At 31.5% G+C, this 144,179-nt stretch overlaps 14 protein-coding genes across 14 annotated transcripts in view; 6 read left to right on the forward strand and 8 right to left on the reverse strand.

Annotated features, from left to right (window-relative positions):
- LOC142237898 (putative cytochrome P450 6a14) overlaps positions 1 to 1,250 on the reverse strand; it is a 3,106-nt gene extending 1,856 nt beyond the window's left edge. Inside the window, exon 1 of the mRNA XM_075309354.1 lies at positions 83 to 1,250. Coding sequence (XP_075165469.1) covers positions 83 to 1,190 — 1,108 coding nt within the window. The 5' untranslated portion in view covers positions 1,191 to 1,250. The remainder of the gene's footprint in view (positions 1 to 82) is intronic.
- A 7,506-nt stretch (positions 1,251 to 8,756) lies between these two features.
- On the reverse strand, positions 8,757 to 10,406 carry LOC142237900 (putative cytochrome P450 6a14). The gene is made up of 2 exons (XM_075309356.1): positions 9,252 to 10,406; positions 8,757 to 9,180 (listed from the first exon to the last, which is right to left on the reverse strand). The coding sequence occupies exons 1-2, from the start codon at positions 10,354 to 10,356 to the stop codon at positions 8,771 to 8,773; spliced, it is 1,515 nt and encodes a 504-aa protein (XP_075165471.1). The 5' UTR covers positions 10,357 to 10,406; the 3' UTR covers positions 8,757 to 8,770.
- Positions 10,407 to 18,791: 8,385 nt separating this feature from the next.
- On the reverse strand, positions 18,792 to 20,566 carry LOC142237897 (putative cytochrome P450 6a14). The gene is made up of 2 exons (XM_075309353.1): positions 19,411 to 20,566; positions 18,792 to 19,342 (listed from the first exon to the last, which is right to left on the reverse strand). The coding sequence occupies exons 1-2, from the start codon at positions 20,516 to 20,518 to the stop codon at positions 18,915 to 18,917; spliced, it is 1,536 nt and encodes a 511-aa protein (XP_075165468.1). The 5' UTR covers positions 20,519 to 20,566; the 3' UTR covers positions 18,792 to 18,914.
- A 4,359-nt stretch (positions 20,567 to 24,925) lies between these two features.
- On the forward strand, positions 24,926 to 49,045 carry LOC142239535 (uncharacterized). Its single transcript, XM_075311321.1, has 4 exons — positions 24,926 to 26,101; positions 30,612 to 31,024; positions 47,186 to 48,296; positions 48,515 to 49,045. Exons 1-4 carry the CDS (start codon positions 24,994 to 24,996, stop codon positions 48,928 to 48,930), a joined length of 3,048 nt encoding a protein of 1,015 aa, XP_075167436.1. The 5' UTR covers positions 24,926 to 24,993; the 3' UTR covers positions 48,931 to 49,045.
- A 3,996-nt stretch (positions 49,046 to 53,041) lies between these two features.
- On the reverse strand, positions 53,042 to 55,076 carry LOC142238018 (cytochrome P450 6a9-like). Its single transcript, XM_075309507.1, has 2 exons — positions 53,921 to 55,076; positions 53,042 to 53,590 (listed from the first exon to the last, which is right to left on the reverse strand). The coding sequence occupies exons 1-2, from the start codon at positions 55,020 to 55,022 to the stop codon at positions 53,172 to 53,174; spliced, it is 1,521 nt and encodes a 506-aa protein (XP_075165622.1). The 5' UTR covers positions 55,023 to 55,076; the 3' UTR covers positions 53,042 to 53,171.
- Positions 55,077 to 57,895: 2,819 nt separating this feature from the next.
- LOC142237742 (cytochrome P450 6a9-like) lies at positions 57,896 to 59,878 on the reverse strand. Its single transcript, XM_075309137.1, has 2 exons — positions 58,731 to 59,878; positions 57,896 to 58,413 (listed from the first exon to the last, which is right to left on the reverse strand). The coding sequence occupies exons 1-2, from the start codon at positions 59,830 to 59,832 to the stop codon at positions 57,995 to 57,997; spliced, it is 1,521 nt and encodes a 506-aa protein (XP_075165252.1). The 5' UTR covers positions 59,833 to 59,878; the 3' UTR covers positions 57,896 to 57,994.
- Positions 59,879 to 60,270: 392 nt separating this feature from the next.
- Positions 60,271 to 64,688, reverse strand: LOC142237744 (putative cytochrome P450 6a21). The gene is made up of 2 exons (XM_075309138.1): positions 63,543 to 64,688; positions 60,271 to 60,835 (listed from the first exon to the last, which is right to left on the reverse strand). Exons 1-2 carry the CDS (start codon positions 64,639 to 64,641, stop codon positions 60,417 to 60,419), a joined length of 1,518 nt encoding a protein of 505 aa, XP_075165253.1. The 5' UTR covers positions 64,642 to 64,688; the 3' UTR covers positions 60,271 to 60,416.
- A 3,436-nt stretch (positions 64,689 to 68,124) lies between these two features.
- On the reverse strand, positions 68,125 to 73,541 carry LOC142238019 (cytochrome P450 6a9-like). Its single transcript, XM_075309508.1, has 2 exons — positions 72,384 to 73,541; positions 68,125 to 68,571 (listed from the first exon to the last, which is right to left on the reverse strand). The coding sequence occupies exons 1-2, from the start codon at positions 73,483 to 73,485 to the stop codon at positions 68,153 to 68,155; spliced, it is 1,521 nt and encodes a 506-aa protein (XP_075165623.1). The 5' UTR covers positions 73,486 to 73,541; the 3' UTR covers positions 68,125 to 68,152.
- Positions 73,542 to 80,309: 6,768 nt separating this feature from the next.
- LOC142240487 (cytochrome P450 6a9-like) lies at positions 80,310 to 85,103 on the forward strand. Its single transcript, XM_075312187.1, has 2 exons — positions 80,310 to 81,482; positions 84,615 to 85,103. Exons 1-2 carry the CDS (start codon positions 80,381 to 80,383, stop codon positions 85,034 to 85,036), a joined length of 1,524 nt encoding a protein of 507 aa, XP_075168302.1. The 5' UTR covers positions 80,310 to 80,380; the 3' UTR covers positions 85,037 to 85,103.
- Positions 85,104 to 88,612: 3,509 nt separating this feature from the next.
- Positions 88,613 to 89,725, forward strand: LOC142239536 (putative cytochrome P450 6a21). Its single transcript, XM_075311322.1, has one exon. The coding sequence runs from the start codon at positions 88,658 to 88,660 to the stop codon at positions 89,723 to 89,725; it is 1,068 nt and encodes a 355-aa protein (XP_075167437.1). The 5' UTR covers positions 88,613 to 88,657.
- A 5,730-nt stretch (positions 89,726 to 95,455) lies between these two features.
- LOC142240194 (putative cytochrome P450 6a21) lies at positions 95,456 to 103,256 on the forward strand. The gene is made up of 2 exons (XM_075311891.1): positions 95,456 to 96,623; positions 102,749 to 103,256. The coding sequence occupies exons 1-2, from the start codon at positions 95,531 to 95,533 to the stop codon at positions 103,174 to 103,176; spliced, it is 1,521 nt and encodes a 506-aa protein (XP_075168006.1). The 5' UTR covers positions 95,456 to 95,530; the 3' UTR covers positions 103,177 to 103,256.
- A 3,248-nt stretch (positions 103,257 to 106,504) lies between these two features.
- On the forward strand, positions 106,505 to 108,282 carry LOC142240465 (putative cytochrome P450 6a21). The gene is made up of 2 exons (XM_075312167.1): positions 106,505 to 107,697; positions 107,767 to 108,282. The coding sequence occupies exons 1-2, from the start codon at positions 106,593 to 106,595 to the stop codon at positions 108,183 to 108,185; spliced, it is 1,524 nt and encodes a 507-aa protein (XP_075168282.1). The 5' UTR covers positions 106,505 to 106,592; the 3' UTR covers positions 108,186 to 108,282.
- Positions 108,283 to 115,540: 7,258 nt separating this feature from the next.
- On the reverse strand, positions 115,541 to 126,818 carry LOC142238763 (putative cytochrome P450 6a21). The gene is made up of 2 exons (XM_075310487.1): positions 125,626 to 126,818; positions 115,541 to 116,190 (listed from the first exon to the last, which is right to left on the reverse strand). Exons 1-2 carry the CDS (start codon positions 126,722 to 126,724, stop codon positions 115,772 to 115,774), a joined length of 1,518 nt encoding a protein of 505 aa, XP_075166602.1. The 5' UTR covers positions 126,725 to 126,818; the 3' UTR covers positions 115,541 to 115,771.
- A 17,320-nt stretch (positions 126,819 to 144,138) lies between these two features.
- The window catches only part of LOC142241004 (cytochrome P450 6A1-like), a 2,122-nt gene continuing 2,081 nt past the window's right edge, over positions 144,139 to 144,179 (forward strand). The window contains exon 1 of the mRNA XM_075312750.1: positions 144,139 to 144,179. This exon is cut by the window's right edge and continues 220 nt beyond it. The gene's annotated coding sequence lies outside the window, so the exon portion shown is untranslated.

Consider the following 144,179-nt stretch of genomic DNA (forward strand, 5'->3'; position numbering starts at 1 on the left):
TCTCATTAGAAGCCGTAATTGCTACATTTCGAAATTTTTTTGCTGCCAACTATTTAATAGTCCCACCCTTCACTCATCATACCTGCTATAACCTGCTCTAGATATTCCATGGCATTCATGCCCTCATAGGTTAACTCTCCTTGGGTTTGCTTCAAACCACTTAGAATTTCTCCTCTCAGCTTATCTTGGATATCCTGATGACGAGCCAATTCATACAAGACAAAAGACATAGTGGTCGATGAAGTCTCAAACCCGGCCAAGAAAAAGACAAATGTCTGAGCAGCCATTTGTTCAATGGTAAGACCATGTGATAGATCAATGCCTTTGGAAGCCCTGGCTTTCTCTTCATCCTGAGCTTTCATTTCAATCAGCAAATCCATAAAATCATTACATTTCACATTATTCTCCAGGCGATAGTTCACCGTTTGTCTCACAACACTGACAAAAAATTCATGTAAATCCTCTTGGACCAATTTCATTTTTAATTTTTTCGCCAAACTGGCATTGGTAAACATGAATAGTTGGACGGCACCATTGTGACGGGGACGTAGAAATAGATCTCTTCCTCTTCTACGAAATTCTGCGTTTGGATCCTTCAAGCTATTGCATTCAATGCCAAAGGCACATGTGCCAATGACATCGGTGGTGAAGCGAGCACATAGCTCTTTAATTTCCAAAATTTGATCTGGGGTCTCCTGCAGGGACTCACCCATAACATGGGAAAAATTGTCACCCACCTTAACCACTGTGGAGAACATATATTTCATGCGGGCCGATGTAAATACCGGAGTTAATTTAGTTCTCATCGCCCGCCATTGTTCACCCTCCAATAGCAAGAGGTGACCAGTTAGCGGCTCATTTTCCACATTATTGAAGCCCCCACGATCATGGAAATAGGTGAAATCCTTTATCATTACACTCTTGATCAAATCCAAATCCAAGATTAAAGCAGTTTTCCTCAAGAACATATAGACACCTGCAAACGAAGCCTTGCCTTTGAATTTATTGTAGAGGCGTTGATAAACATCTCGAACATGATAGGCAGAACCAACTCCCTTGAAATTTCCCAACAAAGGTAAGGGGGTTTCCTGTAGAACACCGTGACGTTTCCAGTACGTGTAGAAATTGAAAAGATAGTAGACCACTAAACCGAACGTTGCGATCACCAATGTACCTATTAGCGTTAACATTTTTTTTTCGAATATTCTAACCGCTTGTAGTACGATTTTCAAACTGCATGAATTCAATAGAGAATATGGGTACTTAAGTGCAAAGCTTAAAGCTTTTATTACCACTGCCAACTATTGTGGTCAACCATTGAGTCCGTTTTTACCCCAGTCTGAGGTAATACATTAATTATTTTACTCTCTTTGCATATTTAATAATACAAAAAATGGAAAAGAGGCGTGACTTGCACAAATTTATAGTATTTATAACATTAGTCTCAGACCCCATATAGTCTATCGGTATATTCTGGGTCGTGGTGAAATTCTGAGTCGTTGTAAAGAAGCCTGTGCATTCGGCCGCGTGTCCGTCTGTTGAAATCACGAACGAAACCAGTTATCGACTCGAAACTTCTACCATTTTTGGTAGAATTCTACCAAAAATGGTAGATTTCTTTCTGTTTGGTAGAATTTCAGATGTTTTGGTAGATTTTGCAAACTATACCTACTAAGACGTCCTTCAATTTTCTATATAAATAAAAATTTGACAAAATTTTCCATAGGAATAAAATGTTGACAAAATTCTCGATAGAAATAAAATTTTGACAACATTTTCTATAGAAATAAAATTTTGACAAAATTTTCTATAGAACTAAAATTTTGACAAAATTTCCTGTAGAAATAAAATTTCGACAAAAAATTTTATAGGAATAAAATTTTGACAAAATTTTCTATACAAATAAAATTTTGATAAAATTTTCTTTACAAATAAAATTTTGACAAAATTTTCTATAGAAATAAAACGTTGACATTTTTTTTTGCAAAATTTTCTATAGAAATAAAATTTTGACAAAATTTTTTATAGAAATAAAATATTGATAAAAATTTCTGTAGAAATAAACTTTTGACCAAAATTTTCTATAGAAATAAAATTTTGACCAAAATTTTCTATAGAAATAAAATTTTCGCAAAATTTTCTATAGAACTAACATGTTGACAAAATTTCCTGTAGAAATAAAATTTGGACAAAATTTTCTACAGAAATAAAATTTTGACAAAATTTTCTATAGAAATAAAATTTTCACAAAATTTTTTATAGAAATAAAATTTTGACAAAATTTTCTATAGAAATAAAATTTTGACAAAATTTTCTATAGAAATAAAATTTTCGCAAAATTTTTTATAGAAATAAAATTTTGACAAAATTTTATATAGAATTGAAATTGTGAAAAAAATTTCTATATACATAAAATTTTGACAAAATTTTCTATAAAAATAAAATTTTGAAAAAATTTTCTATAGAAATAAAATTTTGACAAAATTTTCTATAGAAATAAAATTTTGACAAAATTTTTTTGCAAAATTTTCTTAGAAATAAAATTTCGACAAAATTTTCTATAGAAATAAAATTTTGACAAAATTTTCTATAGAAATAAGATTTTGACAAAATTTTTTATAGAAATAAAATTTTGTTTTTTTTTTTTTTTATTTCAGCTTAAAACCATACATTGACTAAACTACAAGAGTAGCTTAACCAACAGAGGAAAAGAAGCTAAGCTACTCTTGTAGTTTAGTCAATGTATGGTTTTAAGCTGAAATAATAAAAAAAAACAACAACAATGCTTAAAGAACAAAACCAAAATTTTGACAAAATTTCCTGTAGAAATAAAATTTTGACAAAATTTTCTATATAAATAAAATTTTCGCAAAATTTTCTATATAAATAAAATTTTAACAAAATTTTCTATAGAAATAAAATTTTGCAAAATTTTCTATAGAACTAAAATTTTGACAAAATTTTCGTGTAGAAATAAAATTTTGACAAATTTTCTATAGAAATAAGATGTTGACGAGATTTTTTATAGAAATAAAATATTGACAATTTTTTTTACAAAAGTTTCTATAGAAATAAAATTTTGACGAAATTTTTTTATAGAAATAAAATATTGATAAAAATATCTATAGAAATAAAATTTTGATCAAAATTTCTGTAGAAATAACATTTTGAAAAAATTTTTATAAAAATAAAGTTTGGCAAAATTTTCTATAGAAATAAAATTTTGACAAAATTTTCTATAGAAATAAAATTTTTACAAAATTTTCTATAGAAATAAAATTTTGAAAAAAAATTTTATGTATATAAAATTTTGACAAAATTCTCTACAAAAATAAAATTTTGACAAAATTTTTTATAGAAATAAAATTTTGACAAAATTTTCTATAGAACTAAAATTTTGACAGAATTTTCTATATAACTAAAATTTTCACAAAATTTCCTGTAGAAATAAAATTTTGATAAAATTTTCTATAGGGATAACATTTTGACGAGTTTTTTTATAGAAATAAAATATTGACAAAATTTTTTTACAAAGTTTCTACAGAAATAAAATTTTGAAGAAATTTTTTATAGAAATAAAATATTGATAAAAATTTCTATAGAAATAAAATTTTGACCAAAATTTCTATAGAAACAAAATTTTGACAACATTTTCTTTAGAAATAAAAATTTGAGAAAATGTTCTATAGCTATAAAATTTTGACAAAATTTTCTATAGAAATATAATTTTGACAACATTTTCTATACAAACAAAATTTTGACAAAATTTTCTATAGAAATAAAATTTTGACGAGATTTTTTATAGAAATAAAATGTTTGCAAAATTTTCTGTAGAAATAAAATTTTTACACATTTTTCGATTGAAATAACATTTTTTCATTTTTGACAAAATTTTCTATAGAAATAATATTTTACAAAATTTTCTATAAATCCAATATTTTTATGTGGAGTCTATCAGAGGCCATTGTAAATAAGTTCTCCCTTTTTAAAGAAGTAGTAACTTTCACTTGTTGGTGCAAGCTAAAGCGTTAAAACATTCAAAATCCAACACAAGGGATATTAATACACCTAAAACATTGTCGCTAATAGGAGGTTAACCACAACAATTTGATCATAATATTCAAAATAAGATTTTTTATATTTGGAAGATTTTTGGTAAAATTTCCTTCAAATTTTGGGAGACCATTTTTGACACGAATTGCAACTGTGCTTCCGAAACCTCTTGGAAGGACATATTTCATCCGATCCGGTTAACCGTGCAAAAATGGCTCCATACTGTTTTAAAATAATATATAGTAGCCATATATACCAAAAAATGGCCTACCAATTATTAATTGTCTATAGACTCCTCTATATAAACCGGTCAAGACATAAATGGGCTTATGGTATTTAACATATACTCCATATGAACTATCTTACAATTTAGAAAGACTTTAGAAAGACTGAATAGCATAATATCAATTTATTCAATTGTAATGCACGATTTTACTAAATTTCATTTAACAAATACATCTGGTCATTTTTTAAATAAATTTAGCAATTTTTGCAATAGTTGGCAACACTGATCCGCGTATTTATCTTCTTAACTGTCCATTGTCGGCAAGTGTAGGATAGTAAGCATCTTAAAAATTAATTTAAGTTTGATTACTCATTTCATTCAAGTTCAGTTTATAGTGAGTGAGTAGAAAATATTGAGTAAAATATTGAGTAAAAAGTAAAGACTAGTGTTGCCAGGTAATTCTTGATTCTTCCCCCTAAATTGGTCTAGACGTTTTTAAAAAACCCGCAAAATTTCTTTAGAAAATCTTGTAATGATACACTTTAAAAATTAAATTTAACACAAATATATAAACTGAATGAAGATTTTTTCTGAGTAACAAAATTTTAGACAAAAATTTTTTTTTTTGATGCTAAAAATTTTCTTTTGAAGTAAATAAAAATCATTACACCACTTGTCACAAATTCGGGTTCGGTAATGCTGGTGAAATTTCTGAGGGTTTCAAAGCTTCTTTAAGTGGTTTCACTGCAATGTGGAATGCCGTTCGGACTCGGCTATAAAAAGGAGGTCTCATGTCCCTTGTCATGGGATCGGGCAGCACTCAGTGATAAGAGAGAAGTTCACCAATGTGGTATCACAATGGACTGAATAGTTTAAGTGAGCCTGATACATCGGGCTGCCACCTAACCTAACTTTGTTTTTAATTGTATCAAATATTAAAAATGCCCCTTCAACAGATGCGTTTAAAAAATAATGTCATTGCATACTTGCTTGTATTTAGGAACTTGGGTTGACTTCCCTTATTTTTTTCTCAAAATTCATGCCAGAATTGTTCCAAATTTTGTTGAAAATGGCTCCACTTTATTTAGGTCTAAGATATTTTTTAACCCCAAATAAATGTTACCCCTAAAAATCCCCCTAAACGTGTAAAATATCCCTAAATTTGGGGTAGGAAACCCCACAACCTGGCAACAATGGTAGAGACAATGAAAGCTTTTAAACGAGAGAGAGAGAGCGAGAGAAAAATATAAAACGTATCTAAATAACATAAATTCCAAGATTTTTCAAAGATTCATGGTGAGATTGAGATATTATCAAATAATGCTCCAGCGAGAGCGTAAGTATTTACTCTCTGTTATTCTGCTGATTTGTTTTGTAAACAAACCCCACACCAGCATTAATTAACATTTTTGCCTCGCACAAGTTCAAGGTTATAAATATTCATCGCGTGTAGTTTTTATTATTCTTATTATGGCTTGCCGAACCCGGTCTGCTTCGCTGCGTATTCTTAACTCGTTTGAAATTGTATCTTATGTACGAGTACATGAACATATTGTCATATGTTATAGGAGAAACAAACAATTTCTTTTCTTTATTTATTAAGAAGTATTTTTCGCATAAAAGACGTAAGAAGAAATTAAGTCCAGTGACGAATTGAATTAAATATAACCGCCTACCGAGTTATTGAATGGATGAAAGTCGTATATTTCAAAAAAAATTGAGACTATTGTCAATTGCAGAGAGTCCTTGTCTTTGTGGCATAAAAATATTTTTAATATTAAAAATTTTATTTATATACTTAATGTGGTCAAAATTGTATTTCTATAGGAAATATTGTCAAAATTTTATTTCTATAGAAAATTTTGTTTCTATAGAAAATTTTATTTCTATAAAAAATTTTGTCAAAATTTTATTTCTATAAAAAATTTTGTCAAAATTTTATTTCTGTAGAATTTTTTTTCAAAATTTTATTTCTATAGAAAATTTTGTCATAATTTTACTTCTATAACAGATTTTGTCAAAATTTTATTTCTATAGAAAATTTTGTCAAAATTTTGTTTCTATAGAAAATTTTGTCAAAATTTTATTTCTATAGAAAATTTTGTCAAAATTTTATTTCTATAGAAAATTTTGTCAAAATTTTATTTCTATAGAAAATTTTGTCAAAACTTTATTTATTAAAAAAATTTGTCAAAAATTTATTTCTATACAAAATTTTGTCAATTTTTTTTTCTATAAAAAAATTTGTCAAATTTTTATTTCTATAGCAAATTTTATCAAAATTTTATTTCTATGGGAAATTTTGTCAAAATTTTATTTCTATACAAAATTTTGTCACAATTTTATTTCTATACAAAATTTTGTCACAATTTTATTTCTATGGAATATTTTGTCAACATTTTATTTCTATATAATTTTTTTTCAAAATTGTATTTCAATAGAAAATGTTGTCAAAATTTTATTTCTATACAAAATTTTGTCACAATTTTATTTCTATGGAATATTTTGTTAGCATTTTATTCCTATAGAAAATTTTGTCAAAAATTTATTTCTATAGAAAATTTTGCCAAATTTTTATTTCTATATAAAATTTTGTCAATATTTTATTTCTATATAAAATTATGCCAAATTTTTATTTCTATAGAAAATTTTGTCAAAATTTTATTTCTATAGAAAATTTTGTCAAAACTTTATTTATGAAAAAAATTTGCCAACATTTTATTTCTATACGAAATTTTGTCAAATTTTTTTTCTATAAAAAATTTTGTCAAAATTCTATTTTTATAAAAAATTTTGTCCAAATTTTATTTCTATACAAAATTTTGGCAAAATTTTATTTCTATACAAAATTTTGTCAAAATGTTATTTCTTTAGAAAATTTTATCAAAATTTTATTTCAATAGAAAATTTTGTCAAAATTTTATTTCTATAGAAAATTTTCTCAAAACTTTATTTCTATACAAAATTTTGCCTAAAGTTTAATTCCATACAAAAATTTTGTCGAAATTTTATTTTTGTAGAAAATTTTGTTGAAATTTTGTCAAAATTTTATTTTTATGGAAAATTTGTCAAAATTTTATTTCTATAGAAAATTTTGTCGAAATTTTATTTCTGTAGAAAATTTTGTCAAAATTTTATTTCTATACAAAATTTTGTCAAAATGTTATTTCTTTAGAAAATTTTGTCAAAACTTTATTTATTAAAAAAATTTGTCAACATTTTGTGTTTATAGAAATTTTTTTCAAAATTGTATTTCAATAGAAAATTTTGTCAAAATTTTATTTCTATGGAAAATGATGTCAAAAGTTTATTTCTTTACAAAATTTTGTCAAAATTTTATTTTGGTATAAGATTTTGTCAAAATTTATTTCTATAGAAAATTTTGTCAAAATTTTATTTCTATAGAAAATTTTATCAAAATTTTATTTCTATACAAAATTTTGTCCAAATTTTATTTCTATACAAAATTTTGTCAAAATTTTATTTCTATACAAAATTTTGTCAAAATTTTATTTCTATACAAAATGTTGTCAAAATGTTATTTCTTTAGAAATTTTTATAAAAATTTTATTTCAGTAGAAAATTTTGTCAAAATTTTATTTCTATAGAAAATTTTCTCAAAACTTTATTTCTATACAAAATTTTGCCTAAAGTTTAATTCCATACAAAAATTTTGTCGAAATTTTATTTTTGTAGAAAATTTTTTCGAAATTTTGTCAAAATTGTATTTCTATGGAAAATTTTGTCAAAATTTTATTTCTATAGAAAATTTTGTCGAAATTTTATTACTGTAGAAAATTTTGTCAACATTTTATTACTATAGAAAATTTTATCAAAATTTTATTTCGATAAAAAATTATGTCAAAATTTTATTTCCATAGAAAATGTTATCCAAATATTATTTCTATAGAAAATTATGTCAAAATTTGATTTTTATAGACAACTTTGTCAATATTTTTTTGTTCTATAGAAAATTTTCACAAAATTTTGTTTCTATAGAAAATTTTGTCAAAATTTTTTTCTGTAGAAACGTTTTTAAAAATTTTATTTGTATAGAAAATTTTTTCAAAAATGTATTTCAGTAGAAAATTTTGCCAAGATTTTACTTCTATAGAAAATTTTCTCAAAATTTTATTTCTATACAAAATTTTGTCAAAATTTTACTTCTATAGAAAATTTTTGTGAAAATTTTATTTCTATACAAAATTGTCAAAATTTTATTTCTGTACAAAATTTTATCAAAATTTAATTTCTATAGAAAATGTTGTCAAAATTGTTATATAACCGTTTGCCACCGGATCACCTCTAAAAGTCGATCAATAGACATATGCTCGCTCGTCCAGATATTTAAAGCTGGCTCTAGTGAATTATATAGTTCACTGAATTTGGCAATTTAAATATTTCTTATATTTGTATTTATTCAAATGTTTGAAAACATATACTGAAGTCTCTATATTAAAACCACAACTATTAAAAAAAAAAACAGCTTTATCACAAAGCTATAACTTTTAATTTAATACCCTTTTCAGTAGTTAACAACATATTCTTATTATCCATAATAATTTCAGTTTGAGGACAACATTCAAAACGAAAATGTTTGAGAAGAGCTACAAGGCCAATTTTTGTTTGCATTTTACCAAATCTCATGCCTATACAATTGCGTGGTCCATCACCAAATGGTAAATATACCGCCGCCTGACGTTTCTCACACTCACTAGGCTCAAAACGATCTGGATTGAAAATATAAGGATCATCATAGTACTCAGGATCATGGTGTATAGCATCTACGGGTATAACTATAGAGGTTCCCTTTTCCAGGACATAATTGGAGTTGGGAACTCGATAATCATATTTGGTGGTACGTATTAGAAAAGGCAAAACAGGATAACAGCGTAAAGTCTCTGAAAATGATTGAAGGATTAAATGACTAAGTCTTTGATTATCTTTTCTTTGTTTGTTTGTAGTTTTTTACCTGATATCAGTTGATCTAAATATTGCATATTTTGTAGACACTCATAAGTCATTTGATTTTGGTTTTCTTTCAGATTTTTGAAAATTGCTTCTCTGAGCCTCTCTTGAATATCCGGATGACGGGCCAATTCATATAGACAAAATGACATTGTAGTCGAAGAGGTTTCAAATCCAGCTAGGAAGAATACAAAAACTTGGGCAGCCATTTGTTCTAGGGTTAATCCTAAAGATAAATCTATACCCTGAAATTCTTGAGCCAATTCCTGGTCTTTGGCTTTTAGATCAATTAGTAAATCCAAGAAATCATTACGTTTCACATTATTTTTCTCTCTGTGCTCAACAGTCTCTTTAATGGCATTCAAAAAGAATGAAGATACTTTATCCGTAAAGAATTTCATGCGTAATTTTCTGGCAATCTTAGGATTGGTAACCATAAACTGTTGAATCAAGGGATGATGACGTCTTTCGGTGAATATTGATTTTCCTTTGAGGCGAAATTCAGCGTGAGGATCTTTTAAACTGGAGCAATCAATGCCAAAGGCACAGGTTCCTATGACATCGGTGGTAAAACGAGCACAAAGCTCTTTCATTTCCAAGATGTTTGTACTTCCCTCTAGCTTCAGCATTTCTCCAGTAACTTCGGCCAAATGTTCTCCCACTTTTACCATAGTGGGAAACATATATTTCATTTTGGCTGAAGTAAATACCGGAGTCAATTTATTTCTCATGGCCCGCCATTGATCACCTTCCAGCGTAACCAAATGTCCTGTTAGTGGATCGTCACGAACATTATTGAATACTCCACGATCATGGAAATTTGAGAAATCTTTGATTAGAATATGCTTCACCAATTCCACATCCATAATTATGGCTGTTTTGCCCACAAAGATGTAGCATCCAACTATGGGTGCCTTTCCCTTGAATTTTGTGTAGAGTCTTTGAATGATATCACGAAAATGTTTCTGCGTGCCCACACCTTTCATGTTACCCAGAAATGGTATTGGAGTTTCCTGTGGGACATTACGTCTCTGCCAATATGTATATAAGGTGTAGAGGTACACGAAGAGGACTGTGAATCCAACGAGAATGAGAGTAAGTAATAACATTTCTACCGGTTCCGCTATCTAATGGTGTCTATTCGATATTCAATGAAGAACTAGAAAATTTAGTCAAAACACATGTGCCAAATTGAAGATACTGAGAGAACTATAGTGTGGTGAGAGAAACATGATCTCTCTTAACATTGTTTACTCTGTTAGTATTCTAAGCATTTTTTTAGAATCTCAGCCATAAGATACGGATACACGTAAAGGGTGATTCTTTTGAGGTTAGGATTTTCATGCATTAGTATTTGACAGATCACGTGGGATTTCAGACATGGTGTCAAAGAGAAAGATGCTCAGTATGCTTTGACATTTCATCATGAATAGACTTACTAACGAGCAACGCTTGCAAATCATTGAATTTTATTACTAGAAAAGTTGGCAGAAAATCCGCTTTTTTATCGACAAATTTTGTTCAGCGATGAGGCTCATTTCTGGTTGAATGGCTACGTAAATAAGCAAAATTGCCGCATTTGGAGTGAAGAGCAACCAGAAGCCGTTCATCCCGAAAAATGCACTGTTTGGTGTGGTTTGTACGCTGGTGGAATCATTGGACAGTATTTTTTCAAAGATGCTGTTGGACGCAACGTTACGGTGAATGGCGATCGCTATCGTTCGATGCTAACAAACTTTTTGTTGCCAAAAATGGAAGAACTGAACTTGGTTGACATGTGGTTTCAACAAGATGGCGCTACATGCCACACAGCTCGCGATTCTATGGCCATTTTGAGGGAAAACTTCGGAGAACAATTCATCTCAAGAAATGGACCGGTAAGTTGGCCACCAAGATCATGCGATTTGACGCCTTTAGACTATTTTTTGTGGGGCTACGTCAAGTCTAAAGTCTACAGAAATAAGCCAGCAACTATTCCAGCTTTGGAAGACAACATTTCCGAAGAAATTCGGGCTATTCCGGCCGAAATGCTCGAAAAAGTTGCCCAAAATTGGACTTTCCGAATGGACCACCTAAGACGCAGCCGCGGTCAACATTTAAATGAAATTATCTTCAAAAAGTAAATGTCATGGACCAATCTAACGTTTCAAATAAAGAACCGATGAGATTTTGCAAATTTTATGCGTTTTTTTTTAAAAAAAGTTATCAAGCTCTTAACAAATCACCCTTTATTAGGTTTGTCATTCTGTTTGTTATATATCTATAAGGTATGATGTGTGATCTTATGGATAAGATAGAATTTTTAGACAATATGGTATTAAAACAAGTATATACAGCACTAAGTTCGGCCGGGCCGAATCTTAAATACCCACCACCATGAACCAAATATTAGGGTTTCCTTTGAAATTTCAGGAGGGCTTGAGGACTTGAAGACACTTCCCGATGATAAATTTAAAGATTTCACCTATATCAGATTCTGGATTTATAAGAACCATTTTTGTTTGAGTTTTAGAGGAATCATTAACATCTCTTGTAAGTGTGCAAGAAAATTACAAAATAACGTCTTGATTTGAAATCTTAAATCTGTAGAAGTAAAATCTGGAAATTTTACATTGAGTTTCAAGCAATTTTCATGATCAGTTCGCCTTCTATACCCTCAAGAAGTGAAGTCGGTCTATATGGAGGCATTACCAAATGGACCGATAAAAACTTAATCCGATACACGTTTTTGTGAGCTTAAAATACCAGAATATTTACAATTTCAGGCAAATCAGATAAAAACTACGGTTTCTAGAAACCCAAGGAGTTAAATCGGGAGATCGTTCTTATGGGGGCTATACTAAAATATGGACCGATACTCACCGTTTTCGGCACACCTCTTTATGACCCGAAAATAACTCTAGATTTCCAATTTCAGGCAAATAGGATAAAAACTTCGGATTCTAGAAGCCCAAGAAGGAAAATCGGGAAATCAGTCTATATGCGGGCTATACCAAAATATGGACCGATATTCACCATTTTCGGCACACCTCTTTATGGTCCTAAAATACCTCTAGATTTCCAATTTCAGACAAATTGGATAAAAACTACGGTTTCTATAAGCCCAAGACCCAAAATCGGGAGGTCGTTTTATATGGGGACCATACCAAAACATGGACCGATAGTCACAATTTTTGGCACACGTATTTGTGGTCCTACAATACCTCTAGATTTCCAATTTCAGGTTAATTGAATAAAAACTGCGGTTTCTATAAGCCCAAGAAGTAAAATCGGGAGATCGATCTATGTGGGAGCTATACCAATATATGGACCGATACTCACAATTTTTGGCACACGTATTTGTGGTCCTACAATACTTCTAGATTTCCAATTTCAGTTAAATTGAATTAAAACTGCGGTTTCTATAAGCCCAAGAAGTAAAATCGGGAGATCGGTCTATATATACCAAACATGGACCAATACTCACCATTTTTGGCAACCTCTTTATGGTCATAAAATACCTCTAGATTTCAAATTTCAGGCAAATTGAATAAAATTTACGATTTCTATAAGCCCAAGACCCCAAATCGGGAGGTCGGTTTATATGGGGACTATATCAAAACCTGGACTGTTCTATAGAAATAAAATTTTAACAAAATTCTCTACAGAAATAAAATTTGTACAAAATGTTCTATAGAATTAAAATTTTGACAAAATTTTTTTATAGAAATAAAATTTTGGAGGGTTATTTTTGGCGATATGGACCAATTTTGGCATTGTTGTTAAAGACCATATACTAACACTACGTACCAAATTTCAACCGTATCGGATGAATTTTTCTTCTCCAAAAGGTACCGCAGGTCAAATCGGGGAACCGGTTTATATGAGGGCTATATATAATTATGGACCGATATGAACCAAGTTTGGCATGGTTATTAGAGACCAAATACTTACACGAGGTACCAAATTTCAACCGGATCGGATGAATTTTGGTCCCCCAAGAGGTTGCGAAGGTCAAATCTGGGGATCGATTCATATGGAGGCTATATATGACTATGGACCGATATGGACCAATTTTTGCATGGTTATTAGAGACCATTTACTTATATGACGTACAAAATTTCAACCGGATCGGATGAATTTTGCTCCTCCAAGAGGCTCCGGAGATCAAATCTGGGGATTGATTTATATGGGGGCTATATATAATTATAGACCATATATACCAATTTGTGCATGGTTGTTAGAGACCATATACTAACACCACGTACCAAATTTTAACCGGATCGAATGAAATTTGCTTCTCTAAGAGGCTCCGCAAGCCAAATCTGGGGGTCGGTTTATATGGGGGCTATACGTAAAAGTGGTCCGATATGGCCCATTTGCAATACCATCCGACCTACATCAATAACCAACTACTTATGCCAAGTTTCCAGTCGATAGTTTGTTTCGTTCGGAAGTTAGCGTGATTTCAACCGACGGACGACTCAGAATTTCACCACGACCCAGAACATTTATACTTTATGGGGTGTTAGAACAATATTTCGATGTGTTACAAACGGAATGACAATGTTAATATACCCCCATCCTATGGTGGACGGTATAAAAACATGTGAATAATGTAGAAAGTCGAACGGGGCCGACTATATCATATCCCAAGCCACTCCTACTGAATTAGTACATATAATCATTTCCGACCTTTTTTGGCCATATTTGCGAAAATCGGGCGATACATATATATGGGAGCTAAATCTAAATCTGATCCAATTTCTAAGAGTTTATATTATCGAAGATTACATTGTGCCAACTGTGAGAAGGATCGGTTAATAAATAGAGGTTTTATGGTTTTCGGGTTTTATTCGTATGATATTTTGCACATACAGTTTGTACTAAAGAACACTCGATCTATCCAACTTTGAGTAAGATCGGGTAATAAACAAGTATATACGGCCGTAAGTTCGGCCAGGTCGAATCTTATGTACCCTCCACCATGGATTGCGTAGGAACTTCTACTAAAGGCTGTCATCCACAATCGAATTACTTGGGTTGCGATAACACTTGCCGATGGCAAGGTATCGTAAAACTTTTTAACACTGTCTTCTAAATTGTAAGTTAGTCCATAAGGGGTATATATTAAACAAAAACAAGTATATACGGCCGTAAGTTCGGCCAGGCCGAATCTTATGTACCCTCCACCATGGATTGCGTAGGAACTTCTACTAAAGGCTGTCATCCACAATCGAATTACTTGGGTTGCGATAACACTTGCCGATGGCAAGGTATCGTAAAACTTTTTAACACTGTCTTCTAAATTGTAAGTTAGTCCATAAGGGGTATATATTAAACAAAAAAAAGGCCGATTAAATACGTATATAATTCAGTTTTACAAAATTTTCTATAGAAATAAAATTTTGACAAAATTTTCTATAGAAATAAAAACTTGACAAAATTTTCTATAGAAATAAAATGTTGACAAAATTTTCTATAGCAATAAAATTTTGACAAAATTTTCTATAGAAATAAAATGTTGACAAAATTTTCTATAGAAATAAAATGTTGACAAAATGTTCTATAGAAATAAAATGTTGACAAAATTGTCTATAGAAATAAAATGTTGACAAAATTTTCTACAGAAATAAATTTTTTACAAAATTTTCTATAGAAATAAAATTTTGACAAAATTTTCTATGGAAATAAAATGTTGACAAACATTGCTATAGAAATAAACTTTTTACAAAACTTTCTATACAAATGAAATTTTGACAAAACTTTCTATAGTAATAAAATTTGACAATTTTTACATGGCTGTTAGAGGCCATATACTAACGAAATGTACCAAATTTCAACCGCATCGGATGAATTTTGCTCCTCCAAGAGGCTCCGGAGGTCAAATCTGGGGATCGGTTTATATGGGAGCTATATATAATTATGGACCGATATGGACCAATTTTTGCATGGTTGTTAGAGACCATATACTAACACCACGTACTAAATTTCAATTGGATCGGATGAATTTTGCCCCTCCAAGAGGCTCCGGAAGTCAAATCTGGGGATCGGTTTATATGGGGGCTATATATAATTATGGACCGATATGGACCAATTTTTGCGTGGTTGTTAGAGACCGTATACTAACATCAGGTACCAAATTTCAACCGGATCGGATGAATTTTGCCCCTCCAAGAGGCTCCGGAGGTCAAATCTGAGGATCGGTTTATATGGGGGCTATATATAATTATGGACCGATATGGACCAATTTTTGCATGGTTGTTAGAGACCGTATACTTAGACCACGTACCAAATTTCAACCGGATCGGATGAATTTTGCTGCTCCGGAAGGCTCCGCAAGCCAAATTTGGGGATCGGTTTATATGGGGGCTATACGTAAACGTGGGCCGATATGGCCCATTTTCAATACCATCCGACCTACATCAATAACAACTACTTGTGCCAAGTTTCAAGTCGATAGCTTGTTTCGTTCGGAAGTTAGCGTGATTTCCACAGACGGACGGACAGCCGGACAGACGGACAGACGGACGGACGGACGGACATGCTTAGATCGACTCAGAATTTCACCACGACCCAGAATATATATACTTTATGGGGTCTTAGAGCAATATTTCGATGTGTTACAAACGGAATGACAAAGTTAATATACCCCCATCCTATGGTGGAGGGTATAAAAAGGCCGATTAAATACGTATATAATATAGTTTGACAAAATTTTCTATAGAAATGAAAACTTGACAAAATTTTCTATAGAAATAAAATTTTGACAAAATTTTCTATAGAAATAAAAACTTGACAAAATTTTCTATAGAAATAAAATGTTGACAAAATTTTCTATGGAAGTCAAATGTTGACAAAATTTTGTATAGAAATAAAATGTTGACAAAATTTTCTACAGAAATAAATTTTTTACAAAATTTTCTATAAAAATAAAATTTTGACAAAACTTTCTATGGAAATAAAATTTTGACAAACATTTCTATAGAAATAAACGTTTGACAAAACTTTCTATAGAAATGAAATGTTGACACAACTTTCTATAGTAATAAAATTTGACAAAATTTTCATGGGAATAAAGTTTTGGTAGATTATTTTTGGCGATATGGACTAATTTTTGTGTAATAAGTCATCGGCTATATATAACTAAAGACCGATATTGACCAATTTTTACATGGCTGTTAGAGGCCATATATTGACAAAATGTACCAAATTTCAACCGCATCGGATGACTTTTGCTATATATAATTATGGACCGATATGGACCAATTTTTGCATGGTTGTTAGATACCATATACTAACACCATGTACCAAATTTCAACTGGATCGGATGAATTTCGCTCCTCCAAGAGGCTCCTGAGGTCAAATCTGGGGATCGGTTTATATGGGAGCTATATATAATTATGAACCGATATGGACCAATTTTTGCATGGTTGTTAGAGACTATATACTAACACCACGTACTAAATTTCAATTGGATCGGATGAATTTTGCTCCTCCAAGAGGCTCCGGAGTTCAAATCTGGGGATCGGTTTATATGGGAGCTATATATAATTAAGAACCGATATGGACCAATTCTTGCATGGTTGTTAGAGGCCGTATACTAACATCAGGTACCAAATTTCAACAGGATCGGATGAATTTTGCCCCTCCAAGAGGCTCCGGAGGTCAAATCTGGGGATCGGTTTATATGGGGGCTATATATAATTATGGACCGATATGGACCAATTTTTGCATGGTTGTTAGAGACCGTATACTAACATCAGGTACCACATTTCAACCGGATCGGATGAATTTTTCACCTCCAAGAGGCTCCGGAGGTCAAATCTGGGGATCGGTTTATATGGGGGCTATATATAATTATGGACCGACATAGACCAATTTTTGCATGGGTGTTAGAGACCGTATACTAAGACCACGTACTAAATTTCAACCGGATCGGATGAATTTTGCTCCTCCAAGAGGCTCCGGAGGTCAAATCTGGGGATCGGTTTATATGGGAGCTATATATAATTATGGACCGATATGGACCAATTTTTGCATGGCTGTTAGAGACCGTATACTAACATCAGGTACCAAATTTCAACCGAATCGGATGAATTTTGCTGCTCCGGGAGGCTCCCCAAGCCAAATTTGGGGATCGGTTTATATGGGGGCTATACGTAAACGTGGTCCGATATGGCCGATTTGCAATACCATCCGACCTACATCGATAACAACTACTTGTGCCAAGTTTCAAGTCGATAGCTTGTTTCGTTCGGAAGTTAGCGTGATTTCCACAGACGGACGGACAGCCGGACAGACGGACAGACGGACGGACGGACGGACATGCTTAGATCGACTCAGAATTTCACCACGACCCAGAATATATATACTTTATGGGGTCTTAGAGAAATATTTCGATGTGTTACAAACGGAATGACAAAGTTAATATACCCCCATCCTATGGTGGAGGGTATAATAAGGGTTTTCTAACCAAATTGTGCTACATCTATGTATGGGAACTATATCTAAATCTGAACCGATTTAGATGAAATTTTACACATACAGTAAGTACCAAAAAACAAATTTAATTAAAATCGATTAATAATTGCGATCGGAATCTTGCGAACAACAAATGCGTGGACATACGGACACCAAAGGCTAGATCGATTTAGGAGGTGATTCTGAGTCGATCGTTACAAAGACTATAGGGTTAAAGTCAATATATTTGGTAGGCAAATTTTGTGACAGATCAAAAGAAATAAAAACCTAAAATTTTAGAGAATCAGTTTAGATTTATTCGAATAGGGTACTTTTGACACGAATTATGGCCTTCAGACGGCCGATAAAACCATCACAAGCTGCACGAAAGTGGCTCCGTGATACTAGAACCCATTTCCGGTGAAACGACGTCATAAGATGATCAGTACTTTACTGACGTCTTAAGATGATCAGTACAGTATGTTGTAGTACCAACCATACTCCCCAAAATTCCCTGGGCGCAAAAGTCTATCGAATTGAGATGTCGAGATTTTGGTGGCCATGTACGGTATAAATGAACCGAGGAATATCCTTTTTAAGACATTCGGGGTGGACACTATTGGTGGGTCCTATTGAAATGTCTGCGGCCGAAATGTTTGCCGGCCCAGGGTTTCAATATTGTTCCCCGATAATATGCGGCATTTTGCCTCCACTGTAGCGGGGAACGCCAATTTTGATGCGATGTAAAACTGCCAGTTCCACAGTAACGAGCCATGGTACCAGAAACAAAACATATGTATTGACATTTAAATGCTGCAGGGCTCAAACTATAGCCACTTGTGGTTTTCCAGCCGATCAAACTTGAATCCCATCACGAATACTTTTATTTCTGAATGCAATAAATTAAAATGCTTTTGTAAGCTTTTACATAATAAGACGAATTGTCACTGAAATACATCTGTTAGCTGACAGACGAGAGCTTTAGAAATATTTATCAGTCACTCTACATAGCTTCCATATAAACCGATCCTCAGATTTTGCTCCTGAAAGAACCCAAATATCGCCATATTTAAAACAATTTATTCACAATTTATCCAATGAATTTACATTGTGAAATAAGTTTAAAGTTTTATTTATATTTATTCTATATTGGAGATAGTCTTTAATAAAAATTTAAAAATTGTATAGTAACACTTATGAAAAGAAAGCTAATCCTAAGATTTCCCTATCTCGAAATGGTCAAATCGAAAAGTGTCAAAGTTATACCATTTTTGGGAGATAAAAAGAATGAAGCATTATCAATTTGCAGAGGCATTTTCGTGAGAGGACAAACATCGAAACAAAAACGTTGCAGCAATGAGATTAGACCTATTTTAGTTTGCATTTTACCAAATCTTAGACCAATACAATTTCGAGGACCATCTCCAAAAGGTAAAAAGGTACAGGGATGACGTTTACTACAAACACTAGGCTCAAAATTGTCGGGATTGAATTCATCAGGATTGGGGAAATATTCAGGATCTCGGTGAATAGCATCTATGGGTATAAGCACCATAGTATCCTTCTCAATGACATAAGAGGTATTGGCAATGTGATAATCTTCTTTGGCCACTCGACCATGGTATGGTAGTACAGAATACAAACGTAAAGTTTCTGAAAAAAGGAATTTTTAAATTGGAAAATTTGTATCAAAGTATCATTCTATGGCTATGCCAACTTACCCGATATAACTTGATCTAAATATTCCATGGCATGTATACTCTCATAGGTCAATATTCCCCCATTATTGTTAAGTGAATCGAAAATTTCTTTTCTTAATTTTTCTTGTACATCAGGATGCCAGGCTAATTCGTATAGACAAAAAGCCATAGTGGTGGATGAAGTTTCATAGCCTGCCACCAAAAAGGAAAATATCTGAGCTGTCATTTGTTCCAGAGTTAGACCTTGGGAGAGGTCAATACCTTTACTGGTATTGGCCAATTCTTCATCTTGAGCCTTTAACTTTATTAAAAGGTCCATGAAATCTTTCCTTCTTAAATTATTTTTCAAACGAAAATCTATTGTCTCCTTTACCAAATCGAGAAAATATTTTGTAATATCATCTTTAAAGATTTTCAATCCTAATTTCTTGGCCAGACGAGGATTGGTCATCATAAACTGTTCCACAGCAGCACAATGACGTTTTTCCTTGAATACCGATTGGGCTTTTTGGCGAAACTCCTCTTGTGGGTTCTCAAGACTATGGGATTCAATACCGAAGACTACATTTCCTATGACATCGATGGTGTAACGAGTACACAGTTCTTTGATTTCCACCATACCAGTAACGCCCATACTCTGGGCCATGGCTTGGGAGAACCGTTCTCCAACTGAGACTACGGTGGGAAACATATATTTCATTTTGGTTGCTGTAAAAGTTGGTGTGAGTTTATGACGCATTGCCCGCCATTCTTCACCCTCCAAAGTTACCAAATGGGCAGACAAAGGATCCTCTTCGGCATTGTTGAACATTCCACGATCGGGAAAATTGGCAAAATCTTTTACAAGTATCCGCTTGACCAGATCCAAATCCATTATCATCGCTGCTCTTTTCATGAAAATGTAGACTCCACCAAAAGGTCTATGGTCGCCATTTATTTTGAAGTGATTGTAAAGTCGTTGATTGATATTACGAAAATGTTTACTACTTCCAATTCCAAGATAATTTCCGAACAAAGGCAGAGGTGTTTCCTGACATATGCCTCGTCGTTTCCAATATGCATTGAAGTTTATCAGATAGACGATGATGAATAAAAGCAGTACAATAACCAGTAGTACCAATGAAAACATTTTGAAAACTGAGTGGTATTGCAATCTCTCCCCGTTGGAGTGTACTTAAAGACTGATGACTGCAAACAATTGCAATGTAGCCATATCCTCTTATTTAAGCGAAAACAAAGAATATTATTCTGTGTTGCGTGAGAATGTGGGGAGTCTCAAAATTCAATGGTAATGGGGTATTAAAGGAAAATTCAGATAGAGTGAGAAAGGGAGAGAATGAGAGAGTTTTGTACCCTACTTTTCCCTACATAGATCTTTTATAGTAGGTCTCTACACGCAGAGAAGGAGTATGATCACCACAACCCTGTTGCAAGAGCAAAATGTTACTTTTTCACGGAAAACATGTAGCATGTTTGTCGAAACCATATTCTTTTCTCGGAAATTATGTATCTGATTTCAGAAATCATTTTAAGTTTGGCGAGAAAAGAATAGTTTTGAGACAAAAATGCTATATGGTCGCTGTGAAAAAGTAACATGGTGCTCTTGAACCATATTTGAGGTGATCATATTCCTTCTCTGGGGGTATTAATTTTGGGTGATGATGGGATGGCTCCCCTATCAAGAGTGGTATTCATTGCAAGTTTTATCTGAATAAATGTGAATAAATTTAAAATAGCTTCCATACGCACATGGGGATTTGAAACTATCTCAGCCCCAAATAAAAAAAAAAATAAAAATAAACCGTTGAAGCAAATCCTCTCATCAGACAAAATCCTTCCCCGGACCTGCGAAATATAATCTTCGTCGGACTGAGAAATAAAGTCTTCGTCTGACGAATTCTTCCCCATTTACTTGCGAAGTATAATCTTCGTCAAGCAAACGCCTTCCCCCGTACTAGCGATGTAAAAACAAACAAAACATGGAGGGTAAGTCATTGAGCTTAACATGGAATCGGGCAGCACTCAGTGATAAGAGAGAAATTCACCAATGTGGTATAACAATGGACTGAATAGTTTAAGTGAGCCTGATACATCGGGCTGTCACCTAACCTAACATAACCTAACCTATGGAGGGTAAGTCTCTGGGAAGTATAATCTTCATCAGCAAACTCTTTTTCCAGCGTCTGCGAAGTAAAATCTTGGTCAGACAAACTCCGTCCGACGAATTGCGAAGTATAATCTTCGTCAAGCAAACTCCTTCCCACGTGCCAGTGATTTATGACCTTCATCAGAAAAACTGGACAAACATAAATCAAAACACGGAGGCGAAGTGTCTTTGAAGTATTATCTTCGTCAGACAAACTCGTTTTCCCCCCGCCAACAAAGTAAAATCTTCGTCTTCCTTCTTGTCACCAACAGTAGGAGACGTAACCCCGAGACACGTCCGTCCGTCCACAGCCCCAGCTATAGGTCACATGCCGATTTTGCAATATCAGTTGGTTCACAACATCAATGTTTTCCGGAACAACAACTGATTTTGGACAATCTTCACGAAATTCGTCTTGGAGTGAACCATGACCTTGGACAATCGATGTCCAATTTTGAGATGTTTCACTGTAATAACATCAGTCATGTTATTATCGATACAACGAAATGCCTTAAAATATTTCAGTAGGCACGTGTTGGGTATCTAAAGTCAGTCTAGACCTATTTATTTTATTTTAGCAAGCAGCAAGCAAAAAACAATTATATAGGACCGTAAGTTCGGCCAGGCCGAATCTTATGTACCCTCCACCATGGATTGCGTAGAAACTTCTACTAAAGACTATCATCCACAATCGAATTACTTGGTTTGCGGTAACAATTGCCGATGGCAAGGTATCTTAAAACTTTCTTAACACCGTCTTCTAAATTATAAGTTAGTCCATACCGGGGATATATTAAACAAAAAAGGCCGATTAAATACGTATATAATTAAAGTTCGACAAAATTTTCTATAGAAATAACATTTTGACAAAATTTTTTATAGAAATAAAAAGAAAAAAATTTTTGACAAAATTTTCTATAGAAATACAATGTTTACAAAATTTTCTATAGAAATAAAATTTTTACAAAATTTTTTAAAGAAATAAAATTTTGACAAAATTTTCTATAGAAATAAAATTTTGACAAAATTTTCTATAGAAATAAAATTTTGACAAAATTTTCTATAGAAATAAAATTTTGACAAAATTTTCTATAGAAATAAAATTGTGACAAAATTTTCTATAGAAATAAAATTTAGACAAAATTTTCTATAGAAATAATATTTTGACAAAATTTTGTATAGAAATGATATTTTAACAAAATTTTCTATAGAAACGATATTTTTACAAAATTTTAAATAGAGAGATTCAAGTGTAGTTCACTTTGGGTTGAGTGAATTACCCGAATTTATTCTGATAATTGGTTGATAGTTTTGCTGCAAGTGGAGGATGCTGATGAGGAATGTGGTAATTCCGAAACAGCTGTACATCCAACCATCTTGCAGTCTATAGGGCTTTGCCCAAATAAATTTGACAAGCATACTTTTCCTCTGTTGGTTAAGCTACACTTGTAGTTTAGTCAATGCATGGCTTTAAGCTGAGATCAAAAAAACAACAGAAATGATAGTTTTAAAAATTTTCTATAGAAATAAAATTTTGACAAAATTCTTTTATAGAAATAAAATTTTGACAAAATTTTCTATAAAAATAGAACTTTGACAAAATTTTGGCAAAATTTTCTATAGAAATAAAATTTTGACAAAATGTTCTATAGAAATAACATTTTGACAAAATTTTCTATAGAAATAAAATTTTGACGAAATTTTCTATAGAAATAAAATTTTGAGAACATTTTCTATACAAGTAAAATTTAGGCAAAATTTTCTATAGAAATAAAATTTTTACAAATTTTCTATAGAAATGATATTTTCTATAGAAATGATATTTTTACACAATTTTCTATAGAAATGATATTTTTACAAAATTTTAAATAGAAATGATAGTTTTAAAAATTTTCTATAGAAATAAAATTTTGACAAAATTTTTTTTATAGAAATAAAATTTTGACAAAATTTTCTATAAAAATAGAACTTTGACAAAATTTTCTATAGAAATAAAATTTTGGCAAAATTTTCTATAGAAATAAAATTTTGACAAAATTTTCTATAGAAATAAAATTTTGACAAAATTTTCTATAGAAATAAAATTTTGACAGCATTTTCTATACAAGTAAAATTTAGACAAAAATTTCTATAGAAATAAAATTTTTACAAAATTTTCTATAGAAATAAAATTTAGACAATATTTTCTATAGAAATAAAATTTTGACAAAATTTTCTATGGAAATGATATTTTGGCAAACTTTTCTATAGGAATGATATTTTTACAAAATTTTCTATAGAAATGATAGTTTTAAAAATTTTCTATAGAAATAAAATTTTTACAAAATTTTTTTATATAAATAAATTTTGACAAAAATTTCTATAAAAATAAAACTTTGACAAAATTTTCTATAGAAATAAAATTTTGACAAAATTTTCTATAGAAATAAAATTTTTTATAGAAATAAAATTTTGGTAGATTATTTTTGGCGATATGGACAAATTTTTTGTGATTGGCCATCGGCTATATATAACTACGAGTATAGACCGATATAGACCAATTTTTGCATGGTTGTTAGAGACTACATATTCTAACACCAAGTACCAAATTTCCACCGAATCGAATGAATTTTGCTCCTCCAAAGGTTCCGGAGGTCAAATCTGGGGATCGATTTATATGGGGGCTATATATAATTATGGACCGATATGAGTCAATTTTTGCATGGTTGTTATGGGTGACCGATATGGACCAATTTTTGTTGTTAGAGACCATATACCAACACCACGTACCAAATTTCAACTGGTTCGGATGAATTTTGCTCCTCCAAGAGGTTCCGCAAGCCACATCTGGGGGTTGGTTTATATGGGGACTATATATAATTAAGGACCGATATGGACCAATTTTTGTATGGTTGTTAGATGCCTTATACTAACACCACGTACCAAATTTCAACCGGATCGGATGAATTTTGCTTCTCTAAGAGGCTCCGCAAGCCAAATCTGGGGTTTGGTTTTCATGGAGGCTATACTCGTACGTAAAAGTGGTCCAATATGGCCCATTTCAAGCCGATAGCTTGTTTCGTTCGGAAGTTAGCGTGATTTCAACAGACGGAAGGACGGACGGACATGCTAAAATCGACTCAGAATTTCACCACGACCCAGAATATATACATTTTGTGGGGTCTTAGAGCAATATTTCGATGTGTTACAACTGGAATGACAAGGTTAATATGCCACCCATCCTATGGTGGAGTGTATAATATAAAAATCAATAGTTTCTCTGAGTGGGCCAATGGTAATGAGTGAGAGTTGAATAGAGAGGGAGACAAACGTCTCTCATAATGAATAATAACAAAATTGATTCATCAGGGCTATGCCCAAGTTCTTCGGCCATTCAGTTGTTAACTATCAGTCAAGTTATTCGGACGTGAAAAGAAGTGCCATCGCGCCCTATATATCGTAAATTACACACTGTTGAAATGTTGTTTATATCGTTAGTAACGCTTGCCTTGATAGCCCTGTATATGTGGCTGAAGAGCCATTATTCGTATTGGGAAAAACGTAATGTGCCACATGAAAAACCCAGATATTTCATGGGTAATATGCATGGTTTGGGCCGCCAATATCACTGGAGAGATATCAATGAACGCATGTATCGGAAATTCAAAAATGTAACACCAGTAGCTGGATTCTATACCTTCACCACCAGGGCAGCCTTTATATTGGATTTGGATATAATTAAGGATATAATGATTAAGAATTTTCAAAGTTTCAGTGATCGTGGCTTGTTTCACAATGAACGCGATGATCCTTTAACGGCAAATCTTCTATTTCTCGATGGTGATCGCTGGAGAGTATTGAGACAGAAGATCTCACCAGTTTTCACGACGGGTAAAATGAAATATATGTTCCCCACCGTAGTACGAGTGGGTGAAATGCTGGAGCAGGCTTGTTTTAAATCTCTGGAGAACAGCAATGGTATGGTAGAGGTTAAAGATCTGTGTGCTCGTTTCACCACAGATGTCATAGGAACCTGTGCCTTTGGTTTGGAATGTAATAGCCTCATAGATCCTCAGGCAGAATTTCGTCGTATGGGTCGTTCAATATTTGAAACTCCTCGTCACAAGGCTATCGTTCAAGGTTTCATGTTTACCAATCCCCAATTGGCTCGTAAACTAAGAATGAAAAATTTCCGTGATGACATTGCTGAATTCTTTTTGAATGCCGTCAAGGAGACTGTGGAGTATAGACAAAAGAATAACGTTAAACGTAATGATTTTATGGATATGTTGATAGAAATGAAAGAGCAACGAGATAAATTAGTGAGCGAAGGTCGAACAATCGATGAAGAGGATATGGCAAGTGGATTGACTTTGGAACAATTGGCTGCCCAGGCTATGGTATTCTTTTTGGCAGGTTTCGATACCTCTTCAACTACCATGGGATTTTGCCTATACGAATTGGCTTTGAATCCTGATGTTCAGGAAAAGCTGAGACAAGAAATTATGGAGATTCTGAAAACGCACAATGATCAATTGAGCTATGAATGCATGAATGAAATGAAATACATGGATATGGTTTTGGCAGGTAAGTATGTTAACATGAAATGAAAATCAGATTTTTACGACTAAAAAATATATTTTTGTTTTGAATCACGAAACGAACTGATCCAATTCATGTTTAATTGAAATTTCTTCAATCATAGAAATGAAATAATACACAAATTATAAAATAAATTATACAAATAATTTTTGTAATTGAATTTTGATTAAATTAAAAACTCAAAATAAGACTCAATTTTTAATCGATTTTTAATAAAAGCCATAAAAAATCTACCAAAATTTGGAGAAAACATTTTGTCAAAATTTTATTTCTATAGAAATATGTGTCAAAATTTATATCTACAGAAAATTTTGTCTAAATTTTATTTCTGTAGAAAATTTTGTCAAAATTTTATTTCTCAAGAAAATTTTGTCAAAATTTTATTTCTATAGAAAATTTTGTCAAAATTTTATTTCTATAGAAAATTTTGTCAAAATTTTATTTATATTGAAAAATTTGTCAAAATTTATATCTACAGAAAATTTTGTCTTAATTTTATTTCTGTAGAAAATTTTGTCAAAATTTTATTTCTCAAGAAAATTTTCACAAAATTTTATTTCTATAGAAAATTTTGTCAAAACTTTATTTCCATAGAAAAAGTTGTCAAAATTTTATTTCTATAAAAAATTTGGTCAAAATTTTATTTGTGTAGAAAATTTTGTCAAAATTTTATTTCTATAAAAAATTTTGTCAAAATTTTATTTGTATAGAAAATTTTGTCAAAATTTTATTTCCATAGAAAATTTTGCCAAATTTTATTTCTATGGAAAATTTTGTCAATTTTTTTTTCATTTTCGTTTTGTTTTGTTATTGTTGGTTCTTTTCTTTAATCGTTGTTGTTGTTTTTGATTTCAGCTTAAAATCATGCATTGACTAAACTAAAGTGTAGCTTGGTTAAGCTGAAATCAAAAACAACAACAATGAAAATTTTATTTTTAAAGAAAATTTTGTCTACATTTTATATCTATAGAAAATTTTGTTAAAATTTTATTTCTATAGAAAATTTTATCAAAATTTTATTTTTAGAGAAAATCTTGTCATTTTCTTTTTCTATAGAAAAGTTTGTCAAAATATTATTTCTATAGAAAATGTTGTCAAAATTTTATTTTTATAGAAAAATTTTGTCAAAATTTTATTTCTATAGAAAATGTTGTCAAAATTTTATTTCAAAATTTGATTTCTATTGAAAATTTTGTCAAAATTTTATCTCTATAGAAAATTATGTCAAAATTATATTTCTGTAAAAAATTTTGTCAAAATTTTATTTCTATTTAGAAAGTTGTCAAAATTTTATTTTTATAGAAAATTTTGTCAAAATTTTATTTTTTTCATTCGTTTTGTTATTGTTGGTTTTATTCTGTAATCATTGTTGTTGTTTTTGAATTTATCTTAAAACCATGCATTGACTAAACTACAAGTGTAGCTTGGTTAAGCTACATTTGTTGTTTAGTTAATGCATGGTTGTAAGCTGAAATCAAAAACAACAACAATGAAAATTTTTTTTTTATAGAAAATTTTGTCAAAATTTTATTTCTATAGAAAATTTTGTCAAAATTATATTTCTGTAAAAAATTTTGTAAAAATTTTATTTCTATAGAGAAGGTTGTCAAAATTTTATTTTTACAGAAAATTTTTTCAAAATTTTATTTCTATAGAAAATTTTGTCAAAATTTTATTTTTATAGAAAATTTTGTCAAAATTTTATTTCTATAGAAAATTTTGTCAACATTTTATTTCTATAGAAAATTTTGTCAACATTTTATTTCTATAGAAAATTTTGTCAAAAGTTTATTTCTATAGAAAATTTTCTGAACATTTTATTTCTATAGAAAATTTTGTCAAAATTTTATTTCTATAGAAAATTTTGTCAAAATTTTATTTCCATAGAAACGGTTATAAACATTTTATTTCTATAGAAAATTTTGTAAACATTTTATTTCAATAGTAGATTTTGTCAAAATTTTATTTCTATAGAATTTTTTAAACATATTATTTCTATAGGAAATTTTGTCAACATTTTATTTCTATAGAAAAGTTTGTCAAAATTTTATTATTATAGAAAATGTTACCAAAATTTTGTTAAAAATTTATTCCAAAGGGAATTTTCTTAAAATTTTATTTCTATAGAAAATTTTGTGAAAATTTTATTTCTATAGAAAATTTTGCCAAAAATTTATTCCAAAGGGAATTTTTGGAAAATGTTATTTCCACAGAAAATTTTGTTAAAATTTTATTTCTATAGACAATTTTGTCAAAATGTTATTTCTATAGAAAAATTTTGTCAAGATTTTATGTCTATAAAAAATTTTGTAAAAATTTTATTTCTATAGAAAATTTTGTCAAAATTTTATTTCCATAGAAATAGTTGTCAAAATTTTAGAAAAATATAGAAAATTCTATAAAATTTTATTTCTATAGAAAATTTTGTCGAAATTTTATTTCTATAGAAAATTTTTTCAAAATTTTATTTCTATAGAAAATTTAGTCAACATTTTATTTCTATAGACAATTTTCTAAAAATTTTATTTCTATTGAAAATTTTCTTACTATAGAAAATTTTCTCAAAATTTTATTTTTATAGAATATTTTCTCAAAATTTGGTCAAAATGTTATTTCTATAAAAAATGTCAAAATTTTATTTCTATAGAAATTTTTTTCAAAAAGTTATTGCTATTACAAATGTGTGAAATGCCTCGTAGTTGGATAGGAATATTTGGCAAAATCTACAAAATATAGTATATTCTACCAATCGACCAACCAGTAAAAAATCTACCATTTTTGGTAGAATTCTACCAACTATGGCAATCGTGGATATAAGTCGACTTAACAAAAATACCAAAGTCGATATTTTAGAATATTTTGATTTTGATTAGAAAGAATTTTAGATCTATTATCTATTCCTTTAAAAATTCAAACGAAATTTTTATTGGAAAGTTTAAATGACATATTTTCTGTATAGGGATACAAGTCGAGTGAACAAAAAACGAAACTCACTATATTTTACATATTATTAAAATTTTAATACAAGCTAATTGGACATGAAGATTAGGGAATTGGTATTGTTAAGCTATTGAAAAGAAAATGCCAGATACCCACCTCACAAGCCTGACTATACATATGTTTCAGTGTCGGCTAATCCACATTTCCATAGTCTCTAGTAAGATCTGGTTGGGTGAGATGATTCAATTTGAGTCTTATATGCCAATTTCTTATGAAAATTACATACGAGAATTATTTTCTCCCAAGTTGAACCATTTTTTTTTTCACCACCACTGTGCATCATCTTCTCATATAGCTACAATATTTTTTAGAATTTTGCAGTATTGATTATATCGATCCTCTAGTTATTAAAAATTCAAACGAAATTTTTAGTGGAAAATTTTGTATGATAATTAAAAAAAAACCAAAGATGTTTAGAATAGTGCAATTTCGATTAGAGAATTTTAGATCTATCCTTCATTTTTTTTTAATTTAATCGAATTTTTAATTGGACTAGTTTTGATTTTAATTGAACTATACTTTTTCTGTATAGGGATACAAAATGACTTAACAAAAAACCAAAGTCGACTTTTTAGAATACAAAATTTCTTTTGAAGAGAACTTTAGATCTATCTTATGTTTTTTTTTAATTCAATCTCAATTTTTATTTCGACGATCTTTTTTTTCTTTTTGGGGATAAAAATAGACTTAACAAAAAAACCTAAGTAGATATTTTTGAAAATTGCAAAATCGATTAGAGAGAATTTTAGATCTATCCTTCAATCGAAATTTGAAATGAAAAATTTTTTATGATATGTTTGCTGAGTGGAAGCTGAAGTGGACTTAATAACAATAATCAAATTGCTTCTATTTTCTTAGTTTAATCGAAATTTTAAAAGGAAAAATTTTGATTATATTTTTTCTGTATAAGGATACAAGTAGACTTAACAAAAAATCAAATTGGATTTTTTTGGAATATGCAATTTTTATTAGAGAGAATTTTAAATTTATCCTTCAATCGAAATTTTAATTGGAAGATTTTAGATGATATTTTTCCTGTGTGGGAATACAAGTCTACTTAACAAGAAAACCACAGCCGATTTTTAGAAAATAAAATTTCGAAAAAAAAAGTTTTTGGCTACAATTATTAAATTCAATGATCCAATCAATTTCCAATTAAAACTGCTTTAAATTCGTAAACGCTATGTTACTGACAATGGCGACGCTAATTAAAAAAAATTAATTAATTCCATTAATGTAGGTTCTTGTTTGATTAGAAAATAAAATTATTTTTTCACTTGTATATTTTCAAATCGAATGTGAATTTTAATTTGATTATCTTATCCTTATAGAACAGAAAAAGGCGCATGGGGCGCTTGAACATTTTGAGGGACTAAACTTATATGGCAGGGGTATACGTCCTTCTAACTAGGATTAATCCCTTCTAGCTAGGCCAAACTCTCTTATCGCATATTATAATTATTTTCTCACAGTTTAATATCGTTTTGTGTTTCAGAAACTCTTCGTAAATATGCCGTAACACCTCATTTGGTTCGTACCTGCGTTAAGGAATATCAAATTCCCAATACGAGTATTGTTTTGGAAAAGGGATTACGTGTTATCTTGCCTGTCGATGCCATACATCGCGATCCTGAATATTATCCTGAACCTGAGAAATTTGATCCTGAACGTTTTACCGCTGATAAAAATGACGAACGTCATCCTTGCTCGTATTTACCTTTTGGTGATGGACCCCGGAATTGTATTGGCATGCGTTTTGGTAAAATGCAAGCTCGTGTAGGCCTAATATATTTATTGAAGAAATTCCGATTCAGCCCTTGCTCGCAGACACAGATTCCCATGGAATTTACAAAAATGAATTTTATTTTAGGTCCTCAAGGTGGTGTCTATTTGAAAATGGAGAAAATATGAAAACGTGTATATATTTAATGATTAAATGTGATTTGCGACTCGAATGTTAAGAAATGCATTGATAAATAAAGAGAATGATGAGGAAGAAACATTTAAACCATGGCACTATATCGAAACCTATAGAAATCTTAATAATGGTTCCAATATCTCACCGGCCAATGAAAATGAGCCCGAAATCAAATGAAATGAATTGAAGCCCCAATAAATTGTTCAAAAAATAACAACAGAAAATTTTTATGCTTTTTTTACTTGAACATTTTTAAAATTAATTTTATTTTGCATTACGAAAATGAATCGCAAATGAATTTTACATTTTTTGGGAAGGCCCGAAAAATTAAATTAAATTATATTTTTCGGGACTGTTTGCATTTCGGAAATGAATTTCAATATTTTAAATGAAAATTGTGACGGTATGATAATGGGCCCTAAAACTGAATTAAATCAGAAGCGCAATGAATATGGGCTCCATGAAAATTAGCCCCAAAACCTAAATGAACTAGTCCCCAAAATATTATATGCAAAACAACAACACCAATTTTTTATGTTTTTCGGAGAGTAACTTCATTTTATTTTTGGGTTGTGTTTGCATTATGAAAATATACCCCAATATAGACAGAGTCGAAAGTGGGCTAAATCGATTCCCAAGAGATTCGTATTCAGGAACATATATTTATTTTTTTTTCTTTCTTAAAACTTCGTATTTTTTCAGTTCAGCTAGGATTCATTTTCATCAATTAGAGTTCATTTCTTTTAAATAAAAGATGAACATAAGCCCTAATTTTATTTTCATACGAATGTGAACCCCCATATTATGTGACTGAAATTTGAAAATCGACCCAAAACTAAACTTAATTTTTGATTAAAAATACCATGGGAAAATGGGCCCTAACTGAAACCTTTTCGATTTAACGTCACTTCCACATTGGAATTATCAATCTCAAACACCGCCATCCATATCAAATATGAGAAAGTGTCAACCTAGGTTGAACAAAAGAAACACAATCTCAACAACTATATATAAGGCCGTTAGTTCAACCCTCCACCATGGATTGCGTAGAAACTTCTACTACAGGCTGTCATCCACAATCGAAATACTTGCGTTGCGGTAACACTTGCCGATCGCAAGGTATCTTAAAACTACTTAACACCGTCTATACTTCAGTTTGACAAAATTTTCAATAGAAAAAAAATTTTGACAAAATTTTCTATAGAAATAAAATTTTGACAAAATTTTCTATAGAAGTAAAAATTTTGACAAGCTTTTCTATAGAAATAAAATTTTGACAAAATTTTCTATAGAAGTAAAAATTTTGACAAGCTTTTCTATAGAAATTAAAAAAAAAAAATTCTATAGAAATAAAATTTTGACAAAATTTTCTATAGAAATAAAAATATTGACAAAATTTCCTACAGAAATAAAATTTTGACAACATTTTCTATAGAAATAAAATTTTGACAAAATTTTCTATAGAAATAAAAATTTTGACAAGCTTTTCTATAGAAATAAAATTTTGACAAAATTTTTTATAGAAATAAAATTTTGACAAAATTTTCTATAGAAATAAAAATTTTTACAAAATTTCCTATAGAAATAAAATTTTGACAAAATTTTATATAGAAATAAAAATTTTGACAAAATTTTATATAGAAATAAAATTTTGACGACATTTTCTATAGAAAGAAAATTTTGACAAAATTTTCTATAGAAATACAAATTTTGGCAAAATTTTCTACAGAAATAAAATTTTGACAAAATTTTCTATAGAAATAAAATTTTGACAAAATTTTCTATAGAAAAAAAATTTTGACAACATTTTCTATAGAAATAAAATTTTGACAAAATTTTCTATAGAAAGAAAATTTTAACAAAATTTTCTATACAAAGAAAATTTTGACTACATTTTCTATAGAAATAACATTTTGACAAAATTTTCTATAGAAATAAATTTTTTACAAAATTTTCTATAGAAATAAAATTTTGACAAAATATTCTATGGAAAAAAAAAATTTTGACTAAATTTTCTATAGAAATAAAATTTTGACAAAATTTTCTATAGAAATAAAATTTTTACAAAATTTTCTATAGAAATAAAATTTTGACAAAATTTTCTATAGAAATAAAAATTTTGACAAAATTTTCCATAGAAATAAAATTTTGACAAAGTTTTCTTTAGAAATAAAATGTTGACATAATTTTCTATAGAAATAAAATTTTGACAAAATTTTCTATAGAAATAAAAATTTTGACAAAATTTTCTATAGAAATAAAATTTTGAAAAAATTTTCTATAAAAATAAAATTTTGACAAAATTTTCTATAGATATAAAAATTTTGACAAAATTTTCTATAGAAATAAAATTTTGACAAAATTTTCTATAGAAATAAAATTTTGACAAAATTTTCTATAGAAATAAAATTTTGACAAAATCTTTTATACAAATAAAATTTTGACAAAATCTTTTATACAAACAAAATTTTGAAAAAATTTTCTATAGAAATAAAAATGTTGACCAAATTTTCTATAGAAATAAAATTTTGACGAAATTTTCTATTGAAATAAAAATTTGACAAAATTTTCTATAGAAATAAAATTTTGACAAAATTTTTTATAGAAATAAAATTTGCTATAGTAACAAATTTGGACAAAATTTTCTATAGAAATAACATTTTGACAAGATTTTCTATAGAAATAAAATTTTGACAAAATTTTCTATAGAAAGCACATGTTGGTAGATTATGTTGGGCGATATGGACCAATTTTTGTGTGATGAGGGATCGGCTATATTTTAGCATGGTTGTTAGCGGCCATATACTAGAGTAATGTACCAAATTTCAACCGAATCGGATGAAATTTTTTCCTCCAATAGGTTCCGGAGGTCAAATTTGATCGATTTATATGGGGGCTATATATAATTATGAACCGATATGGGCCAATTTGTGCATGGTTGTTGGAGACCATATATTAACACCACGTACCAAATTTCAACCGGACCGGACGAATTTTAATCTTCCAAGAGGCTCCGGAGTTCAAATCTGGGGATCGGTTTAAATGGGGGTTATATATAATTATGGACCGATATGGAATAAATTTTGCATGGTTGTTAGCAGGGCTGTGGAGTCGAGCCAATTTTGCTCGATTCCGACTCCAGCAATTTAGTAAATTTTCTATAGAAAAAAATATTTCTATGGTAATAAAATTTTGAATAAATTTTTTATAGAAATAAAATTTTGACAAAATTTGCTATAGAAATAAAATTTTTACAAAACTTTTTATAGAAATAACATTTTGACCAAATTTTCTATAAACTACAACTTTGAAAAAATTTTCTGTCAATATTCCACATATGTATATGGCTTTAAAATAAAATTAAAAAAAAATAATTTCGATTGTTCGAAATATTTCAAATAAATTGATATGTGCATTAAAATGAATCGATCCAGCCCATCTGCTAGTCTAACATTCTAGGAAACATAAAAATATAGCCGCAATTGGAAATTGATTTTCATTTACAATCATGCTGTACATTGATCGAATGAATAACGCAATGGAAACTAATTTGCGTAAAAACTGGCTTAGTTACAAAAATGTTAAGAGTTTTAAAAAAATTGGTTTAGCCGGAGTCGGAGTCGAGCAAAATTTTTACGACTCCGACTCCAGCAAAATCTTCAGACTCCGACTCCAAGACTCCGATTCCGACTCCGGCTCCACAGCCCTGGTTGTTAGAGACCATATACTGGGTGTCGCTTTATATGGGGGTCCAATAGGCCCCATTTTCGATACCATCCAACCTACATCAATAACAACTACTTATGCCAAGTTTCAATATCAATTCAATACCGATAGCTTGTTTCGTTCGGAAGTTAGCGTGATTTCAACAGACGGACATACTTAAATCGACTCAGAATTTTACCACGACAAAAATATATATACTTTATGGGGTCTTAGAACAATATGTCGATGTGTTACAAATGGAATGACAAAGTTAATATACTGCCATCCTATGATGGAGGGTATACAAATGGAATTGCGGTCAATTTTCATTTTAAATATTGGGATTTATTTTCGGCCCAAAAATAAAATGAAATTTCTCCCAAAAAAAATATACAATATAGGTTTTGTTATTTTCCACACTGAAAAAAAAACAGTGAAACCACTAGGAAAGAAAATTTTATTTAATTTTGGAAAAATTAGATTAATTTTAGAAAATGTAACTAAACTGTATTAGAAACGCAAATATTACGCCGATTTCACAAAAATAAGTAAATAATTTTCTACAAGTTCAATTTATTAGAAAAAATTATTATTTTTCACTTATTAAAGAAAATTTCGTAGTTTGAAGGAAAAAATTGGAGTTCAAAATTGTAAAAATGTCTTTAGAGTCATATGAAGTTCGTGATGAATGCATTATTGTTAAAATTTACAAATTTTAGGAGATTCTGAACTATTTTGTGGGAGACACGAATTTCGTTTATTTTTAGGCTTGATTTGTGTATGATTTTTCCCTCTGTTTTAGTTAATTTAACTAACGTACGCAAAAAATTATTAAAGTCATGGAAACTTTCTTAAAAAATAATAATTCTATTAAATAAAATGAAGTGAATTAAATCGGCTTTATTGAAATATATAGGGTTTACTTTTCTTTTTGAGTGCATATAGTTTTTTGAAGTCCTATCTAATTTAGGTTTTGGGGCCCATATTCATAGCACCCAAAATTTCAATGCATTTCTAAAATTTCAATGAATTCCATAAATAACAATGACTAATTTTTTTTATCATTACCAGGGGCATCAATATTGAATTGATCGTTTTTATTTTTTTGTAGGATTATATTTTTTTTATCAATATATATTTGTGGGAATATGTTTGGAAATGTAGCAAGCGCTGTGAAATCAGTTTTCCTTGAAGTAATTATACAGTTCAGCAAGTGGTATCACAATGAATTTTATAGATAAAGTGTGTCTGTAATTATATTGTGCACTCACACCTTAGCGAAACTAATTTAATTACAGTGAAACCTATCAGAAGTGGAGACACACAAGCGTCTAAATTTTATCTAGAAGAGAGAGGTTTCCACTTATGATAGCTTACTTGTAATAGTTTGGAAAGTTTAACAAAATTGTCCGCTTTTGATAGTTGTCCAGTTTTCAGAGTATCCAAATTTTGAGAGGTTTCACTGTATATGTTCTTGAAAGAGAAATGTTCATATCCATCGTTTTTATATCATAAGGCGTAATTTAATCGTAAATTGTAATACCAATCGCTCCAATTGAAAAATATCATAAGATGTATGATGAGTAAGAATTTATGTATCTGTTTTATGGTACCTCAAATTTATTTCATAGTTAGGGATATATGTACATGTACCAATTATTTAATTTTATTGAAATTGGCAAAATATGAGATCATAGGTTTTAGTTATTTTGTGAAACCTTGCATGCTATAGCATTCTATTGAGTACATTATAATTACAGAATATTTACAACTCTATTCATGGTTGGCATAAGGGGCGATGTTGTTAACATACAAGATCGGAAACCACAACAACACAACAGTATTAGGAAATGTTGGAGAAGATGAGAGAGAGAGAGAGAGAGAGAGCGCTATGGTCTCATGGATTTGTAAATCAAAACACATTGTTTTGTACTAAATGGTGCCCTCTATGAATAGAAACTACATGACAATAAACACTTGTTATCTATTGGCCTACCTTTATTACACTCTTTTCATGTCTACCTATCCGGGATGGAAAATACAATACAATACAAAAGTACTTTTCACTAGATTTCAACAAAAGATTATTGTCAAGAGATCCCCTAGAATATATTTTAAAGAAAATAAAATTTTGTATGTCAACTCCTCCATTTTAAATATTGTTTTAGTTTTATATTCGCTTACCACAGTTGGAAGAATTCTACTGATTTGTAGGTTGGTAGAATTCATGAGACTTCATAAATTTTCTATAGACAAATAAAAATGTTGACAAAATTCTCTATAAAAATAAAATTTTGCCAAAATTTTAGATAGTAATAAAATTTTGACAAAATTTTCTATAGATATAACATTTTGACAAAATTTTCTATAGAATAACATTTTGACAAAATTTTCTATAGAAATAAAATATTGACAAAATTTTCTATACAAATAAAATATTGAAAAAATTTCCTTTAGAAATAAAATTTTGACAAAATTTTCTATAGAAATAAAATCTTCACAAAATTTTCTATAAAACTAAAATTTTTACAAAATTTTCTATAGAAATAAAATTTTGACAAAATTTTCTATAGAAATAAAATTTTGACAAAATTTTCAATATAAATAAAAATTTTGACAAAATTTTCTATAGAAATAAAATTTTGACAAAATTTTCTATAGAAATAAAATTTTGACAAAATTTTCTATAGAAATAAAATTGTGACAAAATTTTCTATAGAAATAAAATTTTGACAAAATTTTCTATCGAAATAAAATTTTGACAAAATTTTCTATAGTAATAAAATTTTGACAACATTTTCTATAGAAATAAAATTTTGACAAAATTTTCTATAGAAATAAAATTTTGACAACATTTTCTATACAAATAAAATATTGACAACATTTTCTCTAGAAATAAAATTTTGACCAAATTTTCTATAGAAATAAAATTTTGACAAAATTTTCTATAAAACTAAAATTTTTACAAATTTTTCTATAGAAATAAAATTTAGACAAAATTTTCTATAGTAATAAAATGTTGACAACATTTTCGATGGAAATAAAATTTTCTATAGAAATAAAATTTTGACAAAATTTTCTCTAGAAATAAAATTTTAACATAATTTTCTATAGAAATAAAATTTTGACAAAATTTTCTATAGAAATAAAATTTAGACAAAATTTTCTATAGTAATAAAATGTTGACAACATTTTCGATAAAAATAAAATTTTCTATAGAAATAAAATTTTGACAAAATTTTCGATAGAAATAACATTTTAGCAAAATTTGCTATAGAAATAAAATTTTAACAAAATTTTCTATAGAAATAAAATTTTGACAAAATTTTTTATACCCTGCGCCATACTGTGGAACAGGGTATTATAAGTTAGAGCATATGTTTGTAACACCCAGAAGGAGACGAGATAAACACATGGTGTCTTTGGCAATAATGCTCAGGGTGGGTCCCTGAGTCTGTGAACACATTTTTGTGATCAAAGTCTATATCGCAATTTAAGTCCAATCGCCTTCAAATTTGGCACATGTTCCTAATTTGGGTCAGAATAGAACCCTAATGATTTTGGAAGAAATCGTTTCAGATTTAGATATAGCTCCCATATATATCTTTCGCCCGATATGCACTAATATGGACCCAGCAGCCAGAGTTTTATACAGATTTGCTTGAAATTTTGTACAAACATAACACTTAGTCGTATAGTCAAGTGTGCAAAATTTGATTGAAATCGGTTCAGATTTAGATATAGCTCCCATATATCTTTCGCCCGATATGGACTTATATGGCCCCAGAAGCCAAATTTTTGGCCGAATTTGGTTGAAATTTTGCACTAGGAGTACAGTTAGTAGTATAGTCAAGTGTGCAAAATTTGATTGAAATCGGTTCAGACTTAGATATAGCTCCCATATATATCTTTCGCCCGATATGGACTAATATGGTCCTTGAAGCCAGACTTTCGGCCCAATTTGTTTGAAATTTTGCACTAGGAGTACACTTAAATAGCAGTGCAGTTAAGTGTGCAAAATTTGATTGAAATTGATTCAGATTTAGATATAGCTCCCATATATATCTTTCGCCCGATATGGACTAATATAGTTCTAATAGCCAGACTTTTGGCCCAATTTGTTTGACATTTTGCACTAGGAGTACAATTAGCAGTGCAGTTAAGTGTGCAAAATTTGATTGAAATCAGTTCAGATTTAGATATAGCTCCCATATATATCTTTCGCCCGATATGGACTAATATGGTTCTAATAGCCAGACTTTTGGCATAATTTGATTGAAATTGTGCACAGGGAGTAGATTTAGCATTGTAGCTATGCGTGCCAAATTTGATTAAAATCGGTTCAGATTTATATATAGCTCCCATATATAGCTTTCGCCCGATTTACACTCATATGACCACAGAGGCCAATGTTTTACTCCGATTTATTTGAAATTTTGCACAGGGAGTAGAATTAGAATTGTAGCTATGCATGCCCAATTTGGTTGAAATCGGTTCAGATTTAGATATAGCTCCCATATATATGTTTTTCTGATTTCGACAAAAATGGTCAAAATACCAACATTTTCCCTTTTAAAATCGCCTTTGCTTAGTCGAAAACTTGTAAAAACGACTGTAATTTTCCTTATCATCAAACACATATGTATCGAGCGATAATAATAAAAAAATAAAATTAAAATTAAACAAGTATATACAGCAGTAAGTTCGGCCGGGCCGAATCTTAAATACCCACCGCCATGAACCAAATATTAGGGTTTCCTTGAAATTTCAGGAGGGCTTGAGGACTTGAGGACACTTCCCGAAGACAAATTTAAAGATTTCACCTATGAGGACTATATCAGATTCTGGATTTATAAGAACCAATTTTGTTTGAGTTTTAGAGGAATCATTAACATCTCTTGTAAGTGTGCAAGAAAATTATAAAATAACGTCTTGATTTGAAATCATAAATCTGTAGAAGTAAAATCTGGAAATTTTACATTGAGTTTCAAGCAATTTTCATAATCAGAGCGCCTTCCACACCATCAAGAAGTGAAGTCGGTCTATATGGAGGCATTATCAAATGGACCGATAAAAACATAATCCGATACACGTTTTTGTGAGCCTAAAATACCAGAATATTTACAATTTCAGGCAAATCAGATAAAAACTACGGTTTCTAGAAACCCAAGGAGTTAAATCGGGAGATCGTTCTTATGGGGGCTATACTAAAATATGGACCGATACTCACCGTTTTCGGCACACCTCTTTATGACCCGAAAATACCTCTAGATTTCCAATTTCAGGCAAATAGGATAAAAACTTCGGATTCTATAAGCCCAAGAAGTAAAATCGGGAAATCGGTCTATATGGGGGCTATGCCAAAATATGGACCGATACTCACCATTTTCGGCACACCCCTTTATGGTCCTAATATACCTCTAGATTTCGAATTTCAGACAAATTGGATAAAAACTACGATTTCTATAAGCCAAAGACCCCAAATCGGGAGGTCGGTTTATATGGGGACTATATCAAAACGTGGACCGATATAGCCCATCTTCGAACTTGACCTGCCTGCAGACAAAAGACGAGTTTATGCAAAATTTCAGAACGATTGCTTCATTATTGAAGACTCTATAAGCCCAAGACCCCAAATCGGGAGGCCGTTTTATATGGGGACCATACCAAAACATGCACCGATACTCACAATTTTTGTCACATGTATTTGTGGTCCTACAATACCTCTAGATTTCCAATTTCAGGTAAATTGAATAAAAACTGCGGTTTCTATAAGCCCAAGAAGTAAAATCGGGAGATCGGTCTATATGGGGGCTATACCAAAACATCGACCTATACTCACCATTTTTGGCACACCTCTTTATGGTCCTAATATACCTCTAGATTTCCAATTTCAGACAAATTGGATAAAAACTACGATTTCTATAAGCCCAAGACCCCAAATCGGGAGATCGGTCTATATGGGGGCTATACCAAAACATGGACCGATACTCACCGTTTTCGGCACACCTCTTTATGGTTATAAAATACCACTAGATTTCAAATTTCAGGCAAATAGGATAAAAACTACGATTTCTATAAGCCCAAGACCCCAAATCGGGAGGTTGGTTTATATGGGAACTATATCAAAACCTGGACCGATATAGCCCATCTTCGAACTCGACCTGCCTGCAGACAAAAGACGAGTTTGTGCAAAATTTCAGCACGATTGCTTCATTATTGAAGACTGTAGCGTGATTACAACAGACAGACAGACAGACAGACAGACAGACAGACGGACAGACGGACATCGTTATATCGTCTTAGAATTTCTCCCTGATCAAGAATATATATACTTTATATAGTCGGAAATCGATATTTCGATGTGTTACAAACGGAATGACAAACTTATTATACCCCCGTCACCATTCTATGGTGGTGGGTATAATAAAATTTTGGTAAAAATTTCTATAGGAATAAAATTTGGTAAAAATTTTCTATGGAAATAAAATATTGACAAAATTTTCTATACAAATAAAATTTTGACAAAATTTTCTATAGAACTAAAAATTTTGACAAAATTATCTATAGAAATAAAATTTTGGCAAAATTTTCGATAGAAATAAAATTTTGACAAATTTTTCTATAGAAATAAAATTTTGACAAAATTTTCTATAGAAATAAAATTTTGACAAAACTTTCAATATAAATAAAAATTTTACCAAATTTTCTATAGAAATAAAATTTTGACAAAATTTTCTATAGTAATAAAATTTTGACAAAATTTTCTATAGAAATAAAATTTTGACAAAATTTTCTATAGAAATAAAATTTTGACAAAATTTTCTATAGCAAAAAAATTTTGACTAAATTTTATATAGAAATAAATTTTTGACAAAATTTTTTATAAAACTAACATTTTAAAATTTTTTCTATAGAAATAAAATTTAGACAAAATTTTCTATAGTAATAAAATATTGACAACATTTTCGATAGAAATAAAATTTTGACAAAATTTTTTATAGAAATAAGATTTTGACAAAATTATCTATAGAAATAAAATTTTGGCAAATTTTTTGATAGAGATAAAATTTTGACAAAATTTTCTATAGAAATAAAATTTTGACAAAATTTACTTTAGAAATGAAATTTTGACAAAATTTCCTTTACAAATAAAGTTTTGAAAAAATTTTCGATAGAAATAAATTTTTGACAATATTTTCGATAGAAATAAAATTTTAATAAAATTTTCTATAGAAATATAATTTTGGTAAAAATTTCTATAGGAATAAAATTTGGTAAAAATTTTCTATGGAAATAAAATATTGACAAAATTTTCTATACAAATAAAATATTGACAAAATTTCCTTTAGAAATAAAAATTTGACAAAATTTTCTATAGAAATAAAATTTTGACAAAATTGTCTATAAAACTAAAATTTTTACAAAATTTTCTATAGAAATAAAATATTGACAAAATTTTCAATATAAATAAAAATTTTACAAAATTTTCTATACAAATAAAATTTTGACAACATTTTCTATAGAAATAAAATTTTGACAAAATTTTCTATGCAAATAAAATTTTGACAACATTTTCTCTAGAAAAAAAATTTTGACCAAATTTTCTATAGAAATAAAATTTTTACAAAATTTTCTATAAAACTAAAATTTTTAAAAATTTTTCTATAGAAATAAAATTTAGACAAAATTTTTTATAGTAATAAAATCTTGACAACATTTTTGATAGAAATAAAATTTTCTATAGAAATAAAAATTTGACAAATTTTTTTTAGAAATAAAATTTTGACAAAATTTTTTATAAAAATAAAATTTTGACAAAATTATCTATAGAAATAAAATTTTGGCAAATTTTTTGATAGAAATAAAATTTTGACAAAATTTTCTATAGAAATAAAATTTTGACAAAATTTCCTTTACAAATAAAGTTTTGACAACATTTTCGATAGAAATAAAATTTTGCCAAAATTTTCTATAGAAATAAAATGTTGCCAAAATTTTCTGTAGAAATAAAATGTTGGTAAAAATTTCTATAGGAATAAAATTTGGTAAAAATTTTCTATGGAAATAAAATATTGACAAAATTTTCTATATAAATAAAATATTGACAAATTTTCCTTTAGAAATAAAATTTTGACAAAATTATCTATAGAAATAAAATTTTGGCAAAATTTTCGATAGAAATAAAATTATGGCAAAATTTTCTATAGAAATAAAATTTTGACAAAATTTTCCATAGAAATAAAATTTTGACAAAATTTTCTATAGAAATAAAATTTTTACAAAATTTTCCATAGAAATAAAATTTTGACAAAAATGTATTTCTCTTTTTACAAAATTTTCTAGTGAAATAAAATTTTCACAAATTTTTCAAAAGAAAAACATTTATCCATAACATCTGATCTAGAAAGTGTTCGTGTGGAAGCGTCATATAGAATCACATGCTTTCTCCGACCACAACATTCTGGAAATACATTGGCTTTTACAAAATCGATATTTTCTTCCCGCATGAACTTGTATGTTTTGCCAAATTTGTAAAAGAGCAATATAAAATAATTTTGTTAAAGACTTTGAAATATTAAAATATTTTGTCAAAAATATTGTTTAATAAATCAGATTATGGCTCAAAACGGTATACAGAAAAGGTACTAAATCATTCGCGGGGGTACTACGATACTGACCACAATGAAAAAGTACTGCATATTCCATCTCTGCTACGTATATATGTTTATAGATTTGTTTATATCGGGGATGGGCAAAGAGACTATGCGGCTTTTCACTCTCACTCACTTAAACGTTCTCTTGCTAAGCAAGAGCACAAAATCAATATTTGTAATATGCCACAAAACATTATTTCGTATATGTTTTCCATGATGTCAAAACACATTTTTTGGAAATTTATAGAGGGTACGAAAATATTATTAGTCATGAAAGACAACACAAACTTTGAAAGTCTTTCTTTTCTAATCTTATGAGAGAGACGCTTGTTTTTGTTCCAAATTCAAGTAACATTTCTCGAAATACGTAAAGAGAGTGATCATATGGATTCGCACACATTCACATATTTCTCTCCGCCCATTAATGAGTTATATACATATATTTGCCGGAAAATAATTAATCATAGCGTTCAGTGAGCCAAAGCAAATCAAATTTGAAGTTATTCTAACTTTTAATGTACACAGAGTAAAAAATCTGTCACTACCCAAATTTAGAATCTCTTCCCTACTCAAATACTCTTTTAGGGAATGAACTTAATTTTCATTCCAGAAGAAGTTGTTTGGAGGTGATATATAAAAATTTTATGGTATACGCAGTTTTATTTTTAATTTAAATTTTCTGACTTTAACCAGGGCAAATAAAACAATGCAAAGTTTTCAAAATTTTTTGAAAAGTGTTTCGATTAATTTCTCGGCTGTCATAGAATTTTGAATAAAATATGTGCTAGTGTTGTCCGAAACGTTTTTACATAGAGGTACAAAACGAAAAAGTAAGTTTGATTTTTTATTTTTTTTGTCACTCCATTTGTAATAGATCGAAGTATCGATTTCCGATTATATAAAGTATGTACATATATTCTTGATCGGGGTGTAATTGTTATGCGATATAACCATATCCGTTTGTCCGTTCCTATGTTTGTCTGTTGTAACCACGCTACAGCCTTCAATATTGACACAATCGCGCCAATTTGGCTGCAATTTGGCTACGATTCTTTTGCTTACCTGCAAGCTGGTCATATTCGAAGATGGGCTATATCAGTCCAGGTTTTGCTAATAGCCCCCACACTAACCGACCATTCGATTTTGGGTCTTGAGCATCTAGACATCGCAATATTTATACGATTTTCCTGAAATCCAAATTTAGAAGTATTTAAGGTTTAACTAGGCATGTAGAATATGTTGCGTATAGGTCCATGCTTTCGTATAGGCCCCACATAGACCGATCTCCCGATTTGGGGTCTTGGGCATCTGCACATCGCAATTTTTATCGGATTTTCTTGAAATTCTAAATCTACAGGTATTTGGGTCAATAAATAAATGTGGTGAATATGATGAGAATCGGTTCATGTGGAAATGCACAGCCCCCATATAGACCGATCTCCTGATTTAACTTTTTAAGCCTTTAGACATACCAATTTTTATTCAATTTTTTTGAAATTCAAACCATAGAGGTATTTTGAGTCCATAAATAAATGTGTTGAATATGGTGGGAATGGGTCCATGTTTTGTTATAGCCTAGCCAAATCTGGCCACAGACAAGTGTGCTGAAGATTGTGTGAATTGGTCCATGTTTTCGTTTAGCCCGATTTCCTCACTTATATATATATATATATAGATAAACATATACATATACATATATATATATATATATATATATATATATATATATATATATATATATATATATATATATATATATATATATATATATATATATATATATATATATATATATATATATATATATATATATATATTATATATATATATATATATATATATATATATATATATATATATCTATATATATATATATATATATATATATATATATATATATATATATATATATATATATATATATATATATATATATATATATATTATATATATATATATATATATATATATATATATATATATATATATATATATATATATATATATATATATATATATATATATATATTCGCCCGTCTGTTGAAATCATGCTAACTTCCGAACGAAGCAAGCTATCGACTTGAAACTTGGCACAAGTAGTTGTTATTGATGTAGGTCGGATGGTATTGCAAATGGGCCATAACGGTCCACTTGTACGTATAGCCCCCATATAAACGGACCCCAAAATTTGGCTTGCGGAGCCTCTAAGAGAAGCAAATTTCATCCGATCCGCCTAAAAATGTTGGTGCATAGTGTTAGTATATGGTCTCTAATGACCATGCAAAAATTGGTCCACATCGGTCCATAATTATATATAGCCCCCATATAAACCGATCCCCAGATTTGACCTCCGGTGCCTTTTGGAGAAGCAAAATTCATCCGATCTAGTTGAAATTTGGTACGTAGTGGTAGTGTACGATATTTAACAACCATGCCAAAAGTGGTCGATATCAGTCCATAATCATATATAGCCCCCATATAAACCGATCACGAGATTTGGTTTTGGAGCCTCTTGGAGGAGCAAATTTCATCCGAGTCAGTTGAAATTTGGTACATTGTGCTAGTATATGGCCGTTAACAACCATGCCTAACTAGGTCCATATCGGTCTATAGTTATATATAGCCCTCAGATAAATCGATCCCCAATCACACAAAAATTGGTCCATATAAAGTTCATAATTGTATATAGCCCTCATATAAGTGACCCCCATATTTCAATTCTGGCTCTCTACGTATCGTGCAAAAAGTCCATATCGATTCGTAATTATTTGTAGACTTACCTATTACCTAGAAATTTTAAGATACCACAACCCAAGTAATTCGATTGTGGATGACAGTCTTTCGTAGAAGTTTCTACGCATTCCATGGTGGAGGGCACATAAGATTCGGCCTGGCCGAACTTACGGCCGTATATACTTGTTTTATATCCGATTTGCCTGAAAGCAAAAATCCAGAATTATTTTGGGTCCATAAACAAGTGTGGTGTGTATAAGTCCATGTTTTGTTAGAGACCCCACACCCATAGAACAAATCATGAACGGCGTGGTCATTTCAAAACGATCCGTTCATGAAAGTTAATCAACACACATGTGTTGTCAAACTGAGAACATATGGGGTCAGTCTGACAACGTTAAAATGACACCATGCGTTGTCAAAACAACAACCAGCGTTCACGATCTGAAAACGTAATGGTTACGAATTTATAAACAAAATTAAAAAAAGATTTCCGCTACTGTGGCTCGAACCTGTGTCGTCTGCACCATACGTGTTAACAGTCGCCTTAGCACATTGCACCACCGGCGGAGTTGTCATATTTAACAATGTCTAACGATTATTTTAAGAATTTTCTTGGCCAAAGAAAAACGAATGCCGTTCATGAAATCGTGAACGCCCGTGGATTTTGATTTTTTGTCAACGTTTCCGTTTCATTTTGACACCGTCCGTTCACGATTGTTGAACGCAATATTTTCAGGTTTGGGTTTTTTTTTTTGCAAAGTATTTTGGGGGTTAAAAATATTTCTCCATGGGCAACCCTGATCGTTACATAGATTTGGGATTATCACGTGAAGTAATGGAGAAATGTTTGACCCATATTTTTTCGATCAAGCTTGCTCATCAACTTCTAACAAGAATCGTTCATAGTTGCGTAAAAAGCTTTTGGTAAGAAAAGCTTCTTTTCTATTATCTGCTAGAAAAATTACCACCTTAACAGCAAAATAAGCTTATCTATCACCTTAGTAGTCATTGACTTATGAAGGGGACAAGTGCTGCTTGGTTGACGAGGCGTAGTTAGTCTTTTTTTCCCCCAAAAATAAAATGAGTGAATTGGAAGCAGCTTTTGTTATGTATGCCATTATTGGCTTGTGTACCCTCATTTATGGATGGATGAAATCACGAATGTTATACTGGCGTCGACGAGGCATACCTTATGAGGAACCAGATTTTTTGGTTGGAAATATTAAAGGAGTTGGTACCCGCAAGCATATGTATGAACCTTTGCGTGAAGTATATGAGAAATTCAAAGGTAGTGGACCATTTTGTGGATTTTTCTTTCTGGTACATCCAATAGCCATTGTTTTGGACTTGGATTTAGTGAAGAATATTCTAATACGCGATTTCCAAAATTTCGATGAACGTGGAGTATTTCACAATCCCCGTGATGACCCGCTGACGGGTAATCTCTTTAACTTGGAGGGCGGTGAATGGAAAAAGTTAAGACATAAATTGTCGCCCACTTTTACCTCGGGCAAAATGAAACAAATGTTCCCGCTGGTGGTCAAAGTAGCCAAAGAATGTCAAGAAGTTCTACAAGAAATGCTAAACGATACCAATGAAGTTGATGTCCGAGAATTGGTGGCCCGTTATACCACCGATGTCATTGGTTCCTGTGCCTTTGGCTTAGAGTGTAATAGTCTAAAAGACCCTGAAGCTGAATTTCGTGTAATGAATCGAAATATGTTCAAGAAATTCCGTCATGCCAAAGTGGTGCACTTTTTCATGCATGCCTTCCCTAAATTAGCTCAACGTTTGCGCATGCGTGAAATGATGGATTCTACACATGATTTCTATTTCCGTATAGTTCGTGAAACTGTTGAGTATCGTGAGAAGAATCATGTGAAGCGTAACGATTTCATAAATATGCTGATAGAGATGAAAAATTCAGAAAATCCCAATGAACGTTTGAATATGAAGGAGATAACAGCAAATGCTTTTGTTTTCTTTGTGGCTGGATTTGAAACTTCCTCGACAACTTTGTCTTTTGCTTTGCATGAGCTTGCTCAGCATCAAGAGATTCAGGAGAAATTGAGGCAGGAAATAAAGGAAACTCTAAAGAAACATGATGGAGAGATAACCTATGAATGTATGCATGAAATGCAATATTTGGATCAAGTTATAGCGGGTAAGAATGGACCATAAGATATACTAAAGAAAAAATTACATTTCAAAATCGTGAACGGACGGTAACAAAATTAAAACGGAAACGTTCACGAAAAATCGAAATGGAATATTCAAGGTTTCGTCCACGGTCATGGTTTCATGAACAGCTTTCGTTTTTCCTTGGCCTTGAAATATTTGAATCTCTTAATTTTTCATTTTTTTGTACACATTTTCTTACAGAAACCCTACGAAAATATTCAGTTCTTCCTCAATTGCAAAGGAAAGCTCAAGTGGACTATGTTACCAATACTGCTGGATATGTTATACCCAAAAATACCCTAGTCTTCATTCCTGTCGATGCTATACACAATGATCCTGATTTATATCCTGAACCTGAAAAATTTCGACCGGAACGTTTTGACCCCGAGGAAGTACAAAAACGTCATTCAACTGCTTATCTGCCTTTTGGTGATGGACCTCGCAATTGTATTGGCATGCGTTTCGGTAAAATGCAAGTTCGTGTGGCTTTGATTTCTCTGCTGCGAGACTATCGTTTTTCTGTGGGTTCAAAAACGAAAATTCCATTGGATATTAATATTCAATTGCCATTGATAACACCGAACAATGAAGTCTTCTTGAAGGTGGAAAAGATTTAGAAGAGAGAACAAAAGGATGCAAGTGATTGTAATTTTTTTGTAAATAATTTATTGTTACATTATATTTTATAACAATTATGGTAGAACAAATAAATGTAAATATGTTGTGAATTTATATCAATCTCTAGGGCTGTTATTACTAGACAATAGAGTGGGACCAAATATGACTATCATATGCTTTTTCAGCTCTCTGCTAGGCATTCTCTCAAAAAAGTCCTCTATTTGAGCTCTCAGCTAAACCAAACCCCAATAGTATCGAAGAGAAATCTGAGTTAAGGGTGTCAAGAGAAAAAAAGGAAATTAATGGACTCATCATTGAGTCCATCCTGCCTTATAAAGATAAATAAGGCAGCAATCACTTTTGCATTCTCTTCAAACTGCTCTCTCTGTCTTTGAACCCTCAGTTAAATCAGACACCAAAAACATCGATGAAAAATGTGAGATATGGGAAGCAAGAAAATAGAAGAGAGCATTGAAGAGAATTCTGAGATAAGTGTGTCAAGAGAATAAAGAAGGAAGTTAATGAATGAAGATAAAAAGGCAGCAATCATTTTTGCCTTCTCTACAAACTTTTCTCTCTTTGAACACCCTCAGTTAAATCAGACACCAAATACATCGAAGAAAAATGTGAGATATGGAAGCCAAGAGAAGAGAGTCATCACTGAGTCCATCCCGCCTGATGAAGATAAAGCAAAGGTAGCAAACAGTCATGCAATCTTTCTTAAATTCTTTCTCTTTGAGCCCTCAGTTAAATCAGAGACCAAATAGCATGGAAGAGAAATCTGTGATATGTGAGGCAAGAGAAGGAAGTTAATGACTCCACCCTGCCTAATGAAGATACGTAGGACAGCAATCATTCTTGCATATTTTTCTTAAATTTTCTGTTTTTGAGCCCACAGTTAAACCAGGGACCAGAAGCATCGATAAGAAATGTCAGATATGGTTGCCAAAGAAGAGGTACGAGATAATACCGTCATTTCTAAGTCCATTCACTTTGATGACAGTAAATATGACACTAATCATTCTTGTATTCTTTCCAAAATTTACTATCTTTGAGCCCTCTGTTAAACCAGAGACCAAAAGCATCGAAAAGAAATTTAAGATATATGTAGAAGCAAAGAAAAATCAAGGGAGTTAATGAAGTCATCACAGAGTCCAAAATTTTCTCTCGTCTCAGTTAAACCAGAGACCAAAATCATTGGATAGAAATCTGAGATATAGGAGCCCAGAAAAGGGATGCGATTTAATTATATCATCATTGACTTCAACTGCCAACGATAAATAAGATAGCAATAATTCATGCATTGTTTTTTAAAATTTCTCTCCTTGAGTCACTAAGCCAGAGACCAAAAATATAGAAAAGAAAATTGAGAGCCAAAAGAAGAGAAAACACTTAATGACGTTATCAATTATTAATGGATTCTTTTTAAATCATTCTCTCTATGAGCCCACCAATTAAATCAGGGAAACTGGATAGTAGACAGCGACAGTAGGAATCTAGCATGTAGTAGATTGGGATAGTAGGAATATAACTTATAGTAGATTGGGCCAGAAGGAATCTAGTACTAAATTGTGGCAGTAGTAAGTAATACTGAGACGGTTGTGAGAAGAGAGGATATATTTGTTACTGACAGATACATGGTTTGAAGAAACCCACTTTCATTCGAAACCATTGCAAACGGTTGCAAAACTTCAGTCAGAACTGTAATTGATAAAAAAATGCTTGAAGGGTTTGGACCATGGCTGCCGCAGTTGGTAGAATTCTACCAAATATGGTAGAATTTTACCAACTGGTAGAATTCTGGTAGATTAGTAGAATTCTTGATGTTTTAATTGATTTCACAATTAAGAGGTACAATTTGGTATAGAAAAAAATTTTAACAAAATGTTAAATATTGCCAAAAATTTTCTATAGAAATAAAATTGTAACAATATTTTCTATAGAAATGACATTTTCTACAAAAATAAAATATTGACAACATTTTTTATAGAAATAAAATTTTAACAAATTTTTCTATAGAAATAAAATTTCTATAGAATTAAAATTTTTCCATTTGTTTTGTTTTGTTATTGTTGGTTTTGTTCTTTAAGCATTGTTGTTGTTTTTTTATTTCAGCTTAAAACCATACATTGACTAAACTACAAGAGTAGCTTAACCAACAGAGGAAAAGAATGTTTGTCAAATTTATTTGGGCAAAGCCCTATAGACTGCAAGATGGTTGGATGGACGCACGTTTCGGAATTACCACATTCCTCATCAGCATCCTCTACTTGCAGCAAAACTATCAACCAATTATCAGAATAAATTCAGGCAGTTTATTAAACCCAACAAAAACCACACTTGAACCCTCCGAAAAAAGGTTTTACATTGATAGCCGGCTTATGCCGAAATAAACTCGAAACAAACATATCTCTTTTCCTATGCCACTGTCAAATCATCGATTTGAATTCACATGGCTGGGTTTATTTTGAGCGTGCCTCCTCTTCTTTTTCCATTTGTTTTGTTTTGTTATTGTTGGTTTTGTTCTTTAAGCATTGTTGTTGTTTTTTTATTTCAGCTTAAAACCATACATTGACTAAACTACAAGAGTAGCTTAACCAACAGAGGAAAAGAATGTTTGTCAAATTTATTTGGGCAAAGCCCTATATAATTTTGCAAAAAATTTTCTATAGAAATAAAATTTTGCAAAAAATTTTCGATAGAAATAAAATTTTGACAAAATTTTCTATAGAAATAAAATTTTCTACAAAAATAAAATTTTGACAACATTTTCTATAGAAATAAAATTTTGAAAAAATTTTCCATAGAAATAAAATTTTGAAAAAAATGTTCTATAGAAATAAAATTTTGAAAAAAGTTTCTATAGAAAATTTGCAAAAAAAAAAATTCTACAGAAATAAAAATTTTTCTATAGAAATAAAATTTTGAAAAAAATTTCTATAGAAATAAAATTTTGAAAAAATTTTCTATAGAAATAAAATAATCTAGAAAAATAAAATTTTGACAACATTTTCTATAGAAATAAAATTTTAACAAAATTTTCTGTAAATTCAGTATATTGCCAAAAATTTCTATAGAAATAAAATTTTAACAAGATTTTCTATAGAAATAACATTTTCTACAAAAATAACATTTTTACAACATTTTCTATAGAAATAAAATTCTAACAAAATTTTCTATAGAAATAAAGTTTTGCAAACATTTTCTATAGAAATAAAATTTTGCAAAAATTTTCTACAGAGGTAAAATTTTAACAAAATTTTCTATAGAAATAAAATTTTCTACAAAAATAAAATTTTGACAACATTTTTATAGAAATTAAATTTTGAAAAAAAAATAACATTTTTACAACATTTCCTATAGAAATAAAATTCTAGCAAAATTTTCTATAGAAATAAAATTTTGCAAACATTTTCTATAGAAATAAAATTTTGCAAAAATTTTCTACAGAGGTAAAATTTTAACAAAATTTTCTATAGAAATAAAATTTTCTACAAAAATAAAATTTTGACAACATTTTTATAAAAATTAAATTTTGAAAAAATTTTCCATAGAAAAAAAATTTTGAAAAAAATATTCTATAGAAATAAAATTTTGAAAAAAGTTTCTATAGAAAATTTGCAAAAAAAAAAATTCTACAAAAATAAATTTGGCAAACATTTTCTATAGAAATAAAATTTTGAAAAAAATTTCTATAGAAATAAAATTTTGCAAAAATTTTCTATAGAAACAAAATATTCTAGAAAAATAAAATTTTGACAACATTTTCTATAGAAATAAAATTTTAACAAAATTTGTTTCAAATAAAACAATATTTATAATACAGCTAATAAAGGCTTAGCAGAATCTATTTATATGTTAAACATGGAGTGGAGAGATTAAAATCGACTTTCACTCATTGATGTGATGCGATCCATGGTAAATACAAGGGATATATTTATGATTCTGGCAGTGCATTAATATTAAATACCATAGAAACCAGTGAAGTCTACTAAATATTATTTTATATAAGATAGATGTATGACAAATGTTTTCAAGAAATAAACATTTCATGTTTCTCATAACTACTAGTCATAGAAACCCTTATCTATAGATTTTTAATGAAACTCGTTTTTTTTTCAATAATATTATCAAAATAACTTTGAAATCAAAGCTCATAATTTTTATTCTCCTACATTTCAAATAAGTTATAAAAAATCTAATCGTAAAATAATCGTTATAATACATAGCAAATATTAATTTATATTTTAGTAACCTTTAAGTATATACCCTTTTCTGTTGATATCAAAAACGATTGTTTGCTATAGGTCAGTGGTATTTGGGTTTGTTCACAAGTTGAGAAACGGAAATTTTTCAATAGTAAAGCAAAACCAACCATTGTTTGCATTTTACCAAAACGTAAGCCAATACAATTTCTAGGTCCTTCACCAAATGGTAGATATAAAATTGAATCTCTTTCGGCCACTTTCTCGGGAGAGAAATTATCAGGATTAAACACATCGGGATTTGGATAGAAGGTCTCATCACGATGTATAGCTCCGGCAGGTATAATGATTGGCATACCTTTCTTGATAACATAACTGGGATTTCCAGGAACGACATAATCGTTCAAAGCCAAACGATTGAGAATGGGAAGAACAGTATACATCCGCAGAGTTTCTGAAAAAAAAATCCATAAAAATTTAAATTTAAAAATTTAAAAAGGAACTTTTTAAGGTGCCCACATATACACAAAAAAATATATATAAGCAAAATTTTTTCAATTAAAATTTTAATTGAATTTTAAAAATATTCAATTAAAAATATAATTGGTTCAAAAAATTTTATAATTGAAACAAAAATCAATCACAAAAATTAATTGTATCAATTATTTTTTGTTTAATTGACTTTGGTGAGTTAAACTGTCATTTCTGTGATTGCAGACTTTTCAATTAAAAATTAATTGGCTCAATTGATTAAAAACAAAAAAATATTTCGTTTTGTGTGTACCTGATATTATTTGTTCCAAATATGACATTTCCTTCATACAATCATAGGTAAATTCGTCATTGTGTTTCTTTAATGTCTCCAAAACCTCTTGACGACCACGCTCCTGTATCTCGGGATTTTGAGCCAATTCATATAGAGCAAAACCCAATGTTGTTGACGATGTCTCAAAGCCAGCATTGAAGAAAACAAATGCCTGAGCTGCAATTTCCTCCAATGTCAAATTGGTTAATTCTTCACCATGTTCTGATTTCATGAGTTTTTTATTTTTCAAATCGATTAACATATCCATGAAATCATTACGGCGTATATTGTTGTTCTCACGGTACTCCACTGTTTCGCGGACAATACGCATAAAAAACTCCTCGATATAATCAAGATTTTGTTTTATATGAAGCTTTCGGGCCAATTCGGGAAAACTGGCCGTAAAAGCTAAACCCAATTGGCCATGTCTCTGTTTCACTAGACTTTGGCCACCCACAACACGGAATTCGGCATTGGGATCCTTGAGGCTGCTGCAATCAATACCGAAGGCACAGGTTCCTATGACATCGGTGGTAAAACGGGCCAATAAATCTTTGAATTCAATCACACTACCTTCCGTCTCTACCAATTTGCCCAAGACCTCCATGAATTCGTTGCCCACTTGGGTTACTGTGGGAAACATGAATTTCATTTTGCCCGAAGTAAAGGTAGGTGAAAGTTTATTGCGCATATTTTTCCATTTGATACCATCCAGTAGAAACAACTGACCCGTCAAGGGATCGTCTTTTTCATTGTGATAGAAACCACGATCGGTGAAATTTGAGAAATTTTTAATCAAAATTTGTTTGATCAACTCGATATCCAATACAAAGACGGCTGGCTTGAAAAACCAATAGAATCCGGCAAATGGGCCCGTGCCCTTAAACCGATTATAATATTGTTCCCATACTTCCCAAAATCCTCGTTTAGTTTGTATGCCCCATAGATTGCCAAATATGAAATGGGGTTCTTCACAGGCTATACCCAACGATTGCCAATACGAATGTTTTTTCTTCAAATACAACGTCAAATAACCCAGTAGGCCACACGCTATAGATATTAGGAGAATAGTCAACGACATTGCGAATCGCGTAGATAACTGTTCACTTGGGCGATAGTTCGTATACTGATTTAGAGGTTGAAAGCAATTTATGAAAGCTTCTATTCAGTAAAGTAGAAAATTTTGAATCAAATATTTGGTACAAAGAGCGCCATAAGTGGGAGCATAGAATTGTTTGCTATGCTTTATCGCATTGGCGATCATTACTAAATTTCAATTAAAATTTTTAAAAAATATAATTTTCAAGGCCAATTAATAATAAAAATAAAAAAGAGAATCAAAAGAGTGAACTCTTATTCAAACCAAGTTTAAATATGAGAAACCATCTCAAAATTAATTTAATTTTATTTTCTCTTGTTTTTATTGCCTTTCATGTCGTTTTTCAATGAAATTTAGTTTCATGTAGACATGTTATAATTATTATTATTTTCAAGTTTTTCGACAAATGGCATGAGTCATTGAACGCCTAGAAAAAGACATTTAAACATTAACAAGAGTGTATTTGCCATCATTTTATTTCTATGGAAAATTTTGTCAAAATTTTATTTCTATTGAAAATTGTGTCAAAATTTTATTTCTATTGAAAATTTTGTCAAAATTTTATTTCTGTAGAAAATTTTGTCAAAATTTTATTTCTGTTGAAAATTTTGTCAAAAGTGTATTTCTATAGAAAATTTTGTCAAAAGTGTATTTCTATAGAAAATTTTGTCAAAATTTTATTTCTATAGAAAAATTTGTCAAAATTTTATTTCCATAGAAAATTCTGTCAAAATTATATTTCTATAGAAAATTTTGTCAAAATTTTATTTGTATAGAAAATTTTGTCAAAATTTTATTTCTGTAGAAAATTTTGTCAAAATTTTATTTCTATAGAAATAAAAGATGAAGATAAATAAGGTAGCAAACGGTCATGCAATCTTTCTTAAATTCTTTCTCTTTGAGTCCTCAGTTAAATCAAAGACCAAATAGCATGGAAGAGAAATCTGTGATATGTGAGGCAAGAGAAGGATGTTAATGAAGTCATCACTGAGTCCACCCTACCTAATGAAGATGCATAGGACAGCAATCATTCTTGCATTTTTTCTTCAATTTTCTCTTTTTGAGCCCTCAGTCAAACCAGGGACCAGAAGCATCGATGAGAAATGTGAGATATGGTTGCCAAAAGAAGTGGTAGGAGATAATGCGGTCATTTCTAAGTTCATCCACTTTGATGACAGTAAATAAGGCAGTAATCTTTCTTGCATTCTCTCCAAAATGTTTTCTCTTCTCTCCAAAATGTTCCCTCTGTTAAACCAGAGACCAAAAGCCTCGAAGAGAAATTTAAGATATATGTAGAAGCAAAGAAAAATGAAGGCAGTTAATGAAGTCATCACAGAGTCCAACTTTATTCTCGTCTCAGTTAAACCAGAGACCAAAATCATTGGATAGAAATCTGAGATATAGGAGCCCAGAAAAGGGATGGGATTTAATTATGGCATCTTTGACTTCAACTTCAACTGCTGGCAATAATTCATGCATTTTTTTAAACTTTCTCTTCTGGAGCCACTAAACCAGAGACCAAAAACATAGAAGAGGAAATTTAGATACCGGAGCCAAAAGAAGAGATGACAGTTAATGGCGATATCAATTATTAATGGATTCTCTTTAAAACATTCTCTCAATGAGTCCACAGTTAAATTAGGGAATTTGGATAGTAGACAGTGACAGTAGGAATCTAGCATATAGGAAATAGGCATAGTAGAAGTGTAATATATAGTAGATTGGAACAGTAGGAATCTTGCACTAAATAGTGGCAGTAGTAGCCATTGTAGTAAGTAGCACTGAGAGACGAACTTTGTATGGTCGAGAGAAAAGAGGATACATTTTTTGCTGATAGATACATGGCTTGAAGAAACCCATTTCCAATCGGAACAATTGCAAATGGTGGCAAAACTTCTGTCGAAACTTTAATTGATAAAAATAATGTTTGACCATGGTTGTCGTAGTTGGTAGAATTCGATCAATTATACTAGGTTTTTTACCGGTTGGTAGATTGGTAGAATTCTTGATGTTTTGGTAGATTTCAACATTAAGAGCTACAATTTTGTATAGTAATAAAATTTTAACAAAATTATAAATTTTGCCAAAAAATTTCTATAGAAATAAAATTTGGCAAACATTTTCTATAGATATAAAATTTTACAAAAAAAAACTATAGACATAAAGTTTTGCAAAAATTTGCAATAGTAATAAAATTTTGCAAAAATTTTCTATAGAAATAAAATTTTGCAAAAATGTTGTATAGAAATAAAATTTTGAAAAAAAAAAATTCTATTGAAATAAAGTTTTGACAAAATGTTCTATAGAAATAAAATTTTAAAAAAAATTTCTATAGAAATAAAATTTTAACAAAAATTTCTATAGAAATAAAATTTTAACAAAATTTTCTATAGAAATAAAATTTTTACAAAATTTTCTATAGAAATAATATTTAAAAAAAAAAATCTATATAAATAAAATTTCAACAAATTTTTCTGTAAATTCAATATAAAACATTTGTTTCAAATAAAACAACATTTATAGTGCAGCAAATAAAGGCTTGGCAGAAACTATTCATCTGTTAAACATGGAGTGTTGACCTATCGCTTATTAGAAAATATTAAAGTCGACTTGCACTCATTGATGTGATGTGATCCATGGTAAATACAAGGGATATATTTATGTTTCTGGCAGTGCATTAATATTAAATACCATAGTGAAGTCTATTAAATATTATCTTAGATAAGATAGATGTATGACAAATGTTTTCAAGAAGTAACCATTTCATGTTTCTCATAACTTCTAGTCATAGCAACCCTTATCTATAGATGTTTAATGAAATTTGTTTTTTTTTTCAATAATTTTATCAAAATAACTTTGAAATCTAAGCTCATAATTTATATTTCCCAAATTTTAATTAAGTCACAAAACACTTACCATATCACTAATCGATATAATACATAACAAATTTTGAATTATATTTTAGAAACCTTTAAGTATATACCCTTTTCTGTTGATATCAAAAAGGATTGTTTGCTATAGGTCAATGGTATTTGGGTTTCTTCACAAGTTGAGAAACGGAAATTTTTCAAAAGTAAAGCCAAACCAACCATTGCTTGCATTTTACCAAAACGTAAGCCAATACAATTTCTAGGTCCTTCGCCAAATGGTAGATATAAAATTGAATCTCTTTCGGCCACTTTTTCGGGGGAGAAATTATCAGGATTAAACACATCGGGATTTGGATAGAAGGTCTCATCACGATGTATGGCTCCGGCTGGTATAAATATTGGCATGCCCTTCTTGATAACATAACTGGGATTTCCAGGAACCACATAATCGTTCAAAGCCAAACGATTGAGAATGGGAAGAACAGTATACATGCGCAGTGTTTCTGAAATAAAAAAAATTCATAAAAGTTCGTTTTTAAAGTGCCCATATTTTCACAGAAAAAGTATATAACCAAAAATTTTTCACTTTAAATTTTAATTGAATTTTAAAAATATTCAATTAAAAATGTAATTGGTTCAACAATTTTTTTAATTGAAACAAAAATCAGTCACAAAAATTAATTGTATCAATTAATTTTCTGTTTAATTGACTTTGTTGATTGATACTGTCATTTCTGTGATTGAAGACATTTCAATTAAAAATTAATTGGCTCAATTAATTTCGTGATTAAAAACAAAAAATATTTCGTTTTGTGTGTACCTGAGAGTATTTGTTCCAAATATGACATTTCCTTCACACAATCATAGGTAAATTCGTGATTGTGTTTCTTTAATGTCTCCAAAACCTCTTGACGACCACGCTCTTGTATCTCGGGATTTTGAGCCAATTCATATAGAGCAAAACCCAATGTTGTTGACGATGTCTCAAAGCCAGCATTGAAGAAAACAAATGCCTGAGCTGTAATTTCCTCCAATGTCAAATTGGTTAATTCTTCACCATGTTCTGATTTCATGAGTTTTTTATTTTTCAAATCGATCAACATATCCATGAAATCATTACGACGTATATTATTCTTCTCACGGTACTCCACTGTTTCGCGGACAATACGCATAAAAAACTCCTCAATGGAATCAAGATTTTGTTTTATATGAAGCTTTCGGGCCAATTCAGGAAAACTGGCCGTAAAAGCTATAACCAATTGACCATGTCTCTGTTGCACTAGACTTTTGCGACCCATAACACGGAATTCGGCATTGGGATCTTTGAGGCTGCTGCAATCGATACCGAAGGCACAAGTTCCTATGACATCGGTGGTAAAACGGGCCAATAAATCTTTGACTTCAATCACACTACCTTCCGTCTCTACCAATTTGCTCAAGATCTCCATGAATTCGTTGCCCACTTGGGTCACTGTGGGAAACATGAATTTCATTTTGCCCGAGGTGAAGGTAGGTGAAAGTTTATTGCGCATATTTTTCCATTTGATACCATCCAGTAGAAACAATTGACCCGACAAGGGATCATCTTTCTCATTGTGATAGAAACCACGATCGGTGAAATTTGTGAAATCTTTAATCAAAATTTGTTTGATCAATTCGATATCCAATACAAAGACGGCTGGCTTGAAAAACCAATAGAATCCGGCAAATGGGCCCGTGCCCTTAAACCGATTATAGTATTGTTCCCATACTTCCCAAAATCCTCGTTTAGTTTGTATGCCCCATAGATTGCCCAGTATGAAACGGGGTTCTTCACAGGCTATACCCAACGATTGCCAATACGAATGTTTTTTCTTCAAATACAACGTCAAATAACCCAGTAGGCCACACACTATAGATATTAGGAGAATAGTCAACGACATTGCGAATCGCGTCGATGCACTTGGGCGATATTTCGTAAACTGTTAAGAGCTTGAGAGAAATGTATAAAAGCTTCTATTCAGTATAGCACAAAATTTATAATTCAATACTTGGTACAAAGAGAGACATAAGCGGGAGGATGAGTATAGAATTCATTTGATATGCTTTACCACATTGACCATCATTTTCAAATTTCAATTAAAATGTTTAAAAATATATATTTCAATGCAAATTAATAATAAAAATAGAAAAGAAATTCCAAATAGTTAACTCTTATTTAAACCAAGCTTAGATATGAGAAACCATCTCAAAATTACATCAATTAATTTGTTTTAATTTATTTCAATTGTCATATGGGCTAGTGGCAATGTCTAATGGTGAGTTATAATACCACCATATGTACTGATTTTTATGGGAAAAAATTCACCACATTCGATCTCTTTTAGGTCGTAGACTTTAGCCTGTCTGATTCTAGTTCACTCTTTATTATCTTTTACCTATCGATAACATGTTATCCATTTATTAGATATAAGCATTACTCAGCAAAATTTACTATTAAATATCAATAAACAATAACAACTGGCTCTCACAAATGAGTAACTCTCAGAGTTATACCACTCTCTGGAGCAATAAACATATTTTTCTTATCAAACCGAAGTGGTATTTGTGTCTCTGGGCATATTGAGAATTTAAAGTTTTTCAATAGTAGAGTTAAACCAATTGCAGTTTGCATTTTACAAAATCGCATGCCAATACAATTGCGGGGGCCATCTCCAAAAGGCAGATATAAAATTGGATCTCGTGCAGCCACACGGTCAGGTGCAAAATTTTCAGGATCGATTGTATAAGGATTTGGATAATACTGTTCATCATGATGTATGCCAGAAATAGGAATTAATACAGGCATACCTTTCTTAATTACATATTTGGGATTACCCGGCACCTCATAGTCTTCTATAGCTTGACGATTGAGAGAGGGGGCAACAGTGTACAAACGCAAGGTTTCTATTGAAGGGAAAATATTAAATTAAAATGTAATACACTTTATTAAAGCAAATCAAATCAAAGTAAATAAATAGTAAATAAAAATATTAATATTAAAATTAAAATAAAATTAAAAATTAAATATAAAATGAAAATGAAAATTAATTTAAATTTAAAATAAAAATTAAATTCAAAATTAAAATTGAAAATACAAATAAAATTAGAATTAAAAAAAATTAAAATAATTTCTATGAAAGGGAAATTATTAAATTCAAATGTAATAAACTTTATTAAATTAAAAAAATAAAAATTAAAATAAAATTTTAAATTAACATCAAAAATAAAATTAAATTTAAAATTAAAATAAAAATGAAATTAAGTTAAATTAAATGCTTGATTCAATATAACAATTAATTGATACTATAAATTATTGTTTTAATTAATACATTTGTTGAATCAATAAAATTTTTAATTAAATATTTTTTTTTTTCAATTATTTTCCGAAGAAAAAACAAACTCCAAAACAAAGTTTTATTTTCTGAAGAAAAACATGACACTCCAACAAGTATTTACGGCCGTAAGTTCGGCCAGGCCGAATCTTATGTACCCTCCACCATGGATTGCGTAGAAACTTCTACGAAAGACTGTCATCCACAATCGAATTACTTGGATTGTGGTATCTTAAAACTTCTTAACATCGTTTTCTAAATTGTGAGTTAGTCCATACGTGGTAGAGAGCCCGAATTGAAATATGGGGGTCTCTTATATGGGGGCTATATATATTTATGAACTTGATATGGACAAATTTTTGTGTGATTGGGGATCGATTTATCTGAGGGCTATATATAACTAACATATAGACCGATATGGACCTAGTTAGGCATAGTTGTTAACGGCCATATACTAGCACAAAGTACCAAATTTCAACTGACTCGGATGAAATTTGCTCCTCCAAGACGCTCCAAAACCAAATCTCGGGATCGGTTTTTATGGGGGCTATATATGATTATGGACTGATATGGACCACTTTTAGCCTGGTTGTTAAATATCATATACTACCACCACGTACCAAATTTCAACCAGATCGGATGAATTTTGCTTCTCCAAAAGGCACCGGAGGTCAAATCTGGGGATCGGTTTATATGGGGGCTATATATAATTATGGACTGATATGAACCAATTCCTGCATGGTTGGTGGATACCATATACTAACATCACATACCAAATTTGAACCGAATCGGATGAATTTTGCTCTTCCAAGGGGCTCCGGAGGTCAAATCTGGTGATAGGTTTATATGGGGGCTATATATAATTATGGACCGATATGGACCATTTTGTGCATGGTCATTAGAGACCATATACTAACACCATGTACCAAATTTCAACTGAATCAGATGAATTTTGGTCTTCCAAGAGGCTCCGGAGGTCAAATCTGGTGATCGGTTTATATGGGGGCTATATATAATTGTGGACCGATGTGGACCAGTTTTTGCATGGTCATTAGAGACCATATACTAAAACAATGTACCAAATTTCAGCCGGATCGGATGAAATTGGCTTCTCTTAGAGGCTCCGAAGCCAAATCGGGGGATCGGTTTATATGGGGGCTATATATAATTATGGACCAATGTGGACCAGTTTTTTCATGGTTGTTAGAGACCATATACTAACACCATGTACCAAATTTCAGCCGGCTCGGATGAAATTTGCTTCTCTTAGAGGCTCCGCAAGCCAAATCTGAGGATCGGTTTTTATGGGGGCTATATATAATTATGGACCGATATGGACCAATTTTTGTATGGTTGTTAAAGGCCATATACCAACACAATGTACCAAATTTCAGCCGGATCGGATGAAATTTGCTTCTCTTAGAGGGTCTGCAAGGCAAATTTGGGGGTCCGTTTATATGGGGGCTATACGTAAAAGTGGACCGATATGGCCCATTTGACCCAATAACAACTACTTGTGCAAGTTTCAAGTCGATAGCTTGTTTCGTTCGGAAGTTAGCGTGATTTCAACAGACGGACGGACGAACATGCTCAGATCGACTCAGAATTTCACCACGACCCAGAATATATGTATACTTTATGGGGTCTTAGAGCAATATTTCGATGTGTTACAAACGGAATGACAAAGTTAATATACCCCCCATCCTATGGTGGAGGGTATAATGAAATTAAAATTAAAAAAAATTAAAATAATTTGTATGAAAGGGAAAATATTAAATTCAAATGCAATAAACTTTATTAAATTAAAAAAATAAAAATTAAAATAAAATTTAAAATTGACATCAAAAATAAAATTAAAATTAAAATGAAATTAAGTTAAATTAAATTAAATGCTTGCTTCAATATAACAATTAATTGATCCTATAAATTATTGTTTTAATTAAGACATTTGTTGAATCAATAAAATTTTTAATTAATTTTTTTTTTCAATTATTTTTCGAAGAAAAAAATAAAACTCCAAAAAAGAGTTTTATTTTCTGAAGAAAAAAATAAAACTCATAAAAGGATTTTTTTTATGACGGATAAATAAAACTCTATTTTTAGCAGTTTCATTCGAGTTTTTATTTTTTTAATCACAAAATACCGATTAAAAAATAACTTTTTTGATAGCAATTATAACCGTTACGGTCCCTGTTTTTTCAATTAAAATTTTAATTAGAAAAATTTTCTGCATTAAATTAAATTTATTTCATTGAATTAAATTTCTATACATAACTTACCCGATATAATTTGATCCATATACGGCATTTCTTTCAGACTTTCATAATTGAATTGGTTATTATTCCTCTCATATATCTGAAGGATTTCTTCTCTGGCTTTAATTTGGATATCCTCATTGCGAGCCAATTCATATAGGGCATATCCCATAGTAATAGATGAAGTATCAAATCCAGCATTAAAGAAAACAAATGCCTGCGCCGTAATCTCTTCCATAGACAAATTTGTTAATTCATCACCATGCTCTGACTTGATCAATTTATTATTTTTCAAATCAATTAACATATCCATGAAATCATTACGTCTAACATTATTATTTTCACGATACTCTACAGTTTCTTTGACAATCCTCAGAAAGAAATCGATTACAGGTTGGGGGAAAAGCTTAAATCCCATTTTGGCCGCAAATTTTGGGAAACTTTGAATGAAAGCCATTAGAAGCATATTATGACGTGGTTCACGCAATCCTTGTATGCCATATTTTCTAAATTCAGCATTTGGATTTTTCAAACTTCCACAATCAATGCCAAAAGCACATGCACCAATGACATCGCAGGTAAAACGGGCCAAAATATCTTTCACTTCTATATCCTGGGTTTCCTTAATAATTTCACCCATTACCTCGATAAATTCCTCACCAATTTCTCTGATTATGGGAAACATGAATCGCATTTTGCCCGAAGTGAATGTGGGTGTAAGCTTGTTACGCATATGTCTCCATTTCAGACCATCAATGAGAAATAATTGACCCGATAGAGGATCATCCTTTTCATTGTGATAGAATCCACGATCGGTGAATTTATTAAATTCCTTGATGAGAATATTTTTAATTAAAGCAGGCTCCAGAATAAATACTGCCGGTCTATAGCCAAAATAGAATCCTGCAAAGGGTCCAGATCCTCGAAATTTGTCATAGTACTGCTGCATAATATCACCAAAACTTCGTGTGCTATTAATGCCCATCATATTACCCATAAGGGGATGAGGCTGCTCGCAGGGAATTCCCTTCGATTGCCAGTAGCTGAATGTTTTACGTAGAGAATACCACACATATGTTATTAAACCCACTAAAATGGCCAAAAGGACAATTACAATAGCCATGGTGTTACAGGGAGAATTTTCTTCTTTAATGCCGTTAAGTTTGGTACTGCTCGAATATAAAATTTGTTTTACCTTAAATATATGACTATAAGAAAACAAATACCAAAGAAATATAGATAGAGAGTGGGATTCGAAGAGAGAGAGATGTTAGGTTAACATAATCTAACCTAAGGGAGGAAGAGAGATCAAAATCTCTTGCCGGCTTTTTGTTTGAGCTACATTGCAAACAATAACAGAGAGTCTACTAAACGAGCACTAAGGTATTTACTGGGTATTTTTATAGTGGGGGGTGGAGAACTGATTTGACCACTTGAAAATTTCATTAGATAAACAAACATTCCCTCAATTCAATCACTTTTTTGAACATTCTCTATCTGTATCTCTCTCTAATCGCTGGGACTAACATACATGTTTGAACAATGATGACGCAATTTTTTATTCATTTCAATGAAATTATGCCATAACCAATGAGCAATAATAATTGATGTTGTGCTGATTGAAGATAAACAATGGTTGTTGGTTAGAAAAGGAAAGAAAACAAGTATATACAGCAGCAAGTTCGGCCGGGCCGAATCTTAAATACCCATCACCATGAACCAAATATTAAGGTTTCCTTTGAAATTTCAGGAGGGCTTGAGGATTTGAGGACACTTCCCGAAGATAAATTTAAAGATTTCACTTATGAGGACTATATCAGATTCTGGATTTATAAGAACCATTTTTGTTTTAGTTTTAGAGGAATCATTAACATCTCTTGTAAGTGTGCAAAAAAATTATAAAATAACGTCTTGATTTGAAATCTTAAATCTGTAGATTTTCACCCGAGAACTAAAATCTGAAAATTTTACATTGAGTTTCAAGCAATTTTCATGATCAGTGCGCCTTCTATACCCTCAAGAAGTGAAGTCGGTCTATATGGACCGATAAAAACTTAATCCGATACACGTTTCTGTGAGCCTAAAATACCAGAATATTTACAATTTCAGGCAAATCGGATAAAAACTACGGTTTCTAGAAACCCAAAGAGAGGGAGATCGTTCTTATGGGGGCTATACTAAAATATGGTTTTCGGCACACCTCTTTATGGCCCGAAAATACCTCTAGATTTCCAATTTCAGGCAAATTCTATATAAAAACTACGGATTCTAGAAGCCCAAGAAATGAAATCGGGATATCGGTCTATATGGAGGCTATCCAAAACATGGAACGATACGGACCATTTTCGGTACACCTTTTGATGGTCCTCAAGTACGTTTAGATTTTCAATTTCAGGAAAATTGTATAAAACCTACGGTTTCTATAAGCCCAAGAAGTAAAATCGAGAGATCGGTCTCTATGGGGGGCTATACCAAAACATGGACATGAATCGGAAGGTCGGTTTATATGGGGACCATACCGAAATATGGACCGACACTCGCCGTTTTCGGCACACCTCTTTATGGCCCGAAAATACCTCTAGATTTCCAATTTCAGGCAAATTGGATAAAAACTTCGGATTCTAGAAGACCAAGAAGTAAAATCGGGATATCGGTCTATATGGGGGCTATACCAAAACATGGACCTCTTTATGGTCCTAAAATACCTAAAAATTTCCAATTTCAGGCAAATTGTATATAAACCAGGGATTCTATAAACCCAAGATGTAAAATCGGGAGATCGGTCTATATGGAGGCTATAACAAAACATGGAACGATACGGATCATTTTCGGCACACCTTTTGATGGTCCTCAAGTACCTCTCGATTTCCAATTACAGGTAAATTGAATAAAAACTGCGGTTTCTATAAGCCCAAGAAGTAAAATCGGGAGATCGGTCCATATGGGGGCTATACCAAAACATGGACCGATACTCACCATTTTTGGCACACCTTTTTATGGTCATAAAATAAAAAAGTTTCTATAGAAATAGAATATTGACAAAGTTTTCTATAGGAATACAATTTTGACAAAACTTTATAAAAATTTAACAAATAGAAATAAAATTTAGACAAAATTTTCTATAGAAATAAAATTTTGACAAAATTTTGTATAGAAATAAAATTTAGACAAATTTTTCTATAGAAATAAAATTTTGACAAAATTTTCTATAGAAATAAAATTTCGAGAAAATTTTCTATAGAAATAAAATTTCGAGAAAATGTTCTATATAAATAAAATTTTGTCAAAACTTTCTATATAAATAAAATTTTGACAAAATTTTCTTGAGAAATAAAATTGTAAAAAAATTTTCTATAGAAATAAAATTTTGTGAAAATTTTCTATAGTAATAAAATTTTGTGAAAATTTTCTTGAGAAATAAAATTCTGACAAAATTTTCTATAGAAATAAAATTTTATTGTTGTTTTTTTATTTCAGCTTAAAACCATTCATTGACTAAACTACAAGTATAAACGTGCGTCCATCCAACCATCTTATTTGGGCTTTGCCCAAATAAATTTGCCAAACATTATTTTCCTCTGTTGGTTAAGCTACACTTGTAGTTTAGTCAATGCATGGTTTTTAGCTGAAATAAAAACAACAGCAATGCTTAAAGAACAAAACCAACAATAAGAAAACAAAACGAATGAAAAAAATAAAATTTTGCAAAATTTTGTATAGAATAAAATTTTGACAAAATTTTCTATAGAAATACAATTTTGACAAAATTTTCTATAGAAATACAATTTTCATAAAATTTTCTATAGAAATAAAATTTTTACAAAATTTTCTATAGGAATAAAATTTTGTCAAAACTTTCTATATAAATAGAATTTTGTGAAAATTTTCTATAGAAATAACATTTTGTGAAAATTTTCTATAGAAATAAAATTTTGTGAAAATTTTCTATAGAAATAAAATTTTTACAAGATTTTCTATAGAAATAAAATTTTGACAAGATTTGCTATAGAAATAAAATTTTCTATAGAAATAAAATTTTGGCAAAATTTTCTACAGAAATAAAATATTGACAAAATTTTCTATAGAAATAAAATTTTCTATAGAAGAGTTTTTTTTGTTTGGTAGAAAAATGAACTACTATGTGCGAAAATTGAACTAAATTGTATTCTACTTTGTGATATGTCCACAATGTCAATGTTAAAACAAAAACCATCGCACGCGCCATCCAAGAATTAATTTGAGGTGAGGTTCCACGCTTTGCTTCCTACCACAAAATGGTCACCAAAATCTTAGGATCTCAATCCGTTGGACTTCTTGCCTTTGAAATTAGAAAAGAAAGCCATGATCAGTGTTCAACACCTCAAAAATTTTTCCTCCTTTGAAATTAGCAAAGAAAGCTCTACACAACATAACTTACCAAATTTCAATGGTGGGTAGTGCAAAGTAACTTTATTTATCTTTTTTCCCTTTAAACATCACAAAATTTGTTTGTTTTATAATAAAAACTGCGATACCACCAACAAGACCCTCTCATTTCAGAGAGAAGGAGGAGGGCTTTACTTTGGATGCATTATATATCAACCACTTTATAATTAAACAAAATATCTATTTTTTTGTTAAATATAGAAATATATTTATATTTTCGTTACTTGCAAATATATACCCTTATCAGTACTGATCAAAAACGATTGCTTACAAAATGTCAAAGGATCCTCGGTCTTCTCACATATGGAAAATTTGAAATTTTTCAAAAGTACAGCTAAACCAACCACAGCTTGCATTTTACCAAAACGCAAACCAATACAATTTCGTGGTCCTTCACCAAATGGCAAATAGAGAATAGAATCTCTGTGGGCCATTTTATCGCCAGAGAAATTTTCAGGATTAAATTCCAAAGGATTTGGATAGAAACGTTCATCACGATGTATGGCTCCAGCTGGAATCAATACGGGCATACCTTTCTTTATGACATAACGAGAATTTCCCGGGACTGTGTAATCTTCCAAGGCCAAACGATTGAGAACTGGTAACACAGTGTAAAGACGAAGAGTTTCTGAAAGATACAAAACGAAAACTTTTTATAGGTATTTTTAAAAATAATTCTAAAATCATGTAAAATCTGGGATTGGCAGGACATAGGAAAATTTAAGGAAGGTGTTGGCCAATGAATACATGCTCCAAAATTGGTCACGATGTGGCTTGGAAGTTTAGTCAATCTTATTTGCTATACCGTGGTGAAATGATTAACTCGAGAACAGTCATGGTGTGCTAAACTACCATTGGGAAGGCCGACCGACCTTATGTTTATTGCAGAGCATTGCAAACCAATGATTTGGATGCCCTACCGATTGTGGTATAATGCTCAGTTTGTACGCCTTGTATACAGAGATCCTGATCTCTATACCCAGACTGACTCCAAATCCAAAAATAGCTACCCTCCAATTTCGGTACACATGGTGAATTGTGTCAGTGTCCAACATTATCCTTTAGAAGAAACAAGATTCTGGCCTCCTTTTTCTTTCAGGCTCTATCTGATCTGCGGGAGTGCAGCTTAAGGATCATACTTGGCTTCATCAGGGCCTCTGGTTGCTTGTTCTTAGGTTTATTTTAGGTTTATATGTATATATACAGTTTGAAGATTTCCTCGATCAGAGCCACTGACTTTTTTGAGGAAATCGCCTATCAGCAGCAATAACGGCATACCCAAAGTTATATATACAATGTTAAGTAGAGTACCTAAGATTTGAAGATATCTTCGACCAGAATTATTGAAATACGTCTCTTTATTCGAGAAAATGTCGGAAGCAATCATCTTTGGCATTAGCGTAGCTAGACAATTTTCCTAGGGGGGGTGGGGGGGGGGGGCTATAGCCCCCTAGCTAAAAATTTATATTTCATTTATTTATATTTCAATTAATGTTTTATTTCATAAAAAATGAATAAAAAAATTAGACATCAAAATAACTCGAAAATTAATTTATAATAAAGCAACTACAAGTAGTTCCACACATTTCTCAGCAAAAAAATTTGGAAGTTCTTCCAAAGGCACAACTTTAAAAGCACTTCCAAAAGATGTACTCCCAATGATGTTCTTTATTTTAACTACTCAGGAAGTTCTTTAAATTCAATTTTTTATAACTTGGTTTTTTCATACTTTTAATGGGAAATTTTAACTTTTTTGTTTCAAATACCTTAAAAACGAAGTAAGAATTCATAAAATGGTACAAATAATTTAAATTTTGTCGAAAAAAATTCTAAATCCAATCTGAAAAACTTGTGAATTTTTGAAAATATTTGAGGTCAAACGTTTCCGACAAGCATTAGAATCCATTGAGAATTATAAAAATTATTTATTTGACAAAATATAACAGAATTTTTTAATTTACATTCAAAACATTGAATTCGGATCACACCTAAAGAAGTGATGCAAATTCAGTGCAACGGCTGTTAAAATGGAGGACTTCCGTCCTATGACAAGCCCATGTTAAATTCATCGCTTCATCGCCAATTTTGCACCACTTCCGGATCCAAAAAGATCATTTTCATTACTTTTTTGGCGACGCTTTTTTGGCTGGGCTTGTTTATTTTTTATAAAAATGGAAAATCGTAAATAGGTTTCAAATTTTGGGGGGGGGGGTCTAAAATTTTTCTGGGGGGTTCTAATCCCACTCCCCAGAGGCCTTCCTACGCTTATGATCTTTGGTCTCTTTTAGTTTCAATAATCGCCTATCAGTATGAATATACTGTGATCTAAGGCCATGTGTTGAGCGTAATCCGGAGTTCAATAGAAATAAACTTTTGTCAAAATTTTCTATTGAAATAAAATTTTGACAATATTTTCTATAGAAATAAAATTTTTTCAACATTTCCTATAGAAAAAAAATTTGACGAAATTTTCTATTGAAATAAAATTTTGACAAAATTTTCAATAGAAATAAAATTTTTACACATTTTTCTATAGAAATAAAAATTTTACAAAATTTTCTACAGAAATAAAATTTTTTACAAATTTTTCTATAGAAATAAAATTTTTTACAAATTTTTCTATAGAAATAAAAATTTTACAAAATTTTCTATAGAATTTTTTTTCTACAGAAATTTGACAAATTTTTCTATAGAAATAAAATTTTTACAAATTTTTCTATAGAACTAAAAATTTTACAAAAATTTCTATTAAAATAAAATTTTGACAAAATTTTCTATGGAAATAAAATTTTGACAAAATTATCTATAGAAATAAAATTTTGACAAAATTTTCTATAGAACTAAATTTTGACAAAATTTTCTATTGAAATACAGAAATTTTTTACAAAATTTTCTATAGAAATAAAATTTTTCTATAGAAAAAAATTTTGACAAAATTTTCTATAGAAATAAAATTTTGTCAAAATTTTCTATTGAAATATTGACAAAATTTTCTATAGAAACAAAATTTTGACAAAATTTTTTATATAGAAATAAAAGTTTAAAAAAATTTTCTATAAAAATAAAATGTTGACAAATTTTTCTATAAAATAAAATTTTTACAAATTTTTCTATAGAAATAAAATTTTGACAAAATTTTCTATAGAAATTTTTTTCTACAGAAATTTGACAAATTTTTCTATAGAAATAAATTTTTTTTCTATAGAAATAAACTTTTGACAAAATTTTCTATAGAAATAAAATTTTGACAAAATTTTCTATAGAAATAAAATTTTGACAAAATTTTCTATAGAAATTTTTTTCTACAGAAATTTGACAAATTTTTCTATAGAAATAAAATGCGTACAAATTTTTCTATACAAATAAATTTTTTACAAAATTTTCTATTAAAATAAAATTTTGACAAAATTTTCTACGGAAATAAAATTTTGACAAAATTTTCTATAGAAATAAAATTTTGACAAAATTTTTTATAGAAGTAAAATTTTGAAAAATTTTCTATAGAAGTAAAATTTTGACAAATTCTTCTATAGAAATAAAATTTTGACAAAATTTTCTATAGAAATGAAATGTTGTCAAAATTTTCTATAGAAATAAAATTTTGTCAACATTCTGTCAAAATTTTCTATAGAATAAAATTTTGTCAAAATTTTCAATAGAAATAAAATTTTGTCGAAATTTTCTACAGAAATAAAAGTTCAACAAAATTTTCTATAGAAATAAATTTTGTCAAAATTTGCTATGGAAATAAAATTTCAACAAAATTTTCTATAGAAATAAATTTTGTCAAAATTTGCTATAGAAATAAAATTTTCACAAAATTTTCTATAGAAATAAAATTTTGTCAAAATTCTCTATAAAAATAAAATAGAGTAAAATTTTGTCAAAATTTTCTATAGAAATAAAATTTTGTTAAAATTTTCTATAGAAATGAAATTTTGTCAAAATTTTCTATAGAAATAAAATTTTGTCAAAATTCTCTATAAAAATAAAATTTTGTCAACATTTTCTATGGAAATAAAATTTTGTCACAATTTTTTTTAAATAAAATTTTCTATAGAAATAAAATTTCAACAAAATGTTCTATAGAAGATTTGTTTTGTTTGGAAGTTTTTTGGTAGGATTTTCTCCAAATTTTGGTAGTTCTGTTTCCGCACTCTGAATTTGTTGAAATAAGTCTTCTCGTTTCAATAATCGCCTATCAGTATGAATATCCTGCCAGAATGCCATGTGTTCAAGGTTCAAGGTAGTGATCGCCTACAGATACATTTGATTTTTTTCCTTTAATTTTTTACGATTTTTAGAATAGAGAATCAGGAGTTTAGGATATTGTTCGACTACTGATACATTTGATATCTTTCTAATTTTTTCTGGTTTCATTTTTTACGATTTTTAGAATATTAAATTTGGTTTATTTAAAATATTTTTTTTTTTTCATACCTTTAACAATCTGCTCCAAATAGTACATTTCCTTCATACACTCATATGTAAATTCTTGATTATATTTTTCGAGCTTTTCCAGAACTTCTTGTCTACCTCGTTCTTGCACTTCTCGATTTCGAGCCAATTCGTAAAGAGTAAAACCCAGCGTTGTAGATGAAGTTTCAAAGCCTGCATTGAAAAATACCAATGCTTGAGCAGCAATTTCTTCCAATGTTAAATTGGTCAACTCATCACCATGTTCTGAGCGTAATGATTTCTTATTCTTCAAATCAATTAACATATCCATAAAATCATTACGTCTTATATTATTCTTTTCACGGAATTCCACAGTTTCTCTTACAATACGCATAAAAAATTGCGAAACATCCTCAGCTATCACCTTCATATGTAAAGTACGAGCCAGATCGGCGAAACTATTCATTAAAGCCGTTATTATGCGATTATGTCTTGCGTGTAATATGGATTTGCGTCCCATTATGCGAAATTCTGCATTGGGATCTTTTAAACTGCTGCATTCAATGCCAAAGGCACACGTTCCTATGACATCGGTGGTAAAACGGGCCATTACATCTTTAACTTCTACACACCCACCATCATCCTCTACCATTTTCTCTAAAACATTTATCAGTTCTTGACCAACTTGCGTTATAGTGGGGAACATATACTTCATTTTTCCCGAGGTAAAGGTGGGTGATAGCTTATTTCTCATATTCTTCCATTTGTTTCCATCCAAGAAAAATAATTGGCCCGACAAGGGGTCATCCCTCACATTATGATACAAACCACGATCACTAAATTTGGCAAAATCTTTTACCAGTATAAGTTTTATCAGTTCAGGATCTAGAACAAATACACCAGGCTTTGAAAACCAATAGAATCCAGCAAATGGTCCAGTGCCTTTGAAACGTTCATAATATTCTTCCCATATTTGAGAGAAACTTCGTTTGCTTTGCATGCCATATAAATTTCCAAATATGAAATGTGGTTCTTCGCAGGCTATACCCTGACATTGCCAATAGGAGTGTTTTTTGCGCAAAACAATCACAATAAAAGCGACAAGGCCACAGAAAATTGTTATTAAGACAAGGGTCAGCGACATAATGGAGAAGAAAATTTGCGAATGTGGCTTCCAAACACCATGGACTATGATAATAAACTGAGTCTTACAATAAAAGCAGAAATAAACCAGTTTCGCTATGTATCCGAAAATGCAAACAATTCTCCAGAGCTTATAAAATGTTGCATAGGAGAGAATTGTCTGAGGTGGGATTGGAGCGACTGAATAACACCCTATACCTACACTGGAAACAAGTGGATAAACCAACAAAACGAGCAGAGCCGACTATACGACTGTGTACACAACCGAGAATGTTATTTTGAGAATCTATTTCAGATCGTAAAGAGTTTAATGAAAATTAGTACAATTGGTTTAACTACGAGAAGGCCCCCTAGTGTTGGAGGCTAGAGGAAGCTCTATTTTATTGGACCATAACTATTTCTTCCCTCTTCTATATTGGACTTTTTGCGGGTAATCGTACACCCAGAGAAGGAATATGATCACCTCAAACATGTTTCAAGCGCAAAATATTATTTTTGGATGGTGACCATGTAACACGTTTGTCCAAAAAAAATTGTTTTCTCGGCAAACATAACATGCTTTCCGAAAACAGATTTATAATTTTCGAAAAAATAACATGGTGGCAGCGAACATGTTACATGGTCACCATCCAAAAATAACATTTTGCTCATGAAACATGTTTGAGGTGATCATATTCCTTCTCTGGGTGTAGGAAAATGTTTTATGCCCCTGACAGTATGTGCACACGTGTGCCGGACTCCATCACAATCGACAATACCGGCTAAAAGTCCATCCCTCTTCCCCCGGCGTACACCCATAGAAAATATCTTGAACGGTATAGTGGCAACCCGATATTTCAGGCTCACTTAAACTATTCAGTTCATTGTGATACCACAGTGGCAAACTTCTCTCTTATCACTGAGTGCTGCCTGGTTCTATGTTAAGCTCAATGAGAAGGGACCTACTTTTTATAGCCGAGTCCGAACGGCGTTTCACATTGCAGTGAAACCTCTTAGAGAAGCTTTGAAACACTCAGAAATGTTACCAGCATCACTGAGGTGGGACAATCCACCGCTAAAAAACTTTTTGGCGTTTGGTCGAAATTGGGTTTGAACCCACGACCCTGTGTATGCAAGGTGGGCATGCTAACCATTGCACCATGGTGGCTCCATTGGAAAACTGGGTACACCCATAGAAAAAATCTTGAATGACGTGCACGTTTCAAAACTGTCCGTTCATGAAATTTAATCAACACAACTGTGGTGTCAAACGGAGAACAGACGGTGTCAATTTGGCAACGATAAAATGACACCATGCGTTGTCAGAAGGACATCCTGCGTTCATGATCTGAAAACGTAATGGTAACGAATTTATAACAATCGCCTTAGCACATTGCGCCACCGACGTATTGGCATAAGAATATAATATTTTAAGACTTTTCATGGCCAAAGAAAAACGAGAGCCGTTCTTGAAATCGTGAACGGCCGTGGATGAAAATCTGAACAATCCGTTTTGATTTTTCGTGAACATTTCCGTTTCATTTTGTTACCGTTCGTTCATGATTTTGGAACTTAATTGTTTCTATTAGTGTATGATTACCACCATGAAACCGCTTTCGCATTACTTCGTGGTGGATCCAAAGTGGTCCGTGGTCGTCGTTTTTACTAAATGCTTTATGCCCCCGACAGTGTGGGAACCTGTCTGCCGGACTCCATCACTATCGACGATACCGGGTCAAACTGTAACCCACTTCCGTCCGGGTATCATTACCACCGCGGAACCGCTTTCGCATTACTTCGGGGTGAACTTCACGTGGTCTGTGACCGTCTCCTTTAAGCCGACATCCAGACTAAAACTTACGTTTCTCATGTAGTCGCGTTCATATCTACTTTTTTTGCGGAGAACGTGTTCTACAAAACGCCTTATAGCCTCCCAGTTCCTTTCACTTTGTACCATTTCTGGGAGCGACTTGCCAATTTCATCTTGCCGGTGGGCAGAACGACGGAGATCATCTACATCTAAAGAATGTATGCTCGGCATCATATGTTACTTCTTTTTCGTAAATACAAATTTCCATACGGATCAGATACTTTCGAAAGTAACCGTGACCAGATAGCATTTGAGTCATGTAGTACGTCACTTCCCTACATCTTCACTCTCGCCAAAATTGTATGTCGGTTATGAGTCCATCTGCCCTTAGTCTAGTTCCTCCATCGTTCCAGCCATTTAACTCTGGTTTCTGTTTGGATGTTCGGAACCAGGTTTGACTCGCCCTTTTGTTTGGCCTCGAAAAACTTTTGTCACTCAATCGCCATATGATCTTTTGGGATCGTTCCTGCTATTACTAATGCGACTTCACCTGATATTGTGCGGTATGCTGAAGTGATTCTCAGAGCTGCCGTTGTTTGTATTGAAAGCGGCCTGTTTTCCCGGTTTCGGCGCCTGGGCAAGAACGATTTCACTATTTGGTTTGAAATAACAGCCTACATAGAAGAGAAACGAAATAATTAGAGGCCGCAATAAGCTACCTTTTCGGAGTGGAGACTTCACCGCCTAATTATTTGACTTTCTAACTAGATGACTTGCTTACCATTTTGCTGGTAGACCATCTACTGAGAAGAATGAATTGCCGCCCAAAGTGGGGCAATGTAGAAGGAGGGAATTAATTCACCCTTCTCACATCATATATGTTTATATAAACGTTACATTAATTATTATTAATATAAATTCAAGTGTTATTAATATAAATTATTAAGTCAACTCCAAACCAGACGATCAACGTATAATATCAACAATAACAAATTGGGATTTATATTTTTTAAGTCTATTAATAGAATTCCACAGTATTTACGAGAGATGCATAAACAAGTTACCGCCAAAACATGTTTTGTCACAGCGAAAGATAATATCAAACGAAACGTAAACAAACAATTTGCAGAGAGAGCTTTGGTACTTCCATATTGGCGCAATCATTCACTTCTCATTACGTATGAGAGAACAAAAGAAGTAAGCGTATAATAAACAAGAAGATCGACGTAAATATAACTTTATCCCAGAAAACGCAATTAAAACAAGTAAATATATTTGAATGCTAGACAAAGTCGGATCTTTTGTACTCTACTGCACTGTGATGTCAAGAATGGATATCGGCTTATTGTAAATTCTGCATTTTATTGTAAATTCTGATTGATAGACACAGACAAGATGAATTATTCGACGGATAGACTGTTGGTCGGTTGGATGAAGGGAACAGGAATACTATTTTTCTTTTCTATAAGAAATTTTACCAAAATTTTATTTATATGGAAAATTTTGTTAAAATTTTATTTCTAATGAAAATTTTGTTAAAATTTTATTTCTATTGAAAATTTTGTTAAAATTTTATTTCTATAGGAAATTTTATCAAAAAAAAATTTTTATACGAAATTTTATCAAAATTTTATTTTTATAGGAAATTTTGTCAAAATTTTATTTCTGTTGAAAATTTTGTCAACATTTTATTTGTAGAGAATATATTGTAAACATTTTATTTCTATAGAAAATTTTGCAAAATTGTGTACTACGGAAAATTTTTCAAAATTGTATACTATACAAATTGTATACTATATATGTATACTATTTTGCCAAAATTTTATCTGAAAAAAATTTCTATAGAAAATTTGCTTAAAATTTTATTTCTATCGAAAATTAGTCAAAATTCTATTTCTATACAAAATATTTTATCAAAATTTTATTTCTATAAAAAGGTTTTCCCAAATTTTTATTTTTTCAAAATATTTTATTTAAATTTTATTTCTATAGAAAATTTTTGCTATGGAAATTTTTTTCAAAATTGTATGTCTATAAAAAAGATTGTCAAAATATTATCTCTATAGAAAACTTGAGCAACATTTTTTTTCTATAGAAAATTTTGTAAAACTTTTATTTCTATATAAAATTATATCAAAATTTTATTTCTATAAGAAATTTTACCAAAATTTTATTTTTATGGAAAATTTTGCCAACATTTAATTTCTGTAGAAATATAATAAAATTTTGACGTTTTGGCGTGTACAGATTTGTATCTGGCGTTTTTTTTTTCGATGACTTTGTTGATCAAGTTCCTTAATCTCCTTTGTACATAAGAGCTCAAACAATAATTAATTGTAAATTAAAATTTTATTTCTTTAAAAAATTTTGTCAAAATGTAATGTATATAGAAAATTTTATTTCTATAGGAAATTTTATCAACATTTTAAGTCTGTCATCAAAATTTTATTTCTACAGAAAATTTTGTCAAAATGTTATTTCCACAAAAACGTTTTGTCAAAATTTTATTTCCACAAAAACGTTTTGTTAAAATGTTATTTCTATAGAATTTGTTGTTTAATTATGTAGAAAATGTTGTCAAAATTGTATTTCTATAGTATTTTTTTTTTCGCAATTATATAAGAAATTTTGTGAAAATTTTAATTCTACAGAAAATTTTGTCAAAATTTTATTTCTATTGGAAATTTTGTCGAAATTTCAGTTCTATAGAAAATCTTGTCAAAATTTTATTTCTACAGAAAAATTTGTCAAAATTTTATTTCTTTAAAAAATTTTGTCAAAATTTTATTTCTATAGAAATTTTTTTTTTAATTGTATGTCTATAAAAAAATTTGTCAAAATTTTAGCTCTATAGTAAATTTTATCAACATTTTATTTCTATAGAAAATTTGTCAAAATTTTATTTCTATAGAAAATTTTTTAAAAATATTATTTCTATATAAAATTTTATCAAAATTTTATTTCAATAGAAATTTTTCTTTTCCAAAAAAAAAAATTAAATATTCTTTTCTATACGAAATTTTACCAAAATTTTATTTTTATAGAAAATTTTGGCAAAATTTAATTTCTAGAAATATAATAACATTTTGACGTTTTGGCGTGTACAGATTTGTATCTGGCGCTTTTTTTTCAATGACTTTGTTGATCAAGTTCCTTAATCTCCTTTGTACATAAAAGCTCGAACAATAATTAATTGTAAATTAAAATTCTATTTCTTTAGAAAAGAGGAAATTTTGTCAAAATTTAATTCATATAGAAAATTTTGTCAAAATTTTATTTCTATAGAAAATTTTATCAACATTTTATTTCTGTCATCAAAATTTTATTTCTATAGGAAATTTTATCAAAATTTTATTTCTATAGGAAATTTTATCAAAATTTTATTTCTACCACAAAAACGTTTTGTTAAAATGTTATTTCTATAGAAATTTTTGTTTTAATTATGTAGAAAATTTTGTCAAAATTGTATTTCTATAATTTTTTTTTCAAAATTATATTTTGTTTCTATAAAAAATTTTGTGAAAATTTTAATTCTATAGAAAATTTTGCAAAAATTTTATTTCTATTGAAAATTTTGTCGAAATTTTAGTTCTATAGAAAATCTTGCCAAAATTTTATTTCTACAAAAAAATATATTAAATTTTTTTTTCTATAGAAAATTTTTTAAACATTGTATGTCTATAAAAAAATTTGTCAAAATTTTATCTCTATAGTAAATTTTGTCACCATTTTATTTCTATACAAAATTTTGTCAAAATTTTATTTCTATAGAAAAAGTTGTAAAAATTTTATTTCTATATAAATTTTTCTTTTAAAAAAAAAAGAAAAAAATTAAATATTTTTTTTTTTCTATGAGAAATTTTACCAAAATTTTATTTTTATAGAAAATTTTGCCAAAATTTAATTTCTAGAAATATCTGGCGTTTTTTTTCAATGACTTTGTTGATCAAGTTCCTCAATCTCCTTTGTACATAAAAGCTCGAACAATATTTAATTGTAAATTAAAATTTTATTTCTTTAGAAAAGAGGAAATTTTGTTAACATTTAATTATTATAGAAAATTTTATCAAAATTTTATTTCTACAGAAAATTTTGTCAAAATTATATTTCCACAAAAACGTTTTGTTAAAATGTTATTTCTATAGAAATTGTTATTTTAATTATGTAGAAAATTTTGTCAAAATTGTATTTCTATAGTAATTTTTTCAAAATTATATTTCTATAGAAAATTTTATCAAAATTCTATAAACAATTTTGTGGAAATATAGAAAATTTTGTCGAAATTTTAGTTCTATAGAAAATCTTATCAAAATTTTTTTAGAAAATTTTGTGAAAATTTTAATTCTGTAGAAAATTTTGTAAAAATTTTAGTTCTATAGAAAATCTTGTCAAAATTGTCTGAACGGAATGACAATGGTTATATACACCCTATCCTATGGGGGAAGGTATCATGATATATGTATTCCTTGACATTGGAAGTGGTGTATAGTCGGCTTTGGCAGATTTTGTGTTTGTTTATGTTTTTTTTGGATTCACCGATATTCAAAAGCTATGAATGTACCTACATACTTCGAAGAAGATGGCAATAATTATTTATTGTTTTGTTCATAAGCTTTTAAATATTCTAAATAAGTGAAACTAGAATCAGTTTTATTTTTATTTTGCCAATCAATTCTCCCAAATATTCTGAATGGAAATTAAAATTTTGTTTTTATTTTTTAAAAGCTCACATTTGTAGCTAATTTTGAGGTGGTTGATAAACAAATACAGATAGAGAGTGAGAGTAGGAGTGAGAGATGCATACAGAGTGAGATAACTTGAACTTCTATTGAATATTCAACATACGCACCATACGGCCAGTTATCATTCTGTATTTTAGGCACACAAGAGTTTAAAAACAAAACACAGAGAGAGAGAGAGAGAGAGAGTGAGAGAGGAAGAAAATGAGATAACTTGATATTCAAAATAAGCAACATATGTCTACTAAAATAATTCGGTATAGCCTGCGTTAAAATGTGACATACACACAGCAACAATGAGCTTCAAAGTCGAGTATTTAGTATCTTAACGGAAATTCAAGTGTGTAGAACGGGTGGGAGACTTCATCATGTTTGTGTTAACCATAGTGCTGGGCATTATTCTTGCCCTAATCGGCTATGGAATACAATTTTTGCGGCGACATTATTCCTATTGGAAATGGTTGGATATAGCCCATGAACGTCCCCATTGGTTAATGGGTAATTTCGATGGCTGTACAGTAACCAAATCGGTGGGTCAATGTGTACAAGAGCTCTATGACAAATATCGTGATACTGGACCATTTGTTGGCCTATATTGGTTCACCAAACTCTCAGTACTTGTGACGGATCCGGGATTGATTAAGCACATTCTCATTAAAGATTTCTCCAAGTTTACTGATCGTGGAATGTTTAGTAATCCTGAAGATGATCCTTTGACGGGAACTCTTTTCAATTTGGATGGTAATAAATGGAGACATATGCGTAATAAGCTATCGCCCACGTTTACATCGGGAAAAATGAAGATAATGTTCCCGTTGATTGAAAAGATTGCTGAAGAATTGGTCAGCGTTACAGATAGAGAATCCCTCAGTAGTGGTGAAATATTAGAAGTTTGGGATCTTATGGCTCGTTTTACTTCGGATGTTATTGGATCATGTGCTTTTGGCATCGAGACAAGTAGTTTGAAAAATCCCAAATCGGAATTTCGTATCATGGGTCGTAGAGCCATAACAGAATATCGTCATGGTATACTGGGAGTTGCCATACGTTTGAATTTTCCCAATTTTGCTCGACGTCTACATATGAAGGAAACTATTCCGGAAGTTGAGGATTACTTTTTGAATTTGGCCCGAGAAGCAGTGGAATATCGAGAAAAGAATAATATACGCTGTAATGATTTCATGGATATGTTGATAGATTTGAAAAATAATAAATTGATGAAAACTGATGAGGGAGATGAATTAACCTCTTTGACTTTTGGAGAAATTGCTGCTCAGGCTTTTGTATTTCTTGTGGCTGGTTTTGAAACATCATCGACCACATTGGCTTTTATTCTTTATGAATTGGCCAAAAATGAAGAGATTCAAGAGAAGGCTAGAGCTGAAGTTCTTGAGGTCTTGGAAAGACATAATCACAAATTTACCTATGAGTGTATGAAGGAAATGGTGTATATGGAGCAAATATTAAATGGTAAGATAACTAACGTAGAACGATAAGATTTGAGTTTTTAAATATTATTGAAAATTTCTATTTAAATATAAACAAGAATGGTAGCCGGTATAGCTAAATTTCATAAATAGCCAAATATTCTAAAATAAAAACTTATTCTAAATTCGAAGTCCATCAATATGAAAATTCAAGTAATGGCAGTAATTGGGGTTTGGTCCAACAGACATGGCTGGTATTTGGCATAATTAAAGGTTAGAAATAATAATATAGTGATTCCGAACACAATTCCTTATTTTACAGCCATTTAATGGCATTTTTCTTTGGGCCAAGGGCAATGGAAATTTTCTTTATTTCTTATTAACTTTTCAAAAATTTCCAGAAATCAATGGAAATTTTCTTTATTTCTTATTAACTTTTCAAAAATTTCCAGAAACTTTACGTCTTCACACCATTATACCTATTGTGTCAGTTAATAAAATTTTCTTTGGCACACGAGTAGTAAACAAGTATATACGGTCGTAAGTTCGGCCAGGCCAAATCTTATGTACCCTCCACCATGGATTGCGTAGAAATTTAGTAGAAGGTGGCCATCCACAATTGAATTACTTGGGTTGCGGTCGATGGCAAGGCATCTTAAAACTTCTTAACATCATCTTCTAAATTGTAAATTAGTCCATGCGGGATATATATTAGACAAAAGAAAGGTCGATTAAATACGTATATATTCAGTTCTTGACCGGTGTATAAAATAACGAACCGATATGAACTTTTGTGTGGTAATTATAGAGCCAGAATTGAAATATAGGGTCGCTTTTATATACAATTATGCACACGAGTCTACCTATTGGTAGATTTTTTTACTGTTTGGTAGATTGGTAGAATTCTTGACGTTTTCGAAGATTCTCAAAATATTCCTCTCCAAATAAGAGGTGCTTCATAAATTTCTATAAAAAAATATATTGACAAGTTTTTCTATAAAAAAAATATTTTGACAAAATTTTCTATAGAAATAAAATTTTGAGAAAATTTTCTATAGAAATAAAATTTTGACAAAATTTTCTATAGAAATAAAATTTTGACAAAATTTTCTGTAGAAATAAATTTTTGCCAAAATTTCCAAAAGAAATAAAATGTTGACAAAATTTTCTATAAAAATAAAATGTTGACAAAATTTTCTATAGAAATATAAAATTTTGGTAGATTATTTTTGGCTCGAGTGGCAATCGTGATTTTCCTGTGATTGGGAATCGGTTTATCTGGGGGCTATATATAATTATGGACCGCTATGGACCAATTCTGGCATGGTTCTTAGATACCATATACTAACACCATGTACCAAATTTCATCTGGGTTGGATGAATTTTGCTCCTCCAAGAGTCAACGGAGGTCAAATCTAGGGATCGGTTTATATGTGGGCTATATACAATTATGAACACGAGTCCACCAAAAATGTCAGATTTTTTTACTGTTTGGTAGATTGGTAGAATTCTTGATGTTTTGGAAGATTTTGCAAAACACTCCTCTCCAAGTAAGAGGTGCTTCATAAATTTCTATAAAAAAATATTTTGACAAAATTTTCTATAGAAATAAAATTTTGACAAAATTTTCTATAGAAATAAATTTTTGCCAAAATTTCCAAAAGAAATAAAATGTTGACAAAATTTTTATAAAAATTACATTTTGACAAAATTTTCTATAGAAATAAAATTTTCACAAAATTTTTTATAGAAATAAAATTTTGACGAAATTTTCTATAGAAATAAATGTTTGCCAAAATTTCCTAAAGAAATAAAATGTTAAAAAAATTTTCTATAAAAATAAAATGTTCACACAATTTTCTATAGAAATATAAAATTTTGGTAGATTATTTTTGGCTTGAGTGGCAATCGTGATTTTTCTGTGATTGGGGATCGGTTTATCTTGGGGCTATATATAACTATAGATCGATACGAACCAACTTTGACATGGTTTTTGTCGGCCGAATACTAGCGCAATGTACCAAATTTCAACCGGATCGGATGAATTTTGCTCCTTCAAGAGGCTCCGGAGGTCAAATATGGGGATCGCTCTACCAAAAATGCCGGATTTTTTTTACTGTTTGGTAGATTGGTAGAATTCTTTATGTTTTGGAAGATTTTGCAAAATATTCCTCTCCAACTATGAGGTGCTTCATAAATTTCTATAAAAAAATATTTTGACAAAATTTTCTATAGAAATAAAATTTTGACAAAATTTTCTATGAAAAAAAAATGTTTACAAAATTTTTAAAGAAATAAAATTTTCTATAAAAAAACATTTTGACAAAATTTTATATAGAAATAAAATTTTGACAAAATTTTCTATAAAAATAAAATTTTGACAAAATTTTTTTATAGAAATATAACATTTTGGTAGATTATATTTGGCTCGAGTGGCAATCGTGATTTTCCTGCGATTCGGTTTATCTGGGGGCTATATATAACTTTAGATCGATACGAACCAATTTTGGCATGGATGTTATCGGCCATATACTAGCGCAATGTACAAAATTTCAACCGGATCGGATGAATTTTGCTCCTTCAAGAGGCTCCGGAGGTCAAATATGGGGGTCGCTTTTTATGGGGGCTATATATAATTATGGACCGATATGGACCAATTCTGGCATGTTTCTTAGATACCATATACTAACACTATGTACCAAATTTCAAACGGATCGAATGAATTTTAGTCCTCCAAGAGGCTCCGGAGGGCAAATCTGGGGATCGATTTATATGGCGGCTATATGTAAAAGTGAACCGATATGACCCATTTGCAATAAAATCCGACCTACATCTATAACAACTACTTGTGGACGGACGGACGGACATGCTTAGATCGACTCCGAGTTTCACCACGACCTAGAATATATATACTTTATGGGGTCTTAGACCAATATTTCGATGTGTTACAAACGGAATGACAAAGTTAATATACCCTCATCCTATGGTGGAGGGTATAAAAATTTCTCCAATTAATAAATTCTTGATAAAAACGAGCTTATTATTTGAAAAAATCAAATACAAGTCGAATACAATAAATAACAAGTTTGTAATAAATAAAAAAATTTCTTTATTTCATAGTTTTACAAATAAAATCATATTAATTTTTCCCCTAAACCTTTTCGATATTTTCCAGAAACTTTACGTCTTCACACCATTATACCTTTTGTGCATCGTCAAGCATTGGAGGATTTTGTTGTTCCCGATCATCCGAAATATGTCATCAAAAAGGGTATGTATGCCGTACTACCCTGTGGACCAATACATCACGATGAACGTTATTATCCTCAGCCTTATGTTTTTGATCCTGAAAACTTTTCACCCGAAAAGGTAGCTGAACGTGATTCCGTTCTACATTTACCATTTGGTGATGGTCCACGAAATTGCATTGGTTTACGTTTTGGTAAAATGCAAGTAATTGTGGGTCTTGCTTTACTTTTGAAAAATTTCAAATTTTCCATTTGTGATGAGACACCAATTCCCATGAAGTATAGTATTCAAGGTATTATTACAAGTCCAGAAACTGGAATCCCACTAAAGGTGACAAAAATAAAATAATTTTATTACAAAAACAAGTAAAGTAATTTAATTACAAAAAAAAAAATATATATATATATATATATATATATATATATATATATATATTTATATTAAACGAATTTGTATTTCATATTAAATTAAAAAAATAATAATAATTTAACTGAAAAATCTATGACTTGAAACTTGATTTTTGTTATTTTTGATCTGAAGAAATTTTAATGAAAAAATATACATAATCTATGTTTTGAAAATGTTTTTATTATATATAAAAATATAATTCTCTCAGATTTGTATCATTCTCTTGAAGTAAAATGCCTTTGAGGTTGGAAAAAAATTACATTTTGTAAAGACAAGAATTGGCGGTTTAAATTCAAAATTATTGACTTGATATTTAGTATTTTAGTATACTCCCCGAACATGATTTATATCGAACGATTTTCCGAGATAACTTCTTGAGAATGTATAAGTCGTAATTACGATTCTAAACTCTTACATTATAAGGCGCAAAAAACCATCTGGGCACTTAAACCAGTGATGAAGAATCCACATCAGCGTTGTTGAGCACAATGTGGAACCAGATATTTGGAGGTACATTGAGAGTTTCAGACCTACAGTTCCACCACTTACGTGCACGGGCCTACTATTAGCCCAGTGATACCTTCTTGCGCCCGCCGAAACCTTCAATTCCCCCAAAGGAAACCTTCTGTTTCCAGAGTAACACCTTTGGGCCTTCAATTTTCCCACATATTTTCGGGACTACAGTTCAAACACTGAGATCTTCAGTTCTACTATTTCCTCACTATTCTCTTACTGAGACCTTCAGGCTTACCATTTTCCCACTGATGCAATTCTTCCACTGAGCCTTTGTTCTTACAATACCTCCACTGAAACCTTCGAGCCTACAAATCCTCCACTAATAACTCCAGTAAGATACCTTCGGATCTACTTTTCCGTCCCTGTGAAATTCGTGCCTACCATTGTTTCAAAAATACATCCGGGCCTACAATTCCCACTTGGGATGTTCGGTTCTACAATGTTCTCACCGATACCTTCGGGCTTACAATTCCCCCTACTGAGATCCCCGTGTTTAAATTCATCCAATGAAACCTACGGTTGTACCAGTAAGACATTCGTGGATATAATTCCCCCACTGGGAGCTTCGACAATGTCCCCACTTATTCCATCAGTTTTACCACTAAGACCACCAGGCCTTCAATTTAGGACAGACATTCGGTTCTACAGTGTCACCACTAAGACTACTGTTCCCTCCCTGTGAAATTCGTGCCTACCATTGTTTAAAAAATACATCCGGGCCTACAATTCCCACTTGGGATGTTCGGTTCTACAATGTTCTCACTGATACCTTCGGGCTTACAATTCCCCCCACTGAGATCCCCGTGTTTAAATTCCTCCAATGAAACCTACGGTTGTACCAGTAAGAGATTCGTGCCTATAATTCCCCACTGGGAGCTTCGACAATGTCCCCACTTATTCCATCAGTTTTACCACTAATACACCAGGCCTTCAATTTAGGACACACATTCGGTTCTACAGTGTCACCACTAAGACTACTGTTCCCTCCCTGCCTCCCTTCGTGCCTACCATTGTTTCAAAAATACATCCCGGCCTACAATTCCCACTCGAGATGTTCGGTCCTACAATGTTCTCACTGATACCTTCGGGTTTACAATTCCCCCCAATGAGACCCCCGTGTTTAAATTCCTCGAATGAAACCTAAGGTTGTATGTTACCAGTAAGACATTCGTGCATATAATTCCCCCACTGGGATCTTCGAACAATGTCCCCACTTATTCCATCAGTTTTACCACTAAGATTTAGGACAGACACTCGGTTGTACAGTGTCACCACTAAGACTATTGTTCCCTCCTTGAGAAATTCGTGCCTACCATTGTCGCACTAATGCATCCGAGCCTACAATTCACACTCAGGATCTTCGGCCCTAGAATTTCCCCATTGATAGGTTAGGTTAAGTTAAAGTGGCAGCCCGATTAAGATTCAGGCTCACTTAGACTATTCAGTCCATTGATACCATCGGGCTTAATATTCTAGCACGGAGACCTCCAAGATTACAATTTCTCCAATGAAACCTACGATTGCATCAATAAGACATTCGTGCCTATAATTCCCCCCCGGGGACCTTCGAAGAATATTCCCACTTTATCCTCCAGGCTTTCAGTTTTACCACTAAGGGTCGGTTTCCCAATGTCTTGTTATTATCTATCGTATCTCATACAAACAGTTTACTAAGTGGTGGTCTATCCACCGCTTAAGTATTAATCGGAGGATGAGAAACTAGCCATACGATTTCTAGGCCTTTAATTTAACGACATACTTTCGGTTCTACAGTGTCACCACTAAGACGTTTGAAGGTACAATCCTCCCAGTCCTAAAATTTACCCACTCAGGACTATAATGACACCTTCGGACATGCAATTCCCACAATGAAATCTTCGGTTTCACCACGAAGATTTTCGGGCCTTCAATTTTCCCACAGACTTGAATGTCTCACTGAGACCTTCGAACCTACCATTGTCCAACTGATACCTTACGGCCTACAATTTCCTCTCGGGATCTTCGGTCGAACAATTTCTCCATTGATACCTTCCCCTACTGAAACGTTCGGGCCTACAATTTCCTCAATGAAGCCTTCGGTTTCACCGATAACATTGATAACATAAAAACTTAATACAATTTGGATTCTATTATTATCATTTCATTATTAATTATTATATTAATATATATATATATTTCTATTTCTAATTGATATCTAGAAATAAGTTTATATACAAATTTATTTATACAAATTTTCACGAAACCCTTTATAATGAATTCGAAACAATATATTGAAATGTGAATCGATTTTTGAAATTAAAATGTGCTGAGTTTTTAATTAAAGGATTGAGGATGTAGCTGGTTTGTAAGGGAAGTGTCGCGGCAATTTCTTGGGGGATGCCTTATATAAATAAATGGCTAAAAGGATCTCAAGGATGATCTACATAAGGGTCATGTTAAGGGGGGGTAGCCTAACGAACCACATCCAACAGGTTCAAACGTTTAAAGAGTGTCCGTCCGCCCGTCTCTCTGTTATGAAAATTCAAATTTCTACTTGTCCATCGTTAAGAAAATTCAAAGAGAAATTATTATCAACACCAGGCACTTATTTTTAAATGGATGGATAATAACGGATCGAAACCCACATTTCCGGCGAGCTACAGCCGCAGCTTGAATTCATAGTGCCACCGTTAATACCACAAACCTTGTCCATCACAGATGCTACGGCGGAAAATATTGTCGGGGGTCAATCAGAGTCAAGAGTACATTTCCGCTCAAACAATAAGATATGCCTTAGGCTTTTTTAGTGTCTACTACATTATTTTATTTGGTCTATCAACTGATCAATTATCATGCTTTTGCAACTCTATACCATAAACATTGAACGTGATGGCTTGTAAAACGTGTCCGATTAACCAGTTTTAAATACCCACTTCCCACATTTTCTATATATATTCCAATATTCAATATTCTTAGCTACCAGTCACAATTTGAAGCTACGTATTGAAAAGTAATTTTGTAGCTTATTAATGGATTAAATCGATCGAAATCATCACCATAATAATAATGATTACCACAATCCTCTGGACATTATTTTACGCCTTACTCATATACGTGTGGCAAAGGCTAAGGAAACATTTCTCGTATTGGCATAATTTGGGTATACCCTGTAGTAGACCCCATTGGATTGTGGGGAATCTACAGGAGATTACGTTCATATCACCATTTTGTAAAATATGGCAAAAATATTATGACAAACATCGGACATCAGGGCCATTTGTTGGATTCTATTGGTTTACCCAGCCTGGAGTATTTGTAATGGATCCGCAGCTTATTAAGAATATCCTAATCAAGGATTTCACCAAGTTCAGTGATCATGGTTTGTATTGCAATGAAAAAGATGATCCTATGACAGGATCTTTGTTCAATTTGGAAGGTCATAAATGGCGAGAAATGCGTAGAAAGACAACGGCTACATTCTCTTCGGCCAGAATGAAATCTATGTTTCCTTTAGTGACGAAAGAAGCCAACGAATTCATAGCCGTAATGACACAACAAATAAGGGACAATTCCATAGTAGAAGTAAAAGATCTACTATGGCGTTTTACCACCGATGCCATGGCCAGTTGCGCCTTTGGCATTGAAGCCAATAGTTTGCACAAGCCTGATCCCGAATTCCAGAAAATGTGTAAACGGGCTCTCCTCGATCAACGGTGGGGTATAGTATTCCGTTTGAGTTTTCCCCATTTGGCTCGACGCCTATGCGTGAAACATACTCCTGCTGATGTGGAAGAATATTTCATGGATATTACTATGAAAATGGTAAATTCACGTGAGCAAAGTGCCCTACGAAGAAACGATTTCTTGGATATGTTAATCGATTTGAAAAATAACAAACTCTTGAAAGCCTCACCTGAGGGAATGGAGATGACAAATTTGACTCTAGGTCAATTGGCCGCTCATGTTTTACAATTTATATTGGGTGGCTTTGAAACTTCATCGACTGCAATGTCATTTGCCTTTTATGAATTGGCTCAGAATCAAGAAGTCCAACAAAAAGCAAGAGAAGAAGTTGTCCAAGTAATGAATCAGCATCATGGAGAATTCACATATGAGTGCATATGGTTTTTATGAATCAAATAATACAAGGTAAGTTCAAGAATATCCTTGGGGATTATTTGGGGATCGAAAATGCTTAGAATTAGCGATGCGTTGTAGTCGTTAATTATGTTATTTAAAATGGCTCAAAAAGAGGCTTATAATCGTCCTGATTTTCCATCATTTTCCAATCAATGCTGGTTCAGAAACTCCGAGGCTAACCACGTAATGCAAGACTATCGTTTAGTGTGAACATTTCATCCAGATCAGATTTATATGTCTGTTCTTACCGGGTGTGAAAGCCGGAGTATTGGTGGCTATTAAATGGAACGTTAGTCGATGATTTTCCCAAGCAAATTCACAATAGTATCGCTACTCCACTACTACTACTGGATGTGAAAGCCAGAGTATTGTTGGATTCTAGAAAAAATGTGAACGTTGGTGGATGATTTTGGCAAGCAAAATCACAGAATATTAAGACGTAGACATGGCAGCCGCTGGCCAATGGGTGAGATCCATCGGGTCAATCCGGTACAAAGAACCCGCCGCCGTGGGATCGTACAGATCGATATCCCTTCTCTCGCCAGTAGCCAAGACACTTGAGGCCCTACTCCTGCCCAGCCTTGTGGAGAATTTTCCAGCTGCCCACCATCAACATGGATTACGTAAGGATTCCGTACACGACGACAGCCTTGCATGCCATTTCAGCACACGTCAATATGGGACTCAATCAGCACAAGCCGTGTCACAGGACGGTTCTCGTGGCACTTGACCTATCGAAGGCATTCGATACGGTCAACCATGCCACATTATTCGAGGACATCGAGAATACGACCCTTCCGGCAGGATCCAAGCATTGGGTTCTGCATTATCTGTGCGGGCGCCAGTCGTATGTGGACTTCAGGGACAGGAAGTCCACATACGACTGGCGTTCCCCAGGGTGAGATCAGGGAGTTCCCCAGGGTGAGATCTCCGGCACAGTTTAATCTCTACCTGTCCCCGATTCACCCCCTCCTGACGGCGTCGAGATTGCATCATATGCGGACGATTGTCCAATCATGGCATCCTGGTCCATTGTTGATGACATATGCGATCGATTGAACGCCTACCTCGCTGATCTTACCAGTTATTTCACTGCAAGAAATTTGAGCATATCTCCCACCAAATCCTCAGTCACATTATTCACTACACGGATGGCGGAAGTACGAAGGCAGTTGAATGTCAGAGTCGACGGCAAAATAATTCTGACCACAAATTACCACAAGATTCTCGGGGTCACATTCGACAGCCTTTTTAAGTCGTCCGCCCATGCCACTGCAATTTGTGATAAGCTCCGCGGTAGAAACAAGGTCCTCAAGTCGCCTGCCGGTAGCACATGGGGTGCGGACAAAGAAAACTTATTGACTACATATAAGGCAATTGGCCGGTCAGTGTGGACACCTCAAACGAGTGACACGCAGTGGAATAACATACAGATCTGTCATAACGCTGCCCTTAGAACGGCAACATGATGTCTCCGCAGTACACTCCTGGATCACGTCTATGTGGAGACCAAGATCATTCCAGTGCATCGACACAATTACATGTTGTCAAAGCAGTATCTTTTGGGTTGCTATCGTAGTTGTCATCCAAATCACCATCTTGTGGATAGACAACCTCCACCCAGGAATGTAAGGGTTGATCTTCACCTCCTTCTAGAGCCCGAGATCCAGCGTTATAAAAGAGAGCCTCTAGATCAGACAGCAGGTCTGAACAGGATTCACGAGGATACTGTAGCTGAAGCGGTGAGAAGCTACAAGATTAATCCTGTTCTCGGAGTCCGACCGCCGCCCATAGCACCGGAGGAGAGAGACCTCCCACGGTAGAGCAGGGTAGTTTTGGCCCAACTAAGATCAGGCAAGTGCAACCGCCTCAATTCCTACTTATCAGTGATTGATAGCAGCGTAGCTGACATGTGTCCCATCTGTAATCAAGGGCCACATGACACTCGTCACCTATTCGCTTGCCCAGCTAAGCCTACCCGTCTCACCACCAATTCACTTTGGACACACCCATCCTTGTCGTGGAGTTCCTTGATCTGGCTACTAGTTGAGCTACACAAGCATAGAACAAAATGAATGAAACTACATTAAAAACTGTTACAACAACAGCTGAATTTTATCATGCTGGGTACGACAGCTTTTTTCCTTGCAACTCCAAAATTGGTTTAAGACGATTAAACGGAAGGATCAGGTAACAGAAGTTATTGACAGACCGCCGATTAAAGGTGTCCCAAACAGATGTGTGAAAATTTTATTTCTATAGAAAATTTTATTTTTATAGAAAATTTTATTAAAATTTTATTTTTATACAAAATTTTTTAAAAATTTTATTTTTGTAGAAAATTTTATTTTAAAAAAAATGTTGTCAAAATGTTATTTCAATAGAAAATTTTGCCAAAATTTTATTTCTATAGAAAATCTTGTCATGATTTTATTTCTATAGAAAATTTTGTCAAAATTTTATTTCTATAGAAAATTTTGTCAAAATTTTATTTCTCTAGAAAATTTTGTCAAAATTTTATTTCTATAGAAAATTTTGTCAAAAATTAATTTCTATAGAAAATTTTGTCAAAATTTTATTTCTATAGAAAATGTTGTCAAAATTTTATTTCGGTAGAAAAGTTTGGCAAAATTTTATTTCTATAAAAAATTTTGTTAAAATTTTATTTTTTCACAAACTTTTTTTTAACATTTTATTTCTATTGAATAAAATTTTATTTCTATAAAAAAATTTATTTTTACAAACATTTTTTTTAATTTTATTTCTATAGAAAATTTTGTTAAAATTTTATTTCTATAGAAAATTTTGGCAAAATTGTATTTCTATAGAAAATTTTGTTAAAATTTTATTTTTATAAAAAAATTTTTAAAAATTTTATTTCTGTAGAAAATTTTATTATAAAAACAATTTTGTCAAGATGTTATTTCTATAGAAAATTTTGTCAAAATTTTATTTCTATAAAAAATCTTGTCAAGATTTTATTTTTATACAAAATTTTGTCAAAATTTTATTTCTATAGAAAATTTTGTCAAAAATTTTATTTCTATAGAAAATTTTGTCAAAAATTTTATTTCTATAGAAAATTTTGTCAAAACTTTATTTCTATAGAAAATTTTGTCAAAAATGTTATTTCTATAGAAAATTTTGTCAAAATTTTATTTCTATAGAAAATGTTGTCAACATTTTATTTCGGTAGAAAAGTTTGGCAAAATTTTATTTCTATAAAAAATTTTGTTAAAATTTTATTTTTATTTTATTTTTATTTTATTTTTATTTTTATTTTATTTTTTTTTTTTAATTTTATTTCTATAGAAAATTTTGTTAACATTTTATTTCTATTGAAAATTTTGTCAAAATTTTATTTCGATAGAAGATTTGTATTTCTATAGAAAATTTTGTTAAAATTTTATTTTTATAAAAAATTTGTTAAAAATTTTATTTCTGTAGAAAATTTGTTAAAAATTTTATTTCTGTAGAAAATTTTATTTTTACAAAAAAAAAATGGTCTAAATGTTATTTCTATAGAAAATTTTGTCAAAATTTTATTTCTATAAAAAATCTTGTCAAGATTTTATTTCTATAGAAAATTTTGTCAAAATGTTATTTCTATAGAAAATTTTGTCAAAATGTTCTTTCTATAGAAATTTTTTTCAAAATTTTATTCCTATAGAAAATTTTGTCAAAATTTTATTTCTAAAGAAAATTTTGTCAAAATGTTATTTCTATAGAAAATTTTACCAAAATTTTATTTCTATAGAAAATTTTACCAAAATTTTAGTTCTATAGAAAATTTTGTTAAAATTTAAATTCTATAAAAAATTTTATCAAAATTTTATTTCTACAGAAAATTTTGTCAAAACTTTATTTCTATCGAAAAATTTCTCAAAATTTTATTCTATAGAAAATTTTCTCATATTCAATTCCATAATCGATTTAAAATTTTATTTTTATAGAAAATTTTGTCAACATTTTATTTCTATAGCAAATTTTGTCCATATTTTATTTCAATAGAAAATTTTGTCAAAATTTTATTTCTATAGAAAATTTTGTTAGAATTTAACTTCTCTAGAAAATTTTGTTAAAATTTTATTTCAATAAAAAAGTTTGTTAAAATTTTATTTCTAACGAAATTTTGTCAAAATTTTATTTCTATAAAAGGTTTTGTCTACATTTTACTTTTATAGAAAATTTTGTCAAAATTTTATTACCATAGAAAATTTTTTAAAAATTCTATTTCCATAGAAAATTTTTTAAAAATTCTATCCTTATAGAAAATTTTGTCAAAATTTTATTTCTGTAGAAAATTTTGTCAGTATGTTATTTCTATAGAAAATTTTACCAAAATTTTATTTCTACACAGAAAAAAATATCACCAAAATATTTCCAATTAAAAAGTTAATTGAAGCTGAAAATTTTTTTAATTAATAAATTAATTGATACAATTAACTTTTTAATCATGATAGAAACATTAAGTTAATTAAGTCAATGATTGAAAATTTTAAAAATTTTAATTAAAAAATTAATTGATACAATTAACTTTTTAATCAAATTCGGAAGACTAATTCAGTTAAAAAAGTGCTGATTTTTTTTAATTAAAAATGTATTTCATGCAATCATTTGTTAATCCAAATAAAAACTCTAAGCCAATTCAGAAAGTAATTAAAAATAGTTACCTTTTTTAAAATAAATTAATTGAGTTTTGCAATCAACATCAATTAAATTTTTAATTGAATCAATTAAAAAATTAATTGAAATTTGCTAAAAAATAATTAATTTTTTAATCAAGAATTTTTTCTATGCCCAATTAAGACTGTGATTGATACTATCATTTTCGTGATTGAAGACATTTCAATTAAAAAATTAATTGGATCAATTAATTTGGTGATTGAATCAGAAAACTTTTTTTTTGTGTGTATATTTTTATTTCTGTCGGAAGTTTTGTCAAAATTTCAGTTCTATAGAAAATTTTGTTAAAATTCAAATTCTATAAAAAATTTTGTTAAAATTCAAATTCTATAAAAAATTTTATAAAAAATTTAATTCTAGAGAAATTTTTTTCAAAATTCTATTTCGATAGAAAATTTTGTCAAAATTTTATTTCTATAGAAAATTTTACCAAATTTTTATTTCTAAAGAAAATTTTGTCAAAATTGTATTTCTATAGAAAATTATGTGATAATTGTTGTTCTATGGAAAATTTTACCAAAATCTTATTTCTATAGAAAATTTTTTCAAAATTTTATTTTTATAGAAAATTTTGTCAAAATTTTATTTCTATAGAAAATGTTGTCAAAATTTTATTTTTATAGAAAATTTTGTCAAAATTTTATTTCTATAGAAAATGTTGTCAAAATTTTATTTCTATAGAAAATGTTGTCACAATTTCATTTCTATAGAAAATATTGTTCAAATTGTGTTTCTATAGAAAATTTGTGCAGTTTCTATATAAACCGATGGCCATATTTAACTTCGTAATTTAATTAAATAATGCACCAACATTATGAAAATGTTAATCATATTTATGAAAACATAAATACAACGAAAAATTTTCTCTTTGAGTAGGGTGTCACATAAGTCTACCACTTTTATGGAATTGAATATGAGAAAATAATAAAGCTTGAATTTGTATTTTGTCCTCTCAATGCATATGCATGCCAAGAAAGCTTTATCATATTTGCAGTTGTTTTGGGTTTCATTGTTAATTTTTGTTTGCTACAATTATTGTCAGTTGCTGTGCGAGTTTCGAAGAATTGCAAGTTTATTATTTTTTTGGTGTGTGATTTAAATTTAAATATCAGCATGTGGGTTACTTCAATCTTATTGACTACTATCGCCTTACTACTGATATATGCTTGGAATTTCTTAAGAAAACATTACTCATATTGGCGTGATTTAAGTATTCCATGCGATCCTCCTCACTGGATGGTGGGTAATCTACAGGGAGCTGTTGCAGAAAAACCATTCCTACAAATATGGCAAGACTATTACAATCGCTATAGGAATTCTGGGCCATTTGTTGGTTTCTATTGGTTTACCAAACCGGGAGTATTTGTTTTGGATCCTAATCTCATAAAAATGATACTCATAAAGGATTTTCCCAAATTTACCGATCGTGGTTTATATTGCAACGAAGAAGATGATCCACTCTCGGGCACATTATTCAATTTGGAAGGTCCCAAATGGCGTTATATGCGTAATAAAATTTCACCCACCTTTACCTCGTCACGCATGAAAGCCATGTTTCCTTTGGTTTTAAAAGAAGCCCATGAATTAATCCAAGTCATGGGCGAAACATGCGCCAATGATCCTCTGATGGAAGTCAGAGATTTTATATCACGTTTCACCACCGATGTCATTGGTAGCTGTGCCTTTGGCATTGAAACCAATAGTCTACGTAAACCCGATACATATTTCCGTAATATGTGTCGTCGAGGCCTGGTCGAACAACGTTTGGGAGTGGCTTTACGTTTTAGTTTTCCCCAATTGGCAAGATTTTTGCATATCAAACAAACTGTGGGCGATGTTGAGACCTATTTCATGGATATTGTCGAGAAGACTGTACGTTGTCGTGAGGAAACTAAAGTCGAACGAAGGAATGATTTTATTGACACCCTTATCGATTTGAAAAATAATAAATTGATGAAAAGCGAAACAGGAGAGGAGATGACAAATCTTACATTTGGTCAATTGGCCGCTCAAGCATTTCAATTTCTATTGGCTGGATTTGAGACATCATCGACCACAATGGCTTTCGCCCTCTATGAATTGGCCCAGAATATGGAGGTGCAGCAAAAGGCTAGAGAAGAAGTTAATCGGGTATTGCAAGATCACAATCAGGATTTTAGCTATGAATGCATGAGGGATATGATCTATGTCGATCAAATAATGCAAGGTAAGGATGAGCTATGCTATGTGGCTGATATATACGAAAATTTTGCAACCAATTTAAGGTTGCTATCATTTCTAAACCACTCACCTGTCAGTTGACTGATTTATTCAGGTGAGAACTAATTTTATTATTTACAAGATTACAAAAGCATTTTGATCTACTGTATTCAGACATACAATTATTCGTTATGGAGTTCAAACTTGATAGTATGATTGTTTTATATTTGGCTGGAAAATCATAAATGGCTATTGTCAGAGTCATGCAGTAGTTAAATGTTAATAAAACGTTTGTTTCTCGTACCATTGTTCGTTACCGTGATGCCCAAAAATTGGTTGAAAATCAATTTGGGGTGATTATATTCCTTTTGATGCACATTGAAAAAAGGAGCATAGACTAGAACCATTAAAGCTCCAAAAACTGAAAAATTTCAACGATGCACAAAAAAATGGACTGGGAAAAGCCAAGGAAATTTTAAGCTCCGTTCAATGTTGGTGGAAATTGAACGTTTGTAGAGAAACATCTCAATCACGGTTGCAACTCGTACCAAAAATTATATACAAAAATTTTAAGAAAATTTTACCAGAAAATCTGCCAAATTTAAAAAACCGTATTTCGAAGCTTTTTATCAAAATTTTATTTTTATTGGAAATTTTGTCAATTTTTTTCTATAGGAAATTTTGTAAAAATTTTATTTCCCTAGAATTTTTTGTCAAAATTTTATTTTTCTAGAATATTTTGTCAAAATTTTATTTTTATAGGATATTTTTTTTTTCAAAATTTTATTTCTACAAAAAATTTTGTTAAGATTTTATTTCCATAGAATATTTTGTCCAATTTTATTTCTGTAGAAAATTTTGTTAAAATTTTATTTCTGTAGAAAACTTTGTGAAAGTTGTTATTCTATAGAAAAGTTTGTCAAAATTTTATTTTGGTAGAAAATTTTGTCAAAATTTTATTTTGGTAGAAAATTTTGTCAAAATTTTATTTCTATAGAAACTTTTGTCAAAAAATTTGGTAAAAATTTTATTTCTGTTAAAAAGTTGTTATTCTACAGAAAATTTTGTCAAAATTTAATTTTTATAGAAAATTTTGCCAAAATAGGATTTTTTTTCAAAAATTTTATTTCTACAAAAAATTTTGTCAAAATTTTTATTTCCCTGGAGTTTTTGTCAAACTTTTATTTTTCTAGAATATTTTGTCAAAATTTTCTTTCCATAGGAAATTTTGTCAATATATTATTTCTGTAGGAAATTTTGGCAACATTTTATTTCTCTAGAATATTATATGAAATTTTGTCAAAATTTCTTATAGAAAATTTTGTCAAAATTTTATTTCTATAGAAAATTTTGTCAAAATTTTATTTCTTATAGAAAATTTTGTCAAAATTTTATTTCTTATAGAAAATTTTGTCAATATATTATTTCTATAGAAAATTTTGTCAAAATTTTATTTCTTATAGAAAATTTTGTCAAAATTTTATTTCTATAGAAAATATTGTCAAAATTTGATTTCTATAGAAAACATTTTAAACATTTTAGTTTGATAGGAAATTTTGTCAAAATTTTATTTCTATAGAAAATTTTTTCAAAATTTTATTTCTATAGAAAATTTTGACAAAATTTGAATTCTATAGACAATTTTGTCGATAATTTATTTTGATAGGAAATTTTGGGAAACTTTTATTTTAATAGGAAATTTTGTCAAAATTTTATATCTATAAAATATTTAGTCAAAAATTTTACTTCTATAGAAAATTTTGTCAAAATTTTATTTCTGTAGAAACTTTGGTCAAAATTTTATTTCTATAAAAAATTTTGTCAACATTTTATTCTATAGAATTTTTTTTCAAAATTTAATTTCTATAGAAAATTTAGTCAATATTTTATTTGGTTTGATAGGAAATTTTGTCAAAATTTTATTTCTATAGAAATTTTATTCAAAATTTAATTTCTATAGAAAATTTTGTCAATATTTTATTTGGATAGGAAATTTTGTAAACATTTTAGTTTGATAGGAAATTTTGTCAAAATTTTATTTCTATAGAAATTTTTTTCAAAATTTAATTTCTATAGACAATTTTGTCAATAATTTATTTTGATAGGAAATTTTGGGAAACTTTTATTTTGATAGGAAATTTTGTCAAAATTTTATATCTATAAAATATTTTGTCAAAAATTTTACTTCTATAGAAAATTTTGTCAAAATTTTATTTCTGTAGAAACTTTGGTCAAAATTTCATTTCTATAAAAAATTTTGTCAACATTTTATTCTATAGAATTTTTTTTCAAAATTTAATTTCTATAGAAAATTTAGTCAATATTTTATTTGGATCGATAGGAAATTTTGTCAAAATTTTATTTCTATAGAAATTTTATTCAAAATTTAATTTCTATAGAAAATTTTGTCAATATTTTGGATAGGAAATTTTGTCAAAATTTTATTTCTATAGAAAATGTTGTCAATATTTTATTTGGATAGGAAATTTTGTAAACATTTTAGTTTGATAGGAGATTTTGTCAAAATTTTATATCAATAAAATATTTTGTCAAAAATTTTACTTCTATAGAAAATTTTGTCAAAATTTTATTTCTGTAGAAACTTTGGTCAAAATTTCATTTCTATAAAAAATTTTGTCAACATTTTATTCTATAGAATTTTTTTTCAAAATTTAATTTCTATAGAAAATTTTGTCAATATTTTATTTGGATCGGAAATTTTGTAAACATTTTAGTTTGATAGGAAATTTTGTCAAAATTTGATTTCTATAGAAAATTTTTTTCAAAATTTTATTTCTATAGAAAATTTAGTCAAAATTTTATTATGATAGGAAATTTTGTAAATATATATCTACAGAAAATTTTGTTAAAATTTTATTTTTAAAAACAACAGACAAGCCAATGGAACAAAAAATAGCACTTGCGGCCCACTGTACTTTGACTGGTCACAAACCTAACTTAAACGACGTAGAAATCCTAAGCAAGGAAAACAACTACAGACGAAGATTTACTCTGGAGATGTTACACATCATTAACACTCCAATTAACGAGAGAAAAAATTATAAGAAAGATATTGAAAACTGCGCGAGAATATATCGGCATACGATACAAAAACACAAGAGAAAATAATCACCAGTAGAAAAACAGACAACGAAGTAACAAGACAGCGGAGAAAATGTAAAGTACAATAGATAGTTTGATTTTATATTTGAATTTTGTAATTAATTTTTGTACAATTTTGTAATTTGTAGCCTTGAAAACGGTTCTGACGAAGTCAGCCGAAATATCGGAAAATAAAAAAACAAGAAACCAACAATTTCAAGATTAATTTATAGACCTATAGCCGAGATTGTGAGATAAAAAAATCATAAGAATTAAAATAAAAAGGTCAACAATATCAACAACAAACACAAAATTTTATTTCTATAGAATATTTTGTCAAAATTTTATTGATATAGAAAATTTTGTTAAAATTTTATTTCTGTAGAAAATTTTGTTAAACTTTTAGTTCCATAGAATATTTTGTCAAAATGTTATTTCTATAGAAAATTTTGTCAAAAATGCATTTCTGTAGAAAATTTTGTCAAAAATGCATTTCTGTAGAAAATTTTGTCAAAATTTTATTTCTATAGAAACTTTTGTCAAAATTTAATTTCTATAGAAAATTTGGTAAACATTTTTTTCCATAGAAAATTTTGTCAAAATTTCATATCTAAAGAAAATTTTGTCACAATTTTATTTTTATATGATTTTTTTTTTGCAAAATTTTATTTCTATAGAATCTTTTTTAAAAATTTTTTCTATTGGAAATTTTGTAAAAATTTTATTTCCCTGGAATTTTTTGTCAAATTTTTATTTCTCTAGAATATGTTGTTAAAATTTTATTTTTAAAACTACAAGTGTAGCTTAACAAACAGAGGAAAAAAATGTTTGTCAAATTTATTTGGGCAAAGCCCTATAGACTGCAAGATGGTTGGATGGACGCACGTTTCGGAATTACCACATTCCTCATCAGCATTCTCTACTTGCAGCAAAACTATCAACCAATTATAAGAATAAATTCGGGTAGTTCACTAAACCCAAAAGTGAACCGCACTCGAACCTTCCGAAAGAAAGTTTTACATGATAGCCGGCTTATGCCGAAATAAATTCGTACAAACATATATCTTTTCCTTTGCCACCGTAAAATCATCCGAAACGTGCGTCCATCCAACCATCTTGCAGTTTATAGGGCTTTGCCCAAATAAATTTGACAAACATTCTTTTCCTCTGTTTGTTAAGCTACACTTGTAGTTAGTCAACACGATGGTTTTAAAGCTGAGATCAAAAAAACAAATAAAATTTTATTTCTATAAAAAATTTCGTCAAAATGGTTTTAAAGCTGAGATCAAAACAACAAACAAAATTTTATTTATATAAAAAATCTTGTCAAAATTTTGCTTGTATGAAAAATATTGTCAAATTTTTGATTCTATAAAAAATTTTGTCAACATATTATTACTATAGAAAATTCTGTCGAACAGAATTTTATTTTGATAGAAAATTTTGTCAAAATTTTATTTTGATAGGCAATTTTGTCAAAATTTTATTTTTATAGAGAATTTTGTCAAAATTTTATTTCGACAGAAAATTTTTCAAAATTTTATTTTGATAGGAAATTTTGTCAAAATTTTATTTTTATAGAGAATTTTGACAAAATTTTATTTCTATAGAAAAATTTTTGAAAATTTTATTTCTATAGAAAATTTTTTGAAAAATTTATTTCTATAGGAATTTTTGTCAAAATATTATTTTTATAGGAATTTTTGTCAAAATTTTATTTTGATAGGAAATTTTGTCAAAATTTCATTTTTATAGAGAATTTTGTCAAAATTGTATTTCTATAGAAAATGTTATTTCTATAGAAAATTTTGTCAAAATTTTATTTTTATAGAACATTTTGTCAAAATTTAATTTCTATTGAAAATTTTGTCAAAATTTTATTTCTATTGAAAATTTTGTCAAAATTTTATTTCTATAGAAATTTTTGTCAAAATTTTATTTCTATAAAGATTTTTTTGTCCAAATTTTATTTTTATAAAATATTTTGTCAAAAATTTTATTTCTATAGAAAATTTGTGAAAATTAGTGGAGAGGGAAAAATAATAAAAAAGAAAATAAAATTAAATTAAAAAAAAAGAAATCGCTTTATTTTCTTGCATTAAGTATCAACCAATCTGTTGATTTTAGTTCTCTACCTAGAGAATGGGGCGCCGAAGTTAATTTTGTCTCATCTGTTCTGGAATTCATGCCATTGTTCTCTTTCTGTTTATATCCGATTATGGTGGAAGTGAAACGATGGGATGGGATGGAATTTCCGTATATAAGCTAAAATCGTACCAGTGACTATAAAAATTGTTTACCGACTTTATTGACAGTTTATTATTGTCGCAAACAAACGGCTTTTATAAATCGCAATTCTCACCCAGCCACTTAATTAAAAGAAAGTAGTATATTACAATACATAATGGATAATATAGGCAAGTTTCTTGTAAAATAAATCTCTATGCTGACAGTTTAATGGTCTAAGTAATTTCATTCATTTAAATTTATTGAGTTAAACTTGTTAGTTTTTAATAACATTTTAATTCTTTTTTATTATTATTTTTTTTTTAGATTTAACCCTCTAATGCCCAAGACCGCCTTTAGGCGGTCTTCATTTAATAAGGAAGCTTTTAGTAAAACACACCATTTAAGACAACAAAAATGGGTAAAATAAAAAGAAAACTTAGTTAAAACTGTTCAAGAGGCTTTGCAGCATATACTGCATTTTACCGTATAAATTTTTCTTGTTTAGTTTTCTTGCTTTCATGTCGCTAACATTGAAAATTTAATCAGCTGGCAAAAAAATTGGGGCATTAAAGGGTTAATTTACGATTAATTTATACACCGAGAGATTCTAATTCAAAATTAAGCCAACGAAATGTTTTCATTTACATTATAAATATTTTCCACTAATACAGTGCAAACTATCTTTATAATAACAAAGACTTTCATTCGTTATTTCGTTGCTTCAATTTTAATATAAATTTTTTATTAAAATTAAATATTTTTTCTTATAATAAAAAAAAAATATTTTCTATTTTTTTTTAGAAACCCTACGCCTATATAGCTCATTATCTGTTTTAAATCGTTGTGCCTTAGAGGACTATGTAGTACCTGGTCATCCAAAATATATCATCAAAAAAGGCATGCCCATATTGATCCCAGTTGCGGCCATACATCGGGATGAGCGTTATTATCCCCAGCCAAATGTTTTCAATCCGGATAATTTTTCACCTGAAATGGTCAAACAAAGAGATTCGATATTGTATTTGCCGTTTGGTGAGGGGCCTCGTAATTGTGTGGGCATGCGTTTTGGTAAAATGCAAGTCATCATTGGTTTGGCTCTAATGCTAAAGAATTTTAAATTTTCCACATGTGATAAGACTACAATTCCTATGGAATTTGATAAACGTAATTTTCTTACAAGTCCTGCAAAGGGTGTCTATTTAAAAGTGGAAAAAATTGCCGATGAATGAAATGTGAAATTTTATTGTACTTTAATTATAAAAAAAATAATAAAATTAAATTATATACATAAATATAAGAATGAGACAAATATGAATTTTATTTCTATAGACAATTTTGTCAAAATTTTATTTCTATAGACAATTTTGTCACAATTTTATTTTTAAAGAAAATTTTGTCAAGATTTTATTTCTATAGAAAATTTTGTAAAAACTTTATTTCTACAGAAAATTTTGTTAAAATTTTATTTCTACAGAAAATTTTGTCAAAATTTTATTTCTATTTAAAACTTTGTCAAAATTTTATTGCTATAGAAAATTTTGTCAAATTCTTATTTCTATGGAAAATTTTGTCAAAATTTTATATCTATAGAAAATTTTGTCAAAATTTTATTTCTATAGAAAATTTTGTCAAAATTTTATTGCTATAGAAAATTTTGTCAAAATTTTATTTCTATAGAAAATTTTGTCAAAATTTTATTTCTATAAAAAATTTTGTCAAAATTTTATTTCTATAGAAAATTTTGTCAAAATTTTATTTCTATAGAAAATTTTATCAAAATTTTATTTCTATAGAAAAATTTGTCAAAATTTTATTTCTTTAGAAAATTTTGTCAAAATTTTATTTCTTTAGAAAATTTTGTCAAAATTGTATTTGTATAGACAATTTTGCCAAAATTTTATTTCTATAAAAATTTTGTTAATTTTTGGCTATTGAAAATTTTGTTAAAATTTTTTTTCTATAGAAAATTTTGCCAAATTTTATTTCCATAGAAAATTTGGTCAAAATTTTATTTCCATAGAAAATATTGTCAAAATTTTATTTCTATTGAAAATTTTGTGAAAATTTCTATAGAAAAAATTTGTCAAAATTTATTTTTATAGAAAATTTTGTCAAAATTTTATTGCTATAGAAAAAAATTGTCAAAATTTTATTTCTATAGAAAAAATTTGTCAAAATTTATTTTTATAGAAAATTTTGTCAAAGTTTTATTTCCATAGAAAATTTTGTCAAAATTTTATTTCTATAGAAAATATTGTTAAAATTTTATTTCTATTGAAAATTTTGTCAAAATTTTATTTCTATAGAAAAAATTTGTCAAAATTTATTTTTATAGAAAATTTATTCAAAATTTTATTGCTATAGAAAAATTTTGTCAAAATTTTATTTCTATAGAACATTTTGTCAAACTTTCATTTCTATTGAAAATTTTTTCAAAATTTTATTTCTATAGAAAATTTTGTCAAAATTTTATTTCTATAGACAATTTTGTCAAAATTTTATTTTCCTAGAAAATTTTGTCAAAATTTTATTTCTATATAAAATTTTGTCAAAATTTTATTACTATAGAAAATTTTGTCAAAATTTTATTACTATAGAAAATTTTGTCAAAATTTTATTTGTATAGAAAATTTTGTCAAAATTGTATTTGTATAGAAATTTTTTGTCACAATTTGATTTCCATAGACAAAAATTAAAATTTTATTTTTATAGAAAATTTTGTCAAAATTTTATTTCCATAGAAAATTTTGTCAACATTTTATTTCTATAGAAAATGTTGTAAAAATTTTATTTCTATTGAAAATTTTGTCAAAATATTATTTCTATAGAAAATGTTGTCGAAATTGTATTTGTATAGAAAATTTTGTCAAAATTTTATTTCTATAAATTTTTTTTCAAAATTTTAATTGTGTAGAAAATTTTGTCAAAATTTTATTATTATTATATTTTTTATTATATTTTTATAGAAAATTTTGTCAAAGTTTTATTTCCATAGAAAATTTTGTCAAAATTTTATTTCTATAGAAAATATTGTCAAAATTTTATTTCTATTGAAAATTTTGTCAAAATTTTATTTCTATAGAAAAAATTTGTCAAAATTTTTTTTATAGAAAATTTATTCAACATTTTATTGCTATAGAAAAATTTTGTCAAAGTTTTATTTCTATAGAACATTTTGTCAAACTTTCATTTCTATTGAAAATTTTTTCAAAATTTTATTTCTATAGAAAAGTTTGTCAAAATTTTATTTCTATAGAAAATTTTGTCAAAATTTTATTTCTATAGAAAATTTTGTCAAAATTGTATTTGTATATAAAATTTTGTCAAAATTTTATTACTATAGAAAATTTTGTCAAAATTTTATTACTATAGAAAATTTTGTCAAAATTTTATTTGTATAGAAAATGTTGTCAAAATTGTATTTGTATAGAAAATTTTGCCAAAATTTTATTTCCATAGACAAAAATCAAAATTTTATTTTTATAGAAAATTTTGTCAAAATGTTATTTCTATAGAAAATTTTGTCAAAATTTTATTTCTATAGAAAATGTTGTCAAAATTTTATTTCTATTGAAAATTTTGTCAAAATATTATTTCTATAGAAAATGTTGTCGAAATTGTATTTGTATAGAAAATGTTGTCAAAATTTTATTTCTATAAATTTTTTTTTCAAAATTTTAATTGTGTAGAAAATTTTGTCAAAATTTTATTAGTATAGAAAATGTTGTCAAAATTTTATTTCTATAGAAAATTTTGTCAAACTTTTATTCTTAAAGAAAATTTTGTCAAAATTTTATTTTTATAGAAAATTTTGTCAAAATTTTATTGCTATAGAAAATTTTGTCAAAATTTTATTTTTATAGAAAATTTTGTCAAAATTTTATTGCTATAGAAAATTTTGTCAAAATTTTATTTCTATAGAACATTTTGTCAAACTTTCATTTCTATGGAAAATTTTTTCAAAATTTTATTTCTATAGAAAATTTTGTCAAACTTTTATTTCTGTAGAAAATTTCTGTAGAAAATTTATGGAGAGAAATATTTTGCAAAATCTACCAAAACTTCAGGAATTCTACAAATCTACCAAACAATAAAAAATCTGCCATTTGTAGCTGAATTCTACCAACTGTGACAACCGTGTTCATAATTGTTTACAGCCTCCTTAAAAAGCGACCCAATATTTCAATTCTGGTGGAAATAAAGGTGGAAAAGGTTTGAGAGAAATTTGGCGAAGATATGAAGAAAGACGAAAAACAAAATAGCAGACAAAATTCGATGTCATTTCGATTTGAATAAAAAATTCCGAATTTTATATGATTTATTTAGGGTATTAGAAAGTCGTCTGCTGCCCGAATTTACTTATTTATGATGTCATATTTGCTACAGTACATAAACCTACAATTATGGACTGTGTGGCAATGAATCTACTCCTATGATACGTTCGAGTATAGGAATTAATTCATTCTAATTCTCAATGGCAATAAAAGCTTTTCAACCAAGCCAAGCTTTAGTAATTAACTCAACTCAGTAGAGAATAATAAAAATAATTATTTTCTATGGCAGTTAGTACAGCTACAATATTCATTCGGATAAGATCATAAACGTTTGAGAAAAAAATTGTCTCAAAGATAGACATCAAACAACCATGACCATCGCAACATTTCTATGGGGCTCTTTAATTGTAGGCTTGGCCTATTTGGTATATATGCTTCGAAAGCATTTCAACTATTGGCAGAATTTGGGTATTGCCTGTGATCCACCGCATTGGTTGATGGGTAATGTTTCGGGTATTATGACCACCAGAAGCTATAATGCAATTCTCCGTGAATATTACGATAAATACAAAACTGCTGGCCCTTTTGTCGGTTTCTATTGGTTCACCAAACCTGCTGTCCTGGTATTGGATCCAGTTTTAATGAAACAAATTCTCATTAAAGATTTTTCAAAATTTGTGGATCGAGGTTTCTATAACAATGCCGAAGATGATCCTCTCACAGGTCATCTATTGAATTTGGAAGGAGATAAATGGCGTTTTATGCGCAATAAGCTTTCACCTACCTTTACTTCGGGCAAAATGAAGGCTATGTTTCCTCTGATTATGGAAATAGGAAATAAGCTAATAGATGTCACTCACAAGGAGATGACCAATTCCCAAGTCCTGGAAGTTCGTGATTTGGTGGCTCGTTTCACCACCGATGTCATAGGAACCTGTGCCTTTGGCATGGAGATACAGAGTTTACTTGAACCCCAAAATGAATTTCGTAAGATGAGCTATAAGGCCTTAAGAGAATTTCGTTATGGTGTTTTGGGATTTTTGATACGTTTCAATTTTCCCCATATGGCCAGAAGACTTCACATGAAAGAAACCATGGCCGATGTGGAAAAGTTTTTTATGGGCATCATCCAAGCCAATGTGGAGTATAGAGAGAAAAATCATGTGAAAAGGCAAGATTTTTTGAATATGCTAATTGATCTGAAAAATAATAAGTCCATGAAAAGTGAAGGTGCAGTACAAGAAGAAATGACTCAACTTACATTTGAGCAATTGGCTGCTCAGGCTTTTGTATTTCTTTTGGCTGGCTATGAAACTTCATCGACCACTATGGGTTTTGCTTTATATGAACTAGCTTTAAATCCCCAAATTCAAGAGAAAGTCAGAAAAGAAATTCAAGATATTCTGCAAAATCATAACAATGAAATCACCTATGAAAACATAAAAGAAATGGTGTATTTGGATCAAGTTATACAGGGTGAGAGTACAGCCAAGAAAATATTCCAAATAATCCTTTCTAGTAATTGAAAAACTTGTTTTCCTTTAGAAACCCTTAGAGTTTATACCATTGTGCCAGCCATTATACGACAGGCTTTGGATGACTTTCCTGTTCCTGATCATCCTGATTATGTGATTAAAAAAGGTATGATGGCTTTTATACCTGCAGGAGCCATACATCGAGACGAGCGTTATTACGACAAACCAAATGTTTTCAATCCTGATCATTTTAAACCGGAAAATGTCAATTCCCGTGATTCCATATTGAATTTATCTTTTGGTGAAGGACCTCGCAATTGTATTGGAGCACGTTTTGGAAAATTACAAACACAAGTGGGTTTAGCTTTGCTTTTGCGTAATTTTAAATTTTCCATTTGTGATCGTACTCCGATTCCAATGAAAATCGATAAGAAGAGTCTTTTGATTGCACCAGAGAGTGGTATTTATTTAAAAGTGGAGCAACTATGAGGACTAGGAGGAAATAAAAACACGTACAGGTCAATTAAAGAAAATTGTTTTTGAGGAAATTTATATTTTATTTGTAATAAATTAAAAAAAATGTTTACATTATTCAAGTTTTATGTGGGAAAAAGCAAAATCTTGGTAAGTAGCATGCATGCAAAAATATAATAATCAACTTTGTCATTCCATTAGTAACTGATAGAAATATTGGTCTCAAACTCCCAATATTCTTGGCCGTGGTAAAATTCTGTTGGCAATAGTGGGGATTTTTTCCCCACACTGGGGATATTTTTTCGTGAATGGGGACGACATTTCTGAGTTGGGGCTTGGAGATTTGGTGGGAATTTTCCATAAATTTGGGGATTTTTTCGAGAAATCGGTTTAATCTTATTAACAAAATTTTATTTTTATATATAAAATTTTGTCAAAATTTTATTTTATAGCTAATTTTTCTCATAATTTTATTTCTCTAGAAAATTTTGTCAAAATTTTATTTCTATAGAAACTTTTGTCAAAATTTTATTTCTATATAGAAAATTTTGTCAAAATTTTATTTCTATATAGAAAATTTTGTCAAAATTTTATCTCTATAGAAAATTTTGTCAATATTGTAGTCCTATAGCAGATTTTTGTCAAAATTTTATTCCTATAGCAGATTTGTCAAAATTTTATTTCCAGAGAAAATTTTGTCAAAAATTTATTTCTATAGAAAATTTTGTCAAATATTTACTTCTATTGAAACTTTTGTCAAAAATTTATTTCTATAGAAAATTTTCTCAAAATGTTATTTCTATAGAAAGTTTTGTCCAAATATTATTTCTATATAGAAAATCTCAAAATTTTAGTTCTATAGAAAATTTTGTTAAAATTTCATTCCTATAGCAGATTTTTGTCAAAATTTTATTTCTATAGAATTTTTCTCAAAATGTCATTTCTAAATAGAAAATTTTCCCAAAATTTTATTTCTATAGAAAATTTTCTCAAAATTTTATTTCAATAGAAAATTTTCTCAAAATTTTATTTCAATAGAAAAATTTCTCAAAATGTTATATTTATAGAAAATTTTGTCAAAATTTTATTTCATTCGTTTTGTTTGTTATTATTGGCTACTCTTCAATCGTTATTGTTGTTTTTGATCTCAGCTTAAAACCATGCATTGATTAAACTACAAGTGTAGCTTAACCAACAGAGGAAAAGTATGCATGTCAAATTTATTTGGGCAAAGCCCTATAGACTGCAAGATGGTTGGATGTACAGCTGTTTCGGAATTACCACATTCCTCATCAGCATCCTCTACTTGCAGCAAAACTGTCAACCAATTATCAGAATAAATTCGGGTAATTCCCTCAATCCAAAGTGAACTTCACTTATATCTATAGGGCTTTGCCCAAATAAATTTGAGTTTGGCAAAGGAAGAGAGATATGCTTGCAAATTTGTTTAGGCAGTAGCCGACTATCAAACCTTTTGTCGGAAGGTTCAGGTGCAGTTCACTTTGGGTTGAGTGAATTACCCGAATTTATTCTGATAATTGGTTGACAGTTTTGCTGCAAGTAGAGGATGCTGATCTCAGCTTTAAAACCATTGCGTTGACAAAACTACAAGAGTCCAAATAAATTTGACATTTGTCAAATTTATTCGGGTAGTTCACTAAACCCAAAGTGAACCACAGCTGAACCTTCCTAAAAAAGGTTTATGACTGTCGGCCTTTGCCTAAATAAATATTTGTACAAACATCTCTCCTTCCTTTGCCAATGCCAAATCACCGTGCTGAGCCAACTGCAACTCAAAATTTTATTTCTATAGAAAATTTTGTCAAAATTTTATTTCTAAAAAAAAAAATTTCAAAATTTATTTTTATAGAAAATTTTGTCAAAATTTTATTTCTATAGAAAAATTTTACCAAAGTTTTACTTCTATAGAAAATTTTATCAACATTTTATTTCTGTAGAAAATTTTGTCAAAATTTTATTTCTGTAGAAAATTTTGTCAAAATTGTATTTCTATAGAAAATTTTGTCAAAATTTTATTTCTATCGAAAATTTTGTCAAAATTTTATTCCTATAGAAATTTTGTCAATATTTATTTCTAAAGTAAATTGTGTCAAAATTTTATTTCTATATAGAAAATTTTGTCAAAATTTTATATCTCTAGAAAATTTTGTCAATATTGTAGTCCTATAGCAGATTTTTGTCAAAATTTTATTTCCAGAGAAAATTTTGTCAAAAAATTATTTCTATAGAAAATTTTGTCAAATATTTACTTTTATTGAAACTTTTGTGAAAATTTTATTTCTATAGAAAATTTTCTCAAAATGTTTTTTCTATAGAAAGTTTTGTCCAAATATTATTTCTATATAGAAAATCTCAAAATTTTAGTTCTACAGAAAATTTTGTTAAAATTTTATTTCAATAGAAAATTTTGTCAATATTTTATTTCTATAGAACATTTTGTCAAAATTATATTTATAAAGAAAATTTTGTCAAAATTTTATTTCTATATCGAACATTTTATTTCTATAGAATTTTTTTTTCCAAAATTTTATTTCTGTCATTATTTTATTTCTATAGAAACTTTTGTCAAAATTTCATTCCTATAGCAGATTTTTGTCAAAATTTTATTTCTATAGAATTTTTCTCAAGATGTTATTTCTATATAGAAAATTTTCTCAAAATTTTATTTCTACAGAAAATTTTCTCAAAATTTTATTTCAATAGAAAATTTTCTCAAAATTTTATTTCTATAGAAAATTTTCTCAAAATGTTATATTTATAGAAAATTTTGTCAATATTTTATTTCTATACAACATTTTATTAAAGTTTTATTTCTATAGAAAATTTTGTCAAAATTTTATTTCTATAGACAATTTTGTCAAAATTTTATTTTGTCAAAATTTTATTCCTATAGAAAATTTGGTCAAAATTTTATTTCTTTAGAAAATTTTGTCAAAAAATTATTTTTGTAGAAATTTTTTTCAAAATTTTGTCATTATTTTATTTCTATATAGAAAATTTTATCAAAATTTTATTTATATATAGAAAATTTTGTCAAAATTTTATTCCTATAGAAAATTTTGAAAAAATTTTATTTCCGTAGAAAATTTTGTCAAAATTTTATTTCATTTTTGTTTTTTATTGTTGGTATTTACTTCAATCATATTTGTTGTTTTGATCTCAGCTTTAAAACCATTGCGTTGACTAAACTACAAGAGTAGCATAACCAACAGAGGAAAAGAATATTTGTCAAATTTATTTGGACAAAGCCTTTTAAACTGCGAGATGGTTGGATGGACTCACGTTTCGGAATTACCACATTGCTCATCAGCATCCTCTACTTGCAGCAAAACTATCAACCAATTATCAGAATAAATTCGGGTAGTTCACTAAACCCAAATTGAATCACACCTGAACCTTCCTAAAAAAGGTTTATGACAGTCGGCCTTTGCCTAAATTAATCTTTGTACAGACGTCTCTTGTTTCCTTTGCCAATGTCAAATCATCGTTTTAAGCCAAATGCAACTCAAAATTTATTTCTATAGAAAATTTTGTCAAATTTTTATTTGTATAGAAAATTTTTTCAAAATTGTATTTGTATAGAAAATTTTGTCAAAATTTTATTTCTATAGAAAAAATTTGTCAAAATTTATTTTTATAGAAAATTTTATTAAAATTTTATTTCCGTTGAAAATGTTGTAAAAATTTTATTTTTATAGAACATTTTATTTCTATAGAAAATTTTGTCAAAATTTTATTTTTATATAAAATTTTGTCAACATTTTATTTTTATAGATAATTTTCTCAAAATTTTATTCCTATAGAAAATGTTGTCAAAATTTTATTTCTATAGAAAATTTTCTCAAAATTTTATTTCTATAGAAAATTTTGTCAAAATTTTATTTCTATAGAAAATTTTGTCAAAATTTTATTCCTATAGAAAATATTGTCAAAATTTGATTTCAACATTGCCTTAAATGTGGTCTAGCTATCCACCATACTCACCTGCTGTTCCCGATGATGGCCTGCGTTCAGACCCATCAAATAATTGAAAAAATATTTGATTGTTTCTTTCATTAACGATGAAAAAATAAAATAATAATAATAACAAGTAAGGAAAGTCTAAAGTCGGGCGGGGCCGACTATATTGTACCCTGCACCACTTTGTAGATCTAAATTTTCGATACCATATCACATCTGTCAAATGTGTTGAGGGCTATATAAAGGTTTGTCCCAAATACATATATTTAAATATCACTCTATCTGGACAGAATTTGATAGACTTCTACAAAATCTATAGACTTAAAATTTAAGTCGGCTAATGCACTAGGGTGGAACACAATGTTAGTAAAAAACCAGTAAGGAAAGTCTAAAGTCGGGCGAGGCCGACTATATTATACCCTGCACCACTTTGTAGATCTAAATTTTCGATACCATATCACATCCGTCAAATGTGTTGGGGGCTATATATAAAGGTTTGTCCCAAATACATACATTTAAATATCACTCGATCTGGACAGAATTTGATAGACTTCTACAAAATCTATAGACTTAAAATTTAAGTCGGCTAATGCACTAGGGTGGAACACAATGTTAGTAAAAAATATGGGAAACGTTTAAATCTGAAGCAATTTTAAGGAAACTTCGAAAAAGTTTATTAATGATTTATCGCTCGATATATATGCATTAGAAGTTTAAGAAAATTATGGTCATTTTTTCAACTATTCGACTAAGCAGTGGCGACGTTACAAGGAAAATGTTGGTATTTTGACCATTTTTGTCGAAATCAGAAAAACATATATATGGGAGCTATATCTAAATCTGAACCGATTTCAACCAAATTTGGCACGCATAGCAACAATGCTAATTCTACTCCATGTGCAAAATTTCAACTAAATCGGAGCAAAAAATTAGCCTCTGTGGTCATATGAGTGTAAATCGGGCGAAAGCTATATATGGGAGCTATATCTAAATCTGAACCGATTTCAACCAAATTTGGCACGCATAGCTACAATGCTCATTCTACTCCCTGTGCAAAATTTCAATTAAATCGGAGTAAAAGATTGGCCTCTGTGGTCATATGAGTGTAAATCGGGCGAAAGCTATATATGGGAGCTATATCTAAATCTGAACCGATTTCCACCAAATTTGACACGCATAGCTATAATGCTAATTCTACTCCCTGTGCAAAATTTCAACTAAATCAGAGCAAAAAATTGGCCTCTGTGGACAAAGGAGTGTAAATCGGGCGAAAGCTATATATGGGAGCTATATCTAAATCTGAACCGATTTGGATGATATTTTGCAAGTTTTTCGAGACTCATAAAATATTGGGATGTACGGAATTTGAGGAAGATCGGTTGATATACACGCCAATTATGACCAGATCGGTGAAAAATATATATGGCAGCTATATCTAAATCTGAACCGATTTTTTCCAAAATCAATAGGGGTCGTCTTTGAGCCGAAACAGGACCCCATACCAAATTTTAGGACAATCGGACTAAAACTGCGAGCTGTACTTTGCACACAAAAATACATCAACAGACAGACAGACGGACAGACAGACAGACAGACAGACAGACAGACAGACGGACATCGCTAAATCGACTCAGAATTTAATTCTAAGACGATCGGTATACTAAACAATGGGTCTCAGACTTTTCCTTCTTGGCGTTACATACAAATGCACAAACTTATTATACCCTGTACCACAGTAGTGGTGAAGGGTATAACAAGGTATTTTGACCATTTTTGTCGAAATCAGAAAGACATATATATGGGAGCTATATCTAAATCTGAACCGATTTCAATCAAATTTGGCACACATGACTATATTACTAATAGTACTCCTAGTGCAAAATTTTAACCAAATTGGGCCAAAACTCTGGCTTCTGGGCCATATAAGTCCATATCAGGCGAAAAATATATATGGAAGCTATATCCAAATCTGAACCGATTTCAATCAAATTTGGCACGCATAGCTACAATGCTAAATCTACTCCCTGTGCAAAATTTCAACCAAATTGGGCCAAAACTCTGGCTTTTAGGACCATATTAGTCCATATCGGGCGAAAGATATATATGGGAGCTATATCTAAATCTGAACCGATTTCAATCAAATTTTGCACACTTGACTATAGTGCTAATTGTTCTTCTTGTGCAAAATTTTAAGCAAATTAGGGTAAAACTCTGGCTGCTGGGTCCATATTAGTGCATATCGGGCGAAAGATATATATGGGAGCTATATCTAAATCTGAACCGATTTCAATCAAATTTTGCGCACTTGATTATACTACTAATTGTACTCCTAGTGCAAAATTGCAACCAAATTCGACCAAAAATCTGGCTTCTGGGGCCATATAAGTCCATATCGGGCGAAAGATATATATGGGAGCTATATCTAAATCTGAACCGATTTCAATCAAATTTTGCACACTTGACTATATGACTAAGTGTTATGTTTGTACAAAATTTCAAGCAAATCGGTATAAAACTTTGGCTGCTGGGTCCATATTAGTGCATATCGGGCGAAAGATATATATGGGAGCTATATCTAAATCTGAACCGATTTCTTCCAAAATCAATAGGGTTCTATTCTGACCCAAATTAGGAACATGTGCCAAATTTGAAGGCGATTGGACTTAAATTGCGACCTAGACTTTGATCACAAAAATGTGTTCACAGACGGACGGACGGACGGACAGACGGACATGTTTATATCGACTCAGGGACCCACCCTGAGCATAATTGCCAAAGACACTATGTGTCTATCTCGTCTCCTTCTGGGTGTTACAAACATATGCACTAACTTATAATACCCTGTTCCACAGTGTGGCGCAGGGTATAAAAATTGGACGTAATAATGAAAGTTGTAATTAACCCTTAAATGCGCACGCTATCTTTTAAGTTACAACAAGAAAACAATTCTTACGTCTTAAAATTTGGACCAAATTCTATGGAATTAAGTTTGTTGTGTTTAATATATCATAATGCTATTTATAAAAATAGTTTTTTTTCCGAAAATTTGATATACTTCTGTGAAATCTGCAGTCAAAATTAAAAATCAAATTTTTACCAAAAATTAAAAAAACTACAAAGTGGGAGTTAAATAATCAATAAACACTGTATTTTTTAAGACACAACAACAATTTTTTGAGAAAAATTTGGTATGCAAATGTTATTATTATTAGTTTATTTAAAATCATAATAAATTATGAAGATAAATACAAAAAAAATAAAGGTACTAACAACTAAGGTTTTCGACCTAATGCAGATGTTATTTATTTACCATTTTGCATAGTATATGTTACTTTCGGATGAATGGGTTATATGGTGCATTTAAGGGTTAAAAATGACACACAAAACTATTTAATTTTATTGACACGATTTTAATGTTACCGAATATCAATATAAACCGAAATACATTTGGAAAACTAATAATAATACTTAAGTATTGATTACAATCAATAAAAACAAATCAAAAATAGTATTACAACATTTTCTTTGAAACATATAATCTTAACAACATTATCTCTATTTCCAATTGATTTCTTGTCTACATTAACTTCTATTGGTAGCCCCAAAGAATATCGTTTATTTTAGATTTTTGTAACTTTCAAAGTTATACCCTTTTCAGAACTTATTAGGAAATTTTTCTTATCATATTTCAATGGTATCTGGGTTTCTGAGCATACAGAAAATTTAAAATTTTTCAAAAGTAATGCCAAGCCCACAGCAGTTTGCATTTTACCAAAACGCATACCAATACAATTACGTGGACCCTCTCCAAATGGCATATAGAGTATAGAATCACGTTGTGCCACATTTTCGGGTGAAAAATTATCAGGATTGAATTGATGAGGATTTGGATAGTAGCGTTCATCATGATGTATAGCAGAGACGGGAATTAGAACAGGCATGCCTTTTTTAATGACATACTTGGGATGACCGGGTACTTCATAATCTTCCAAGGCTTGTCGATTCAAAACCGGTACAACAGTATACAACCGTAGGGTTTCTGAAAGTGAAGAATTTTTTTTATTAGAAAATCAGTGAATAGAAGAGTTTTTCTTTTTTAGAAACAATGAATCCTTATTTATATTATTACCACTCCTGTACCAAGGGACTAAAAGCACCTTCATGCATTCATCAACTATATAACAACTACCCTGTATAATTTGATCCAAATAGGGTATATCTATCAAATTCTCATATGAAAACTTATCATCGTTGATTGCTAAGAGCTGTGAAACTTATTCACGCGCTGACGGGTCAATTCGTATAAAATATAACCCATGGTCGTGGATTAAGTCTCAAAGCCAGCATTGAAAAACACATGGGCCTGGGCTCAGTCACCTTTGGTAACTGGACTGTGATTGATCCGAAGTTATGCGCAAGGTTTTTCAACCGACAGTTTAAGTTAAGCATCTTGAGAGTGATAGAGCGAAGAGAAGACTCATTCATCGCATCCGTCGTCCGCGTGCCAGCGACACAACATTTTCCACAGCCTAAGTTAGCAATCATTCATACTGGAATAAATTATGTTGGAATACTGGAAGTTAAGTACTAGACTCATTCTTTTGCCTTTGGAATCACTCATTATACCCAATGTCTGGAAAAATTGGTAAGGCGATTTCACTACAGACGCCAGGCAAAGACTCGAGTGAACTTTATGTACAATTTTCCATTTGCCAATCATCAATGTTAGGTTAGGTTAGGTTAGGTTATGTGGCAGCCCGATGTATCAGGCTCACTTAGGTTATTCAGTCCATTGTGATACAACAGTGGTGAACCTCTCTCTTATCACTGAGTGCTGCCCGATTCCATTTTAAGCTCAATGACAAGGGAACTCCTTTTTTATAACCGAGTCCTAACGGGGTTCCACATTCCAGTGAAACCACTTAGAGAAGCTTTGAAACTCTCAGAAATGTCACCAGCATTACTGAGGTGGGATAATCCACCGCTGAAAAACTTTTTGGTGTTCGGTCGTAGCAGGAATCGATTCCACGACCTTGTGTATGCAAGGTGGGCATGTTAACCACTGCATCACGGTGACTCCCTGCCAATCATCAATACGAATTCCGTAAAGTGTCATATCAGCATAAATAAATAGTGGATTCAACCAGTCCAAGCAGAGTCATAGGTCGGTCCTTGGGGACATTCGATGCGGTCAACTATGCAAGACTGTTCATGGACTTCGACAACACGTCATATCCGACAGGAATCAAACAGTGGCTTCTAATTACCTGTGCGGATGCTAGTCGCATGTGGAATTTAGGGATAAAAATTCTAGGTCCCGTAAAGTCAGTTCCTCAAGGTGGGGTGATATCTCTGGCACTGTTTATCCTCTACCTTTCCTCTATTTCACTCCCTCTTACCGGCGTCGAGATTGTACCATCCGCGCTTATTGTAGATAATATAAGCGATCGATTTTTGCTGATCTTACCAGTTTTTTCACTTCTAGAAATTTGAGGATTTCCGGCAACAAATCTTCAGCCACACTATTCTGTACATGGAAGGCAGAATTACGCAGGAATCTGAATGTCAGAGACGACGACAATATAATTCTGACTACAGAATATCCCAAGATTCTCGCAAATACATTCGATTGCCTTTTCAAGTCGTCTGCTTATTTCATTGCAATTTGTGATAAGCTCCGCCGTATAAACAAGGTCCTCCATTCGTTTGCCTGCAGTACTTAGGGTGGGAGAAGAGAAACCTTCTTGACTACATATAAGGCAATTGGGAGGTCAGAGGTATAAATTTATTCAGCCCCAGTGTGAACACTTCAGGAAAGTGACACGTGGAGGAAATACATTCAGACCTCCCCGAACGCTGCCTTTACAATTGCGATAGGATGTCTGTGCAGTACACTGCTGGATCACTTTTCGTGGATACTAAGATCATCTCTGTGCGTCGACACAATTGCATGTTGTCAAAGCAGGATCTCTTACTCCAGGAATGTACGAGTTGACCTTTACCTTCTAGTGTGTGAGATTAGCGTTACAAAAGGGAGTCTCTACGTCAGGCAGCATAACCGACAGATCTAAACACGATTCATGAGTATACTGTAGCTGAAGCGGTGCGAAGATACAAGGTTAATCCAGTTCTTGGAGCTCCACCACAGCCCATGCATCGGGGGAAACAGACCTTCCATGGCATATCAAGGTAGTTTTGGCCCAACTAAGGTCAGGCATGTAAAGTCGCCTCAACTCCTACCTGTCAGTGATTGAGAGCTGCATAGCCGACATGTTTTCCATCTACAAAGAAGGACCATATACCACGCGACCCATGGTTACTTGCCTAGAAGCCTACCCGACTCACCACCCAACCACTCTGGACCATTTTATTCGCAGAGTTTACAAAAGACAGCATCTACATCAGACATCATATCAACAAATCTGATATCATCAATCAACAAATCATATCAACAAATCTGAAGCGTTGAGAAGTTATAAAGTTAGTCCTGTTCTCGGATCTCCAAAACCATAGCACCTGAGAAACACGGCAGACCATGGTAGTTTTGACCCAATTAAGATCAGACAAGTAAAATCGCCTCAACTCCTACCTGTCAGTGATTGAAAGCTGCATAGCCGACGTGTATGCCATCTACAACGAAGGACCACATTCCACGCGACCCCCGGGTGCTTGCCTAGAAGCCTACCCGACTCACCACAAGATCACTTTGGACCATTTTAGTCGCAGAGTTTACAAAAGACAGCATCTACATCAGACATCATATCAACAAATCTGAAGAGGATTCATGAGGTTACTATAGCTGAAGCATTGAGAAGTTATAACTTTAATCCTGTTCTCGGAGCTCCATCACCGCCCATAGCACCTGAGGAAACATACCTCCCACGGCAGACCAGGGTAGTTTTGACCCAATCAAGATCAGACAAGTAAAATCGCCTCATCTCCTACTTGTCAGTGATTGAAAGCTGCCTAGCCGATGTGTATCCCATCTACAACGAAGGATCACATGCCACGCGACCCCCGGGTGCTTGCCTAGAAGCCTACCCGACTCAACACCAGATCACTCTGGTCCATTTTAGTCGCAGAGTTTACAAAAAACAGCGTCTACATCAGACATCATATCAACAAATCTGAAGAGGATTCATGAGGTTACTATAGCTGAAGCGTTGAGAAGTTATAAAGTTAATCCTGTTCTCGGAGCTCCAACATCACCTGAGGAAACAGACCTCCCACGGCAGACCAGGGTAGTATTGACCCAATTAAAATCAGACAAGTAAAATCGCCTCAACTCCTACCTGTCAGTGATTGAAAGCTGCCTAGCCGACGTGTATCCCATCTACAACGAAGGATCACAGGCCACGCGACTTCCGGGTGCTTGCCTAGAAGTCTACCCGACTCAACACCAGATTACTCTGGACCATAGCCACTGAGGAAACAGACCTCCCAGGGCAGACCAGGGTAGTTTTGACCCAATTAAGATCAGACAAGTAAAATCGCCTCAACTCCTACCTGTCAGTGATTAAAAGCTGCATAGTCGACGTGTATCCCATCTACAACGAAGGACCACATGCCACGCGACCCCTGGTTGCTTGCCTAGAAGCCACCACCAGATCACTCTGGACCATTTTAGTCGTAGAGTTCCTTGATCTGATCTCAAGCTGATGTACTAAAGCGCAAAAAATGGATGCAATCACAACAAAAACCAACACGGGCCTGGGCTGTTATCCCTTCCAGATTTAGGTTTGTCATATCATATCACAATGTTGTGACTTCATTAGTTTCTTATTCTTCACATCAATTAACATGGCCAAGAAATCTTTGCATCCAACATCCCGGTAGTCTACTGTCTCCTTGAGAAATCCCTAGCAATAAGTTGATGACATCTTCGGGAAAGAATTTGAAACGTAATCTCTTGGCAAACTAAGGATAACTGTTACTAAATGTCAAACGGCAAATGCATTGTTCTCCCAACCTTTTGTAATCAAATTTCCGAAATTCGCCATGGAGATTCTTGGGGTATTTTACCTCAAGTGAAAGTGCGTGAGAATTTATCGCCATTTCTGCGCATTTATCACCATTTCTGATCATCGATAAGAAACAATTGCCCGGATAAGGGATCATATTTTTCATTGTGGTAGAAACCATTGACGGTGAACTTATTAAAAATTTTAATGAGGTAAATTTTTTTATCAAAACCGAATCCAATAGAATTGATGTGGGTCTGTAGTAGTAGTAGTATATATGGCAAGAATACTACTACTACTCTCCAAAAATGTTAGTTTTTGCCAAAACCAGACGCATTACCAATCAGTACATAAAGTTCTTCACTGATAATACCTTTGGAAAACAAATTACAATAATTGTCATTTCGATCGATAGCACAGGTTTGGTCACGGTAACTGGCACAAAAAATATACAAACATACGCAACGCTTGAATGAAACTAAAATTGTTGAGGATGTGATTATCGCTTTCGTCATAAATGGATTTTTGGCAATTGTTTCCAAATCATCACTTTTAGTTGTGTTAAATGTGGTATCCACGCGAATTTTGATTAGATAGGACGTGTATAAAGAGCCATTGTTTTTCTAATAATCTCTTTGGGAATTACTTCTAAACTCTCTAACAAGAAGAGAAGAGTAATTTATAATGGAATATTCGCTTGAATGAAACTAAAACAGTATGGTCATTGCTTTAATGATAAACGAGTTTTTGGTAATTTTTTGCAATATTTTTGCAAACTCATCATATTTTTTTTATTTTCAAAATAGAAAACAGGTGTATCTATGGGATTGTCGATTAGATAGCTGGTTTTTTCTTATGCTCTTTCTTTGGGAATTTTTTTTAAACTCTCTGACAATAAGAAGAAGAATAATTGATAGTGCAATATCTATACAAGTAAAGAATAAGAATTAGATACAAGAAATACATAAATTCAGTATTCATTTAAGTAACCTTGGTTGTCATCTGAATAGCCAAGATAAGTAGACATTTTTTGCTATTAGAATAAAATAATATTTCCTCCTAAAACGTAATTTTTCGCCCAATTTTATTTGGATTCTAGCTTAGGTTAGGTTAGGTGGCAGCCCGATATATCAGGCTCACTTAGACTATTCAGTCCATTGTGATACCACATTGGTGAACTTCTCTCTTATCACTGAGTGCTGCCCGATACCATGTTAAGCTCAATGACAAGGGACATCCTCTTTATAGCCGAGTCCGAACGGCGTTCCACACTGCAGTGAAACCACTTAGAGAAGCTTTGAAACCCTCAAAAATGACACCAGCATTACTGAGGTGGGATAATCCACCGCTGAAAAACTTTTTGGTGTTCGGTCAAAGCAGGAATCGAACCCACGACCTTGTATATGCAAGGCGGGCATGCTAACCATTGCACCACGGTGGCTGCCAAACTGTCATCACCAAACTGCTGCCACTGCCATCCCCAATCGAATTACTTGAGTTGCGGTAACGCTTGCCGATGGCATGGTCTCTTAAAACCTCCTAACACCGTCATCTAAATTGTAAGTAAGTCCATACGTGGTATATATTAAATCAAACAAGTATATACGGCCGTAAGTTCGGCCAGGCCGAAGCTTATATACCCTCCACCATGGATTGCGTAGAAACTTCTTCTAAACACTGCCATCCCCAATCGAATTAATTGAGTTGCGGTAACGCTTGCCGATGGCAAGGTCTCTTATCTTAAAACCTCCTAACACCACCTTCTAAATTGTATGTAAGTCCATACGTGGTATATATTAAATCAAAAAAGATCGATCCAATACGTATAAAATTCAGTTTGACAAAGTAGACGTAACATTTTGACAAAATTTTCTACAGAAATAAAATTTTAACAAAATTTTCTATAGAAATAAAATTTTCACAAAATTTTCTACAGAAATAAAAATTTTGACAAAATTTTCTATAGAAATAAACTTTTGAAAAAAAATATTGTATAGAAATAAAATCTTGGAGAACGTTTTATATGGGGGCTATATATAATTATGGACCGATGTGGGCCAATTCTGGCATGGTTGTTAAAGATCATATACTAACACCATGTTCAAAATTACAACCGGATTGGATGAAATTTGCTTCTCTTGGAGACTTCGCAAGCCAAATCTGGAGATCGGCTTATATGGGGGCTATATATAATTATGAACCGATGTGGACCAATTTTTGCATGGTTGTTAGAGACCATATAACAATATCATGTACCAAATTTCAGGCGGATCGGATGCAATTTGCTTCTCTTTGAAGCTCCGCAACCCAAATCTGGGGATCGGTTTATATGGGCGCTATATATAATTATGGACCGATGTGGACCAAGTTTTGCACGGTTGTTAGAGACCATATACCAATACCATGTACCAAATTTCAGGCGGATCGGATGCAATTTGCTTCTCTTTGAGGCTCCGCATGCCAAATCTGCGGATCGGTTTATATGGGGGCTATATATAATTTAGGACCGATGTGGACCAATTTTTGAATGATTGTTAGAGACCATATACCAACACCATGTACCAAATTTCAGCCGGATCGGATGAAATATGCTTCTCTTAGAGGCTCCACAAGCCAAATCTGGGGATCGGTTTATATGGGGGCTATATATAATTAAGGACCGATATGGACCAATTTTTGCATGGTTGTTAGAGACCATATACCAACATCATGTACCAAATTTCAGCCGGATCGGATGAAATTTGCTTCTCTTTGAGGCTCCGCAAGCCAAATCTGGGGATCGGTTTATATGGGGGCTATATATAATTATAGACCGATGTGGACCAATTTTTGCATGATTGTTAGAGACCACATACCAACACCATGTACCAAATTTCAGCCGGATCGGATGAAATATGCTTTTCTTAGAGGCTCCACAAGCCAAATCTGGGAATCGGTTTATATGGGGGCTATATATAATTATGGACCGATGTGGACCAATTTTTGCATGATTGTTAGAGACCATATACCAACACCATATACCAAATTTCAGCCGGATCGGATGAAATATGGTTCTGTAAGAGGCTCCACAAGCCAAATCTGAGGGTCCCTTTATATGGGGGCTATACGTAAAAGTGGACCGATATGGCCCATTTTCAATACTATCTGACCTACATCGATAACAACTACTTGTGCCAAGTTTCAAGTCGATAGCTTGTTTCGTTCGGAAGTTAGCGTGATTTCAACAGACGGACATGCTTAGATCGACTCAGAATTTCACCACGACCCAGAATATATATACTTTATGGGGTCTTAGAGCAATATTTCGATGTGTTACAAACGGAATGACAAAGTTAATATACCCCCATCCTATGATGGAGGGTATACAAAGACCGATTAAATACGTCTATAATTCAGTTTTACAAAATTTTCTAAAAAAATTAAATTTTAACAAAATTTTCTATAGAAATAAAATGTTGACAAAGTTTTCTATAGAAATAAAGTTTTAAGAAAATTTTCTATAGAAATGGAATTTTAACAAATTTTTCTATAGAAATAATATTTTAACACAATTTTCTATAGAAATAAAATTTTAACAAAATTTTCTATAGAAATAACATTTTGACAAAATTTTCTATAGAAATAACATTTTGACAAAATTTTCTATAGAAATAAAATTTAGATAGATTATTTTCGGCTCGAGTGGCAACCATTATTATGAACCGATGTGGACCAATTTTTTGTGATAGGAGATCGGCTATATGTAACTATAGACCGATATGGACCAATTTTGGTATGGTTCTTAGCGGCCATATACTAACACCGCGTTCCAAATTTGAACGGGATCAGATGAATTTTGCTCCTCCAAGAGGCTCCGGAGATCAAATCTGGAGAACGGTTTATATGGGGGCTATATATAATTATGGACCGATATGGACCAATTCTGGCACGGTTGTTAGAGACCATATACTAACACCATGTTCCAAATTTCAACCGGATCGGATGAAATTTGCCCCTCCAAGAGGCTCCAAAACCAAATATGGGGATCGGTTTATATGGGGGCTATATATAATTATGGACCGATATGGGCTAATTTTTGCATGGTTGTTAAAGACCCTATACTTACACCACGTATCAAATTTCAACCGGATCGGATGAATTTTGCTTCTCCAAAAGACTCCGGAAGTCAAATCTGGTGATAGGTTTATATGGGAGCTATGCGTAAAAGTAGTCAAATATGGTCCATTTGCAATACCATCCAACCTACCTCAATAACAACTACTTTTGGAACAATTAAATGTCCAAATTCGAGAAAAACGTCCTGGCTTAGAACTCAAAAAAAAATAATTTTTCATCAAGACAACGCACCTGCGCACAAGAGTGTTTTAACAATGGCTAAAATCAACGAGTTAAAGTACGAGTTGCTTGACCACCCACCTTATTCTCCTGATTTAGCTCCCAGGGACTTTTACTTGTTTCCAAATCTAAAAAAAATTCCTTGCTGGCAAGCGTTTTACCTCAAATGAAGATGCAATTGCATTTGTAAACCTCTATTTTGAAGACCTTGAGGAAAACTAGTTTAATCAAGGGATAGAATTGTTAGAAAAGCGTTGGACTAAGTGAATTGAAGTTTCAGGAGATTATATTGAAAAATAAAAATATTTTTGAAAAACTAACTATTCTCTTTCATTGATAGGCTAAGAAGTTTCCGAACCGCCCTCGTAGCTTGTTTCGTTCGGAAGTTGGCCTGATTTCGACAGACGGACGGACGAACGATGTGTTACAAACAGAATGACAAAATCAATATACCCCCCCCCCCATCGTATGGGGGAGGATATAAAACCACACGATTTTCGAAAGGATTATGTGGTGCATGAGTGATCCTCATAAAACGGTACCCACCTTACGGGAAATTGGTGCAAATTACCACTGACGGACCTATCACAGGACTTGTACGGATGCTCTAGTTTATTGCAATTTTTAAATCTTGTGGGTTCAACATATTTTCTGACATATAATAAAAAAACAATCTGTAGCTCACTAATAGATGTTCAAAATGAAATAGAGTTTTATGAGGTTGCCCGAAGACCGATTCATGGGAACTTGCCTACACTATCCCAGGAAGTGTTCTTTGAAATGAGTCCAAGTAGTGTCCTAAAGTGTACATTTATTCCGTCAATGACAAACCAATGTTAAAGTGACCAGTCCCTTCCAAACATTTTGACCAAAACTAGGGCTAGTCCAGTACGGGACTAGTCCTTGACTAGTCCCGTACTGGTTCTGGCGTTGATCCATTTTCCGTAGGATATGTCGATTATTTCCAAGATCAATAGGTTTGCGTTCAGGGCGAAATACCAAAATTTTAGACGCTTGGACTTAATTTACTTTGAACACAAAAATACATGAGCAGGTAGACGAATTTAATTAATTTAAACAATGGATCACAGACTGTTACTTCTGGACGTTAAATACAAACGCACAGCAGTGGTAAAGGGTATAAATAATTCTTCAAAATTTTATTGAATAGTCCATACCTGATATAATTTGATCCAAATAGGGCATATCCTTCATATTCTCATAAGTGAATTTGCCATTGTTATTGGCAAACATCTGTTGAACCTCTTCGCGAGCTCTCTGCTGGATATCCTCATGTCGAGCCATTTCATACAAGGCAAAACCCATGGTGGTCGATGATGTCTCAAAGCCGGCATTAAAAAAAACATGGGCCTGACCGGTTATCTCCTCGATGGTTAAATTTGTCAAATCATCACCATGTTCGGATCGCATTAATTTCTTATTTTTCAAATCGATCAACATATCCATAAAATCATTGCGTCTAACATTGTTCTTCTCACGATAGTCTACGGTTTCTTTGACAATTCGCAAAAAGAATTCGATTACATCATCCGGAAACATTTTGAAATGTAATTTTCTTGCCAAATTGGGAAAACTATTTATAAAGGCCATAATTAAGCTGCCATGTCTGCGCTCCTCTAAACTTTTGCGACCGAATTGTCGAAATTCTGCATTGGGATTTTTCAAGCTGCCACATTCAATACCAAAGGCACAAGATCCAATAACATCCGTAGTAAAACGGGCCAACATTTCTCGCATTTCTATTACGGGACTCGCTTCGCTCATTTTTCCCAAGACCTCTATGAATTCATCACATATCTCAGTGACAATGGGGAACATTAACTTCATTTTACCCGAAGTGAAGGTGGGCGACAGTTTATTACGCATTCGTCTCCATTTGTGGCCATCGATGAGGAACAACTGTCCCGATAATGGATCATCTTCTGCATTGTGATAGAAACCACGATCGGTGAATTTGTTGAAATCTTTGATAAGGACATTCTTTATCAATGCTGGATCCAATATAAAGGCCGTGGGTCTATTAAAAAAATAGAAACCCAAAAAGGGTCCAGAATTCTTGAATTTATCATAGTATTCTTGCCAAATATCTCCGAAACTTTTAGTTTTTGCCAAGCCAGCCATATTGCCCATCAATGGATATGGATCTTCACTCACAATGCCTTGAGATTTCCAATACGATAAAGTCTTATGCATGGAATATACAAAATAGGCAAATAAAGCCAATGCGGCATATAGCAAAACCCCGGTGATTCCCATTATACCGAGGGGGGTAGTGAGATTTAAAAGGCCGTACGTAAGTTAACACGAGTGAGATTGAATCGCAACTGAGCTATATGTCATTGGTCACACGGAATTTAAGGCGAACAATGTTTTGGCAATCTTTGATAGGTTTTTGTTAATTCATCGTGTTGTGGTGGTCAAGTAACTGTTAACTCATTTCTACTATGCACTACTATCGATAGCATTATTATTGATAAGATAGTGTGGTAGCTAGACTCTCACAATTTGTTCTTCTCTTTCTCTCAAACACACACACACATTTTCTCTTTGTTTTTAAGCTTACTTATAAGAGTGATTCTTGTTCACCACTTTTTCTCACCTCTCTTTCCCTCTATCTATCTTACTTCTTAACCTATTGGATCAGAGAAGTAAAACAAAAATCTATCCTTATTTTAGAGCACGAATGATAAGAGAGCAATGTGTTTGTATGAGTGTAAATGTCCGCTCTTTTTGGTAATTATCTATTATGGCTATTTGTGCTTGCTTGCATAAATACCAGGGATAGAAAAAGCAGTACTATAGTACTTTTTTCAATACTTTTTCACTCTGAGCAGTACCGTTGTACCCCCGTGAATGATTTAGTACCTTTTGTGTATACAATTTTGTGCCGATATCAGTACAATGGTACAATATGGTTTTGACAAAATATTTTGAGCAAGACTTTAACAAACTTATTCGCTAACGCTCTGTTAAAAATTTGTCAAAACAGACAATTTCACGCGGGAAGAAAATCACTACTTTCTAAAAGCCAGAGGCAAAAATACGAGTTTCTTGTCGGAAAATCACATGTTTTTTACCTATATTATGCTTCCACACGAAGACTTTCTAGATAGGAATAATGCGAACCATTACAGTCACGGTTGAAACTTGAGACAAAAATAATTTACCAACATTTTACCAAGGGAGCCACCGTGGTGCAATGGTTAGGTTAGGATAGGTTAAAGTGGCAGACCGATTAAATTTCAGACTCACTTAGACTATTCAGTCCATTGTGATACCACATTTACCTAAAAGTACCTATTACATATGGGCACTTCTAGTCTTAACCACTGAACCTTCTCTATTATTTACTTTTGTGGAACCAACCAGATTGCTCCAAAAACATTAACAAACTACTTAAGTTAACGTTTTCCACGTCCGCCAGTAATCTAAAGCTATATGCTCCTAAAATTTGCTTACGCCTTACACAAAAAGCAGGACACTCACACAAGAGGTGTTTAATTGATTCCTTTTCCTCCACATCATGACAACTTATACAATAGTCATTTTACTTCGCACCTATAGTTTTTGCAAATTCGCCTATCAGGCAGCGACCCGTTATAGCAGATATCAGGAGTGCTATCTGACGCCTTGAGAACACTAGCATATCTAGTGTGCGGTTTAGGTTTAAATGGGACCATATTTTCTTGGTGTCGTTACAACCCTTGCAATTCTCCCATCGAATATTGGCCATCATAACAGCCTTCTCACGCAGTAAGAGCTTGCAGGTGGCCAGAGGCCTACCAACAGATTCTAGTTCCCCTGGAATATGTAAGGTAGTCCCTAGCCTTGCTAACACATCTGCTTCGCAGTTCCCCGGTATGTTCCTATGGCCAGGCACCAATATTAGGTGAATATTGTACTGCTCAGCCATCTCGTTGAGAGATTTGCGGCAGTCTATGGCTGTTTTCGAGTTAAGGAACACAGAGTCCAAGGATTTTATTGCAGGTTGACTGTCTGAGTATATATTAATGCCAATATTTGTTGGAACATTACTTCTCAGCCAATTCACCACCTCTCTTATTGCCAATATTTCAGCCTGAAAAACACTACAGTGATTAGGTAATCTTTTCGCATCTTTTCGATTTTCCAGATCTTTAGAATATACTCCGAACCCCACTTGTCCATTCAATTTGGAGCCATCAATATAGAAATCTATATATCTTTTATTATGGTGCAATGGTTAGCATGTCCGCCTTGCATACACAAGGTCGTGGGTTCGATTCCTGCTTCGACCGAACACCAAAAAATTTTTCAGCGGTGGATTATCCCACCTCACTAATAATGGTGACATTTCTGAGGGATTCAAAGCTTCTCTAAATGGTTCCACTGCAATGTGGAACGCCGTTCGGACATGGCTATAAAAAGGAGGTCCCTTGTCATTGAGTTTAACATGGAATCGGACAGCACTCAGTGAGAAGAGAGAAGTTCACCAATGTGGTATCACAATGGACTGAATAGTCTAAGTGAGCCTGATACATCGGGCTGCCACCTAACCTAACCTAACCTAACATTTTACCAAATAAATATTATTTTGCAAAAATTTATTTCTTCATAGAGTTTTGTCAAAATTGTATTTCTATAGAAAAAATTTTCAATTTCTATACCCTCCACCATAGGATGGGGGGGTATATTAACTTTGTCATTCCGTTTGTAACACATCGAATTATTGCTCTAACACCCCATACAGTATATATATATTCTGGGTCGTGGTGAAATTCTGAGTCGATCTAAGCATGTCCGTCCGTCCGTCTGTTGAAATCACGCTAACTTCCGAACGAAACAAGCTATCGACTTAAAACTTGGCACAAGTAGTTTTTATTGATGTAGGTCGGATGGTATTGCAAATGGGCCATATCGGACCTTTTTTATACGTATCGCCCCCATATAAACCGACGCTCAGATTTGGCTTGCGGAGCCTCTTGGAGGAGCAAAATTAATCCGATCCGGTGGAAATGATACATGGTGTTAGTATATGGTCTCTAACAACCATGCAAAAATTGGTCCACATCGGTCCATAATTACATATAGCCCCCCTATAAAAAGATCCCCAGAATTGGCTTGCGGAGCCTCTAAGAGAAGCAAATTTCATCCGATCCGGCTGATATTTGGTACATCATGTTAGTATATGGTATCTAACAAACATGCAGGAATTGCTCCATATCGGTCCATAATTGTATATAGCCCACATAAACCGATCCCCAGATTTGACTTTCGGAGCTCTTGGAGGAGCAATATTCATCCGATCCGATTGAAATTTGGTACATTTCACTAGTGTATGGCCGATAACAACCATGCCAAAATTGGTCCATGCCCAATCACACAAAAATTGGTCCATATCGGTTCACTGCCACTCGAGCCAAAAATAATCTACCAAGATTTTATTTCTATAGAAAATTTTGTCAAAATTTTATTACCATACAAAATTTTGTCAAGATTTTATTTCTATAGAAAATTTTGTCAGTATTTTATTTCTAAAGAAAATTTTGTTCAATTTTCAAAATTTGATTTCTATAAAAAGTGTTGACAAAATTTTATTTCTGTAGAAAAATTTATTACAATCTTAGTTCATTAGAAAATTTTGTCAAATTTTCATTTCTGTAGAAAATTTTGCCAAATTTTCATTTCTGTAGAAAATTTTTCCAAAATATTATTTCTATAGAAAATTTTGTCAATATTTTCTGTAGAAATAAAAAAAATTGTCTAAATTTTATTTCTATAGAAAATTTTGTCAAAATTGTATTTCTATAGAAAATTTTGCCAAATTTTATTTCCATAGAAAATTTTGCTGAAATTTTATTTCTATTTATCAAAATTTTAATTCTATAGATAATTTTGTCTAAATTTTATTTTTATATAAAATTTTGTCAACATTTTATTTCTATAGAAAATTTTGTCAAAATTGTATTCCTATAGGAAATTTTGCCAAATTTTATTTCCATAGAAATTTTTGGCAAAATTTTATTTCTAAAGAAAATTTTGTCAAAATTCTATTTCTTTAGAAAATTTCGTCAAAATTGGATTTCTATAAAAACGTTTAAAATATTATCTAAATTGTATTTCTGTAGAAAAATTTATTAAAATCTTAGTTCATTAGAAAAATTTGTCAAATTTTCATTTCTGTAGAAAATTTTGTCAAAATTTCGTTTCGATAGAATTTTTTTTAAATTTAAGTTATATATAAAATTTAGCGAAATTTTTATTTCTATAAAAATTTTTCTAATATTTTATTTGTTTCTCTTTTTTTATTTCTATACAAAATTTTGGGAAAATTTTATTTCTGTAGAAAATGTCATCAACATTTTATTTCTATAGTAAATGGTTTACCAGTGAATGTTTTTGGTCCCGGAAGAAGTCCTTTAAGTTTCTAAATAAGTACAGGAAGACGCAGCTAAACGAAGATAAAAAGGCATATTTGAAAGCTAAAGCGAAGTACATGGAGGTATGTAAGCTGGCAAAACAAAGATACAAAGAGAAACTAAACAATATGATTAATAGTACCGTGAGTGGAAGCGACTGGTGGAAGTTAGCAAAAGAAATAAATAATCAAGATAATAGAATAGGAAATTACGTAACACCCTCCACTTTCAGGGAATATTTCGAAAAGTTATTAAGTTATGATGACACCATTCAAGAGATACACTATGCTCCGCCTATGATACATCATGAATACTTAGACAGAGATATCGCGCTGGATGAGATTAAAAATATTTTGAGCACCGTAAAACTGAACAAAGCCCCAGGAGAGGACAGAATTCCTTATGAGTTTTATATAAATGCACCAGATATATTTCTCAAAGAACTCGCAAAGACCTTTACAAATATCTACAATAAAGGACGTATAGAAGAATCCTTTTCGAAAATAATTATCTTCCCCATTTATAAAAAAGGTGACGTAAATGACCCGGCTAATTACAGGGCGATATCATTTATGAACACAGCTGCAAAAATACTTATGGGTATCCTCAATGAGAGACTTTCGAAATGGGTGAATGAAATGGATATTGCGGTAGAATTTCAAGCTGGGTTTCGAAAAAATTATTGTACCATCGATAATGCATATAACTTAGCCTCAATTGTGAGCATAAAGCTAAACGAAAACAAAAAAGTTTACACATTTTTCGTAGACTTCCGAGCAGCTTTCGACAAAGTGTCACGAAAAGCATTAGTATATAAACTTTTCGCAATGGGACTATCCTTTAAATTCATAAAGCTTATTGAAAATATATATGAAAACACCCAATCGGCGGTATGGACTGGAGAGGAAATTTCAGAATATTTCCAAACATTTTCGGGAGTTAAACAAGGATGTCTTTTATCTCCGCTCCTTTTCGCTTTATATATCAACGACCTGCATGACTACTTGGAAGGAGGTTTAGACATAAATGGGAAAAATCTTCGAATTTTATTATATGCCGATGACATAGTTATTGTGGCTGATGAGATCGAAGTAATGCAACAGATGATTAATAATCTTTATAAATATTGTAAGCTATGGAGTATGGAAATAAACATGGATAAATCGAAAGTTATGGTATTCCGGAATGGAGGTAGATTGTCAGAGCGTGAAAAATGGTATTTGAATGGGCAACAAATAGAAACTGTAGCGGAATATAACTATCTTGGGGTGATATTTACCCCCAAACTGAGTTTTAAAAAACATGTACAATGCAGAATATCACAATCGAAAAGGGCTATAAATATGACCTGGAAGAACTTTTAAAACAAAAATGATATTTCACTAGATACGAAATGGAAACTTTATCTGGCAATATGCAAATCGATAAAAAGTTATGCAGCACAATTATGGGGATACGAACATTTTGAAGAAGTAGATAAACTCCAAAGATATTTCCTGAAGCGTATACTGAAGGTCCCAGAAAATACTCCTGATTATGCTATAGATTTAGAGACAAATGTAGACGATGGGCACTTGTATACCCTGAAACTGCATTTCAAATACATATCAAAGACTCTTTATTCGTATGGAGTGAACAGATTACCCAACTTGTTTACCAAAATACTTATGGAGAAAGAACTACTTTGGGTTAAACCTATAAATGAGTTATTATCGCATTATGGGGAACAACCAATTGATACTTCAACACCGAAACACACATTCTGCATTTCTGTTACAAATCTGATGGAAAAAATTCAAAATTCAAATAAGAATTCAAAAATTGAAAGAGCCATGGCCAGCAACTCAAGGATCTACAAACACTTGGATTACACTAGAGGAACGTCATACATGAGCTATTCATACAAACAAAATGAAATCACTTGGATATTAAAAGCTAGGAGCGGAATGATTTATCTGAATGGCAGTCGTTACACAACAGATGGTGAATATGACAACCACTGCACACTATGTAACCTACGTGAAATCGAAAATATACAACATTTCCTTGGGAAGTGTCCCATACTGAAGATTATAAGAAGACGCATTTTTGGAAAGGACTCACTACAACACCATGAAGTAATACAAATACTTGATGGAAAATGGCACTCGAACTGGAATGGATTGGTAGAATATCTGAAATCTGCATGTTATTATCGAAATCTAATAATGAATGAATATGCATAACAAACAAATACTTCATAACCCTAAGGTACATTGGATAATACAATGAACCGGCAGACGACATATACACGTCATAGCCGTAAAATCTTTAAAATCAAACTTGTCAAATCAAAATTAAAATTGAAACTAAATGAAATATTAACTTCATATCGAATATTTTAATATTTATCAAATATTTTTATGAATTCATTATTGTAAATTGTTTGAAATAAAGATTACTACTACTACTACTACTATTACTACTACTACTACTACTATAGTAAATGTCGACAAAATCTGATTTCTATAAATAATTTTGTCAAAGTTTTATTTCTGTAGAAAATTTTGTCACAATTGTACTTCTATAGAAAATGTCGTCAAAATTTTATTTCTATAGAAAATTTTGTCAAAATTTTATTTCTATAGAAAATTTTGAAAAAAAAAATACCGATTTTACGAAAATGAACCAAAATCAACCAAATTCCATTGAGCCGGCCATCGGACCAAAGTTAATAATGTTTTGGAGCAATTTGGTTCAATCGGACCAAAATGGCAACCCTGCTTATAAGAGTGATTCTTGTTTACCACTTTTTCTCACCTCTCCCTCTATTTAAATTCTTAGTCTATTGACTCAGAGAAATAAACAAATCTACACACAAAAAAATTTTTTTCTGGTTCAATCACGATATTAATTGATCCAATTAATTATACCCACCACCATAGGATGGGGGGTATATTAACTTTGTCATTCCGTTTGTAACACATCGAAATATTGCTCTAAGACCCCATAAAGTATATATATTCTGGGTCGTGGTGAAATTCTGAGTCGATCTGAGCATGTCCGTCCGTCCGTCCGTCCGTCCGTCTGTCTGTTGAAGTCACGCTAACTTCCGAACGAAACAAGCTATCGACTTGAAACTTGGCACAAGTAGTTGTTATTGATGTAGGTCGGATGGTATTGCAAATGGGCCATATCGGTCCACTTTTACGTATAGCCCCCATATAAACGGACCCCAAAATTTGGCTTGCGAGGCCTCTAAGAGAAGCAAATTTCATCCGATCCGGCTGAAATTTGGTACATGGTGTCAGTATATGGTCTCTAATAACCATGCAAAAACTGGTTCACATCGGTCCATAATTATATATAGCCCCCATATAAACCGATCCCCCGATTTGGCTTGCGAGGCCTCTAACAGAAGCAAATTTCATCCGATCTGGCTGAAATTTGGTACATGGTGTTAGTATATGGTCTCTAACAACCATGCAAAAATTGGTCGACATCGGTTCATAATTATATATAGCCCCCATATAAACCGATCCCCCGATTTGGCTTGCGAGGCCTCTAAGAGAAGCAAATTTCATCCGATCTGGCTGAAATTTGGTACATGGTGTTAGTATATGGTCTCTAACAACCATGCAAAAACTGGTCGACATCGGTTCATAATTATATATAGCCCCCATATAAACCGATCCCCCGATTTGGCTTGCGAGGCCCCTAAGAGAAGCAAATTTCATCCGATCCGGCTGAAATTTGGTACATGGTGTCAGTATATGGTCTCTAATAACCATGCAAAAACTGGTCCACATCGGTCCATAATTATATATAGCCCCCATATAAACCGATCCCCCGATTTGGCTTGCGAGGCCTCTAAGAGAAGCAAATTTCATCCGATCTGGCTGAAATTTGGTACATGGTGTTAGTATATGGTCTCCAACAACCATGCAAAAATTGGTCGACATCGGTTCATAATTATATATAGCCCCCATATAAACCGATCCCCCGATTTGGCTTGCGAGGCCTCTAAGAGAAGCAAATTTCATCCGATCCGGCTGAAATTTTGTACGTGATGTTAGTACATGGTCTCTAACAACCATGCAAATCCACATCGGTTCATAATTATATATAGCCCCCATATAAACCGATCACCAGATTTGACCTCCGGAACCTCTTGGAAGACCAAAATTCATCTGATTCAGTTGAAATTTGGTACGTGGTGTTAATATATGGCCTCAAACTCCCATGCAAAAATTGGTCGATATCGGTCCATAATTATATATAGGCCCCATATAAACCGATCCCCAGATTTGACCTCCAGAGAAGAGCAAAATTCTTCCCATTCGGTTGGAATTTGGTACGTGATGTTAGTATATGGTATCCAACAACCATGCAGGAATTGGTTCCTATCAGTCCATAATTATATATAGCTCCCATATAAACCGATCCCCAGATTTGACCTCTGGTGCCTTTTGGAGAAACAAAATTCATCCGATCTGCTTGAAATTTGGTACGTGGTGGTAGTATACGATATTTAACAACCATGCCAAAAGTGGTCCATATCAGTCCATAATCGTACATAGCCCCATATAATCCAATCCCGAGATTTGGTTTTGGAACCTCTTGGAGGAGCAAATTTCATCCGAGTGAGTTGAAATTTGGTACATTGTGCTAGTATATGGTCGTTAACAACCATGCCTAACTAGGTCCATATCGGTCTATAGTTATATATGGCCCTCAGAAAAATCGATCCCCAATCACACAAAAATTGGTCCATATCAAGTTCACAATTGTATATAGCCCCTATATAAGCGATCCCCATATTTCAATTCTGGCTCTCTACGTACAAAAAGTCCATATCGATTCGTAATTATTTGTAGACTTAACTATACATAACTTTTTTTGTCTAATATATACCATGTATGGACTAAATCACAATTTAGAAAACGATGTTAAGAAGTTTTAAGATACCACAACCCAAGTAATTCGATTGTGGATGATAGTCTTTCGTAGAAGTTTCTACGCAATCCATGGTGGTGGGTACATAAGATTCGGCCTGGCCGAACTTGCGGCCGTATATACTTGTTTTTTAATTGAAATATCTTCAATCCCAGAAATGATAGTATCAATTAAAAAATTAATTGACAGTCAATTAAAAATTAATTGATACAATTAATTTGTGTGATTGATTTTTATTTCAATTAAACAATTAAAAATTGTTGAATTGAATATATTTTTCAACTCAATTAAGATTTTAATTGGAAAATTTTTAGTGATTTTTTTTTCTGTGTATCCTTATTTTTGGGGCAAGGAAAATATCTATTTTCGTTATTTGTGCTTGCTTGTATAAATACCCTTTTGGGGCAACAATTTACTACAGAGTATAATTCCCATTGACCAAGTAATCAGTAAAATAATCAATTAATTATTATATACATTACAAGTGTATAACAAAATCGATAATAACAAGTGCTCTCTTCTACTGAAAAGTCTATAAATAATAAATGATACAATGATAAAATTAATTCTCCACTGTTGATTTCATTGTAGAGTATCCACCAGTAATTTATAAAGTAATCACTGGAATACCAAGCTTACAATAAATCGAATTAATGTATTACAAAAATATTATAAAAATGTCATCCAATTTCTTATAATTGTCTAGTTTTTGTTTTCGTTTAATATGATGATTTAAATAATAAACAATAGCATACAATTAAGGCCTGGTGAAGTGGCATTGTTTCGAATACAACTTCAATAGGCTTATCAGTAAAATTTTATAATTTCTATATACCATATATATTTGGGAAAGCTTTTCCAAAGCTTTGAAATTTTGGGTGTATGTCTTCGTTGCTGTTAAATTTTGACAAAAAATAATACCAGTAGAGGGAGCAGTCCACATAACGCAATATCTCCCTTTTACATACAGAAAAATATTAGAAAGAGGAGGCCCCTAATAAAATTTTTTTTTAATTGTATAGAATTGAAATTTTGTGGAAAGCTTAAGACTGGAATTATAGAATTTTGCTCGACTTCAACTACCCACAAGAAAATGGACCCTATCGGTCTTCAAATATAATACACGTTACCTTTTAATTTTGAGGCCTCTTGATATCAAATCCCCGTAATATATGATATGTAATGGTTGCTACAAAACTAATTGTGGACAGGTGACAGATTTATTCCAGAGAGAGAGAGAGAGAGAGATCATTTGATTTTATACATGCTTATAAAAGCATTTTGATCTATTGCCTTCAGAAGAACATTATTCGTAATGGAATTCAAGCGTGATAGTGTGATTGCTTTATATTTGTCTGGAAAACCATTAGAGTCATCCGACATTTAAATATGAATATGTATTTTCTTTCTCGTACCATTGCTTGTTACCATGGCACTGGCCATTAAGGTCAGATTTGATTGAAATCCACTCTGAACTCAAACGACACCAATTGTAATGGACCGTGGGGTCTAAATAAATGCCATCACCATTACAGTCAAACCGCCTCGACTAAGAATGGCTTAGAAAGGAGGTTATCGTACAATGGCTACCATAATATCGAAACCTCAATCGATTGGACTTTTGTCCCTGAGGCATTTTGGAGAGTAAGTAAGTTCGGCCGAGCCGAATCTTAAATACCCACCACCATGAATCAAAGACAATAGTTCCCTTTGAAAGCTCTTCGTCGTAGCAAGTTAGTTGATAATATATAGAATTTCAGGGGGTTTGATGACAAATATTCTCCCCAGCAAATCAGTTCATCCAGTACGCATCCCGAAGATTAATTTAAAGATCGTACCTATGAAGACTAGATCAGATTCTGGATCTAGGTAGGTCTATATAGCGGCTTTACCAAAATATGGACCAATGCTCATCATTTTCGACACAACTCTCAATTGTCCTCAAATAAAGGGTTATACGGTCAAAATTTGGTCAATATAAACTTGACGTATTTCTTTCAATTTTGCATTTAAAAAACCTGAACACCCCTCATTTTGAAGGTGTGTGATTTTGGAATTCACTCTTCAGTTGTCAGTTATCAAAATTTTGCTCGCGCATCGCGAAAATCCGAGCTACTCGCACGCAAAGCTGGCAAAATTGCTAAAAGTTGCCAAATCAACCGTTACAAATGTAATTAAAGTGTTTGGGGAACGTTTGTCGACAGCCAGGAAGTCTGGATCGGGGGGAAATCGAAAACCGGAAGCCGCTGAGACGACAAAGAGAGTTGACGTTAGTTTCAAGCGAAACCCTTACCTCTCTCTCCGAGATGCCGCAAATAAGCTGGGTGTATCGTCTACAACCGTGCATCGAGCCAAAAAACGAGCCGGACTATCGACTTACAAGAAGGTAGTGACTCCAAATCGCGATGATAAACAAAATACGACGGCCAAAGCGCGATCCCGGAGGCTGTACACGACGTTGCTGACGAAGTTTGACTGCGTGGTAATGGACGACGAAACCTACGTCAGAGCCGACTACAAGCAGCTTCCGGGACAGGAGTTTTATACGTCAAAAAGAAGGGGAAAGGTAGCAGATATTTTCAAGCACATAAAACTGTCAAAGTTCGCAAAGAAATATCTGGTTTGGCAGGCCAGCTGTACCTGTCGCTTGAAAAGCAGCATTTTCATAGCTTCCGGGACCGTCATCCAAGAAATTTACGTGAAAGAGTGTTTGAATAAACGTCTGCTGCCTCTCCTGAAGAAACACGGTTGTTCCGTACTATTTTGGCCGGATTTGACATCTTGCCATTACGGTAAAAAGGCCATGGAGTGGTACGCCGCCAAAAACGTGCAGGTGGTTCCCAAGGACAAGAACCCTCCCAACACGCCAGAGCTCCGCCCAATTGAGAAATACTGGGCTATTGTCAAGCGGAACCTAAAGAAGACCAAAAAAACTGCTAAGGACGAGCAGCAGTTCAAGGCAAACTGGTTTTCTGCGGCGAAGAAGGTGGGCAAGGTGACTGTACAAAATCTGATGGCAGGTGTCAAGCGTGAGGACCGGCAATTCGGATTTGGAAAAGCGAAAGCCTAACTGAATATTTTTCCTGAATTTTATACTAATTGAACTTGAAAAAGAAATTTAATTTGATTTTTGAAATAAACGATTTCACCGATTTACACGCCTTTTCCCTTGACCAAATTTTGACCGTATCACCCTTTACTTCTAGAATTCCAGACAAATTGGCTAAAAATTACGAATTCTAGAAGCCCAAGAAGTATAGTCGAGAGATCAGTCTATATGGGGGCTATATGCTAACATCTACCGATAAGTACCATTTTCGGAACACCTTTTGTTGGTCCTAAAATACATCTAGTTCCAATTTCAGGCAAATTGTATAAAAACTACGGATTTTAGAAGCCCAAGACGTAAAGCCGGGAGAGCGGTCTATATGGCGGCTACACAAAAAAAAAGCATCGACCGATACACCCCATTTGCGACACACCTATTTGTGGCCCCATAATACCTGTAGATTATCAATTTCAGGCAAATGGGATAGTAAATACAGTTTCTAGACGCCCAAGAAGTAAAATCAGGAGATGGGTCTATATGGGGGCTATACCAAAAGATGGACCAATATTGCGCTACACCAATTTTTGGTACTAAAATACCTCTAGATTTCAAATTTCAGGTAAATCAGATTGATTAAACGGTTTTTAATAGCCCGAGAAGTAAAATCGAGAGATCGGTCTCTCTGGGGGCTATACCACAATATGGACCGATACACCCCATTTTCGACACACCAATTTATGGTCCTAAAATACCTTTAGATTTTAAATTGCAGACAAATCGGATTGTAAATACAGTTTCTGGAAGACCAAGAAGTAAAATCGGGAGATGCTCTATATGGGGACTATATCGAAACAAGTACCGATATGCACCATTTTCGGCACACCTTTTTATGGTCCCAAAATACCTCCTGGTTTCCAATTTCAGGCAAATCGAATTGATAATATGGTTTTTAGAAGCCAAAGAAGTGAAATCGGGAGATCGGTTTATATGAGGACTATATGAAAACTTGGACCGATATAGCCCATCGTCAAACTTGACCTGCCTGCAAACAAAAAACGAATATGAAACTCTGAGTCGATCTTAGCATGTACGTCCGTCCGTCTGTTGGAATCACGCAAATTTCCGAACGAAACAAGCTATCGACTTGAAACTTGGCACAAGTAGTTATTATTGATGTTGGTCGGATGGTATTGAAAATGGGCCATATCGGTTCACTTTTACGTACAGCCCCCCCCATATAAACGGACCCACAGATCTGGCTTGCGGAGACTCTGGCTGAAATTTAGTACATGGTGTTAGTATATGGTCTTAAACAAACATGCAAAAATTGGTCCATATCGGCCCATAATTATATATAGCGCACATATAAACCGGTCCCCAGATTTGTTTTGCGGAGCCTCACAGAGAAACAAATTTGGTCCGATCTGGCTGAAATTTTGTATATAGTGTTGGTATATGGTCTCCAACAACTAAGCAAAAATTGGTCCACATCGGTCCATAATTACTTATAGCCCCCATATAAACCGATCCCCAGATTTGGCTTGCGGAGCCCCTAAGGGAAGCAAATTTCATCCGATCCGGCTGAAATTTGGTACATGGCGTTAGTATATAATCTCTAACAACCATGCAAAAATTGGTCCACATCGGTTCATAATTATATATAGCCCCGATATAAACCGATCCCCAGATTTGGCTTGCGGACCCCTAAGGGAAGCAAATTTCATCCGATCAGGCTGAAATGTGGTAGATGGTGTTAGCATATGATCTATAACAATCATGCAAAAATTGGTCCACATCGCTTCTTAATTATATAAAGCCCCCATATAAACCGATCCCTAGATTTGGTTTGCGGAGCCCCTAAGGCAAGCAAATTTCATCCGATCCGGCTTAAATTTATTACGTAGTGTTGGTATATTGTCTCCAACAACTAAGCAAAAATTAGTCCACATCGGTCCATAATTACATATAGCCCCCATATAAACCGATCCCCAGACTTGGCTTGCGGAGCCCCTAAGGGAAGCAAATTTCATCCGATACGGCTGAAATTTGGTACATGGTGTTAGTATATGGTCTTTAACAAACATGCAAAAATTGGTCCATATCGGCCATAATTATATATAGCCCCCATATAAACCGGTCCCCAGATTTGTTTTGCGGAGCCTCACAGAGAAACAAATTTGGTCCGATCTGGCTGAAATTTTGTATATAGTGTTGGTATATGGTCTCCAACAACTAAGCAAAAATTGGTCCACATCGGTCCATAATTACTTATAGCCCCCATATAAACCGATCCCCAGATTTGGCTTGCGGAGCCCCTAAGGGAAGCAAATTTCATCCGATCCGGCTGAAATTTGGTACATGGCGTTAGTATATGATCTCTAACAACCATGCAAAAATTGGTCCATATCGGTTCATAATTATATATAGCCCCCATATAAACCGATCCTCAGATTTGGCTTGCGGAGCCTCTAAGAGAAGCAAATTTCATCCGATCCGGTTGCAATTTGGTACATGGAATTAGTATATGGTCTCAAACAACTATGCGAAAATTGGTTCTTATCGGTCCATAATTATATATAGCCCCAATATAAACCGATTCCCAGATTTGGCTTGCGGACCCCTAAGGGAAGCAAATTTCATCCGATCCGGCTGAAATGTGGTAGATTGTGTTAACATATGATCTATAACAATCATGCAAAAATTGGTCCACATCGCTTCTTAATTATATAAAGCCCCCATATAAACCGGTCCCCAGATTTGGCTTGCGGAGCCCCTAAGGGAAGCAAATTTCATCCGATCCGGCTTAAATTTATTATGTAGTGTTGGTATATTGTCTCCAACAACTAAGAAAAAATTAGTCCACATCGGTCCATAATTACATATAGCCCCCATATAAACCGATCCCCAGACTTGGCTTGCGGAGCCCCTAAGGGAAGCAAATTTCATCCGATACGGTTGAAATTTGGTACATGGCGTTAGTATATGATCTGTAACAAAATTGGTCCATATCGGTTCATAATTATATATAGCCCCCATATAAACCGGTCCCCAGATTTGGTTTGCGGAGCCTCACAGAGAAACAAATTTGGTCCGATCTGGCTGAAATTTTGTATATAGTGTTGGTATATGGTCTCCAACAACTAAGCAAAAATTGGTCCACATCGGTCCATAATTACTTATAGCCCCCATATAAACCGATCCCCAGATTTGGCTTGCGGAGCCCCTAAGGGAAGCAAATTTCATCCGATCCGGCTGAAATTTGGTACATGGCGTTAGTATATAATCTCTAACAACCATGCAAAAATTGGTCCACATCGGTTCATAATTATATATAGCCCCGATATAAACCGATCCCCAGATTTGGCTTGCGGAGCCTTACAGAGAAACAAATTTCGTCAGATCTGGCTGAAATTTTGTATATAGTGTTGGTATATAGTCTCTAACAATAATCGGTCCACATCGGTTCATAATTAACAGGTTTGCTGATAAGTCCCCGGTCTGACACATAGATGGCGTCGCTAGTATTAAATGCATATTATTTTTATATAGTACTAACCTTCAAATGATTCGTGTCAAAATTTGACGTCTGTAAGAGCGTCTTTTGTGAAGCAACTTTTGTTATTGTGAAAAAAATGGAAAAAGAGGAATTTCGTGTTTTGATAAAATACTGTTTTATGAAGGGAAAAAATACGGTGGAAGCAAAAACTTGGCTTGATAATGAGTTTCCGGACACTGCCCCAGGGAAATCAACAATAATTGATTGGTATGCAAAATTCAAGCGTGGTGAAATGAGCACGGAGGAAGGTGAACGCAGTGTACTCCCGAAAGAGGTGGTTACCGACATAAAACATAAAAAAAAACCCACAAAATGATTTTGAATGACCGTAAAATTAAGTTGATCGAGATAGCAGAGGCCTTAAAGATTTCAATGGAATGTGTTGGTCATATCATTCATCAATATTTGGATATGCGGAAGCTCTGTGCAAAATGGGTGCCGCGCGAGCTCACCTTTGACCAAAAACAACAACGTGTTTATGATTCTGAGCGGTGTTTGCAGCTGATAACTCGTAATACACCCGAGTTTTTCCGTCAATGTGTGACAATGGATGAAACATGGTTCCATCACTACACTCCTGAGTCCAATCGACAGTCGGCTGAGTGGAAAGCGACCGGTGAACCGTCTCCGAAGCGTGGAAAGACTCAAAAGTCCGCTGGCAAAGTAATGGCCTCTGTTTTTTGGGATGCGTATGGAATAATTTTTATCGATTATCTTGAGAAGGGAAAAACCATCAACAGTGACTATTGTATGGCTTTATTGGAGCGTTTGAAGGTTGAAATTGCGGCAAAACGGCCCCATATGAAAGAGAAAAACGTGTTGTTCCACCATGACAACGCACCGTGCCACAAGTCAGAGTTGAGAACGATGGCAAAAATTCATGAATTGGGTTTCGAATTGCTTCCCCACCCACCGTATTCTCCAGATCTGGCTCCCAGCGACTTTTTCTTGTTCTCAGACCTCAAAAGGTGGCTCGCAGGGGAAAAAATTGGCTGCAATGAAAAGGTGATTGCCGAAACTGAGGCCTATTTTGAGGCAAAACTAGAAGGAGTACTACCAAAATGGTATCAAAAAATTGGAAGGTCGTTATAATCGTTGTATCGCTCTTGAAGGGAACTATGTTGAATAATAAGAACGAATTTTGACACAAAAATGTGTTTTTCTTTGTTAGACCGGGAACTTATCAGCCAACCTGTTATATAGCCCCCAGATAAACCGATCCCCAATCACAGAAAAATCACGATTGCCACTCGAGTCAAAAATAATCTACCAAAATTTTGTTGCCATAGAAAATTTTGTCAAAATTTTATATTTCTATAGCAAATTTTGTCAAGATTTTATTTCTATAGAAAATTTTGTCAACATTTTATTTCTTTAGGAAATTTTGTCAAAAATTTATTTCTATAGAAAATTTTGTCAAAAATTTATTTCTATAGAAAATTTAATCAAAATTTTATTTCTATAGAAAATTTATGAAGCTGGAGGAATATTTTGCAAAATCTTCCAAACCATCAAAAATTCTACCAATCTACCAAATAGTAAAAAATCTGCAATTTTTGGTAGACTCGAGTTCATAATTGTATACAGCCCCCCATATAAAGCGACCCCCATATTTCAATTGCGTCTCCATAATTACCTTACAACCATGCAAAGTTCATAGCGGCTCGTAAATATTTCTTTCCTATATATACCGGTCAAGAACTGAATATATACGTATTTAATCGACCTTTCTTTTGTCTAATATATATATCCCTCATGGACCAACTTACAATT

This window comes from Haematobia irritans, chromosome 5 (genome assembly GCF_050003625.1).
Source record: "Haematobia irritans isolate KBUSLIRL chromosome 5, ASM5000362v1, whole genome shotgun sequence".
NCBI classification, from domain to species: domain Eukaryota; kingdom Metazoa; phylum Arthropoda; class Insecta; order Diptera; family Muscidae; genus Haematobia; species Haematobia irritans.

Excerpts from the sequence above, each read along its gene's own strand:
- LOC142237900 (XM_075309356.1), bottom strand. The coding sequence starts at position 10,356 with ATGTTATTACTTACTCTCATTCTCGTTGGATTCACAGTCCTCTTCGTG. Across the intron at positions 9,181-9,251 it reads TTTAGATCAACTGATATCAG|AGACTTTACGCTGTTATCCT; the intron begins GTAAAAAACTAC and ends AATCATTTTCAG.
- LOC142237897 (XM_075309353.1), bottom strand. The coding sequence starts at position 20,518 with ATGTTTTCATTGGTACTACTGGTTATTGTACTGCTTTTATTCATCATC. Across the intron at positions 19,343-19,410 it reads TTTAGATCAAGTTATATCGG|AAACTTTACGTTTGTATTCT; the intron begins GTAAGTTGGCAT and ends TCCTTTTTTCAG.
- LOC142239535 (XM_075311321.1), top strand. The coding sequence starts at position 24,994 with ATGTTGTTTATATCGTTAGTAACGCTTGCCTTGATAGCCCTGTATATG. Across the intron at positions 26,102-30,611 it reads CATGGATATGGTTTTGGCAG|AAACTCTTCGTAAATATGCC; the intron begins GTAAGTATGTTA and ends TTTGTGTTTCAG. Across the intron at positions 48,297-48,514 it reads TTTGGATCAAGTTATAGCGG|AAACCCTACGAAAATATTCA; the intron begins GTAAGAATGGAC and ends ATTTTCTTACAG.
- LOC142238018 (XM_075309507.1), bottom strand. The coding sequence starts at position 55,022 with ATGTCGTTGACTATTCTCCTAATATCTATAGCGTGTGGCCTACTGGGT. Across the intron at positions 53,591-53,920 it reads TTTGGAACAAATAATATCAG|AAACTCTGCGGATGTATACT; the intron begins GTACACACAAAA and ends TTTTTTTTTCAG.
- LOC142237742 (XM_075309137.1), bottom strand. The coding sequence starts at position 59,832 with ATGTCGTTGACTATTCTCCTAATATCTATAGTGTGTGGCCTACTGGGT. Across the intron at positions 58,414-58,730 it reads TTTGGAACAAATACTCTCAG|AAACACTGCGCATGTATACT; the intron begins GTACACACAAAA and ends TTTTTATTTCAG.
- LOC142237744 (XM_075309138.1), bottom strand. The coding sequence starts at position 64,641 with ATGGCTATTGTAATTGTCCTTTTGGCCATTTTAGTGGGTTTAATAACA. Across the intron at positions 60,836-63,542 it reads TATGGATCAAATTATATCGG|AAACCTTGCGTTTGTACACT; the intron begins GTAAGTTATGTA and ends TCCCTTCAATAG.
- LOC142238019 (XM_075309508.1), bottom strand. The coding sequence starts at position 73,485 with ATGTCGCTGACCCTTGTCTTAATAACAATTTTCTGTGGCCTTGTCGCT. Across the intron at positions 68,572-72,383 it reads TTTGGAGCAGATTGTTAAAG|AAACTCTTCGTCTTTACACT; the intron begins GTATGAAAAAAA and ends TGTATCTTTCAG.
- LOC142240487 (XM_075312187.1), top strand. The coding sequence starts at position 80,381 with ATGTTTGTGTTAACCATAGTGCTGGGCATTATTCTTGCCCTAATCGGC. Across the intron at positions 81,483-84,614 it reads TATGGAGCAAATATTAAATG|AAACTTTACGTCTTCACACC; the intron begins GTAAGATAACTA and ends GATATTTTCCAG.
- LOC142239536 (XM_075311322.1), top strand. The coding sequence starts at position 88,658 with ATGATTACCACAATCCTCTGGACATTATTTTACGCCTTACTCATATAC.
- LOC142240194 (XM_075311891.1), top strand. The coding sequence starts at position 95,531 with ATGTGGGTTACTTCAATCTTATTGACTACTATCGCCTTACTACTGATA. Across the intron at positions 96,624-102,748 it reads TGTCGATCAAATAATGCAAG|AAACCCTACGCCTATATAGC; the intron begins GTAAGGATGAGC and ends ATTTTTTTTTAG.
- LOC142240465 (XM_075312167.1), top strand. The coding sequence starts at position 106,593 with ATGACCATCGCAACATTTCTATGGGGCTCTTTAATTGTAGGCTTGGCC. Across the intron at positions 107,698-107,766 it reads TTTGGATCAAGTTATACAGG|AAACCCTTAGAGTTTATACC; the intron begins GTGAGAGTACAG and ends GTTTTCCTTTAG.
- LOC142238763 (XM_075310487.1), bottom strand. The coding sequence starts at position 126,724 with ATGGGAATCACCGGGGTTTTGCTATATGCCGCATTGGCTTTATTTGCC. Across the intron at positions 116,191-125,625 it reads TTTGGATCAAATTATATCAG|AAACCCTACGGTTGTATACT; the intron begins GTATGGACTATT and ends CTTCACTTTCAG.